The 144179-nt window shown below is 37.4% G+C and overlaps 4 protein-coding genes across 6 annotated transcripts; 1 reads left to right on the top strand and 3 right to left on the bottom strand.

Annotated features, from left to right (window-relative positions):
- Nucleotides 1-36095: 36095 nt before the first annotated feature.
- lft (Limb expression 1 family member lowfat) lies at nucleotides 36096-48488 on the bottom strand. The gene is made up of 5 exons (XM_074101610.1): nucleotides 48348-48488; nucleotides 38542-38720; nucleotides 37547-37737; nucleotides 37088-37214; nucleotides 36096-36395 (listed from the first exon to the last, which is right to left on the bottom strand). The coding sequence occupies exons 1-5, from the start codon at nucleotides 48433-48435 to the stop codon at nucleotides 36153-36155; spliced, it is 828 nt and encodes a 275-aa protein (XP_073957711.1). The 5' UTR covers nucleotides 48436-48488; the 3' UTR covers nucleotides 36096-36152.
- A 7223-nt stretch (nucleotides 48489-55711) lies between these two features.
- On the bottom strand, nucleotides 55712-56407 carry LOC141438028 (uncharacterized). Its single transcript, XM_074101663.1, has one exon. It carries the CDS (start codon nucleotides 56316-56318, stop codon nucleotides 56031-56033), a length of 288 nt encoding a protein of 95 aa, XP_073957764.1. The 5' UTR covers nucleotides 56319-56407; the 3' UTR covers nucleotides 55712-56030.
- Nucleotides 56408-57270: 863 nt separating this feature from the next.
- On the bottom strand, nucleotides 57271-130651 carry LOC141437673 (uncharacterized). Of its 3 annotated transcripts, none has more exons than XM_074101125.1 (4): nucleotides 130553-130651; nucleotides 60102-60335; nucleotides 58010-59015; nucleotides 57271-57744 (listed from the first exon to the last, which is right to left on the bottom strand). In XM_074101125.1, exons 2-4 carry the CDS (start codon nucleotides 60277-60279, stop codon nucleotides 57552-57554), a joined length of 1377 nt encoding a protein of 458 aa, XP_073957226.1. In that variant the 5' UTR covers nucleotides 60280-60335; nucleotides 130553-130651; the 3' UTR covers nucleotides 57271-57551. The 3 variants fall into 3 exon arrangements, with proteins under 3 accessions (XP_073957226.1, XP_073957225.1, XP_073957227.1); XM_074101124.1 differs by having other exon boundaries at nucleotides 60102-60322; XM_074101126.1 differs by having other exon boundaries at nucleotides 60102-60318; nucleotides 130553-130648.
- LOC141437595 (uncharacterized) lies at nucleotides 63090-63906 on the top strand. The gene has a single exon (XM_074101032.1). It carries the CDS (start codon nucleotides 63208-63210, stop codon nucleotides 63904-63906), a length of 699 nt encoding a protein of 232 aa, XP_073957133.1. The 5' UTR covers nucleotides 63090-63207.
- Nucleotides 130652-144179: the final 13528 nt, after the last annotated feature.

Genomic DNA, 144179 nt, shown 5'->3' with positions numbered 1-144179 from the left:
AACGTTGAACCCTTAAAAAATATTTGATTTTTTCGTAATGGCTACGGAACCCTATACTGGGCGTGTCCGACACGCTCTTGGCCGGTTTTTATCTATAATAAGTACCGAGATAAAATGTAGCAAGTACCTATGTTATCCCAGACTTTCAGCTATCTACAGTCGATGAAAATGTACCACGTACCACGTACCTTTTCATAATTAATTTCGCTATGATTTCCTTGGCAAATGTATGGGATGTCAATATGACATAGTAGCACAAAGGTTCCACCCTGGTATGTGTTTCAGTTTCCTTGACTACCCGTCTAACCGTTTAGCGTGAAAGAGTAACAAACACACACACGCACACACTGATAAACTTCCACATTTATAAAATTACAGGGATAATTTTAAAAGACTGAACGTTACATGGCGAGTAATTATTAAATTGGAATCAGCTTAATTGCAATTAATGCTTGTTTGCTCGATCATTATAAATTTCCGTGAAATTAAACGACTGAAGATAAATTTACGGGTCAGTAACGTTTAATTTTATACCCAATTATTGCCCGAATCAAAATATGCCGATTTAACCTCCCGTTTGTCAAGGGCAGACCTCTTGAGGGGAGGTTTGACCTTAAGGGATTACAGATATTAGCGTCTGTTATTTGTCCACGACTTACCGACTGCAAAGAACTCGTATATCGCTATCCCGCGGTAGCTATGCAATTTTACAGATAGAGGTACTTTCTCATTTATAATATAAGTATAAGGATGTGCATAGGATTATGTTTCGACCATACAATACAGCAGGGCTACTACGAAACTCGAAGTTGGTATCGTACCGTCCCTCTCGCTCTCATATTAAATAGTATAAGTGTCAGAGGGACCACACGACACGAACTTCGAGTTTCGTAGTAGCCCTGCTGTACCTAATAAAAGTGTAAAGCCACATTCACATCTATCTGTCGTGTTGTGTCATGTGTGTGATGATGGGTTTCATATATTTTATATGATTGCGTTCAAATTTATCTGATATGACGGCTTGTGTTGTGTCGCATCACAAGCTATATATAGAGAGAGAAAGAGCATCACAACACAACACGACAGATAAATGTGAATGCGGCTATCCATTATAATTTGTAATCGTGTTGTATTATAATATGTTTAATCACCAGAATCCAAACTAAATGAAGTTAGTGTCTGCCCAGTGTGGTTGCAAAAATGGTGGCAAATTCAAAAAACTTGGAAATTTAATGAGTGTAAACCAATGTACAAAAAGCTATCTACCTTTATCGGTAATTTTCTTCATTTTACCTAGTTATACCTTTATTGTCGGACTGTCTAATATACTAAGCGGTCAAAAATCTGGCCCTCGAATGTAGGTATTCAGTAACAGGTAATTCTCTTCTCTCTCTTCTTTTTCAGGCTTTATCTATCCACTGCTGGATGTAACCCTCTCCTAATCTCCTCCACTTCGTCCTATTCTCCGTACAGGTAATTATTGTACTCGTATGTACCTAGAGTGTGCCAAATTATGTACTTACCACTGAGTAACTATATAAAAGTTCGACCGCGCTAATGCTTATATGCAGTTGGACTCCAGCAAAGCAAAATGTGCAAATATGTGTAAAATAATATGAGCAAGCCGTCAATAGTCAATAGGCAGTTAAAGTAAGGCCGGTTCACACGCAGCGCGGCGTCGCATGTCGGGGCGAACGCCCTCCGACAATGCCCGCGTATCATTTCACTCGGTGTGACCCGAGCCTAATAACTACGGAGCACTTAAGATCCGCTGGCACCTTGCTGGTACCTACAAATGTTAAGTTTGTGTTTAGAATGCCAAAATGGCAAAAACGGAACCCTTATGGTTTCGCCATGTCTGTCTGTCTGTCTGTCCGTCCGCGGCTTTGCTCAGGGACTATCAATGCTAGAAAGCTGTCATTTTGCACGGATATATATGTAAATAAACTATGTCGACAAAATGGTACAAAAAAAAAAAATTTTTTAGTGTAGTGGGGGTGATTTTTTTTCTCATCCAACCATATAGTGTGGAGTATCGTTGGATAGGTCTTTTAACCAATTAGGGGTTTGCTAAGACGATTTTTCGATTCAGTGATTTGTTTGCGAAATACTCAACTTTAAAGTGCAAATTTTCATTAAAAGCAAGCGTCTCCCCCGCTCTAAAATCTAAACCGGTGGTGGAAAATTAAAAAAAATTCAGGATGGTAGTAAGTATATCAAACTTTCAAGGAAAACTATAACGGCTAAGTTTGCTTGAGAATTATTAGTAGTTTAAGAGTAAAGAGCAGCCTAAGGTATAAAATATACCTAAACTTGGAAGATTCCGTATAAAATACGAAATCCTTAGAAAAATTTTACTTAAGTAATTTTTTCGTAATGGCTACGGAACCCTATTTCAGGCGTGTCCGATACGCTCTTGGCCGGTTTTTTTACTTAGTGTTTGTATGGCAGGCGGAATCGAACGCGTTGTAATATAAAAGGCAGGTGCCATAAGGACTGTTCAGCCGCGAGTGGCAGTAAAACTGTAGGTGCACGGTTTATTTTACCCGAAGGTTGGCGGCGGCGTGGCTCAGACAAACTACTTGAATAATTAATACATGGTATTAATCATCTCGCGATACGTCCCACTACAGGGCATCTCTCAAATGAGACCTTGGGGTATAATTCCCACGCGGGCTCAGTGAGGATCGGGAATTACACACCAACCCCAACTATCATCATCTCAACACACTACAATGACGAGTTTCGAACAGACAAGATGTTAAACATCTGGTAGCATGGTGAACGGTTCATGATAATAATAATAAAATCATTTATTGCCACAGAAAATAAGACTACACAACAAAAAAATAAATTACACGTAAATTGAAAATACAAACTGAAATATAGATGCACAGAAAAACCAGAAAAATAAGACCAACACTGGGAATCGAACCCAGGTCCTCGGTATTCCGTACCGCGTGCTATACCGCTACACCACTGTTGGTCAACGGCACAGACACGAATTTCCCCTATGCACCACATATCTCAGCTTGTTTGTTTCTTATTTACGACCAGATGGCCTAGTGGTTAGAGAACCTGACTACGAAGCTTGAGGTCCCGGGTTCGATTGCCGTGTCGGGGCAGATATTTGTATGAAAAATACGAATGTTTGTTCTCGGGTCTTGGGTGTTTACTATGTATGTATCTATCTATATAATTACATTTATCCGTTTCTTAGTACCCATAACACAAGCTTTGCTAAGCTTACTTTGGGACTAGGTCAATTGGTGTGAATTGTCCCGTGATATTTATTTATTTTTATTTATTTAGCCACTTAAGCAGTGACGCTAGCGACATCTATACCGTAGCCCTCATCGAGAAACTTTCGGCATTCCATTGGAACTAACCGCTCACCCGGACAAGAGATGTCGTTATTAAGCAATCAAATTAAATTTTAAGTTATATATTATTATAAAAGTTTTTCCTTAATTTGTACACTAAACACTAATTGGATTCTAAATTTGAAGCTTCCATGTCTGCTAGAAGTGCCTTAGAGTTTTGATGATCGGTCAGACAGTCAGTGAGTTTCAAGAAACTTTGACTATAGTTATAATTCTTAAACTACTCGTTCAAACTGAATGAAATTTGAAATAAGTATATAATTTATACAATGCCTGCGTGGTAAAGGTAAAGGCTTCTAGTTTTATCCACAACGAAGTCATATGGGGATCGAAAATGGCCTGAACTGCTCCGAGAAAAGGATGGTACGGCCGTGCTACTTTTTTGCTCGACTTGGCGGGGCCATTGCCGTGCCCCCAGATTCCTCGTTAACATAGGTACCTACATCATCGTCCTAGTGTTGCTGCAGGCACAACCCCTATGCGTTATGAGATAACAATATGCACGATATATGTAATAAGTTACAGTCGTTCCAAACCCGAGCTACACCTGCGGCGGTGCGATAGCGCCTCGCGACGTGCACGAATTTTATCTAAACGCCGGATAATTGAGTGTTATAGCACTTATAGCTTCTCAGCTAACTGCCAAAACTCTCATGCTTTCATGGAATAACGAAAGTGGCGCACAATACACCCAGTAGGTAATCTACAAACTACGCGCCGTGTTTATTTATTTGTACAAGTGCGCCCGCTCTCCTATACGCTCACGTTACAGTACAAAACAATACTAATTATTCTTTTTTTGCGACAACTTTTGAACTCACTATTATCTTACGTCTGGTCAGAAACGGTCCAACTAGTTTCGACCTTTTTGGAAGATCCCTTGAAAACAAGGGTAAGTGCGAAATTAAAATAGAAAAGATTGAATCCAGTAGTGTCGTCCCTGGTTTATGATCGTAATGTACCGTTTACTTTTACTTTTTAGGGATAAGTACGCCTTTGTAGGTACATATTATATCTCAATGTATGTCAATTGTGTTTGTTTACTTATTTTGGACAATAAGAGTACACATACATACATACCTACATACTTTTTATTGGTAGGTTGGTGGTTAATTTTTAATAAGAGAAATCTTTTTTTTTATTAATTTAAGTTGTATTGTAACTGTTTTTGGCCAAATAATATGTAATCGTTTTAATTACTATTGGCACAAATAAATAAATAAATACAGTTAGTTAACAAAATTGAAAAAGGTAGTCAATAGGCGGCCTTATTGCTTAAAAGTGATTTCTGTAGGCAACTATTAACATGTTTTAAACAAATACCTACCAACTGACGTATATTACGTAGTATAGGAGTTGTGTGCGAACACGCACCAGTGTGAGACAAAAACGTTGATTCCTTACTGGTTTATACTATAGTACAGTGACTTGCATTTTATACGCCGTATTCGTTGAACATTCGCGTGAACAATATTTCTCACTTGAATGACGGATACAGTACGATTACTTGGAGTTAACACTTGACAGATGGGCGTGCCTTCAGTCAATTTTCAACTTTGACGTCATACAAATAAAGCCATTTTTAGTACATATACCGCTACCCACGTTTACAGATTATGTAAAAACAATTTTATTTGTATGACCTCAAAGTTGAAAATTGACTGAAGGCACGCCCATCTGTCAAGTGTTAACTCCAAGTAATCGTAGGTACTGTACAATAGTCGAAACGAGAATACAAAACTTGAAATGTACGAGTAGTGTCACTGTGCCACCATACTTATAGTTTATAAGCTATAGAGCTCGTACTTTGGTCGTGTCGATACCATCGCACTATCTAGGTATAGTGCCGGCCGCTAAGAAGTCAATCCTGCCACATTGCAAAAGTATACGTTATGCCAATCCAATTTATGGAAAGTATAAACAATCTCTAGTCTATAGCTTTTGAACCAAAATTCACTTGATTTCAATATTTAATTTTCATTTTAAAAATCTTCGTCAAAATCTGACGTTATTTCTTGAATGAAACTCGTGCATAATCTGTAGTAGCATAGACTAGAGTAGATGGTGGAAAATTTGACATTTTAAAAATCGATTAATACTAGATTGAATAAGCGGTTTTATTTATTTACCTTAAAATAAAAAAAAACAATTACTGCTAAAAAAACAATTTTATAATTGAATAAACAGTCTTTGGAATTAAATCAAGTATTGTAAATAATTAAATAGACAAAAATACTTTGATCTATTCAATTAAATTTACTGAACAGATTAATTATTTAGAAATAGGTTCTAGGTTTTCACATCACTAAATGTCGTGGTAGGTAAGATTAATGACGCCTTTGTTTACATTTTTCATAAATTGGATTGAAATACAATATAGATAAATTTCTGTCTAATTTATCTAATCACTAAGTACCAGAACAATACGGTTAAACGGATATCCATTAGTGTCTATATCAACCTCGATATTAGCAGAATAATCGACAGCATCGATGGAGCTATACATCCCATCCATCCCGGTCTAAATACGTCCCACTGCTGGGCACAGGTCTCCTCTCAGAACAAGAGGGTTTGGTCCATAGTTCCCACGCGAGCTCTGCGCGGATTGGGAACTTCACACGCACCATGGAATCGCTTCGCAGGTTTGTGCAGGTTTCCTCACGATGTTTTCCTTCACCGCAAAGCTAGTGGTAAATTTCAAATGTTATTCCGCACATGAATTTTGGAAAACTCAGAGGTGCGAGCCGGGGTTTGAACCCACGAGCCTCTGTTTGAGAGGCGATAGGTGAAACCACTAGGGCCACGACGGCTTTTTTAATGGATGGAGCTTTCTCAAAAAAAAAAAAAAACTATTCACTAGTACCATATCGTCCACATACCTAGAGGTGCATATGAACGCGTACAATTTCCATTCTTCATGCTCAACATCTCAAAGAAGTGGAAAACGCACGTGTAACACCGCAGGAAACGGTTACCATAATGAAGTAGGTAATATTTCGTGTACCCCGCTGGGGCGAGGGTTAGGCCTCATTTGCATGTAACGAAGACCCTTAACACGTAAATGAAACGATATATTTTTCAATGAGGAACCCTTGCTTCTTTCCTCGGTTATTGTACAATGGCAGAGGAAAGGTATTCAGTTCAGACTTAAAAGGTTTTGCGGAAGTCGTGTAAAGTCGAGTTGAAATGTTACAAATTGTGACCTTGTAGCTTGTAGCTAGATTTTTCTTGTATTATTAACCCCCGACGCAAAAAGAGGGGTGTTATAAGTTTGACCGCTATGTGTGTCTGTGTGTCTGGCTGTGTGTAGGGGCACCGTATAGCTCTTATGCGGTTTTTTTATTTGAAAGCAGGTTTTCTAGCTATGGTTCTTAGGGTTCCCCTTGTTTACGCATATTTTTTATGTCATAATTCTATTTTGCATAATCTGTTTACGCATAATAGTATTTGTGCCGAAACTGTTTTCGCATAATGATATTACGCAGAATTCTTTTACGCATAATTTGCAAATTCCGAATATTGTTCAGGCAGAAAATGACTTACGTATAAATTAGTTTCGCATAATGTAATTTTGCCGATATAATAAAATGTTATCCTTTAATATACAACAGAAACGATGGTTTTCCTCAACGTTGCTCTGTTTTTTATTACCTAAGCTTATTAAGATAAGATACGATAAGATAAGATAAGATAATTAATTGAAGCCGTGGTGACCTGGCCTAGTGGTTTGACCTATCGCCTCTCAAGCAGAGGGTCGTGGGTTTAAACCCCGGCATGCACCTCTGAGTTTTTCGAAATTCATGTGCGGAATTACATTTGAAATTTACCACGAGCTTTGCGGTGAAGGAAAACATCGTGAGGAAACCTGCGCAAACCTGCAAAGCAATTCAATGGTGCGTGTGAAGTTCCCAATCCGCACTGGGCCCGCGTGGGAACTATGGTCCAAGCCCCTAATGTTCTGAGAGGAGGCCTCAAAGGCAGGTTAGCCAAAATGGCTATAACGGTTAAGTTCTCTTAGAATTATTAGTAGTTTAAGAGTAAATAGCAGCCTAAGGTATAAAATATACCTAAACTTGGAATATTCCGTACAAGATACGAAATCCTTATAAAAATATTACTTATTTTTTCGTAATGGCTACGGAACCCTATTTCGGGCGTGTCCGACAACTTCTTGGCTGGTTTTTAGATATTTACTTTTGAAAATAAATTTACACACGGTTAAGTAACTGCATCAAAGATTTGAATACACTTTGAATCAAAAATGTATGTGTAAAACGAACCCCTTAAAATAAGCCGGAAGAATTGTAGGTACTTTAGTTTCAGCTATCTCTACCAGTCGACCTAGCTATACCAGATAATGATGTAAGCATTGACAGGGTTCAAGCAATATCAAAGTAGACCATCGCTTCAAGTCTCGAATCAATACACGCCTTACCTGATACGGACGTCCTTTGTCCGTCGCTTGCGGAAGTAATCACCGCGAGACCTCCTCCTTGATTACCTACCTTCATTACTTCCCGAGGCCATTCCCGACTGTTACCATTAGGCTAAAACCCGTGGTAACACCCGGATTTTCTCTGTATGTTACCAATGTTACTATTGAAAACAAGTGCTATTAAAGAATATAAATTACAAGTTTTAATGCTAGGACAAAAACTTAAAATATTTTCAAACTAATTTTTGCTTAAAATTAATTGTTTATTTCATTGCCTTGTCTGTTTCCTCTGAAGTAAGAACTACTTACTTACTGCACTTTCTGAAGAAACAAATAAATGATAAAAAAATAACTTTCATATGTACTATGAAAAATATCAATGAAAAAAGAATTTGAAATGTGTTCAAAAATTACAAAATGTCCGATTCTCTTCTCGGGCGACCCAGTGTAGTTTAAGCACTACATTTGTTAGAAACAGTGGAACTCAGGACTCCTGGGTCAGGAGGATATTAAATAGGTACTTTTGAACCACTGGCATATAATGTGTAATAACAGACAGGAATGAAACCTTTTCAGAATGTCTGAGTGCCCCCGAGAATCGCCGAGGATTCCCGGGAATAAAGACTTAAATTTAGAGTACAATTCAGAAGGTTAGCCGAGGAGATGTTTTGTTTATTGCGGGATTTTAGGGTCTGATAGATAATGGAAACCTTCACTGGCGTTTGAGGTGTTTCGATTATATCATAATGTCGGGTGTATAAGATTAGGTTTAGGGTTGCCAAACTTATTTTGTTGCTTTTATAAATATTTACAGATAAACTTGCTTGCATCTCGACTCGAGTCTTATAGCTTACGCTTCAAAGTTTTAATTCACAACTAGGAGCGTGTTCGACGATAGACCTTTAGAGTGTTATTCTCTATACTTCATTTAATTTAGAATTGGAGGCCACAGTAACATTGTATTGCGTCTGGTCAACTATTTCTTACCTAGCAAATAGTCCAGTACAATAGTCTGGGAGCCGCAAAATAAAATTGTTTTAATGCCACTTTATTTGCGTGTCGACAATTGTTATTCTAGTACAAATTTTAAAGAGATTACAGTTCACGAGCCGAAATACAATGTTGCTGTGGCCTTCAATTCTAAATTAAATTAAGTATAAACAAATCAAAAACGAACAAAAATTAAAGCGAATAAGTATATCGCTGTGTTTGAAAGAAAACCATTACTTGACTCATTCACTCGTACCTAGGCATTACAATGGAGTCAGGTGTCTCGACGGTGGTCTACTGTCTGTTACATAAGACGTAATACAAAATTAGTGTTTCGTGCTCAGTTAATGCTGGGCAATAAATGCATTAACTCTTTTGTTGAAATTAGTCTGATGAAATTTGCGGTTTCCATACATTATTATTGATTTCTTATTTCAATGATGTATAGAAACCACACTTTTTTTTCAGACTTATTTCAACAAAAGAGTTAATGCGTTATATTACCCAGTATAATCTGAGCACGAAACACTAATTTTGTATTACCTCTTACATATGTCGTTATCTAGAAATGTCAATGCATGACCAACGGCAAGCCAATCTAATCCCTATAGTGCCAACAATCGGACAAGTTCTTAATTTATGGTGCTCTGTTGACCACAGCGATGAATCTTCAGACTAGGTGTTCCACCGCTCGCTACCTTAGACGTTGACTATACATACATAAATTGGTTGCTAGACGAATGACAATTAAGTAATTTATTTGAGACCCTAGGAAACATCTCGGCAGCGTGATTCAGAATAATTAAATTTTCAGTACAGTGATATCTATAAGAAAATAAAATCAACATCGAAACATCCTACTGCTTTGAATTAGGCCTGTTTAGTTGGTGAATGCCACACCAGAGGCCGTAGTGCCTAACGTTTCTGGCGCTCGCGATCGGAATCAAATGACAGATTTTGCATACAAAAACTGTCATTTCATTGCGATCGCGAGCGTCAGAAACATAAGGTAATACGGCACTGATCTCTCTAGCCAGAGTGATGTTCGTATTCATAAACGACAATCAAACCTATTTTAGTTAAAATGCCGCTAAAATTCGTTTGTCTATCTGCCAGTATTTGTTGCATGTTAGTTAACGCAAAACAGGGGGTAAGCTTATGCAATATTTTTGGCTAAATTTAAGTGTCCCTCTTCCATCTGAATGGTAAGGTTAGCTTATTTCCAATAGTAATTAAAACTTAAAAGCACTACCCCGTCAGTAATTAATACTGTCATTTTAATTATCCCACAATGACCCTGAAATTATTTATTACTCACTTAGCAGCGCGTGAGTCATCGGTCGCGGAACCAGTCTTGCATCCTTCAACGCTCACAGGTGAGAATATGTCTCTCTATCTCCTTCATTCGAAATGTCTACATACAGGCGGAGATGATGATGATGATAAATCTTTTGCATTTGTGCCTTTTGCACTTGTGTGACATTAAAATTTATTTACTAGTCAATAGTTGCGCGTGCCACGACACCGGACACCGGGCACCGGAGCAGAGGCAGACGTAGGAGGAAATGGCGGGACGATTTGGACCGTTTCCAGTCAGACTGCAACAGTTGGCCAAAAGTAGGTACGAGTGGAAGAAAAAAGTGAAGAATTTTGCCCAGCAGTGGGACACAATACTAGCTACTAAATAAAAAAGGTGCGCGTGAGTCAATCGTCTGTTGTGGAACTAGTCATGCATCCTTCACCACTCACCAGCAGCACCATCTACTTTAATAGATATAGATAGGTTTATTTATTTCTAAATTAAAATCACACGTATTTAGTCATGTAACTAATGTCATTGTGGATTCACAAAAAGATCGTCAGGAAAAATAAAATTACAATAAAAACAAGATCAAGACAAAATAACAGTAAAATATCAATGAGTAAAATCAGTTCACTAATTCCATTATTATGAACGCGTATGAAATAGGTAAGTAAGTATATAGTATATGTGTTTACATAGTTAAATCCTTCGATCAACAATACTACGTATACGTAATACTACGTATTGTTCATCGAAGGTTAAATCAAATTGTCCGACTTATAGCATAACACGCTTAGGTACCTCTTTTGCAATTGTATTCCACCTTTAGTAAGTTACAAATTAGCTAAGCGTGAGTCAGTGGTCGTCGCAGAACCAGTCTTAGATTGTATCCCTTAACACTCATCAGCATAACCCGAGCATCCTTCTTCTACATACTCGTCTATCTGCTCTGTTTGAAGTAGGTATAAGTACAGTCCGACACGTCGTTTTCATTTCTATTTCCTCTTCATAATTCTACAAATAACATTCATTGGAATTAATTTTTTAATTAACTTAAGTAGGTAAGTAGATAAGGTATGCTGTAGCTTTGCAAAAGATTGAAAAAACTGGCCAAGAGCGTGTTGGACACGCCCAAGATAGGGTTCCGTAGCCATGACGAAAAAATCAAGTAATGTTTTTCTAAGGATTTCGTATTGTGTACGGAATCTTCCAAGTTTAGATATATTTGATACCTTAGGCAGTTATAATTTACCATCCTTGTTTTAGAGGGGGGGGGGGGAACTCGATTATAATAAAAATTTGCACTTCAAGGTTAAATATTTCACAAACAGATCAATAAATCGAAAAATCGTCTTGAAAACCGTTTTTTAAACCACCCATCCAACGAGACCCCACACGGACACGGACATGGCGAAACTATAAGGGTTCCTAGTTAACTACGGAACCCTAAAAATCTCTTCTTGTAATGTTACTCAAATTACAGGCCTGACCTTGACTGCCTGACTCTTTGGCTCTTCGAATTCAGGCTGTGTATTGTCTGTGAGCCAGTTAACAGTATTGTTAAGTAGATAGCTCGGACCATAGTTCAAAGCTCGCTAGCATGACAAGAGTATATCATCCGTTAAGTAGCTGTTCTGCTCAACGTATAAAGCCGTAGAACCCTAAAATATCATCATGCAAGCCTTGCATTGTCCTTTTACCTTGCCTGAGCACGTGTGCCGCAGACATGTCGCGACAAGTCCTGCACGGGGTTAAATTTCCATTTCATTGCTCTTTGCACCTACGATTGCCAACTACATATTTCTTGGATAGATATAGTATTTTCCGGACTAAGATAAGGACTTTTCCAGGCTAAGATATATATATATATATATATATATATATATATAAGTACACTGATTATTTTATTGAATAATGACATAAAACCAAATCACACAAATTACACCAAATAAATAAAATTAAATTTAATCAAACAAAAAAATCTCAAATTAAATAAAATTACAACTCATCCCCTACACTACACTGTTAGCCTCCACTGTAGTAAGTACACTGATGGAAAATATAGAACGTACTTCGTAGACAAACCGGTGAATTTATAAACCAAAAGCCTCCACTAGAGATGTTTAATATATTTAATAAAAATTACTAAAATAGTAAAACAAATTAAGTACAGGGCTCTCAAATATGATAATGATGAACATAGTAAAATTGGCCAATCCAAACCGAACCAAACACATGTAGTACAGCCACAGAATAAATAATAGTAAAGTATTACAGCACAGTACATTAGAGTCAAAATATAGTACAATACTATACATAAATCCATACTAATATTATAAATGCGAAAGTGTGTGTGTTTGTATGTTTGTGTGTTTGTCTGTCTTTGAAACCGAGACAGTTTATGGGCCAGAGAGTGACAGGCTACTTTTTATCTCGGAAAAATGCACAGTTCCCGAGAAAACAGCGCGCACTAACCGAATTCCACGCGGGCGAAGCCGCGAGCAAAAGCTAGTACATGCATATAGTATGGTTGGCAACCGTAACGTCTCCTGTTGCATTTATGAAATAAGTAGGGGTTATACAACTAATTTTTGTATCACATTGACAGCTAGCAATCCACAGGTCGTCTACTGCTTTCGTGACAAGAAGAGCGAAGCGCAACGTGAATTTCAAAGTCGATTTGGCATGTCATCCTTCCGTTATATACATATAGTTCAGAGAAAGCGTAGTCTGAAAATTTGGACTGCAAGCGAACACTAAAAACAACCTAACTAACAACAAAAAGTGCTTCGCAGTTAAAACCATCTCAATGATTATTTACTTAACACATATTTTCAAATAAATATTGTAATAGTTTATATGCAAGAGCATACTTATACGCAAAAGATAAATCTAATAAGTATGCTCTTGGGTATGCCCAACAAACTCTAGGAACCAATAAATACTAGGTTTAAAACCGGCGCACTGTCACCGCTAACAATAACATGCTATGATCTATGTTTAGAACCGTCAATACGCTGGCGCAATGCAGTCGCAAACAAAGGGTGCTCAGGCTGGCCTGACCCTGTGCCCAGGGTTCCCGACGAGCCGGGGTTTTAATTTATAATAGAGTTAAGAGCAAAGCAACTATAGCGTTTGTAAAGTCATAAATAATTGAAGTGCTCCAGCACCAATATCTGACTCAACCAGGCGTGCATAAATATCTAACGACTCTTTATTTCTAGGGCCGGTGGGAAGTATCAGATATTTATGCACGCTTCACTATACCATGGTTTCCACAACAAACCTCATCTGTCAAAGAAAACATCGTTAATTAATTGTGAAAAACTGGTCCGCGACTCAGTTTTCTTGTCTGTGCAAGGCCTTATAGATAAATGAGACAGCGTGTACAAACAGAGAATGCTCAGGACTACTATGGCATTTGTAGTCTTCGTAATTCTACTGACATAAGGGGTGGTAACCCTGAGTGGCAGTTCTATAGTAAAATAAATATATCGTAGCGGTAAACGTTCAGGGGCAGGCGCGGGCGCAGGCGGGGGGCGTTGACCTCGGCGCGGGTTTACGAGTGCATTTGCACAGTGACACCCCCGCGCTACCCGCCACCCCGCCACCCCGCCGGTGCGTGCACGCAGCGAGCGACGATTCTCGAAATCGCAAACAGGGGCTGTTCCTTTATGGGCTTGTGAACAAGTAAGAGATATCCTAAAATAATTCAATAATCGAGCGTTACTTTGCGGAGGTCCATATCAACGAACTAAAAACTCGCCTACTTTACTTAGGTACCCTTCGACTTTACTTTTCTAACTTGCTCATCCACGACTCCATGATAGCTACTTCTATGCAACAAATGCGTGTTCATGCAGCTCCTCTACTTCAACACTGTAAGAACACGCACAAACCACACAAACCCGCGTTTCGAACTCAACTAGAAATATAACGCAATTAATAATAGCATGCAATTCAGTTTCTTCAACCGTACTGGTACCTACTCTATAAGTAGAAGTGTTTAATTCACACTTAAGTCCAGGAGGTAGGCATCTAGGTATAAAACAGGTCTTAAAGTAGACTTGTTGCCACCTGCTATAATTAGATTCCTACATAATGTGACATTAATCCTTGTCATTTGAATGAGTTTTTGCAATCACTCTGCAAGAGTCGTTATGGTTAAATCTATTTCATTTAACTAATTTGGCCACTTTAAGTAACAAATGTTTAACGTAAAGAGTATCCGTCCCTTTTCCTCCGACTTACTATTTAGAAAGTTGTCCTTCATTAATTTCGACTGGATACTGATTTTATCTTATTGTTCCTAGACTATGGAATTTCAACTCTTAATTTTCAAGAAAATCCGGGTTACTTAGGTTTATAACTTTTTACTTATTTATATTAAACAAAAGAGGAGAGAGAGAGAAAAAGGAGGTTCAGAGTTCAGTTCAGTCAGAATCTTTTTTTTATTGCCTCCAGACCTAATTATATAAATTTGATACGTCATTTTTCACATTGCTTCCAATTTTTAAACTTATCTTTTCTAGCAATCGTATTTTTGTGCTCTTGTTTTGTTGTTTTTTTTTTATAAATTTGTGCTCTCCCAATATTTTTTAAGATAAATTAAAGTCAACAGCCAGACCAGGAGCAGGCCCAAAAGCAGCCACTTATGATTGATACGGGCGAGCTTCGCCGGTAGAAAAACTTGAAAATTGACATACCGCGTTGGGTTTGGCATCGAGTTGATTAACTTGGTCGTGAACTGATAAAAACTGACCAATAATAATGTGCAATATAAATTTCGGCGGTCTCAAAGAACTGAGTTATCGAGTGATTTGTGACTGATGCGATGACTTGTGTTGGTAATTATTGCAGTTCCTCAACAAGTACAAGTACTTTATTTATATGCATAATATTGTGACATTACAGTCAAAGAAACTGAATCCCGTACTAGAGTGAAACCTTTGTCATACTTAATGTATATTAACATTACATACAGCCAGAGAACTCATAATAAAATTGATTATGAAATGTCCCACGAATCAGTTTCGTCGACTGTACATAATAATTAAGTCACTCTCGTTGTCATCTAAATTACGAATACCATAAATTTCTAGTCCATCCGATAGCAATTCATACGAAAATAATATTAAATTATACTATGTGCACCTCGCGAAAGTTGCATGTATGACTGCATTGCATATGTGAGGTTAATTGATTAAGTAATATAAATATTTTACGCGTGGACATTTCCATAGACCGTTAGACAACGGCGTTAGATTATCCACGCAAGTTTCTGCGCGACAGGCCGCTAGATCGGTTGATGCTATCTTTGAACGGGTTAGGTGGCATTACCCCTGATGATCTACACATAACAGGGGGTAGCTGTACTTCTCCGTAGCTATTAAGTTGAAACTAGGTACTCGTAGAAGTGATAACTATCACCTTGCTTGTGAGTGCAAAATTTGGAATGAACTAGCAGCTGGGGTTTTTTCTAAATGCCATGATATGGGAACCTACTTTAAATAAGCGATAGGTATCTAGTCACATAATTTGTTAAAGTCAAAATTTTGTACCCACCGAAATCGTAAAATTTCGCGAATTTTTAAATCGTCACCTGTAGAACTCTATCCTAACCTACCTTAGGTTAGGTTTATTTTATATTTATAAATAATTCTCAACAATTAATGGATTCAGAGAAAAAAGAGTCATTACTCTACACATTATAACTTTAACGTCATCATGAGCCTTGTAAATGTATTATGACAAATGTAACATTGCGACTTTCAGCAATTATACGACCCAATATGGACCCCTTTATAAAATACGTCAATAACTTACAGTAGCTTCAGTCCTTCTCAGTTTTCACTCTTTTCGTCTCTATACATAGAGCTAAGAAATATACGAGTATATAGTAAAATGGATACCTAAAGAGTGCAAGATCTGCAAAAAGTTCTCAACAAGTGAACTCCATATATACTTGCGAGCTCACCTGTAATTTAAAAGGATAAAGTCGTTTTCTCGACTTCGCTATAAAGTTGCGACATTAGAACTTAAAACTTAACAGCTGAACGTGCACTAGATTCAATTCAGTTGCTAATATTTTGGTCATGGTAGCTACATAGATGTCGATGATTTTGGTACCAAAAATAAAGGTGGTCCTTCAAGTGAGCTTCACGCAAGCGAGTCTAATTCGGGGATTTCATTTAGTGTTTATGAGAATTCCCAAGATTACACCGTTTTGTCTAATATTTGTTTGTTTTAATTAAGCATGTGGACAATTTTGATAAACCTGCACAAACCTGCGAAGCAATACAATACCCTGAGAACCGCATGGAAACTATAGTAGATACAGTCACCAGCATTAATATCTGCCACAGCGGAGCGTGCAAAAATATCTGACACGTCCTTCCGGCCCTAGAAATAGAGTCGTATCAGATGTTTATGCACGCTTGTTGTGTCAGATATATTATTGGTGCTGGTGACTGTACAAGCCTTTTTCTTTTGAGACGAAACCTGGGCCCATAAAGTATATGAATGATGTTTATAATTTTAAATGTGACAAATGTGTAAAATAAGCATTTTCTATCTTACCAGCCAGTTATTTTTCAGTTCTTTAACGTAAAAAAGATACCTACTCGTACGAGAACAAATACTACGGTAACTTGTGCTAGCCACCCTGCGTCGTGGAGACGGTATCAATTGAACCCGTGCCTTCCCGGTAACGCCGCACCGCCGGCTGCGCAAGCGACGGTAGACAAATACGCGGCATGGCCAAGTGTGAACACTGCTTTAGATTTGGAGAAATTCATTGATATAGTTTTAGTAAAGATACATTCAAGGATTCATTGTGTTTTTGTTGCCCGCGACCGTATCCGTCCGCGTAGAATTCGGTTAACGATATTCTGCGAGAACTATATAAACTTTACGGGATAAAAAACTATCATGCCCTTTCCTGGGACTCAAACTATCTGTATACCGAATTTCATCGAAATTGGTTCAATGGTTTAAACGTGAAAAGGTAATAAGCAAACAAACAGACTTACAAACTTTCGCATTTTTAATATTAGTGGGATAATAAATAAATATCACGGGACACTTGACATCAATAAAATTTACCTAAGTAGTCCTTTTCATACAAATATCTGCCACGACCCGGAATCGAACCCGAGAGTTAAGTTGTCAATAATTCTATTCTTAGAATGAGAGGGGCTGGGGCTGTATGTAATTCCCACGCTGACCCAATGTGTATTGGGAATTACACACACGCCATTTCACAGGCAGGCACGCATGTAAATTCCGATAACTCAGGGATGCGAGCCCGGGCTCAAACCCATGACTCTCTGCTCGTGACGCCTTCTTCAAACCACTAGGCTACCACGACTTTTCTATCATTCTCATCACCATCATGTCAGCCGAAAGACGTCCACTGCTGGACATAGGCCTCCCCCAAGGCTCTCCATCCAGACCGGTCTTGTTCTTTCCGCATCCACCGCGATCCCGCGATCTTAACCAGGTCGTCGCTCCATCTTGTTGACGGCCTACCAACAGCTCGTCTACCGGTCCGCGGACGCCATTCGAGAACCTTCTGACCCCATCGGCCATCAGTCCTGCGAGCAATGGGCCCGCCCACTGCCACTTCAGTTTCATAATTCTCATGTCATTTATTATCTCCACTTAATACTGAGTTATGTATGTAAATATGAATGGAACAGATTTTTTCTTCGTCTGACTTTTCTTCTCTACGTATCTTTTATTTTTGACATAGCTAGGAATTTTTATTAAAGAGCTCTAGTAATACCAATTATCCCCAGTGATTAAATTCCAGTCTATATTCCTCTATTTCAAATTAACGAAATTGCCGAATAATCCAGGCCTAGCCTTACAAACTTACCAAGATGGTGGCTAAATTTGGAACTAAAATAAGTTCATACTTACCCTCACTTTGCCATCCGATCACAGCGCCACTGGCACTTTATTTCACGTTTGTGGTAAAGTTCGTCACGGTAAGGTCGTTTTAATTGATTTTTGGCACCTTTAGACGATACAGATTTCAATTTTGCATTTGAACACGACTAATTATTGAATTAGGGATTTACAATACAATACCATACAACACTTTATTGCACACCAACACAACAAGCAGTACAGAAAACAGGTATATACACAGACTTTCTGAGGTAAGCAATAGGCAGCCTTATCAATTTAATTTTCGACCTATGAGATAATTGGCGTTTTGTTAAACACGGGGTTCCTAATAAATTTGGTCTGAGTAATAAATGAACTTTGGTTTTAGGGTTCCGTAGCTAAAATGGCAAATACGGAACCCTTATAGTTTCGCCATGTCTGTCTGTCTGTCCGTCTGTTCTGTGGGAAAAAAGCTTGGAAAAATCTTTAGTGGGAGTGATTTTTTTTCTCGACTTACCCTATAGTGTGGGGTATCGTTAATAGCTATTTTGAAACCATTGGGTGATTTCCTAGACGATTTTTCGATTGAGTAATCTGTTTGCGAAATATTCAACTTTGAAGTGCAAATTTTCATTAAAATCGAGCCCTCCCCCCCTCTCTAAAATCTAAACTGTTAGGTGGAAAATTTTGAAAAAATTGAGGATGGTAGTACGTATATCCAATTTAAAAGAAAAGCTATAACGACTAAGTTTGCTTGGGAATTATTAGTAGTTTAAGAGTAAATAGCAGCCTATGGTATAAAATATACCTAAATTTGGAAGATTCCGTACAAATTACGAAATCCTTAAAAAATTATACTTAATTTTTTCGTAATGGCTACGGAACCCTTTCTTGGCCGTGTCCAACACGCTCTTGGCCAGTTTTTAACCAACTGAACATACAATTATTCATCATACCAAAGCAGATTCACAATAGACGGGTAAATTAAATAAAATCATGTCTATTGATTTCTACTAGAAAGCAGTTGAAAAGATTTGGAAAATGTGTTTGATGCAAACCTTTTAGTAATATAAAAGAGTCAGAGACTTCAAAAGCTGAATATATCTATGCTTGTCTGAGCTATCAGTTAGAACTGTCTAAAATTGGTGTTGTTGGAGTGATCCCTAAAAAGTCAGTAGTAATGTGAGCGGCGCTGTTTGAGGACGCGGCGCGGGCGCAGGCTGTTTGTCCGGCAAACAGCAAACACGCGCGCGCACGTAGCGCCCTAGGGTTGACGCTAAACTTATACCCGCTTGAAAAAATCTTCATCATCATCATCAGCCGGAAGACTTCCACTGCTGAACAAAGATTTTGCCCTTAGAACGTCAGAACGACAACTTGCCACTTGTTTCCTCCGGTTGCCCGCAACTCTCCATCTAGTAGAAGGCCTGCCAGCGCTTCGTCTTCCGGTTCGTTGTCGCCACTTGAGGACTTTTCTCCCCCGACGGAAAAAAAAAGTTAACCTGACCGAAGTTGACAGTTACATTTTGACACAACAAACTGAATTTATTAAATCAATGATGTATTTTCTCTCTCTGCAAGCCTTTTTTGGGCACAATGCCACGGGAGAAATTAGCTCACATTATTAGCTGGTTGTTTGATTATTTACCTAGGTACTAGGTGCATAATAACATCTTGATAGGGTAAAGATATTAGTTTTTCATTGATACTTGTTAAACCTGCGTTTTGTGAAAGCTGACAGCCCTGTCGCGGCGCGGTGTCGCGACCCACCATTGTTGTCTCTGCCGCTCGGGTCTGCGCCGCGGCCGGCCAAACCGCACCTGCACCACTTGACGCGTTAACACCAGCTCTTATTCTACACCGAGTAAGTGATATCACAGTTGTAACGGTGAGGTTGGTAAGTGGCTATAAGTCTTACCAACAGCGAGTGACGCGGCGTCCTAACAACTCTATTCCCGCCGGGTTGCCTAAATATTTCATATGACGGCGGTGATGATAAAATTATGCCAAAGCGTATGTCACTAACTGCCAAGCATATGCCATATAGGTATTATCCAAAGAAATACTCTACCCATGTTTTCTCCCTCTCACTCTGCTTAACAATATTCACTCCGCGCCACTGCTTATCACTCATGGTTTTATTTGGTAACAGGCTGTAAACCTTCTAAGTGATTCCCTAACACATAAAAATACCATTAAAAAAACCTATGTATTGTTGTAGAACAGCTCAAATAAAATTTCGGCCTTTTTAATTACATTATTTAGGACTAAGCTCTAGCTCTAGGCTCTACCACTTGACTAGTTTTTCGAATACAGTATTTTCGAGTGATGTGATGTCAAAATCGGTCCCCAAGCCCTCAAAATGTATCACAGTGATTCAAATTTTAAGCTGTTGTGATATCACCTTGAAAGTGCAGAATAGTCGTGCACGTAACGCTGTTGACGATGGACTGAATCGGTGAGTTTATACAAGTTTAAGTGTTATTGGTTACTTAACACGCTTTCGTATTGTTTTTAGAGATGGGCTTGTTTTAAATTTTAGTATATAATTTGTCGTTAGTCCGTATAAAGTTGAAAGTATGAGAACAACGGTTAAATTTAGATTTTTGAAATCGAAATAGTTTTTCGGTTACGCTATCCGGGATTGCTAAATCCAATTGCAGCGCAGCGTTCTTGGCCAACTCCCATTTACATGTTCGCTTGCTTACGCCAATAGCATGTGGTGCCATATATTGTAACTATTACAAGTTAAAATTGAATTCGTTAGCTTAATTAATTGACTATCAGTGTACCTATTACTCGTATAGTTAACGGCCGTTACGAAGTTTATCCTGACACATAACACGACTATGAAGTTCTGAATATTGACGATAATAATGATTCATAGACAAAAATGCAGTGCTACCTTGTTGCGTGTGACACAATAGTAAGTATAGCATTTTTTTCCAATAGTTCGTATTGTCAATATTCATAAACTTCATAGTTGTGCAGTTTGTCAGGATTTACTTTATAACTGCCGCTGGCTGTATAACATGAAGTTTGGACGGACGGACGAAATTGAGTTTGATTTGTGGGGAATAATTAAGCCCAATATAATACCAAATCTCAAGGTACATCAATTTCATACTAAAAAGGTGCTGATCACCACAAGGGCAAAGTTTAAGTACATCTCAAATTAAGACCAGTATAAGTAAGCTACACATGTCTTAGTTCTCCGCGTATATCTGATGACGACTGAAGTGAAAAGTCCCCTGTGAAACCTTTGATCATCGAGTCCGTTGCAAAAGGTACTTAAACGAACTGACAAGCTAGGTATAAAGATCTAACATTTTAATTAAGCTTTTTTAAAATTTAATATCCACATCGAAAGCGAAAGATGGAATCGCTAATGATAAAAAAACTTATCTCCATCATCGAAGTGTCCCGTGGTCAGTCGTAAAAAACGTTACCATAACCACTTAAGTAGCGGTTGCCCAAACAGTACATTAACGTTAATTTTTGGCCTCCCTGGGTGGCGGGGACTTAACGCACCGCGTTGCGTTCGACCCCGCCTGTCACAAGACAAGTGTTCTACAAGTTACACAACTCGTAAGTTAAAGTCGGGAGCACTTGTGTGTATAGTTTAAACCATGTTTAAACTGAGCGTCACTTACATATAACAATGGTACGGTGTCGTTTTTTAGGAAAATATTTGGTTTGGCTAGAAGACACATTTTATTTGAACCTTTCTTAACCTCGTAAGTCCTCGTGTATCTACTTCATAAAGTACAATCATTTGTAAGAATAACTGCCGAATGTACTATAATCTGTAGTAAACTTTTTCGATGAAATGAGAACTGTAAATAATATATTGATAAAAAATCCAAAATCACGAATCGAGGTTCGGTGTGTAGAATTTATGTATAAGTAAGTAGTAAAAAAAATCAGGGCTTACGAGGTTAAAAATTTTGTACTCTGCTGAACACCATAAATCAGTACCTACAATGCTAGACTGTTGTCGTTGTTGTGTGTGGTGTTGTTTTTGAAAGCCATTTTTCTACCAGGCAACCGTATTTAACTATTAGGTACCCCACTAACTTTGATACTCAGAGTCGAAGTATGTTTGTTAAGTTTTAACTATTCTATTCTCAAATCTGTAAAATACCTTCAGGATTAATTTGAGTATTAACTCGTAAGGCAAACGATAATGGTTTGTGCTTAGTGCCTCTACTGGCGCTAATGACAATGAACTTGATAAAATCACCTGCTATTGACAAATTAATCACTGAATTACTGTTTGTGCATATGTAATAATAAAAACCGGCCAAGAGCGTGTCGGACACGCCCAAAATAGGGTTCCGTAGCCTTAAGGATTTCGTATTTTATACGGAATCTTCCAAGTTTAGGTATATTTTATAACTTAGGCTGCTATTTAAGAGTAAAACTACTAATAATTCTCAAGCAAACTTAGCCTTTATAGTTTTCCTTGAAAGTTTGATGTACTAACTACCACCCTAATTTTTTTTTAAATTTCCACTCACCTGTTTAGATTTTAGAGGGGGGGGGCGCTTGATTTTAATGAAAGTTTGCACTTTAAAGTTGAATATTTCGCAAACAAATCACTGAATCGAAAATCGGCTTAGCAAACTCGTAATGGTTTTAAAAGCCCTATCCAACGATACCCCACACTATAGTTAGATGAGAAAAAAAAATCACCATCACTTTACGTTCATGGGAGGTACCCTAAAAAAAATTATTTTTATTTTTATTGTACCATTTTGTCGGCATAGTTTATATATATATATATATCCGTGCAAAATTACAGCTTTCTAGCATTGATAGTCCCTGAGCAAAGCCGCGGACGGCCAGACAGACATGGCGAAACTATAAGGGTTTCGTTCTTGCCATTTTGGCTCCGGAACCCTAAAAAGATTACTTGAGGGTATATTGCGTAAACATTTCTGATACTCGCAATCATAATCACATTACAGTTTTTGTATGCGAAAACTGTGATTAGATTGCGATCGCGGGTGTCAGAAACGATACGCAATAGCAATATACGCGATAGCAAGTATAAGTATGTTTTAACTGGTGTTTAATTCCATTATCTCAAAGTATATATTCACGAAACACACATAATTTTCTTCTTGCATGTTTGCAAAAGCTTAAAATTTACTTCAACTGTGCTTCATCATTCGCACAACGATGTGTTTACTTACAAGACAGTATAGGTAAATTATGTTTCGAGGAGAACCATTTTTTAACCCCCGGCTCAAAAAGAGGGGTGTATAAATTTGACCGCTATGTTTTAATTTATTTGACAGATAAATGTGATGCATCTGTTTGTTTTGTTCGAATATATGGAGACTATCGGAGAATATCCGTCAAATAAAATTAATCAATGGGTGGTGAAACAGCCTCTAAGGGCTGCAGTTGTGATTGCAAAATTTCACCGATCCCGTGGGAATATGGGGATAAAAAGTAGCCATGTGTTATTCCAGATCATTTTATATACTTACCAAATATCATTCAAATCCCATATGCTTTAGCGTAAACATACACGCATACTTTTTTTTATCAAATAGCTGGCAAACGAGCATGCGGGTCACCTGATGGTAAGTGATCACCGCCGCCCATGGACACCTAAAGCATTATTAAGACTGCTGGTGCGTTGCCAGCCTAAAGGGACGGGTAAAGGGGGAGGAGGGAGTGAGGGGGGAGTTGGGCCCTCGGATCTCCCGCTCACCGTACGAAACACAATAGCAAAACTACTATTTCACGCCGGTATTCTGTAGGAGTGTGGTACTAACCCGGTCGAGCCGGCCCATTCATACTCCAGCCAGCAAGTGGTTACAATAAGGCACATGATACTCCCAAACTTTGGCATTATAATATTAGTGAGAAGACCAGATTTCGCGTTGACTCAGGAATCAGATTGCATACACCATTGCCATTGCTCCGGATAACCGAGCGACTCCGTCGAAATCAAATCATGCGCAGCCAAGTTTGATTTAGAAACCGCAAGCGCGGACGCAGCGCAGGTAAGATGCAGCGCAACAGGTTTGGCACGAAAGTGCGGCCGACTGTGTCGCGAGCGAGCAACGTCCTTACTTATTTATTTTTATGATCACTTTCCTTTGTTTCTAACCCCATAGGGGTGTTGGTTGGCGGTCTGTGTTTCTCTGGCTTTTTGACGGCTAAAGTCCAAATGTGAAGCGAAAATGATTTCCCACAAAAAACTTAAGAAATAACGTCTTAGACAATCTCAGACAAACCTAAAATAGCAGTCTTCTATGAACTGACCTTTTTTGTGCAATATTTGACTATCTGGTATATCACGGCTCACATGATCACCGCATGTCAGTTCATAGAATTTCATTATTTTAGGTTTGCCTGGAAATTTCAGTTTTATTTTACCGTAGAAATCGAAGGACTAAAGTTTTGCTTCACATTGTCTAAGCCGCAGTGGCGTCAAAGCAACTCTATTCCCATCGGGTTGCCTACATTTTTTATTTGACGTCAGTGATGACAAGAATGGCAAAAACTCGTTGCAACTGAAAACAGACCTAACTCACTCGTCTTTCTCTCGCTCTCTGGGCTACCCAAGGAAAATGTTCTCTCCACACTAGTAATAAGCAGATATACTTAGATTTATCGCTATTAGAGTTCTTTTCAAAGTGATTCTAAGGATCAGTTAGAGATGCTATGAAGCAAAATACATCTTACGTTAAATGATACGGCGGTGATAGGCAAATGTGGGCTTCGAGATTGATTATGAATGAAAAAAATGTAACACCCCAATTGCCTACTCTACTTTTGGTTGACCACGTGTACTGAGCTATAGGTACCTACAATGATATTATATGTAATGTAGACCAACTTTTTTATAGCTTCTGTTTAAACATAATGTGTAAATCGAGTCCAGTTACAATGGAACAGCTGTACTAGTCTTTAATAGTTATGATTTTCACACGTCTTCATGAAGTAAACGGAAATACTGTTGCATGAAATGTTACTCTTTAATCAAACCAAAAAGAAATAGAAACATTTATTCGCTAATCGCTGAAAATTAAAAAACAAGATTTTGAGAAATCGCCAAATACAAACTCATTGTAAGTCAAAAATATAAGGTAATTAACGTTACGTAACCAACATTTAACTTTACTTTTAAAGTATCTAGTAATAATTAATTAGGTATCTGACATACGCTTAACCGTTCCTTACTCGTACCTAGGTACCGGGTTAAGCTTACTTATTTAAAAATACCACCGTGAACCAGAACTGTTGAGCCACTCACCACTGTTCATTATTTAGCCGAGTTATACATACGTATAGTAAATATTATCATTAATAAACCAGAGTAGCACTAGACGGTCAAATTACGAACAGTAGCAAGGGCTCAACAAACCCTGTTCGCGACTGTACACTGTGTACGCCGTATCTGTAGGTACGTATATTCTCCAAATTAATTCTCCACTCATCCCGATGGGTATAATATATAGGTACACCTACACTCGTTCGCGAGCGCGTCTGGCTGCACCTTAATTCCACATTTCGACACCACACTTCCATAAGTGTCCGCTTTTTGCCGCCGCCGCGTCGCGGGCGCAGGGTAGTTGCAAAAACAGACAGGCTCCCACGCCCGAACGGGGTCAGCGACCCCGCTGCATCGGTAATTTGACGAATATCGATCACGTGATAACGATGCCATCTTCGGAAACTGCTATCGCCGAATTTGGGCATGTTTTTTGGATCGTTTACTTTTACGCGTAGAGCGGCCCGAGGCGGGTCCGAAGGCAGTGCCACCAATTTATGTACTGAAATTGGTATTTTAAGCCAGTTTTGTGGTTGATCGCGGTTGCTCGCAATTTTGAGTTCTAGTTTCATTCAAGTAAATTTGGTTTTTAATCGGGAAGTTGAGAGAACCAATTTGCGTCAATTATTTTTTTAAATAGCATACATGCTTGGTAAAGGTTAATAAATAGATATGCATACTTATACGTGTATTTCATTTACTGCATGAAGACGATTACATTCCGCAGACACGTAAAATATTAATACTCGTAGAAGAGAGGTTTTCAAAAATCTTAAGTTAAGCGGTCGGGTAAATATTTTAGAGACCCGAAATCGATGTCTCGCCATAAAACTCCTCGCCATCAAAGAAATTCAAAACTTTCATTCTTGAATCTGGTAGCTAAATGACTATAGAAGATGCTATAGATACAGTTTTGTGCTTGAATTAAGGGAAATAAAATATTGAAAAAATACAATCAAACATTGCATTATTTACGATGTCTCTTTTGCATGATTTTTGCTATCTCACTGCATAAAAAAGTGACCTCACTAAAAATGTTAATTTAAATAGGAAGGTAAAAAAATTGTTACATATTTTTAGCATTAAAAATATCTGATAGAATTTCGAACTTCGAATTTCTTATCGAATCCTCCTGACTCTCCATCATTTCATTATCAACTATCGTAATTGCCGGATTGAAGTTTACACTTGGAAATACAATAAAAAATAATCCCGACAAAAGTCGCAGACAAATATATCTAAATAACCTGTCATATCCGTCGTGACTGTGATGGGATAGGTAATGGTACCGATTCCAGCGAGGTCAACTATAAATACAATCATTTGAATGAAGACCAATTAATTTCAACTTTGTATTGCAAATGCGTCATTAAATTCAATAACTACATAATGCCAGTTACAGTAACAAAAAAGTTTGGATGCGATGGCACGATGTAAGTACTTATATTTAAACTGTTAGGTTACTGACGCATTTCGCATTGTGGTTTATTAAATGTAGCAAATGAATTGAGAGTCAATAGTGTGGTATATCAAGCGAGCTATGTTTTTTAGTGACCCTGGAAAACAGCTTGTAAACATGGCTCAGAAGTGAGATGGGTCTATAGTTCTTCAGCAAGGTGTTATCACCTTTTTTGAAGAAGAGCACCACCACACTTCTAAGTCACTCAGAGGGCTATGGAGAGGGCTATGCTCGGGGCTTCACTGCGGGATAGAATTAGAAATGATGATATCCGCAGTAGAACTAAGGGTACCGACATAGCCCGAAGAATTGCGAAACTAAAGTGGCAGTGGGCGGGGCACATTGCTCGCAGGACTGATGGAGCCAGAAGGTTCTCGAATGGCGTCCGCGGACCGGGAGACGAGCTGTCGGTAGGCCTCCAACAAGATGGAGCGACGCGGGATCGCGGTGGATGCGGAAAGCACAAGACCGGTCTGAGTGGAGAGCCTTGGGGGAGGCCTATGTCCAGCAGTGGACGTCTTTCGGCTGACATGATGATGATGATGATGTTTTTTAGTTATAGCCCCTAGTCTCTACCAATCTACGTATGTTAACTTAGCTAGTAAAATTTGCAATCTTAGGACTGCTTGCACGGCTTAAGGAGAAATTAAATCGTTACACCCGGGTTTGGGTTGAAAGTTTCATACATTTTTATTTAACCCTGGGTTAACAGTTAACTCGGAGTTAGCCCGGATCTCCGCATACTCGTAATTGCGACAAACGTGTAAGCAACGCGAGCAATCTGAAATGTTGTTCTTTTAAACTCATCGCTTCTCTAAATTTAGCGCTGGTTGACAATCTATATTAACTGTCCAAAGCGGCTATGGTATTTGATTACGAGCCCGTTATCTATACTTATACTTATATACTTAATATTATAAAGAAGAAAGCTTTGGATTTTTGGATGTTTGTTACGAATTAACTCAAAAACTACTGGACCTATTTTGAAAATTCTTTTACTATTAGAATGCTTAATTATTCCAAAGTGCCATAGGCTATATTTATTAACAGAAAAAAATATGGTTCCGTACTAAAACTACAATAATGTAACTCAAAGTGTAAAAAAAGTTCATTCATCGCATGCGCTGTAGAAACTATTGATTATAGAACAAAAAAATGTTTTACGATATTAAAGAATACATCAAGATCTATAAAAAAACTTCACGATACCATATTTCCAACTATTGTAGTTATGTCACTATAACTACTTTTTTAACATTTTAAAAGCTGACAGAAATGACGACTAGAATCAGACCATGTTATCCATATAGGTAGAGTCGTGCCGTGGTTCTTATTACAATGTCATTAATGTCTAATTTTGACAAAATCATGCGTCTTCGTGGATGGCACTAGGTATACCTTTGTATTAATCCTTATCCAAATAAATAATTTTACATTCAAGACGGTTTCAATACCTGTAGATTAATCTTTTAATTATTCAAATCGGACATTCCATTCAAAAGATATTACGAAATTAAAAATATCAATCTAACCAAAAAATGCATTTACTCTACGTTGACGCGCCCGGCTTCATGATCGGCAAATCGGGGTTTCTATTCTAGCAATGGTTCTTAGACATGGTTCATCAAAATCGGTTCAGCCGTTTTTAAGTTATTGAACTTTGAAGTGACAAAGTCGGGAGTTTTTCAACTTTTAGTTGGTTAGGTTATTAAAAACTGTAAAGATTTTGGTAACAAAGCTTATCGGCCAGGGTCAAGCAGTATACCTACAAGAAAGTCTGAAGTCCATTTTGTAATATATTTTTCTTTCGGATTTGGATCATCTTAATTAGAGACACAAGTAGCGACGCAGCCGTGTGCAGCTTGCATCCACTCACGCGCCGGACTAACGCGGTCCGTTCCAATTTTCTATTGGCGAAGTTTCACTTTAATTTGGAATGTCGTTTTGAGAATTAAGACGTAACGAGCTCGACTTGTGCTAAGTTGTTCGTTTGTTCACAGCTTGGAAGTTTAAACTCTTGCATTTGTTTATTACACGTTTTTATTTACATGATATTATAGGTGAAAAACTTAAGTAAATGACCTGCTATATGTAGTAGTGCGGGCGTGCACAGAATTGATAATATAGGACTTAAGTCAGTTTCCGAATATGGAACGTTGGTTTATCTATACGGGCACGTTACTACTCAGTACATACAACAAATCGTTTACTTCAAATTTTTTACCTATCCTATAACATAATATGAGTCAAAATCCTGGAAATCGATTTTAACACACTTCCAGTGGTTGTATTGACTTGAAATTCATTTTGTACTAGACTGACAAGTACAGTCAGCAAAAACACGTATTAAAATAACTTTACTAACAAAACTTAGTTTAGTTAAAAAAATATGACTATTCATCGGAGGACAACGACGAGTGTTTAGTGGGTATTGCCGTTGTTCGGTAAAAAACTAGAAAACTAAATATGAGAGGTAATGATGGATGAACGGTGACCTAACAAAACTTATTTTCTTCTAATTGCAAATGTCAATTTTGTGTTATCAGCTGTCAAGACTCATAAAAACCTGTTGGGCACTTGTTTTTTGCAATGTGTTGTATCCGTCAGTTTTGCGCTGGCATTTGTTTTCAATGCCTGTAGGTATTACGTAGTACGTGGGCAGACTTCCGATGAGCGAGCGAGGCGGCTATAGCTTACCTGGCAAGTTGTTTGTCTTGTACGCGAACCCAATTAAGGCGACATATCAAGTCTTCTGAGCCTGTTCCCTCGCAGGTAAGATTATAGAAAGTGCAGTAGGATAAGGTTGCGATTTCTTGACGAAATAAACATTTGAGTAACTGCCTACTTGAATTTGTTAGGATGGATTGGTACTACCGAACCAACTCGCCTCACTTCACTATGGAACCTTGTTACGGAAAACATTATATTTAGCGAATCGGAATGCCTGACAAGGAAAATCATCACGACATTTAACTATGAGAAAGTCCGACACTGGATCAGAAATGAAGTAATTCGAATATACTAAACACGTAAAGATATATATTTATACATATATCGCGGTAATAGTAGGCCACTAGTGCCTAGTTGAACACACAGTACGCTTTCCTTTGCAGCTATACCGTCGTCATGATTTCCACTCACTCACTCGTCATACGAGATTAATGATTAAACTGCATATTGAGCGTCTATTTTCACTCGGATGCCCGAATGAGAGTTATGTTTTTCGACCGTATGTACCTATGTAGCTACCAGTCTATTTCTTTAATCCTCTCTACCTAAACGGCTGGGTGGTTTTTAACGTATATATGGTATCATTAGATACGTCGAAGCAGTCGAAGTATATATGTAAGTGTGTAGGTAGTTATAATATGATATTTCAAAATGGCGTACTTAAATGGCGTCAAAATGGCAAAATATAGAGGAAGATTTTTTATTATTGTAATAATAAATATATATGTAAATAATTTAAAAATGAAACAAGCCTTAAAAAACTTTAATTATTAAAAAAAAACTAAAAACCAGTCTAGTATTCAGAACTCCGTTAAATAACTTAAACTTCGAGGCTCATACTGGGAACTTTTGAGTTGGTCAAGATCTTGAATTGGTTCTTAATACTACACTGTTTTTTCCTTCTTAGTTTTTATTTAAAGATTTTTTTATAGTCCGGTAAGGCTAGTTCAAAATAATATTCCTATAAAAGTATGTAACAATGACAAAATAAGAAAATTATATATTTGAGGTAGGTATAATTAATTTATCTCGTATTCAATGAAGAGTCAACCATCTGCGTCTGCGACGTCTGTGGCGCATCGCACGTCGGCGTTGTCCAAATAAAGGAGCAGCAAAAAGCTGGGGCCGACAAAAATGCACCCGCTCCCGAATATACTCCCTTTTTGTGCAACTTGCTGCTCATACGGACACGAACCTCTCGAATAAATTGTGTTTACTCGACTACACCACAATACAAAGCAGCATAATGAATCTACATTGAACAGCACCTCATTTGAACTCGTTTGGTCTTCTGCGGTCCACTGTTCTGGGTGAAACTAGACCCTAAGTACATCACAAAAGTTACAATCATCACACAATATCATCATCATCAACTTATACATGATGACTTTTAATCGGTGATCAGGTACCAATTAGGTATTTTAATTTAGTAATTGATACCAATCACGTTTAAGTCGCAGTTACATTTATGGATCCAAAACTTTTTCTTTCATATTTTTCATTTTAAATATTATTTTTAACAACGTTTCTTCTCGCCCTATGGCTATTGGATTAAACAATATAATTAATTGTTATTTATTAAACAGTGATGTAAATGTGTAAGATCTCACGTAATGAATTAAATTCGCACTGATTCATATTTGTCAACGGCTGATCATCGATGTAACATCGTGTAAGATTCCACCACTCGCGCAGTCCTCCTGAGAAGGCGAAGGCTTGGGTTATAATTCTCACGCGGTCTAGTGCGAATTAGAAACCACACATATACCATTAACTGCTTTGCATGTGTATGCCAGCTCTTAGACTATTCCACTGGGCACACATTAAGCTAATTAAAAAGTTCTAAGTACCAGCAGAAGTTATTCGACGGGGAATTGAACAGTACTGCACAACATAATATTCAGTCAGAAGCTAAGTTTATAATGTCTAACAAGAAATCAAACTAGTACTTAGTTTACTGAATAAAACGCCGATTTTGACAAGTTTAGTAGTCAAAAGATTGTAGGTATCGGGACACCGGCAATATCATAAATGTAAATTTTAACTTGGGACAAATTTGCGAAATACTACGAAATTCGAAAATCAAAGTTCATGTCGTTCCGTCCCTCTGACACTTATACTATTTAATACGAGAGTGAGAGGGACAGTACGATACCAACGTCGATTTTCGAATTTCGGAATAGGCCCTCTGGTAAAATTTATTGAGTGAGTGTGTGTGTGTTTGGTACTTTTTCACAATAAAATAGCTAGACTACAACGATAATAGAAATACAAACTACACTTTAATATTATACTAGGTATAATGAAAATATGGCACGCACAGCATAGTTCAATTTTGCAAACGTCTACTTTTTATTGCGATATTCCCACGGGAGCGGGGTCTAGGTAGGTAGCTACAGGTAACGCATATAAAATCCTGAAATCTCAACTTCGAAGTCTATCCAAAACCATGAAATTTTGCAGGGTCTTCTTCATACAACGTAACTGAAGACCACAATGTAATTTTGGGGAATGTAGTAAATTCATGGACTTTCATTTAAATTCAACTGGTAGACCTATTTTGTTTGCGTGCGCGAAGTTACGTATAGAGACTAGTGCTGTCATAAATTAGTTAGTTAGTTACCTAGGTAATAAATACTTAAATAATTTAATAAAATAAACCCAATAGCAGTGTCTGCTTAGTGACCAGCGCCGACTCTAGCTTTTGATCGCGTAGAACGATATTGTCTATGTATTAACTCGTACACCGCTTCGATGCCTCTCTAAAGGCGAAATCAAAATTTATTTTTGCACTGAAATTTGGAAATTGGCACCCCTTGCCATCTGGCACCTAGAGCGAAGAACTGTTCTTCTAGCTCTACCCCAGGACTGGCGCTGATCGTGACCAAGCCATAGAGACACTCATATAACCAATAATAAGACGAAAAGAATTACAATCGATGTCGCCAAGGTTTTTATAGTAACACACAGTAAAGGTTCTTGGTACGTGCCAGTCCAAACTCCTGCTTGGCCGTTTTTTATCCTCTCTGACCTGTCTATTAGCATAGCACATAGTTACTTACCTATTTGGGCTTTTATAAGTACTCACCTATGAAATGTAATAATTTTTGAGCCGAATAATTTTTGAACAATTCGTTTTTTGACAGTCCAAGCTGGAAAAATAAGCACGGCACGGATATGGCTTTTTCGCCATATGCGCTTTCGCGTTTTAAGCTAGCATGACATTTTTATTCCACTAATTGCACTAACTAATCAATAGTTATGTGGCGGCAACTCTTTTATCGGAAACTATCCGTTGCATTTCCCACAATAATCATAAAAATGTTTATATTCTCTCATTCTCAGTTGTTATTACAGGATGTCCCGCCATATAGTCCTGGCAATACTTGTATTACTGCCAATTTACTGGCCATAATACCAGACCACTTGCTTCCAGTCTTATACCTGGTTTAGTGATAAAGAATTGTCAGCTTTGCTTTGTAATTATAAATTACATTATAATTTTGCCGAAATAAGTATACAAAATCTTAAGTTACTCCAGAACATTAAGAATGGCTTTATTTTGATCTTTTTTTAAAATTAAACTCTTGTGAACCAGGGACGAGTTGCTAGCAACGTATACGAATAATGTTAGATTAAGATTATACATTCATAATATTTCCCCGTTCAGTCGTGTGGTAGTGTTTGTGTATGATCAGGTGCGGCGGAAGCGCGGCGCACGCGCAGCCCAATATTGACATACTCCGCATCTGCATCGGTAGTTGTGAGGCGCAGTGGAACGTCTCCACAAAGCTAAAGAAAGCCGAGTTTAGACTTCCGAGAAAAATCGTGCAAGTTGCATTACATTGCGGCGCTCGATTGACCACTACAACTCGTTGGCTTTACGGTCTCGCAATGTAATGCAACTTGCACGATTTTTCTTGCAAGTCTAAACTCGGTATAAGACCGGTGGCCGTCTAACGTTCTGACGTTCGCAATCTCATTCACCACTCTGTCTATCCTCATCGTGGACATCATCATCATTAATCATAGGTATTAATCTAACTGACGGTGAAAACATTAACTATTACATAGCTAGGCGATAAGGCCGCCTGTTGCTTACCTTGTAATTTTCTCTCTGTGTATCTGTTTTCTGTATCGCTTACTATTTCTGGTGTACAATAAAGAGTCATTGTATTGTATTGTATAGATGTAAAGATAAACAGATTAGATAGAAAACGTATACAAAGGGACAACGGGAAACGACTGCTTTATACTATGTACAGTACCTGGGCGACCGAGCTCCGCTCGGGGTAAAACTCGGTACCCAGAGCGTTTTCCCAGAGATAAGACCAAGCTAGGCCGATTTTTCATCCCCGAAAACCCCTCCATACCAAATTTCATTGAAATCGTTGGAGCCGTTTCCGAGATTCTGATTTTACATAAGAATTGCTCCTTTAAAGGTATTAGATAATATACAATACTATACTTTTTAGCATTAGAAAGAAGGTAAGCGATCTTGACGTGTCTTTTTATTGTGAAACGGTTTTGAAAAATAAGTCACAGCAAATATTTAACATTAGCAAGAGTCCTTCCCAAACCATATGATTATTTACGTTCTTTTGGTATTTGGGCAATAACTACTTTTTCGACATTGCGTCCCTGCGTTACCAAAGCGTTACCAAAAAATCGCACAACAAGATATTTCACAGTTAATAGGTTGAACTTACGTAGGATGGCATGTATTCATGTACACCATTTATTAAATACAGAAAAAAACATGTTTACTTACAAAAGTCTGCTATTGTTTGAAAAATGTTGCGGACAGATTAGTGTTGGTTAAAAAATTGCTCCTTTACTGATTTTTTAAAATCTTTTAAAAACGTTTTTCACAATAAAAGAAGGTAAGATCTTACCTTATTTTAATGCTAAATTCTTAAAAAGGAGTCCTTGCCAAGGACATATAATCATATTTAAAAAAAATTAAATATTTACTGATTTTTTAAAAACTTTTAAAAACGTTTTTCAATAAAAAGAATCGTCAAGATTGCTTACTTTATTTCTAATGCTAAAAAAACGAAGTATAGCTACGTATAAATGGAGGTTCTATGGGTTACTCGTTAAGTTCCAAAAACGCGTGAATGTACCTACTTAAATAAATTACCCCTGTTAATAAAGTGACGAAAGTTTCAACATGATCCATTATTACTTACGTGTACGTGACAGTTATTTTTCAGCAAAGTTTGTTATCAAACGAGTGCCATTAGGGCTCCCTCCGAGCGGCCTGAGATGGCGCCTGCGGGGCACGTACTCGCTCTTACTTTCTTTATCTAACCGCAAAAGTGTCTGGCATATTCCACTAAGCATAGTAATGTTTCACCTTTTTAGGAGCTTGTTTCAGTAAAGGGGCTCCTAGACGGGCCATATTTTCACTGCAATATGTGGCCGGCAACTATTGGTGTCCCTGTCTAACATGTGAGTAAGAGAGGGACACCAATAGTTGCTGGCCACAAATGGCAGTGAAAATATGGCCCGTCTAGGAGCCCCTTTACTGTATGTAAAAAACTACAGTAACTGACCTGTCGTAGGTAATATAGTGGTGCACAGAATTGATATGGTAATTTTTCAAAAGGAACGTCGACTTATCTGTACGGATATTTTACTACCACAAACAGATCATTTACTTTATAAGTTTTTCATCTACCTATATAGTTGTTGTTACAGGAGTAACAGCAGTTAATATTTATGTTAGTAGATACGCGAAGAATGTAGTTTATTTTGTTTATCTAGATAATTGATTAATTCAGGCGTTACTTTGCGGAGGTTTATATGAACTACACTAATCTATAGATAGATCTTACTTCTCCACAAAATAAGAGGTAAGCTAAATTAGTGTAGTTAATTTTGTTTATCACAAAATATTTATTGATTGGTTTTATCTTACGGCCTGGCTTAGCTATTTTAGTGTCAATTAGCAGTGGAGGTGCAATAATACTGTCGTATTACATTACGTTAGATGTAATCTGAGCGTATTACTGACTAATTCATATTTCATTAACATAATTCTCGGGGGCAATTTTTGAAATAAGATTTATGAAGTGAATTCTTTCGAAAAAGGCGCGTTTCGCGCGAAATTCTGTGTACCTATTAAGTATCGCTCGAATAATTACCTGCCTATACTGAAAAGTCGTCAAAATGAACTAGGGCAGTATATAATTATCCCTCTACTCTTGTATTTGTAGCGCAGCGTAGGACGTCCACAAACGAGGTGGACGGATGATCTGGTTAAAGCCGCAGTTTTACGGTGGATGATGGTGGATGATCTATAAACCTCCATTTACTTCAGTTGGAAGCGGCCTTATGGGAGCCCCTATGGGAGTTCTATGTCCAACAGTGGACGTCCTACGGCTGATATGATGAATGATGACGATAATGATAACTCTTGTATTTCAAATTCAAAACCGTTTCCCCATCTAGAAGGATGTTTTCACAAATGTGACTTAAAATCAGCAGTCTCCATATATTTCAAGTTCAAAGTAAGCGAGATACCATACGCCAGGCTATATACTAATCGTATAAATGTCTGCAAAATATGAGAAAGGTAAGTAGGTGGCTAAATGAAACACAACTCGTCTTACACTACATATACTATACTTAAATAACAAAATAGCGGCATGGCGGTGAGATCACTGTGGCTGCTGCGGCGGCGCGAGGCGAGCGGCGAGCGTGAGGATATCCCGCTTCTCCTTCGGGAAGCGGAGCTCCCGGGCGGCGAGCCGAGCCGAGCGCAACTCGCGCTCCGCTCGGGCGAGCTCGGGCCGCAGCACGCCGCCGCCGGCCGCCGCCTCGCGCTCTCGCGCCGCCCACTCGCGCGCCATCTGCTCGCGCATGGCATCGTCCAGCGCGCGCGCCGAGTAGTGGGCCACCACCTGCGTTGTAATATAAAATAAATGTAATGTAATACAGGTGCGTTACATTGAGGGGCCACGGGGCTAACAAGTTACAAATGGTCGATATCCCGCCGCATTTTCACGCTGCCCCGCGCATACCAGCAACAAAGGCCTCCGCTAAGATAAGCGGGTGCACGGCGCTGGCACTGGCGCGGTATGCTCGTGTTGAGTAGAGTCAACTGATAGAGCAGCGCTGCGTGAGGGGGCTTTCTGCTCTATTGAAACCCTATTGGAACAGCAAGCCGCGAGAGCGCCCGCGTCGTGCACCTGCGCGGGTTAGCGGAGGCTCTAAGACAAAATAAGCCACAGTAGCCTAGATTTCAGTTATGGCCTCTCAACCAGACGGTCGTGGGTTCGAACGCAGATTATACCTTTGAGTTTTCCAGAGTTTACCAAGAGATAACAAAGGAAAAACATCGTGAGGAACCTGCACCTGAGAAGCAATTCAATGTAATGTGTGAAGTTTTCACTCCGCTCGGACCCGCTTTGCAGCTACAGCCTATAAACCCTCTCGTGTGAGGGGAGGTTTGTGCTTAGCAGTCGGACATGCAGAGACCAAAATTATACAGGTATACTTAACAAGTTTATTTTCTTGCTTTATCTATGACTAGATCGCAGAGTAACAAGATGTGAACAACGTTAAAATGTGTGAAAGTATTTAGTGTACTGACCTCCTGCCGCGAGCATTGGCGCTCGCGCATGGCGCGCAGCGAGCCGTTCCAGTGCAGCAGCTGGAACACCGTCATCAGCTCTTGGAACTCCAACATTGTTCGGCCCTTGTTTGCTTCCAGCATAAACCTGTGAACAACAATAGCAGTGATAGAACTGACACTCGAAATTTTAGAAACGTTACTCAAGTTGCTGAAGGGTCAGAACGGATTTGTTTAATGGAAATGTGAAGATGGAAAGTGAAACTGCTTCTTAAACCAACTGATCCGTCCATCTCATTGGTATCACTTGGCCAAGCATAATCTTGGAAGAAGAGCTGTCAGGTGCGAAACATCCAGATAGACTGGATTCCCAAATGCAGCCGAGCTCTTCAACCTCGCCAAAGACCGAGAGAGATATGCGGAGCTGACTGACCTTCACTAGTTGGAGAGGCACTATAAAAAGAAGAAGTGTAATGTTACCTGAAGGCGGCAATGCCAGCACTAGGATCCTGGTGGGCGGCGGCGTCGCCCGCGAAGGACGCGCGTGCCTCAGCCACCGCCTTCTCGATGAAGTGCTCCGAGATGCGCCGTGACTCGTGCTCGTTAAACACGCTGTTCATCAGCGCAATCTTCGCCGCACTGCGCCGCGCCTCGGCCTTCGTCGGACAATTCTGAATGGAAAGGTAATATAAGGCGCCGTCCTGGCCAATGTTGATGGAAACGTGATTTATATACAGTCAAGGAAACTGAATCGCGTATCTGGGTGGAACCTTTGTTTTACTAATGTCATATTGACATTCCATAGGTAAATCCAAAGAAATCATAGTGACATTAATTACGAAAAGGTTCCACTCTGGTACGCGATTCGGTTTCCTTAAGTTTCCTTTTACTGTATGTTTAAAACGTAATATAGACCTAGTTGGTCATTGCTGCGATCATTTCATTGCTGCTATTATTATTATTGCGCGTTGAAACTTAGCAAGGTCGCATCACAAAATCGTGCGACTATCAATTGGAACATTCGGCAGATATTATTATAATACTAGTGTTTACTCGGGGCTTTGCACACGTAAACCATTAGAAATGATATTCCGGAATTTCATTTAATTCCCTTGGGAATTTCCAAGACTTAGGTATATCGTGGTTTTCAATCACGTTGCACTAAAAACAACTGTGCAAAATTTCATGACTCAAAACCCAGCGGTTGATATTTCGAGATTATGTATAAGTGTATCCCGATCCCATACAAGTAGTGGGATAAAAAGTAGCCTATGTGTTATTCCAGATATTCAGTTATCTACATACCGAATTTCATACAAATCCGTCAAGCCGTTTCAGCGTGAAGGAGTAACAAGCTATGTGTATATAGGTAGGTATATGCGGGGTTGTCTCACAAGGGTAGGCGAGGCATACCCACTAAAACCACGCAAGTACCCTCATAGCCATTGAGTGTATCGACGTGTTAGTGTAAGTACCTGGAAGCTGCCGAAGCAGGCCCCTCCGGGCAGCGTGACGTAGCAGACATAGGGCGGGTGCGCCGCGGGCACGGACTCGTAGATGACGAGGGCCCCGGCGGCGCCCCCGCGCGCCGCCTTCACCTGCCAGAACTCTTGCAACGCTTCCACCACGTTCACCGTCGATAGTACGCCGTCAGCTGGTAACAAAAAGCATGTTATTAGTATGTAGTCCACATTTGTGGAGCAATTTAATGGTGTGTATGAAGTTCTCGATTCCCTGGGGCCGCGTGGGAACTACTACTACAGCCGAAGCCCTCTAATGGGAGGAAGCCTGAGCCCAGCAGTGGGACGTAAACAAACTGGAGATGATGATTATGAACAATATATGAAACAATAAATGGACACTATGTTGGATGATTTTTGAAAATAAATAAGCTGTGAAAATACCGTACGAAAGTATCGATCAACAGTATTGAATTTTGAAATACGAGTGGAGTAGGAGAAATGAAAAATGACCAGTTCCAAGTGGTAATTTTGTAGCGATTTGATTTATACTATTATCAGATAGTATTTTCATTCATAAAAAAGGCGCGTAAAAGAATATGGCGGCACAGTAAAGTTTAGTCTACTTTCAAATATAACTAATGTAAATAATTCCAAAAATTGCAGGGATTTGATTGAACTTCTGCCTGTCCAGACACAGCACCCGCTACATATTTATGGGAATTCCTTTTGCTATGTCAGATTCTTCTTGAAAATAAACTCTCGACGACGTCTAAAAATATAACAGTTTGTAGATCTCCAATGCTAACCTTGATAATAAAAATGATTTGCAGATCTAATCTAAAAAATGTAAAAATGAATAAAATAGGAAAAGGCGTCACACAATGTTCCTAAAACAATAAAATACGAGAGCAACGCAAGCTTCGCTGACTTTGCTTAGACAACAAAGAGCAAATACTGCGATTTGAAGATAAGCCAAGTACGAGTACATTTACTAAAAATACAAAGAAAGCAGAAGTATAAATACCAACGGAATAAATCGTGAGTATTGAGACAAAGTAGACACGTCTCACACAACATTGTAAGAGCGCATCAGAAGTGAACAAACCGAAGGATTTGCATCCCGTTTCCGATGGATTAAGCACAATCCGATCCCAGCTCGAATCGGAAACAGTATTCAAGTCGAAAGGCAAACAACAATTATAAGTGAGACGTGCTCTTGGATACGTTCTATCGAGTTATTATTGAACATGAATGACGTTGCAATTGAATTTGGAGATATTATAATTGCATCACGGGCAGGCTTTATTATTGCTGTAAACATTAGACAGAATTGACAGTCGTAAAATGCGCTCTCTCAATTTATTCGCATTTTTATTTTAAGGTACCTAATAAGTAGAAAACAGTAAATAGCACGATCTCCACAGCAGTATTCGAAAAACCGCACTGAAGATGCAATTGCAAGTCGCTTTTACAAAAAAAAAAGATAAACATACACGAGTCCGGGCTTTTTATTATTATTTTATTGACATCTAAAGCACTAACAGATGACCAGAGTCCCTAAGAAAATCGTTCACTTTTCCGACAATTAGCCCAAGCAGTTTTATAGCAAATCAAACAACCTGTTTTACCGCCACCCGCGGGAAACTTTACGAGCGGGTACGAGTTCATTGCTTCCTGATAAGTGCGAAGTGATTTCCTTTTATTTTATTTAAACGAAGTACTTTTCCAAGATGTGTGCGTCTCGGTGGCTGTAGTTGGAATAGCAACTCTCGTTATTGTGACTATAGAAAGTTAACGGCAGTCGTGAGAAAACTGATCAAAGCTTTAGAAATCCGCGATGGGAAGAGTCTGAGCTATGAAAATTAAACTAGATGTAGCTAACGAACAGCGGTTGTAAAACTACTATGTGGACGAAAACAGTCAAGTAGCTAACATGAAACTGGTTATTTTTCAGTGTGGCTGGTCAAAAAAGGAGATAGTTACAAGGAAAAGTGAATTTAGCTCATGTATTTAAGTACTTATACTTACCTCAAAAAACATCTCATAACTTATAAAATAAATATAGATTAAGGTTTTACTAAAGTTTAAATCGATAAAAATATGAGTAGAAGTCTTTATTAAAGTATCGTTGCTTATCTTAATTAAAGCAATAAAAGTTAATACTGCAAATATTACCTATCTTGATTAATCCTGTATTAAAACGCCACCTACATATTGCCTGGCTTTTAACATGCTAGTTAATACCATATTCAGAACCGGGTCGCATTCATTTCCTAAAAGCGAAAAGGTCTCCTTGTATGTGAGGCTTAAGGAGAAAATGCGTAAAATTTGAGGCGTAACGCGACTAATAAGGAAAAAGAATGTAATTAGGACCGTTGACGTATACATACTCGTGAGCGTTTTTTTGCATACAAATAATTAATTGAGTGTACTCACCCACGGGCCACCTACGCGAGCTCATTCTGAGACTAAATACTTATAGGTTAAGACAGAAATTAATCGTAGGACTTTTTAAAATAACTCTTTTTGACACAGATGTGTGATGATAATGGCAAGTAAAAAATAGCAGTTGTAGTAGTAGTAATAGTAGTAGTTTTAATTCTGCAAAAAATCAGTTGAATAATTTTATACTTGTATGAAGAAGTTTTATACACATTTTTTGCTACTGACTTCTAAATTAAGATTGGTTTTTGGAATCTTTTTGTATTTTTTATTTCAACTCCAAATTTTGTTACTTTTACGGTCATCCCGTAAAATCCATATCGAAAATACAAACTGAAACATAGATGCACAGAAAAACCAGAAAAAGATACCAGCGCTGGGAATCGGACCCAGGTCCTCAGCATTCCGTGCTGCGTGCTATACCTCTACACCACCACCAGACAGGAGTACAGACACAAATTCTCCTATGCACCACATATCTCAGCTTGTTTGTTTTCTTATTTAGTCACTTAAGCAGCGACACTAGCGAAATCTATGTTGTAGCCCTCATCGAGAAACTTTCAACTCCCCATCTGAACTAACCGCTCACCCGGACAAGAGATGTCGCTATTAAGGAATCAAATTAAGCTTAATTAGATGAGTCAGTACCCTGTGTGTAGTAGCTTTGTTATGTAAAAGAATAATTATACTTAGTGCCTTTTACACATGATGGTAACTTCTTACTTATCTTGTGTTTGAAAAACTAAATTTACGGTCACCGCATGAGCATGCATTTATTAAGACTGTGTAAACTCATCTTTTCACTTATTTAAAGTTTTAATGAAATAGTCTACTTTATAACAATTTTCATCTCATTAGTATGCCGCGGCTCGTTACGTTTAGTGCAGAGTGCACACAAGCGGCACTACACAAACACCGAGTGTGTCAACTTACCCTGATTGGATAGTTAGTGCCTTGGTTACAGCTGTGAAGGTTTTGCCAAAACGCATCTAGACTTGGTGGTTTGAAAATTGCCATTGTCGATTTCGAAAGAAAGAGGGAGCTCTAATTCGTCGTGACTTGTTTTCTTTTAACTCATTTTTATTCTGTCATGACTTGTTTTTTTGTTATATTCCATCAATACCTATGTTACAGGAACTATACGAACATACTTAAACTGTCCTCAAACCACCTCAAACATACCTACTTAAACGGAAATTTATACCTCCCAGCTTTTTCCCGTAACTGTGTCTGTGTATAATTTTTTATCGCTATCCCGTGGGATCTATGCAGTTTTTCCAGACAAAATTATGTTGTGTCCTTTACCGGTTCTCAAACAATATCAATGACATCCATCAACATCTATCTAAATTGATTCCAGTGGTTCAAACGTGGATAGGTATTTAACAGACAGACAGAGTTAAATTCGGATTTTTTTTATGTAAGAAGGGGAAAACTAACATGCGGATCATTGGATGGGAAGCAACACTAATTATAATATTAGTAAGAATGGAAATGGATAACGTTAATAATTAATAGTAATCTCGAGAGAATATGGTAGAAAAATATTACAGAACACTAGAATGTCTTTGACAATATGTAGAGTCATAGGTATATGTATATTTCAACCATCGTTGGCTTGGATTATACTCGTACATATTTGATTATATATATTATGTACTCTACGTTATGACTTTATAATTACGATTGCATTAAAATTAAGGTCAAGAAAGCAGTTTTAACCTTAGTAGAAAACGTAACCTAGTTTCGAAACAAACATACTTAAAGACAAATCATGTTCGAGTCGTTAAATATGGTTTGTGAACCTAATATGATTGAAATAGAGGTCAGTAGGCTAAATATTATGATTGATTTAACTTTAATATTACAATTTATTTTAAAAGCATGCTAAAAGGTTAACACTCTAATTGAGCGGCTATACCTATTTGAATTAAAAAATAATTAGCGAATACGTAATAGCGGTTTTATTATTTTATTGACTATTTTTATACGGTGCAGTAAACGGTTTTTGTATGGTGATTTTTTTTCTTCTCGGTACTAATTACCATCCTATTTTAACATAATCATAATGGTCTCGATCCTAATAGTGTTTAGGATAGCAGAGCTGTGATAGAAGAATCCGATATTTTTTTTAATAAATAAGTAACTTTATATACAGTCAAGTTATCGTAGGTACCGCAGGGCAGTGATTTGTAAACAGGTATACGCATCTGGAACCTTAGGACTTAAATGCACAAAGCTATTACAGATGTGCGGAAAACGGATTTTAAGTTTAACTGCAGTTCAGTTACTTTAAGTTGTTCAATTTGTCATTTACATTTCCCTACTCAGCAGAATAACTGTGAAGAACATCCTGGAACCAACTTAGATTACAGCTGACGATAGCACAGTACTGATAAGCGTGTTTCTTATTCTTATTGGAATAGAGGCTGATCTTCCGTCATGTTGGTAAGTGGGTTGCATCTAGTGCTAGCTGGGTCTAGTGGTAGGTTTATAGTGAATCGTAAAAGCTCGTATAAACTCTTGCTTCCTAGAGACGTTCAATTTGCGGAGGTTAATTGAGCTTTAAGCTAGAACGTCGTGCTCCATGCTCAATTATGGATGGATTAGCTTTTCGCGACGCAATTTTAGTGTTAATGCTATTTTAAGTAATACCGGATATGGCCTGTAATACGAGCAAAAAAATTAAAACATAGATCGTCCTCGTCAAGCCGAAAAACATTAGTTCAGCGACTTTTAAAAATAGTGGAGTCTTTGAATTTTCTTTTTGAACCCAACTGACTTCGCCTGTCACGCTACAAACATCAAGCATTTTGCTTTACATTGCTTCTTCAAATAAACTTAAAAGTGTAATAAAAATTAAAAACTAATTATTTTGAAAAGTCGCTGAACTAATGTTGTTCAGTTTGAAGAGTTCTTTATCTATGTTTAAATCATTTGCTCATATTACAGGTCACACACCCGGTATATCTAGATTGACGTTTGGTTAAAGTTTTTGTTTTTGTCGATTGTTCAAAAAAGCGTAGGCAAAGTTTGGCAAAATATGGACTACGCCTAACAATTCGTCCATCTTGTATTTAAAAGCTACTAAAGATAATAAATGAAGACATATTATTGAAACCAAAAACGTAACATCTTTATTGAACTTGAAACTTTTACCTTGTCACTCCGCCGCCACGACTCTGCTTCCTTAGTCCTCATGGTGGTGTACATTGAACCTCTCCAAAGTGACACCTAACTGAATCGTTCAAATATTATATTTTCTGAATCTCGAAATTCCCAATCCTGTACATTCTAAGCACTCCCAAGTTCTGCCTCCAGTCAGAAAACCACTTAACTGAGAATTATATTATTCTGCACGTCAAGCAAATACACAATCAATCTTTTCGCCAGATTAAAGTAATTTGACAGAGAGACGAATTAGCTCCCTGAGGACCCTTATCAGATAATAAGTGGCCCACGTGGGGCCCGGGAACGAAGAAAAACTCCGTAATCCACTTACAATTCGACCTAATTTTACTTTCTTCCGGCACAAGATTAAAAAATATCTTTTTTCATAAAGCGAGCATGAGAAGCACAGTTAAGATAATTGAAAAGAAATCTGTTTTATACCTACATGGTTTGAAAAAGAATTTTACTTTTAATATATGAATGTTGCATAATATACTTCTGTCTCTGTCTCAAGAGTTTCCACGCTGCAATGCCAAATGTAATTTTTCCGACAAACACGTAGTATGAATATGAATACTTTCATATGCTGTTATGAAATTAAAAGAAAGAAAGAAAACAATTTTATATGTGACAACATTGAAATAATAAATAAAAATAAAGTTAAAATGCGCATACCAAGATACCCATTTTGCATAATAATAAAATATAAAATAAAATCCGCGCATACCAAGTGGGTTCCCGTGTCCGTGGAACAATCATTTCTTGTTTATATAATCTTCCTTCTACCAAACGCTTGCCCCTCCTTGCCATGTGCTTTATTTGAACAAAAATAAGTACTTTACCATAAAGCTGGAAAACAAATCAGTACATTTATAATTCTCAAATTATTAAGAATGTATGAACAGAAACTGGTATTGAATTGACTGTATGGTGGTCTTCAAATCCAGGACGGTTGAGCCACTGCTAATTATTATTGGTTCATTAAATCATTATTGATTTACTAAAACCAGTATTTTCCCGCATTTATTTACCTACATGCCGTTTCTGTTGTCGGAAGCTAATGCTTCTAGTCAATACATGAGGTTTTGGTAATTAAAAGCTTTTAAAACAACGCGCTTTTAGCATTTTCTACTGTGATTTTAAAGCGTCTTGAACCATTCCAAACATATATAGCAGGTCCATGCCTATGTTGTTCGTTTGGTAAGTGTAGTTTTTACAGTTTTGTCAGACAAAGGGAGGAACTTGTATAGAACTTTATTTGGAAAAAGTAGCTTTTATTTAGATTGCTGCTTAGTACTCTAAGTGATCTATCCTTGGACTAAAGACGGTAAGGTTACTTAGCAGCGGTGTACTTCAGTAAGAACTCGATTCTCGCCGGGTTGCCTAAATTTTCTGTACGTGCTTTACGGTACATACGTAGTTGCTTTACGGTAGTGTATTTTTGGCTCTAATGTGTCTACAAAAAACTGTCAAAGTGGCATCTGCTACTTCCGTCTATATGCTACGTATGTTAACCCAACAGCGCACGAGTGAAAAAGCCCACCAATCCACATACTCGCTTCTCTTGCATTTAACATACTGAACTGAATTGCTTGAGACTCTAGATTTCAAACAAAGTCACGTGTAGGCTAAGTGCTAATCTATAAGCTATAACCCAAACAGCCTTAACTGTCAAGATTATGTTTTAGAATCTCGTAAACGCGTCGTTGCGTGCTATCTCGCGTTACTACTCATTGTTTCTCCTAACGGGCTGTAATCGCAAGATTAATTAACATCTCTGAGTACTAATAACGTAGTTGTTTTGCCCATTTATGGTGGTAACAATTGTCCTGTATTTACGGAGCTGATTTTGCTTATCCTACTAATATTTTAAATGCAAAAGTTCGTGAGTGTATTTTGTTTGTTACCTACTGCACGCAGAAAAGAGTGGTTAGATTTTATTAAAATTTTATATGTGTAATAACGCATAGGATAAGTATCCTTTATTCCGACATTTCCAAGTGATCGAGAAAAACGCATATAAAGTCTAAAAAAACATGTCATTTTTCGCGAATAATTCTCACAATGTATGAAGACCACGAACCACGATGTAATTTTGGGGAAGTCCCGCGGGATTTAATTTTTTCACACGGAATTATTTCAATTCAACTGTCGGATCTAACTGTGCGCACGAGCAAAGCCATGTGTAAAGGCTTGTTCTGAAATACACCTATTCAGTTGGTAAAGACGTTTTTAATGTATAAATTGTGAATTTGTAATCCTAGAGGGGCTGTTTACAACCCATTGATTAATTTTATTTGAAGGATCTCCGTCTATCGTACAAATCAAACAGAGATGGCATTACATTTATCCGTCAAATAAATTTAATCAATTTATGGTGAAACAGGGGGTGGGCCAATCAACTTTTTTACCGACACTAATCTGTCCGCGACAATTTTCAAACAATTGCAGATTTTTGTAAGTAAACATTTTTTTTCTGTGATTTAATAGATGGTGTATATGAATACATGCCATCCTACGTAAGTTCAACCTATTAAACCGTGAAATATCTTGTTGGAAGTACGATTTTTTGGTAACGCCAGAGACAATTTTGGTAACGCAGGAGACGCCCAGAGTGTCTGTAAAATAGTTGATTGGCCCGGGTAAGTCTTATAGAAGCAGATTTAATTGATTATTAGCAGCTAAGCTAAGAGGGCAACCATAAATCACATAGGTGCGTACCTACTGAATGCTATTTTTGACCATTTTCACTGTACTTGCGCCACTCTACCCGAATTCGTGCCTTGATTAACTTTGTAGGAATGCCTTAACAACAGTGATATATCGTAGGTACCCCCAAACAGTGATATTTCTTGTTTTTTTTGTTCACACCTTAAAATTAGTATCTACCTAAACATATAATGCATTAAATAGCAAAATATTATTATTAAACTCTATAAGATCTTATACTTATGTGTTAATTGTTAAAGCAAGGTAATTATTAGGTACCTACGTAGATACTCCAGAGAAGATATAAATTCGAATTAGCGATTTAAAAACCAAAAAGCATTTATTTTCAGTTCAGGTAGAAAGAATTAAGTATTATGCTACCTACGGATTATTATTCCCACTGCTTATAAAATATAGACATGCAAATCCGCACTGGCCATTTACGCGACAAAAAATCTATTTCTCAAAAGAATCACAATAAATTATTCTCAAACAAGTTTGAGTACAGTTATTTGTGTTGAATATATTTATTGGTTGTTTGATATCCTAGACCGGCCGTGTTCTGAGCTAGGCGCACCGGAGTTATTTATTTAGACGCGCCTCTCCCACTCCGCACTATTTACAGACCCAAAAGGTTAATTTACCTTTGTTATTCCGGCATTGTTTGACGTTTTAGCTGCACTCTATGGCAATTACCATATTTTCGAATTCCGTTTAAGCGACTTCTGGCGGTGTCTTTGAATTCGAACTCACCCACTGACAGGTTCAAAAGTGTCTGACCGGGCTAAAGAATGTCTTGGGAACTCTAGACCTGTTCGCGTATTTAGATTACGGATACGTACCAGATGCGGAGCCCCCGGTGTCGATATCAAACGATTTAAACGCTCTGTGCGAACTTGCCATCAGATCTATCAGATCGGATAAGTCGCTAGAAAATATAGCAACACTCTAACGCCCCTCAATAACGTTATCTTTACTTCATGTAGGTAATGTCTTAAAGCTCGCTCCGACACATCTGATAATGACTTCACAAAAGCTACTAAACGACATAAAAGCTATATAAACACCAATATCTAATAAGAGTACAAATAAGTTGTTAGTTGAGCTTAAAGCCTCGCTGTGACTCAGAGATGCGTTATTGCAACCACGCTGAATCATACTGGATTCGCAACTTGCAAAAGCTGTTTATTTAGAGTCGCGAACTTAGTGCAATCACATGTATAACGGTAAAAAAAGACCTTTAACTTAAAGTAATTCAAATCGATTAACGCCAAACTTTGGTTCGCAATTAAGAGCCACACGAATTTGCAAGAAGTAAAATAACACTGCATAACCGCATTTAACGCGACCAACTTAAAAGTTCCCGTTTTATGTCTCAGCTTTAGCAGTTACGTTGTCTCTTTCGCTGTCTGTGTATGGTATGGTGGATTGAAAATAGCTACTTTAAATGGGAGAGTTTAGATGATAAATAGTAAGAACAAAGGGTGTCAGCTGACCTCGGTAGACGTCATCGTAGAGCGGCGCGAGGGCAGCGTCGGGCGCGGCCCAGCGCGCGGCCTCGGGGTACACCATGGCCGCTAGCATGCGCGTGCGTCGCCGGCGGCGGGTGCGCGCGGACTGGCGCGCCGCAGACCCTGCACTTGTGCAGGGAGGGTGTCCAACACCTTACAACAGCACGGCGCCTCGAAGCTCTTCCAGAAGACCGTATCAATCGGGATCATAAATCTTATTTTTAATAAAAGTTTTTTCTGACTACTTTGTCACCCAACTTACGTAAATGTACAGTCAGCCAAATATGTGGTTCCAATGTAATGAATATGTCGCTAAAGTCGAACTTTCAAGTTGACAGACACGTCTATCGGCATTATTGTTTTATGCCATGCAAACGATTATCAACTTTAAGGTGGTAGACCACATATTTGACTGATGGTACCTCCCACAATTAAATTTAACGTCCACGTAATTATCATATCGTAACCCATCATGTACGAGTACCTGCCTAATACGTTATTTGTCAGTTGGTTGTTAAATCTAAGTATGTACCTACATATGTACGTATGTAAACTCTTTATTGTACAAAATAAATAAACAGGCCCAACAGACAAACATTGAGATATGTGTAAGGCAAACTTATCCCATTAAGGGATCTCCATGTGTATCTTTATTGCAGATGGTAACTGATAGTTTATCCCACCGAAAACTGGCAGATTATCGACCTAGACGTCCGCCTACATGCCGTGTCTTGGCCAACTAGAACTGCTAACTAACATGAAAGAGTCCGCATAGCATAAGGTAAACGTCCCAGTGCTTGACACGCTAATGCCCAATAACCGACACCCTGCTGTCATCTCTATTGCTAACGACATAAGATTAAAGATGCCAACTACTGGGACAGTTGAGAGCACACGTACATTTACCTTACTGTGCCACACTTATTTCCCACGCGGTATTCCATGCGAACTCTTTCATATTAGCTGGAATGTTTCAAGCTTAAAAGCGTTGAATATGCTAGTGGTGCGCAGGAGTGGCCGCGCCGCCGCGCGCTGCGCTGCGCCGGCCACTTTCGCACGCTCCGCGACACTACTTTAATTGCAGCCGCTGCAGCAAACCGGATTGATTGTCTCTCTCGGACTGCGAGAAACGGCGCACGCGCAACAGGAGCTTTATTTAAAACAGAGAGAATACTCGTAAGCCTCTAAACCTAAACTAACCCTAAACCCTAACCCTAACTCTAAAGTGGGCGAATATTGAGAGATAAAGAGGGAAATATCTGTTTACACATATTCGATACAAAGAAAAATACATTAGGAGCAAAGAATAAATAAAAAGAACATACACGCACACTGTTTCCGAAGTCCCCAACCTCATATCGTTACCAAATTTCATGAAAATCGGTTTAGCGGTTTAAGCGTGAAAGGTAACAGACAGAGAGACAACAGACGGACAGAGTTACTTTCGCATTTAGCATTTATCATATTAGTGAGAAAGTAAGGATCAATTAGAATATATTTCAATTGAAATGTGGCTATGTACAATAAAGAATCGAGCTTAGCTAGCATCAGTGAGCGCGACTCCTTGTACTATTTTACTTTTTTCTACAGCGCATTAAATGTTTCTTTGCATTTTAGATAGATATGCCACTCATGATGAATGGCATGCTGTGTCAGCTGCCATAAATCCTAATTAAAGTATACCCAGTATTTATTTCTGATAAGTTTTATGCGCTCGCGCCGCTTATAAAAGACATCAACGCGCGCAGGTTTTTCAAGGTCCAAATAATTTCTACTTAAAAAAAATATTTGAATGCCATATTGCAGCGTCAACGTTCAATTTGAGGTGCGTAATTTAATAGCTTTTGCCTGCGAATTCTTCTTCCAAAAATTGATTATCGGTATCTCGTGGATAGTATGCAATTTTCTGGGATAAAAACTATCATATGTCTTTCCCAGAGTCCCAAAACTATCTTTACGATTGAAGCGTCAATAAATAGGTACCTAACAAACAGACTAACAGAAAAAATACAGACAAAATTACTTTCGCATTTATAATATTAGTAAGGTTAAGGTATAAAGGATGAATTCAATAAGAAGTAGGAATAGATATTAAGTGAAAATGTTAGAAATAACGTTCTTTAATTGACGTCATAACTAACTTTAAAAACGGTCAAGTCCGACTCGAACTTGCATATCTACTAAGTGATCTGGACCAATTTAAAAATAAAACGGAAGTGCGAACTGGCCTCGCGCACCGACGGTTTCGTAGGTAAATATTTTTCGGTATCTCGAAATATATGCAAATGGCCGTATCTCTAAATATCTGTCTTATCCGAGACCTGCTCCAGAAGAACCATAGGATAACAGACATACACAAAGAAGCGATTTTTATAAGTTGGTCACATTTTTTAATTCTTCCAGCCAGACAATTAAAACTATTTTTTTATGCTTCCACGAGAGCAGTCGAGAGTAAACACAAACGAAATTGGAACTTGCTTCTCGCAGAATTAAACTGTCATCGGATTCAGTTACTTCTTTAAATTATGTCCCCATATATGTTTTAATGGCTGCTGTATTGTATTGCACTGGCAGACAAAGTAAGCAAATTGAGATATAAAGCGGATTTTTATTAGCTGGACGTACGTTTCTCGTATAATTAAGTCATTCCGTACTGATATTACCGATTTACTTCAAAGTAGGAATGTATATATTTGCTCGTGACGTGCCCGGTTTTAAAATAGGACGCACCCATCTCTTCACGTAGGTATCGTAAAAGGCGTTCACATTTTATCTGTCGTGTTGTGTCGTGACGCATCAGAACGGTATCGGTATCATACATTTTATATGGTTGCGTTCACATTTATATGATGCAGTGTTGTGCATGATTGTGACGGCTTGTGTTGTGTCGCATCAAACTACTGTTATGTAGTGGTCTAAGTAGCAACCGGTCTAAAAAGCAGCTAGTCTAAGTAGCAAGTGGTCTTAGAAGCAACTGGTCTAAGTAGCAACGGATCTTAGAAGCAACTAGCCTAAGTAGCAACCGGTCTAAAAAGCAGCTAGTCTAAGTAGCAAGTGGTCTTAGAAGCAACTGGTCTGAGTAGCAACTGATCTTAGAAGCAACTGGTCTAAGTAGCAACTGGTCTTAGAAGCAACTGATCTTAGAAGAAACTGGTCTAAGTAGCAACTGGTCTTAGAAGCAACTGGTCTAAGTAGCAACTGGTCTAAAAAGCAGCTAGTCTAAGTAGCAAGTGGTCTTAGAAGCAACTGGTCTAAGTAGCAAGTGGTCTTAAGTAGCAAGTGGTCTTAGAAACAACTGGTCAAAGTAGTAAGTGGTCTTAGCAGCAACTGGTCCTAACCTGTTTTTGTCGAAAACTTGAAAAAACGATAGTGAGCAGCAGCGCTCTTTTGCCAACTATCTTACTTTTTTTTATTCCTATCGATTCTTACATGTTGTCACGAATGTTTTCTTTCTTTTTCTTTTCTTTCTTCAACTACTAATTCCGGGCTCCAGTACTGCGCTGTGGAAGGCAAGGGGAAATCACCACACTATTTGCCCAAGAAAGTTGTGATGAAGGGTCACCAACCGTTCAGTCAAGAGTGTACCGACACCGACTTAGAAAAGAAGGAATATTAGTTTTAATATGCATGTTGTTTTGAAAATTAACCTACGATCCGTACTAATATTATAAATGTGAATGTTTGCGAGTGTACTTGCTACTCCTTCAAACTAAAGCTTTACGGCTCTACATTTTACAGCTGGATGGATTTGAGTGAAATTTTATGTCAAATCTAGTTTACATATTCATATAAGCAGTTGGTTGGGATAGTTTAGTTAGACATCCCATCATGTTGTCAAGCCTTTAGCGCCATACACTATAAGGGGAAATACAGGCGCCACTGCTCTATGCCCTGCCTATCTATTCCTCCTCTTTCCAGGACAACAAGAGAGCAAAGTTGTTTTTTGTTGCGAGTGTTGATTTTGAATCCCGAGTAAGCGAAGGATTCTATAATTGAATCACGAGCGTCAGCGAGTGATTCTAGGTTAGAATCCTGAGACCAGCAAGGGATTCAAATACACGAGATGCACAAAAAACTTTGGTCTCGTGTGACACATACAATTTTTCATCTCAGCAGCGAGAACATCATTTAAATGTAACATAAGAATAAAACCACATATACCTACCTGTTCACAAAACAAACACTTTTTTTAAATATAATCCGATTATTAAGAAACAAATATAATAATCACATTTAAAACAATAAAAAAGTGTCCAGTAGATACAATACAAATCTCATACTCATAACAGTCATAACATGCATTGTAATTTGAACTTAGAACTTCTTGTGCTATATGTCTCACTTACTTTTTAATGCTGCAAAAAGCCTCATCTTGGGGTCATTAAAAAGGTCGAACAATAAACGTATAAGTAATTTATAATATTACATTTACTCAGCATTTAAAAAAAATAATTAAAAAGTTACTTTGTCTCACGGAGTGAGCAAAATGCGATTTTGATCACTGATTTCTCGTAGCAAAACCTGCCTGTTTGAGGTGCTGAGGTGAAAAATTCTTTGCCACACCATCTACAACTTCCAACATGTCCCTAATATTTTTTGTTTTGATCTTATTGTTAGACGAAGATTTTACTTTGTGTATAGCCTAGATCCAGTATAAATACGAAATCTAGGAGCACGAAAGTGAAAATAAAAATTTCAATTAAGTAGTTGACTAAATTAATACTTAAGTGCTATAATTTTGTAAACTAGATACTCGTATATCAAACTCGGCACAATTTTTCATCATTATCGAATGGTACTTTCGCGTGATGTGATTCCAAAATCGGTCCCCAGTTCGTTTTGGATTCGCGATAAAAACACGCGGTGTCATTAGCCGCCGCTCCCCATGTATTTATTAATCTTATTCGGAGAAATCGGCGCATCTCCCCCCTCCTGCCTCTGGCTGCGCCCGCGCACAGATTCCCTGCAGTACGTCAGCGACGTCACTTTGACCTTGCAAGCAAGAGGGCTATTTTTAAAATCACATCACTTGAAAATAGTAAGTGAAACCATCCTATTGTGAGCCATCTACATTTCAGTTTTTTTTTACTTGTTCCTTTTGTTCTCATTGTCATTTTGTTAATTTTTAATTACTTATCTACCTAATAATATTTTTATTTCTATATAAACATGTCAAGCTTAAATTAAGAAAACTAGATTTAAGATGTGATTTCTCGGGTTTATTTCACTAAACATGAGTGACTCTCAGTAATTTCATGTTCAAAGACTCGAAAGATAATACTCGTCGGTGCCACTGCGACGGAAATACAAACACTGAAATGAGATAAATGTTGACCCACCTACCTTCCTAATCATTAATTGGACTCTTATCCAACTGCTTTAAACTTGTCTGCTGCGGCAGGACGTTCACTCACTGTATGACATTACCTTGGATAAATGTTACTTGTGGTGCCTCTCCAACACGCTGTTCGAAGCTTTATTGCGAAGCGTTAAAAGCTAAATTTACTAAATTAAATGCCTAGTTATAATATACCTACCCACTTTGGACGCAAATGCAATAACGCATAGGCTGGCGGCCTATTAAAAGCTAACTAGGTAGGTAATTCGTATTTTACAACCTAACTGGTCTTATCTCTTAGTTTGAACTGCGTGATATTTGGTCCAGGTGTAGTGAATAATCTTTTGACATCGTATTTTGTCGGAAAAGTTCGCATTTATTAGGGATCCGTACCCAATGGGTAAAAACGGGACCCCATTACTAAGACTCCGCTATACGTTCGTCTGTCTGTCAGTCTGGCACCAGGCTGTATCTCATGAACCGTGATAGCTAGACAGTAGAAAATTTCACAGATTATGTATTTCTGTTGCCGCTATAATAACAAATACTAAAAACAGAATAAAATAAATAAGGGGGTACCCGTACCACGAACATGATTTTTTTGCTAATGTCTAATGTTGTATAGATAATGGTACGGAACCCTTCGTGCGCCAGTCCGACCGACTCGCACTTGGTCGGTTTTTTCTTGCTTTCTCAACTACCTAGCTTACTGAAGTAATTGAGAGTTGCGGGAAACCGGTGGATGCAAGTGGCGTTCTAAGGGGGAGGCCTTTGTTCAACAGTGGACGTTTTCCGACTGATGATGAATTAAGAAAGCAGGATAGATAGGTACGAACTTTCCGACAAAATGCGATGGAAAAACATTATTCACTGGTTCACGAAATCCGTTTCGTGTCTATAATTTTATACCTTAAAAAGATCAGTACAGTGCAATGAACTATGTTTTTCCACCGTATTTTGTCGAATAAGTTCGTATTTATCTTGCTTCCAGTAGACATGTACTTTTTAAAAAACAATAGCAAGTACAAGAGGTAGATATGACTAACTTTGAATTACAAGGTCACATTGTCATCCATTAGTATGCAATGCTTGACTGCTCAACGTGACTTTATTGTTGTCACTTGACGCATTGCATTCTTAACTGAGTTCTCAAAAAAAATACAACTTATATTTTCAAGCATTTTCAGGCATTTTTTTTGCTTTTTTTTAATTTATTTTTTTAAGTCTGTACAGACTATACATATACCTGTGTTTTCTGTACCTACCTACTGCTTGCTATGTGTTGGTGTGCAATATAGAATTATTGTATTGTATTTTTGGTAGGTACTTGCGATTTTTTTGTATTGGCTAGGAATCTATTTCGTTTAGAAACGGAATGTTGAAATTAAATGAGTTCACAAAAAAATACCACTGCTTATACTTTTAAGTAGATATTTGTGATTTTTTGTATTGGCTAGGTATCTATTTCATTTAGAAACGGAATGTTGAAATTGTAAGTAAAAGTGCTAATAGAAAAGAAAAAGTTATCATAAACTAACAGTTTTTTTTTCTCTTCTATCTTAATTCAACCCGAGCTATTCATGATAATTTTCAGTGTTTATGACACAAAAGTTGTGCGCGCTTACTCATGTTTCTCTTTCCGAGAACAATATGTGAGGTTAAGTCTATATTTTATTTATTGTATTAAGTAGCTGCTAATCACTAAGCCAGTCATCTTACACAGCAATTACTTTGAACACAATTTTGAGCCCGTTTCAAACAATATCATTTGTGAAGGCTGCATCATGAGAGCTTGCTCAGTCCACTGTTTACCCAAAATATCTTTTATCTGTGTAACATTTTATTTTTATACATGTTTATAGGAATGCAACAAATTTTTACATGAGTTAAGTATACTGTATATGTCTCCCCTATGAAAATGTAGTGCAAAGATAAGTTAGATAAGCTACAAGGCAAATCCCATCATAAGTTTTTTGTAGTGTTTGCAGTATTTGTGGTGACAAACAAAACATTTTTTTCATTGCTTAACAATTTTAATCCATATTTAAATTATTTAACAAAAGCTGTACATACAAGTTTACAAGCTTACAAAAACTAATAGGCGTTAGGTCAGTATACCTCAGTGTAGAATTCATTGGTTTCTGCAACAATAAATACTCTACGAACTGTAATCACTAGGCCAGTAAACATTTGCATGTAGTATTTATTACATTGCAGTGTTCGAACAATCACAGACATGTAAGTAATTAGCCCCTTGGCCCTGCACTGTAATAGTACTGTGACATTTTTACTGGCATCTTGTAAACGACCTCTTGTTAACCTGACGTAGTTTATTGTTTAGGTTTGGCGGGAACAGGCGCCGTGGGCGCGGCCGCGGCTCTCTGCTGGGCCGCCGACAGCTGCGGCGTCTCCGTGGCCCTGGACCTCAACTCCTTCTCCGCAACAGCGTTCACCATCTTCGTTACATTGGCTTTCATCTTATTCCTCTCTATAGCCGTCGCCTTACTTTTAACAGGCGCATTAATCCGCTTGGTTACAGCCTTGCCTTTCGCCTTTCCTTTCTTGCTTTTAGCACCTGCTGGTAATTTGCTTTTTACTTTTAACTTGCCTTGAGCCATTTTATTTTTATTCACGATTTGATTAAAACTAATACGTTGTAGATATCGTGTTTTTTTAGAAGAAACGTGTTTTTGACATTGACATTTCAGGTTATGACGTTTATGGTTCGTTCGGAAATAGTGTACTGTCAAAACTGTTTGAGACGTTAACAAAAACGCCCATAACAACCGGAATACGCTGGCATTGATATAAAATGCAGATTGTACACCTAATACTTAGAGATGCCGCACTTTGATTATCATGAGGCCTTCCTTTAAAACTATTTCAAACAGCCTGCGACTTCGTCTGCGAAGAATAATCCTTATCACTATCCCGCAGTACCTGACTACGTTATTTTCCAGGATAAATGTATCTTATACTTAATGTTAATCCAGGTTATCTATAGGTACCTACTTAATATAAATGCGATGTCTGAATGTTACCTCTTGACACTTAAACTGATAAACCAGCTACCGTACAACGGCTAACCGATAGTGTCTTTTCCAACCGCGACATTGGGAATCATCGATAGTATCGATGGAGCTATACTTTCAAGAATTGAATTGAATTGATACTGATGGACCAATTTAGATGAAATTTGGTATGCAAATACTTTGAAAGGACAATAGGATAGTTTTATCCTGGAGCATTGTATACTTTCCGTGGGATAGCGGTGAAAGAATTCATCGCAGACAGAATTGTGAGCAGCAAACAGTAGTAGGTAAAGTAGGTACTCGTATTTATGTAGGTACGAAAAATTTCATCCAAATAAGTCCAGCCGTTTTAGAGTGAAAGAATAATAAACATCCATACATCCATCATCACAAACTATCGCGTTTATAATATTAGTTTAGGTAGTCAAATTGTTACTATTGAAGTTAGAAATAAGTTTATAAACTTTATTAAAAATATTATAATACACTACGATAAGGTATTAAGTAAATAGGAAGGTTTTTAAATAAAACGATCACAATATTTTCATAGACTTTTACTCTTAATCGACTGTCGCAGTATATGAATTCGAGTTTCAAGTTAAGAAATATACATAATATATAATATCTAAATATATTTTATGTACAGATAAATAGAAAAGTAGTCGAGTATAATAATTGGCTATCGATAGATCGAGCGGCGAGAGTGCAGGCGACCGGCGAGAAGCGGTGCGGACAGGGCGCACCCCGCCTTAAAACGTCTAGAAAAATAGATAAATCGCTCAAAAACGTCAGGAGTCAGTCGAGAGGAGAAAAGCGGGTTCACGCGTATTCGGTGTCGGTGGAGAGGGAGCGTTCGGCGGGCGAGCGGCGGCCCGGCTCGGCCGTCGGCGCCGTCTCACCCGCGCCCGCGCCCGCGCCCGCCTGCGCCTGCGCGTACGCCAGGCTCTTCTGGTAGCTGAACAGCTGCCGCTCCAGAGAGTAGTTCTCCGCCTGGAGAGCCGTTATCTCGCGTCTGCGGACAAACCAGTTGGGATTCAAAGGGTTTCGTCGTAGGTATGTTTACATATTTCTGACGTCTTGAAGTCAATGCTAAGCTACAAAAAGAGTTGGTTGCACCAAAGGAGAATGAATGAGTAGGTAAATGTCAAAATCCTGCTGTCATTACACGACATGTTCTTGTATGCGTAACTACAACTCTGCAGGTGGTACTACCTGTTATATCTGCGAATTATGGCCTTAACTGTAACTGACTTGGAATAAATGAGCAAAGTATTCACCTCATCTGATGCGCTTGAAGGCGACAGAGGTCGTCATAGATATGGTAGGTAGCCTGAAAGAGCAAGTAGGTCTCGCCCCACTCGAGACGCACGCGCAGCTCGCCGCCGGGGTGCAGGAAGGGGCAGCCGGGGCGCGACACGTCCTCGACGCGCAGCGCCGTCTCCATCATGAGGCCCTCGTCGGCGCTCTCCTGCGCGTAGTAGTGGGCGAAGGGCGCGCCCGGGAGCTCCTCGGCGTCGGGCTCGCCGGGGGCGGCGCGCACCAGCCAGGCCGACCAGCTCACGTAGCGCAGGTGGTTGCGCGGCACGTTGTGCACGTCGCGGTACAGCATGTGCAGCCGCACCGTGTCCGAGTGCGTGTCGCAGCGCAGCGCCCACGCCTGCTTGTCGCGGTCGTAGCACGTGGCCGCGCGCCCCGCCGCCGCCACCGCCAGCTCGGCCAGCGCGCGCGCGTGCACCAGCTCCACGGTCAGCCGCAGCCCCTTGTGGATGGGGCGCGGCGGCGGCCGCGGCGTCCACGCCGGCGTGCGCCCCTCCGCGTCGCACACGCATTCCAGCACGCCCGATTGCACGCGACGCTCGCCTTCGCCTATAGCGAACGCGTAGCGGACGCGGCACTGCTGACCCTCGCCGGACAGGCGGACGAGCCGCAGCGAGAGCGGCTCCTTGTTCCACCCGCTCACCGCCACCGTCCAATCGAACCCGGCGAAGGCGATAGGCGGCGTGTCGATGCGCGGAGCTCGAAGCTCGCACGTGTAGAAAGTGCGGACCCGCGACATGCAGAGCTCCAGCTGGAACTCGCCGCGCGCGTCCGCGAATTTAGAGTTGAGCTCGGCGAGCGAGACGCAGCGGCCGCGGCCCTGCGCCGCGCAGCCCGCGTTGAAGCGGACCTGCTTGCCGGAGAAACCCTCATTCGCGGTGAAGTGGTCGCGGCTGAGAAGTGTGAAAGTGAAGTCTACATACACACGCATGCCCTCGCATGCACCTCGCCACACCAGGTACACTCCTGTTGGAAAAGGACCGTGAATAAGACAAGATTACAAGTGCATGTTATATTATCATTTACAATTATGTAGTAGTAGTAGGTCATTAAAATTTCAGATTGTTGAATATTTTTTTAGTAAGTAAAGCACTGAAAGTTCAAAAGCTAATCTCTAACAGTTTGCCGTCTGTTTGCTTAAGGAAGTAGCCATGAAACTTTATTCCCTAAAGGGTTCAATATTTATCTAGAAAGCCATTTAGACGTCGGTTTTGTTCTCGGGACTGTTCTCAATGTATCTCTGTAATAATAGTAACGAGAACAAGACTTAATTTACAAACTCGAACCAACTTATTTGGAACGATTAAATAAGTGTAGGTATCCTCTCTATCTCTACATTAAACTCTCTAAATTAAAACAGGCGCATGAAGCATGAAAAAAAAAACAATTCAGGAACCGGTACGGTAATTGTAGGAGAGCATAGTAAGTTACTGAAAGAATTATCCATAGAGCGACTGAACGACGCGACTCAGAGCTTGTGAAGGCAGCCCAAGTGACGTCACAATCAGACTCGTGCGTATGGGACGACTGATACTGACCGAGTAAACAAACCATTAGCAGAGCGGTTGAACGCTACGGCACAGCGCTGATGCGCGCAGTCGAAGTTCCTTGACGTGACGTCGCAGTCAGGGTCGCATGTGACTCTACAAACTGGTACTGACCATGGGAGGCGTCACCGGAGCAATTGAAGACCACGGCGCAGCGTAATAGACGCAGTCATATTCCTTTGACGTGACGTTGCGGTCGGGCTCACGCATGGCGTTACAAACCGGCTGGTGTAGCGACAGAAGCATCAGCGAAATTCAGCAGAGCGGTTGAATGCCACGGTCCAGCGCTGATACGCGCAGCCGAATTCCTTCGACATGACATCGTGGTTGGGCTCGGGCGTAGCGCTACAAACAACAGGTTGACTAACCGGGAGAAGCATCAGTGAAGTGGTTGAATGCCACGGCCCAACGCTGATACGCCCGGCCGAAGTCCTTCGACGGGACGTCCCAGTTAAGCTTGCTCATGGCGCTACAACAAACCTACTAACTAGACACCGGTACTGACCGAGAGAAGCATCAGCGGAGCGGTTGAACGCCACGGCCCAGCGCTGATGCGCGCAGCCGAAGTCCTTCGACGTGACGTCGCGGTCGGGCTCCCTTGTGGCGCTGCGCGTGACCACGAACGTGAACACGTGCGTGTCGCCGCGGTCCTTGAGCCGCGTGGCGCGGTAGAGCAGCGCCATGCGGCCGGCGCGCCGCCGCCGCCCGCGCGCCGGCCCTGCCTGCCTGACAATCAACACTATTTAACATTAAACGTACGTCAACGCTAAACTTCTCTAACTCTATTTTGGCTACAGAGCTACGTATAATTGACCGAGCGAGCGCGAGACGTCCACGTTTCAGGCCCTTTACAACGAAGTGCAAAATTCGAACATACGAGAGTGAGAGGGTCGGTACGATCGAACTTCGATTTTCGAATTACATAGTAGCCCCCCTGCTTGCGCAAACATACTTTCGTATATCCGACAGAATCTCGGATGTTCTCCGCTAATAGTCGCATTTTTCAACATACCTATTCCTTAAAATTTGTGAGCAGCTTTCGTACCTGATTCTACGGGTGTTTTATTTTTTATTTTGTGACGTCTGGAGTTGCAATGTATCCGTCGTTGGTAGTCTCAGGAGGCATTGAAAAGCTTATAAACTCAAGTTTCTACTTATAATAGGTACTTATAAAAATCCGCCGAACTTTGAACCTTCTTGTTTTTGAAACCCATTAAAAAGTAGAACGATCTCTTGGTCATTCTTTATGGAAAATGAGTAGTTGTTTTCCTTCACACTGAAATTCACAAAAATGTAACCATGCTTTGGGAAAACACCTTTTTAAAATAAACAAGGAATTCTCACCAAATCCAATAAGAATAAGTGCCTCTGTCGCGTCCGATACATTTCGCCGTTCGTATACTTTTAGAAAAACAAGCACCTTTTTCGTCTGCCCTCATAGGGCTAGGATAACAAAGTAGTGGGGATCAATAGTCTTAATAAAAGCTGTGAGAGTCCTTCCTACCGCTCTAACGCTCTTGTCAAGTAGTAGTGTTCACATTTAATGAGGATCTTGACGACTTTGGTATTTGAGTATTATTTCGTTTCATTGTATTTAACTTTTAATAATAATAGCTGCTAGCTAGCTGTTTCTCGTGGCCATTATCATCATCATCATCATCATTATATCAGCCGTAGGACGTCCACTGTTAGACATAAGGTACCTATGCCCATATACCTCCCGTGGCTATAACCTGTGCTAAATTTGTTTAACGCAGCGTACTGTTAGGTATTCTGTAATTTACCCCAGAAAGCCAAGCTATTTTGCACCCGACTGCAAGGAGAGGTATATTTACAAGCTTGTATTTAATTTGCAACGTTCGTATGTAAGTAAGTTGTGGTTTCAATGGTTTCAATATTTTTGCAAGCCATTTTTTTACAACTTCACGGAATCCGATTATGCTGAAATTTGGCGTGTAAGTGTGTAAGTTCACTAACATTACAATATTCTTGGAGTGTGATTCTTGGAGTGTCTTACTGGTTTAACCAAGTCTAGCAAGGAACGTCTCCGCAGGACAAAACTCTTCAACGGTTAATAGCATCGACTTGAAACAAGGTACGGATATATTTTCGATGACAATGCAAGTACTGCAACAAAAAGTACAGTCAACAAAAAAGTTTGTATTAAAGCCGAATTTTTGACAAGAACGGATTTTTTAATAATAAACGGCTCTATGTGAAACACGACTTAACCTCAACCCGTCTTTAGAAATATGTAAGGGATTATTGTGTTGAGAAAGAAATTGAGTTAAAGACACGTAAATTCATAAAGGTCTTCAAACGGATGCGTTGGCGGCCCTTTGAGAAATGAGTAGGTTCGTTTTTTGAAGATCCCTAAGATTGTAACGGTCCAGAAATACTGGTGCTGCAAGACGATTCCAAATTTTCACTGAGCGATGAGAAAGGAATGTCGAGTTCAAATATTTTTAAGCATCAAGACAGCTCCAATGTTTAAGATGGCCACTATACCTGCCTACAGTCAGCCAAGAAATTACTTTCCAACTGGAAAATTCAACGTCATATCTACGATTCAAAATATTAAGATTATTAAGTACCTATCACATAAATCAATGTGACAATCAACCTTATAGTTTTTTCTGTTGTACGAGTAGGACCTGTCATAAAAATAGTAAAGCTTAACTTGCCCCACTCTCTCTCCCGATTATACTCAACTAGCTTTTGCCCGCGGCTTTGCCCGCGTGGAGTTCGGTTATCGCGCGCTGTTCCCTCGGGAACTGCATTTTTTCCGGGATAAAAAGTAGCTCATAAAATATCTCTATGCCAAAAATCACGTCGATCCGTCGCTCCGTTTCGACGTGAAAGACGGAAAAACATACAAACACACAAACTTTCGCATTTATAATATTAGTATGGATTTCCTGTGTCATGGATGGAATCATAAGTATTTAACTATTGCAAGTCGATGGTTTACGTATAAATCCGTCATTAGTTCACTTAGAATAATCGTTCTTATGCATGCTATAGGAGATATTACTGATTGCTGATGACTGGTAAATGGGTCTAATGTACAGGATATAACAGTACATATCTATACTAATGTATGTATGTATGTATGTAAACTCTTTATTGTACAAAAGAAAATTAACAAAATACAACTGACAAACTTTAAGATACTTGTACAAAGGCGGACTTATCCCTTTAAGGGATCTCTACCAGTCAACCTCTGAGTGGATGAGAGGAGAGGAGCAATACGTTAGGGTCCGACAAAGGGTGAGTTTAAGAGTTAAAATAATGGAAGCTACTATACAGTGCTTTAAACAATATAATACATAAACTACAATATAAATAAATAAACTACTATATACATATATGACTAATCATGTGAGTAATAAAATAATTTATACCTATTAGCGGTAATCTGCCAGCAAATGGGAAAAAACGTGGAATGCTTTAGTATAGTCAGTTCGGTACGCGCACTTGATACGGTCGCATGTGTCGCCTTACATCGTAGTTTCCAGTGGTTCTAAAACTTCTTTACTTTAAAAAATAAAAATAAGTAAATTTAATTTCCATAATATATTTGCATAGCCAGTAGCCAGTAGCCAGTTGAGATGAAGTGTGCTTCATGTGATGCCTCCATTAACGATGGTGCTCGGTGCTCGGGCTGTAATAAGGACTTTGGGTTCTGCTGTGCTGGTATAACGGAGCAGGGCTTCCGTAAACTTGGAAACGAGCGCAGATCAACCTGGAGATGTCTTGCATGTAAGAGAGACTGCTCGCCCTGTCCTCCGAAACAAATCGATCTTACCACCATAATGGATGAGCTACGGGAAATCAAGCAGAAGGTCCTATGCCTCCCTGGCCTGGTGAACGATGTGAGAATCTTAAAAACTGAGCTCACAGAGATGAAGGAGTCGGTCGATTTTGTTAGTAATGGGCTTGACGTTTGCTCTTCCCGCCTAACTGAGGTGGAAAAGAAACTACCGGAGCTTGAAACCGTTCAAGAGAGTATTCAGCGGTTTTGCAATGACTTGTATTCTATAAAGGGTGAGCTTGCTCGAAATGACCAAGCCCTACGTGTCAATAACGTCGAGATAAGGGGGGTTCCGGTTAGAAAGGATGAAAACCTCTTCGCTATCATGGATAGGATCAGTTCGGTGGTGGGCTATCAAGTGGATAAATCCTTTATTAATTATATTGCCCGAGTTCCACTATTTGATTCCAAGGAAAAATCCATTGTTGTTGGCTTTACAAACCGTTACATAAAAGAAGATTTTTTAGCATCTGCACGTAAGAAGAAGTCTATGTGAACGATCATTTGACGCCGGCGAATAAGAAGTTGCTCACGTTAACCAAATCTACGTTGAAGGCTAAAGGATTTATTTACATATGGGTGAAGTTTTGTAAGATTCATGCCCGCAGGGATGATAATTCCAAAGTTTTTATCATAAGTAGTGAGCGAGATTTAAACAAGCTTCTTTAGTTTGGTATTATTTCAGTATTCTGTTGATTAATTCAAATGCTCTCTTTGTTATTCTCTCAGGGTTATTTTTGTTTTGTTTAATGTTAATATTGTGTAATATTTTCGTTGGGCGCTACCGATTAAGTTTGAGTATCACTGAGCGTTCCTTTTGTGCGGCGCCCGAGCTAATTGCTACCTACACTCGTTGTTATTTATCTGCTAAGCTGCTATCGGTGTGCTCACTGCTTTGCGCTTGTCTCTTTTTTTCGCACTCATCGGATCCATTATCTGTTATTTACTTACTCCTTTTTGCTCGCGGCATGTTATACTCTGGCTGTGGGGGTAGTCGTTCCATGACTCGTCACTGGTCGAACTCATGTAATTGTTTACGGCAATATAATTCATTGTTGCATTTATACATCACTACATTTATTCAGTCCATAGGTAATGTGATATTGAGCTTGATTCGAAGTTATGCTGTTTTGCCTGGACTTAAATTTACAAATGGCTACTAGTAATTCGTTGGATGATTGTTGTTTTATTTATTACCAGAATGTACGCGGACTTCGCTCTAAAACTTTAACATTTTATCGTAACCTTAGTCTGGTTTCGTACGATGTTATTGTTTTAACAGAGACATGGTTAGTCGACGGCGTATTAGATTCTGAGTTATTTGACAGTAGGTATGTCGTGTGGCGGCGGGACCGCGACTTAGCGCGGACTGGGCAGAGTCGTGGGGGCGGTGTTATTATTGCTACTCGCAGGGAGTTGACTGTTACCCCGCAGCCGACTTTTTGCTCATCAGCCGAGGACCTGTGGGTTTCCTTAACACTCAGGGATCGTTGCGGTGGGCCGGTCAAAGTACATTTATGCGTATTATATTTGTGTAAGCAGAACAATGGTAACACTTTCTCACAGCAGCTGTCTAATTTTTTAAATAGTCTAAATGAAATTATATTGAATCACCCAAATGATAAATATATAATACTTGGTGACTTTAATTTGAGCAGCATATTATGGTCGGCACAGGGGTTGTCATTAGTTCCTTCCAATTATGTGAGTAGCGACGAGTGCACTCTAGTGGATGACCTTCAAACACATAACCTGTGCCAATATAACGGTGTATTAAATGAGTATGGTAAGCTGCTGGATTTAGTTCTGTCAAATGATGTTGTGTGCGTTAGTGAATGTTTTAACGCCCTGGTACCTATTGATCCTTACCACAAAGCATTGATTATCCACATTAAATATTCTATGACTAACAATTTACAACCAGCTTTAAGGACTAAATATCTTTATAATAAGGGTGATTATAATTCTGTTGATAATGAACTGTCAGGTGTTGACTGGGACCTTGAGTTCTCGCAACGTTCCATGGACCAGTCACTGGACTTCTTTTATGAAACATTCAGAAAGGCGAGAGATAAATTTATTCCCAAAAAAACAATTAAACCGAATACGCATCCGGCGTGGTATTCTTTCGGGCTGAAAAAAGCTTTAAAAGAAAAATATAAGTTTTTGAAAAAGTACAAAATTTATAAAAATAAAGCTGATTTAATTTCTTATAACTTACTGAGAGACAGAGTTCGTAAATTGGAGCGGGATTGCTTTAATTCTTATATCAAGTGTGTTGAAAGTAATATAGCTAAGAATCCAAAGCAATTCTGGACATTTATGAAGACGCGTTCTAGTTCCAGCACCATACCAAGCAGTTTAAAATATGGAGACAGACTGGTTAATAACGGTACTGATATATGCGATGCTTTCTCGGACTATTTTTTCTCGACTTTTTCGACGGCAAGTGGCAGTGATCCTGTTGCTGGTTCTGTTTCTGATCCAATCGCGGAAACCACGGCTAGTTTGAGCGGCATTTATGTGAATGCCGAAATGATCGCTAATTTATTACTCAAACTTGACCCTTCTAAGTCAGCTGGCCCTGATGATCTGCCAGCTCAGTTTTTAATAAATTGTACGAGAAGCTTAGTGAAACCTATCTTCTTACTGTTTCAACGTTCGCTTTCGGAATGTTATGTTCCATTATTATGGAAATCAGCTTTCGTTACTCCAGTTCATAAAAAGGGGCCCATAACCGACATTGAAACATATAGACCAATATCTAAATTATGTATAGTATCAAAAGTGCTCGAGAGAATTGTGTCTGATCAAATTTATAATGCTTTAAAAAAATTCTTTTAGCCCGAACCAGCACGGTTTTACTCAACGACGTTCTACTGTGTCTAATCTCGCCCTGCTCAATGATTATGTTACTGAGGCCATGGACAGTGGGTCCCAGGTAGATGTGGTCTATACTGATTACAGCAAAGCGTTTGATAGGATTGATCATTCCATATTAATTTCGAAGCTGTATGCTATTGGCATTCACGGTGACCTATTGAGATGGTTTTCCTCTTACATTAATAATAGAACACAAGCTGTTGTCATTAATAACTACATGTCTGGGTGGGTTACTGTCCCTAGTGGTGTACCGCAGGGGTCTTTGCTCGGTCCATTATTATTTAACGTTTTTGTCAATGATATAAGTAAGTGCTTTATTCACTCGCAACTTCTATGTTTTGCTGACGATATGAAAATTTTCGCGAGGATAGGGTCGAAACATGACTCTGATTTGGTTCAGGCTGATCTTTCACGGCTTGATCAGTATTGTCGGGCTAATAGATTAGGTTTAAACCCATCTAAGTGTTTTGTTATAACTTTTACACGTCAGCGTGAACCGATCGCCACTAATTACACGCTGAAAGGTCATGTCTTGAAAAGGACACCCTTTATGAGGGACTTGGGTGTAATCCATGACTCAAAACTTCTATTTGATAAGCATATTGATGGTATTGTAGGAAGTGCGTTGAGATCATTAGGCTTTATAATGCGTAACTCATCGCAGTTTACTCAAGCAAAAACACTTAAGATTCTATATTGTACTTATGTCAGAAGTAAACTGGAGTATGCTTCTCAAATTTGGAACCCATGTTATAAAACATATATTGACCGAATCGAACGTGTTCAGATGAAGTTTATTAAATACCTATGCTATAAACTTAAATGTCCCTATAAGTCGTCCGATTACATCGAAATGTGTAAAAAACACCATCTCATTCCTTTGCACCAGCGCCGTGATATAGCCGATAATATTTATATTCTGAGCATCATCAATGGTAGTATTGATTGTCCGGAACTGCTCCAGAAGTTGTCGTTTAATACGCCCACACGAATAAGAAGATTTAATCCTCCTATTTTTATTAAATTCACATCAACTAGGTACAGGCAAAACAGCTTTCTCAAGCGAGCGAGCGTTAATTTAAATAATCTGATGAAAGAAATGGACATTGACATTTTTAACTGCAACATTCCATCCGTGAGGCGAAGATTGGCGTCCGGGTTCTTTGATTGAGCGCACCGTTGGTATCACCTTAGATATCTTAGTATCCTTAAGCTTAAGTCTTGGTATACTCTCTCTTTGGGTGGTGCCGTGCTAACCTAATGTAAATTTTTGATACAACCTGCGGAAGTATCATTTAACTTTGTGGTAATATTTGTTTAAAGGAAATAAGTACTATGTGTTGAGGAGTGTAGTAATTCCATTTGAAGTTCTGTGGTGTTTTGTTTGGCATGGTGTGACGTCTGATATGGTGCGCGTCACCTCGTTTAAGTTAAGCTTAAACATGTATACTATGGCTATCTGTGGGATCCTGTAATTGGCTCTGTGTTGCTATTCCTTCTACATATATTGTGTTTTAGCTGTTGGTTCTCCTTAAATAAATAAATAAATAAATAGATACAGCATGGCTACTACGAAACTCGAAGTTCGTGTCGTACCATCCCTCTCGCTCTCGTATTAAATAGTATAAGTGTCAGAGGGATCGCACGATACGAACTTCGAGTTTCGAGTTTCGTAGTAGCCCTTCAGAGTGTTTGTGTATCGTATATTATATACAAACACAAGAAGTAACCAAACAGGTTTTAGTGCTGTGTGGCGATATTGCAATAATTTTTAAGTTTATTGTTAAGTATCTACCACATCGTAAGACATTTTTGAAATTTTGATGAGCAGCAATGTATTAAGTACATACAATAATTGGACGTCACCAAGAGCGACGTTTCGAAAAACAATATAGTGGTCATGTAGTGATCACGACATTGCGTACAAATTAATTTTCACCTCACTAGCTCGAAAAAGCTTTCTTTATCCTTCGAAATCTGCGTGGAAAATAGCTTTTTATCCTCTTGGCTGGAAAGAGTTTTTGACATTCAAACGTTATCGTGAACGTTATAGACTTTATTTATTTATACTAATACAGTCGATGGTTTCAGGCGTTAGGTACTTTGCGAACATCCAAATCAATGAACTACAATATCTCTACCTAGTTATCTTCAAGGTAAAATATAGTAGTTATATAGGTAGTATATTACAATGTCGACTAATATCGCGCAAATTTTTTAAGTTACACCGGAAAACTGTTATTATATTTCTTTAATCTTCCGGGCAATAAAGCGCGACATTTTGATGTCTCTATTAAAGTCTTATGAATTTGTGTCGCGTCTCAACAAAAACACTTGCGTGTCTTTCAAAAGCTAATTCTCTCAGTATGTCGCCAAACGTGTAATTTAATGGGGACCAGGTCGTAACGTAGGCGTTTTTCCCGCGATTTGGGAGAGAATGGCGACGTCTCGCGCCGGGCTTCACCTAACAAGATTGGAGTGCAAAAGCTAATTCCTCGCCCCCTACATAACTTTACACATGTCATTCAGCCGGATACGTTTCGCGGAGTAGTAAAATGCGACACGCCGAATGTGAGGAAAAATTGTTCTCGTAAACTTGGAGTATACTTCGGTACTGGTACTCACATTGCGCGCCTTTCAGTCACAATCACAGGAGTGGATGTGCAATATTTGAACGCTTCCATGCCCTTTGTAGCGCGTTCACATATAATATTGAAGAGTCCGTTTACTCTGATGTATTATAAAGCTTAGTCGCAGCAAAATTGGAAACATTTTACGAGGATTTCATCTCTTTAAACCAACAAGCTATTTCATCTTCACATTTTCAGATCAAATTTTATATGTCGTCTACTTTAAAGCGTGCACTCTCTTAGATCAACAGAAGATACGTATGGACGGCGACAGACGTGCAAACTACTCGATTCGGGTGAGAAACCTGCCCCCATTAACCATTGGTGGCCGCGGGCCCGGAGATGTATGTAAATTCGTCTCCCCATGGAGTCAGCGGCGTTAAACCGACGTGCGAGATTTCCAGGGGCAATATATTGCCGCGAAGCCCTCGTAGGCGCTCGCCAAACAAGATCCAAATAAATATCGGCAGTCGGAACGATTCCGAATGAATCGAATAGCTCGATTAATTGAGTCGGTATCGGTTTGCCGCGAACGAACAATAAACGTGCGTAACGTTATTGATGCGAATGGTATTAAATTGGAATAAATTTTAATTAAAACGGAATAAATTAACAATCTTGTCTAGTTAGTGTAAACGGAGGATTGAAACACGCTCTTAAAAGTTTTTTTTAAACTTGGTAGGGACTGAGAACAGTTTTAAGAAAGTATTTAGTAGTTAATTTATTGAATCAGGCTTACTTTGCGGAGGTCCATATCAATGAACGCGGGTGAGCAAGGAAATTCTTTTAGTTCATTTATTTAGTAGTTATGAAAATATTAAACTGTTATTCCTCATATTAATTTAATATGTTGCTAATTTTGTTGTAGTTAATTAAGTAGGTCTGGAGAGAAACAGATAAGAAAGAAGCACTACTTGGGCAGTAGGTAGGTAATTTAATGCGGTCAAGCAATATCAGACTCGGTGCAGAAGTTTAGTAGTTGTAATAAGATTAACGAGTCCTTCAACGCCTCTATGCATTAAAATATAAACATTCATAATAAGCTTAGAGCTTTACGATGGAATATTTTACATAATAACTAAGCCCATAAAATGACATTCCATAAACCATGACCTGTCTTAAATATTAATTCGCAACCATTCTTATCACCGGCGCGCTGCTTTAGAGCCTTTTTATTCGCTTAACATCGCTTAAGTCAACTCATAAACTTGAGGGTTGATAAAATTGCCTCTTAAGCGACCGGGTGAAGGAAATTGTATCGTCTATGTATTTTTACGGGACCCTAAAATACACACGTTAAATGTGTGGTGGTAATGTACTACTCGTACGGCGTGAGCGTGACACGCACGGACGTATTGTGTGTACCTTATTGTTATCGTTTTTGCTATACGTAAATTGACGTAAGAATGCAATTGACATTAACAGTTGTAACACTAGGATACCGCAAGTGTTGTTACTTAATTCTTAAAACAGTACATAGTGCGTACATCAGAATAAACGATGTAATAAAGTCAAACAAATCACAGTATACCGTTAAGTAAATTTGCGTTTTCCGTTAGTTCTGAGTGAACAATTGAATTTCTTTGCAATGAAATGGCGATTTTAAAAGCCACGTCGTTTATATTGCGATTGTCATGGTAAGTTATGGGCTATCCGGATAGTTTATCGCTTTCACACATACCTTTTGTCAACGCACGTGCACTGTGCATTCAAACCAATTTTATATGTCCCTGCATGCTATAAAGACTGCATATGTTTCGTTAGCATTTCTAGCCTCAACATGTTATGCTCATGCTTGTTGTAGTATCAAATAACAGCAGAATCAAGCAAATCTAAGTGATGAATTAAAAGATTGAACTTGTGTTTGTCCCATCATACAATGTTAAACTAGCTACAGATAGCGGGTGAGTTGAATGCAGTCGGCGCGGCGCCTGAGGTGAAGAGCGGGAGCCTCTCCCCCCGCTATCCACACACCTCCCCTCAGTCGCCCTTAGTGTAGTGCTGTCCTTGATAGCTATCGTACACAAATCGATTGCGTTAAAGCTCATATTGTACCTACCCCGTATTATTTTGTGTTTTAATAACGACTGATCCGAGTTAGTTTCTGTTTTTTTTTGTTGACGGTTTATTCGAGTTACATACATCGTGTTTAGTCACGATGCGACTACGATGGATGAAACAAATAACAGGTTAGGTGCTAAGTCCTGTTCATATTCATAATTATGTGTTTAAAGCGCGAAAATTAAAAAATAATAATAGAATGTGAAAATTAAAATAATATTTCTTTTACAAATTTATTGACATACCTTCTGTATGTCGATAAATTCGCCATCGTTCATTCTAATAAGGTCGCAACACTATCGCATTCCTGAGCTCTGCATTCAACTCGCACGCTATCTGTAGAAGTGTGTGACAACATTATCGCACCTTCGGTAGAACAAGGGCATAATTTCACTTTTTTCTAATTTCCTATCATTTCAAGCTAAAAAAGTTTCGTTAGAACTTCGCTAATTCAAATTTAAATTTATAAATGCGAATACGTATGTAGAGCGTTATTGTAACTGTTACAAAATATGCTATACATTTCTTTATTCTCAGTACATTCAGCTCCTATTCAAAGCCATGATGTGACCTTTCAAAGTTATAAATACCCCTTGATATTAAAACGGAAAACGAGATGGAATATGAATTAATTTCACTTCAATTTGATCATGTAACTATGTCACCGAAACAAACGCCACGAAATAAAGACAGAAAGAAAAGTTTTGCTCAAAAATTTAGATATTAAACCCTTATTAAACCATAGCTTTCCATTGGTCATTTATTATATCCTTTTTATGTACCATCAGTCAAATAAGTGGTCTATCAATTTTTAAACAAGTTCCTATCAAATGAATATGTCGCTAAAGTCGAACTTTCAAGTTGTCAGACACGTCTATTTGCATTATAGTTTTATGACATGCAAATGATTATCAACTTTAGGGTGGTAGACCACATATTTGGCTGATGGTACCCTAATTATTTAGTCCCGATAGAAATGCCGATGGCATAACTATCGTCTAACGTAATTGGCCCAAATTGAGATGTTGACATAGGGCGGCACCTTATGACGAACATTACCGTAATGACGAGAGCTATATCCTTCCACAATGTGTGCTCCACTAATCATTAGGCTTGTCAAAGATTGTTTCCTTCGAGTTGAACGTTTTAACCGCTAAAGCTGCGGGGCTACTACAAAATTCGAAAATCAAAGTAAGTAGGTGTCGTTCTGTTACTCTGACATTTATACTCGTAGTATTTAATACGCGAGTGAGATAGACGGTACAATATGAACTTCGATTTTCGAATTTCGGAGTGGGCCCTCTGTCACGCTAGTAAAAAAGCTACTAAAGGTCGGCAGTGTCGACCTTTAGAATTACACCGCTCGTCTCTATTCATCATCTACTTACACCATAAGAAAATATTATGCGAAATTTGAGCTTTCTAAGTATAATAATTTGCTAGAGTTAGGGCTGAACGTCAGTCACAACAATGTCACTAAGTGAGTCAGACTTCTAAGGTCATAACAACGTCTCTTATGATTACAGGAAACATGGTTGTCTAAAAAATTAGCTGAATCATCGATCAATCAAGTTCAGGCTTTCAGGAAAACCAATGATGTTAGAGAGCCTTTTCGCTATTGAAATAATAGCTCTGTAACATTTGTTCATTTTGCGAAACACGTCGGAGATGGGGAGAGGTAGGAGAAAACACGGGAATGAAAACGTTTTTGCTACAAACAAAAACAGGTCACGTTGTGGCAAGCCACATCGCTGATTTTCAAACCGTTTGCGTTTTAACTATAGTACCTGGCTATGACGTGCTACGGTAGACAGTAGTAGTGCAAACTACCAGCTGCACTTTTTTTTGCGATGTGAAAATGCTTTATGCATACTTTCCGTGGAAAGTTAATGTGGGACTCTCTTTATTTAGCATACCAACTAAAACACATCGAGCGTTTGTCCACTCTGCCGTTATGGATTCTTTCCTTGGAGAGAAGGGTCATAAACGCATTGACCCTATGACCCTCCTGTCCGCTGTATAGAACCGGGTAGTGTGAGTTCTCACCCCCGTTAGCCCTACTGGAGGATCTGTACCACTACCATGAGTTTACAGTGACCGTACTCGATAGCGATGGCGTAAATTATTTGTATGGAGAATTGTACAGCGCCTCTACAAATAATTTACGCCGTCGCTATCGAGTAGTCTGTAAACTCATGGTAGTGGTACAGGCAGTTTACAGCAATAAACTGCGCTTGCCGTCTCCAGCTGCCTGCCCCGGCCCTATACTAAAAAGCGCAAAATTCGAACTTCTTATCTTGCCGTCCCGCCGACGCTTATATTATTTAATACGAGAGTGAGAGGGACGGTACGATACGAACTTCGATTTTCGAATTTCGTAGTACCACCTGAAATTAACCTACTGCACGTCAATGCAACTGTACCACTACCATGAGTTTACAGTGACCGTACTCGATAGCGACGGCGTAAATTATTTGTATGGAGAATTGTACAGCGCCTCTACAAATAATTTACGCCGTCGCTATCGAGTACGGTCACTGTAAACTCATGGTAGTGGTACTGGGCAACCGAGCTACGCTCAAGCTCAAACTCGAACAGTGAAGGAAAACATCGTGAGGAAACCTGCACAAACCTGCGAAGCAGTTCAATGGTGTGAGTGAAGTTCCCAATCTGCTATAGGCCCGCGTGGGAACTACTGCCCAAGCTCTCTCATCTGAGAGGTGGCCTGTGCCCAGCAGTGGGACGTATATAGGCTGGGATGATGATGATGATGTATACTTTAGCATACTTTAAAGATGAGCCATGAAGGAATTGCCTTAAAACTGTTACAACTCCCTTCTTTTAATAGATTTGTACCCAATAAAATCATACTTTTCCTAAGTAACTCAGGGACCGTTGCCATGGCTACAAGCTACACTAAAAAGTTGATGGACCCGACAGATAGGTAATTAATATCAGTAACTGTAGAACACTAAAAGCCAACGACTGGGCTTATGCTTATTAGCATGTGGGCAGAGTCCGACACCGAAACTTATAACATCCGAACGGTGAAAACGCGAATAACAATTAGTGTTAACAAATAGTTTGACATCGCGCAAATTGAACCCGTGGACTAACCCTCCAATAATTTCAATATTAACATCCTTTGATACAGAAGTGAAGCCATTTTAATCATATAGCATCTCGTTTTATTTGCAGTAAATTTATGAGTTTAAAATAGTTTTATTGGGATGTTAAAACAACTAAACGAATTACCTACTCTCTGAAATATTGATAAATATTTTATCCGTTTATTTGCTATTTTATTGGTTTGTCGTATACACAATATCAAATTACTGCCTCCGACGTGTGCTTTGTGTATTATTTACGAGATATTCGTATCACTTTAATACTGTTAGCAAAGTACACAACGTACATTATTGCGTTAGTAATTATTTGCAAATACAGTCAACATTCATTATTTCATTTAAACAGTGAAATAGGGAAGATTGAAGTGTTTCTTCATAATATGAGTATTATAAATTCTAGAATAGAATAACGTAATACCTTATTCCTAATCTCTCCGAAGTTACCCCAATTCGTGTTAGCACTTAAACTTCGACAACGTTTAATAAGTGTTTAAAACATGTTTATTCATCAGAAACATTTTAGGCATATCTTAGACGTGTTATGTGTCTTGTTGTCAGAATGTATTGGTCTTATCTTAATATTCTCTCACTTTTAATAGGCAATATAATAGGTAAATAACCATCCTTCTTCGCTGTCGGGTAATAAATATCACGGGACGATTCACTCAAATCCCAAAGCAGGCAAAGCTTGTGTTATGGGTACCTACCAGGCAGCAGACAAACATGCTTAAATAGATCGATACAGAACCAACAAAGCCCAAGAACAAACATTCGTATTTTGCAGCAGATAAACATACCTACTTAAATAGGTAGGTGTAGGTGCATTTTTCATACATAATATCTGCCCCAATCAGTTTATCCCTGATAAACGTCAAGCTTTGTTGTCAGGCTGTATAATAAGTAGGCTCGACTGTCATCAAAATCATAATATTGTAGAATTCTAAAGAAGCCAAGACATTTTTAAGGCAGTCTAGACGTGCAATAAATATCTGCGATCCATCAATAGGATAAATACTAATGGTTTTCAGTCTCATGTGTCTTACTTCGTACTCATATTTGTCAACATACGCTAGACTACACAATCAGTAAATATCACAATATGTGATAAGATAGATATCTGTAGACTAAAATATTTATTGTACGTCTAGCCTTTGCCTAACAGTTCAACTACAGAAGCTTTTTATCATTATGGATTCGGGATTCTTAACTAATGCCACATCAATAAAATGAAACATTTGAATACCCATATCGAGTTATCAAATAGAGAAAATAGTGACGTATCTATAGAACCTTTTGATTTGTGAACAACACCGTAGAACGTTCTCATAGTGTCATTGTCAAACAATAGAATATCATTATGACTCATTCTGTAAAAAGATTCTACAGTAGGTGACAGCAGGGCTACTACGAAACTCGAAGTTCGTGTCGTTCGGTCCCTCTCGCTCTCGTATTAAATAGTATAAATGTCAGAGGGACCGCACGACCCTGCTGTTCACTTGGTTCGATAATACCCATGATGTTGTTGCCCTATCAGTTGTCCAAAATGACGTATACGACATACAACTTGCTGTCCAAAAATTCCTCTATATTTATCGTTTGCTCCACAAAATACACACTAAAGCTTCTACGATAAACTTGTACGTGCAAAATTCGCACGTATAAAATAAAACAAGTAAAATATCGAGTCGCTGTCACGGAACGATACGCGCGTTTTACAAGTACATAAATGCCAATATTATATACCAGCTGATGCAGTAAATAAAGTATACGGTCAGGCTGTTTAAAGAGTATGAATACGTATTACTTATTATTTATTTTAGTAAAGAAGAAGGTTTTTTAGGAAAATCGATAATTTTCCATTATTAAAACAACAGTCTTTATTGACTGATTTGTTTGTTAAAAAACCGATCTTATGTGAATCCCAAAGTAAAGGTCGTGACTGTTACTTCTTAAACAGCACAACCGGTTTAGATGAAATATGGTGTGGGGATAGTTTGAGACCTGGGAAAGGACATAGGATAGTTAGATATAGGTAGATAGGCGATAAACGAATTCTTCGCAGACGGAGTCAAGTCAACAGCTAGTTTCGACACATAAGATTTTCATTCCTTCACAAAAACGCCTTTCATCAAGGGTAAACTTGAATATAAAACAAATTTACCTTTGAAGGGCTCTCTTTCAGCTTTGAGCTATCGAATTGTTTGTTGGAGCGGAGCATCACAAAGCCAGGTCCCCGGAGACTGCAGCGGCCTTTTGGAAAATTAACGTGTCTGCGCAAACCTCCGATGTTTGCTGTGCACACGGGAGCATAACTATTATAGGCTGTGTCAGCCTGGTAACGTGTATTAAGTAAGTTTTTAAAACAGCCCTGAAAAACTTTATGACTCTAAGCCCAGTGGTTGTGATTTTGAGATTATATACCTAATGCCGTGGACATAAGTAGCCTATGTTGTATTCTAGATATCGTTATCTATGAATCTAATTGTGTCTATAAGTTTCATCCAATTCCGCCCACGTCTTTTTATGGTGTAGGAGTAACAATACACACACACATATATACATAATATACTCTCAACCTTTGCATTTATAATACATATTACTAGGATTTAGGTGGTGGTGATAAAGTCAAATAGTAATAAAAAAAGTTTTTGCTCATTTTAATAATTAAAAGACAAGTAAACATCTACATTTTTTGTTTAATTGACAAAAAAAATGGGTAAGTAGGTACGATGTTTTTAAGACACTGTAGTTGCTGGCTTTAACATAACATTACAATTTAGCAGTAAGTCCAAATGACATCAGTGAGAGGGTAGAACCAATTTTCATTAATTTATTAAAAATCATCATCATCATCATCAGCCTTAAGACGCCTACTGCTGAACAAAGGCCTCCCCCATAGACCGCCGCAATGAACGACAACTCGCCACTTGCATCCACCGGTTTCCACCTGCTAGGATAGGAGGCCTGCCAACGCCTCGTCTTCTGGTTCGTGGTCGCCACTCGAGAACTTTTCTCCCCCAACGGTTATCTGTTCTTCGACCGATGTGGCCCGCCCATTGCCACTTCAACTTGCATATTTTTCCAGCATGTCAGTGACTTTAGTTCTTCGACGAATTTCCGTATTCCGGATTCTATCGCGCAAAGAAATTCCAAGCAGAGCTCTAGTTATTAAAAATATGAAACCAAATTTTCATTGAGTTTAACGTAAAAGTAACGATAATTGACAATTTTGAACATGAAACTACCGTGAGACTCACTCATATTAAATATAATGACCCGGATAACTCACGTCTTAAATCGAGTTTAGCTCGACATGTTTCGGGCTAATCCGTAGCCCTTCGTCTTCGGAGCAACGCGAGTGAGCGGCGGCACGCAGTGCGCGTGTTGCAGCAGCCGCTGAGTCGCGTTGCTCCGAAGACGAAGGGCTACGGATTAGCCCGAAACATGTCGAGCTAAACTCGATTTAAGACGTGAGTTATCCGGGTCATTATATTTAATATGATAATTGACAAAATTATAAAAAAGAAAAAAGTAAAAAAAAGTAGTATTTTCAAACTAAATTAAATCTAATAATCCCCTGTGCTATTGTGCCCAAATCAAAACGTCGCACCGTTTGTTCGTTGAATCCTAACGATGTGAATTCGTTGTTCGCAAGCATACGAGTCAAATATAAATATAAAGAAAACAAGGAGTATTTAAAAACATTTATTCGTAAAATTTTACAAGATTAAAACATTTTTTTAATTATATTTACTTGTTCAGCTCTGATCAAAGGCTACATAGCTCCTCTAATAAAAATATATCTACTGAAAAGAAAATATGTAGAGCTGAAGTTAAACTTTTTTATACCCTTACATAGATGTTCTGTTTCAATAAACAGAACATTGTTTGAATAAATCTTTTATTTCAAAGCAGAAAAACGATAAATTATAATTTAAAAACGGCTTTACAGGTATTACACACATAATTATTCTGATATTTTTCAATATTTCATAAACCTATTTTGCTTATAACCACCCAATCGTGGTATTCATAACATATTTCCATCATATCATACCTCGCGTATCTTATCAGGACAGTGACAAACGTGTCTTATTAAGATAAGATAAGGTAGGATAAGATAATTTATTACAACAATAGATACAATGATTTACAAAATTCTATGTAACACTTTTGTTTGCACTAGGGTTAAAAAAGTATAAAATAAAACATTAAATTTAAAAAATCCCGACTGCCTTAGAAACTAAAAGGAAGAAAATAAGTCTAGTGGTCTAGAACTCAGTCAAGTAGCTAATTTGAAGTTCAACAGTCGAGACCCATTCAAATTGTGACCAGCTCAAAAATTCTCGACCCCCACTGTTCCCCCCGACTGTTGAACATTGAATTAGCTACTTTACAGAGTTCTAGACTGCTAAACTTATTTTCTTCCTTCTAGTTTTTTGGGCAGTCGGGTTTTTGATTTTTAAAATTGAATGTTTTATTTTATTTATTGACGATTTACTTCTCTGTGTTTCAGTAGTTTTAAATTATTATAATAATTTAGTTATTTCAAGTAATAAAACTCATAGCAATCAATTAGGTAGCTAAACATATAGACTAAACGCTATAGACTTTTATTTTCTTTAAAAACGAATTAATGTTTATAAACGGTCTTTAAAGAAAATAAAAGTCTATAGCGAATAATTATTGGAGAAGACACATTAACTTATATATTAAGAAGTGTTCTATCAGACCGCATTTTTAATTTTCATTACATTTTTATGGAATAATCGAGAAAAACTAATAAAAATGCAACGTTGCCAGCTCAGGTATAAACGCTCTTAAAGAGAAAGTAAATATAAACAATATTAATGTAATTCGTCTGAAGTTAAGGATTTAAAATAAAAAAAATAGTACCTATTGCTTAAACGCTCTTGTTGGCGAAGCGAAAGTTCTAAATATCTGAACATGGTCCCTTAGGGTGCGCTTCTATTGAAGCAGAGCGGAGACATAGAATCCACTAATCGAATTATAAGGGGAGCGGGGCAGTAGGTATCTGAATTCAAACTATTGTGTTTCATTGAATACTGGGGCTGCCAGTGTAAATTTTTGCCATTATGTAACATTTTTGTAATTATAATCCTTTTTTTTACTATTGATTTTAGTTTTCAGTGTATTATTAATAGTGTAGCGTTATTCAGCAAGAATATCAAACGGAAAAAATCAGAAATACCTACACTTACCGTACTGCTTACCTATTTCTTATTAACTATTTCAGATAATCACACATATACATTGCTGGCAGCTCTTGAATTGACATTAGCTAATAAAGTGGTCGGCAAATCCAATCCTAATGTCCATTGAAACTATTGAAACACATAGTAATGTATAATCAATCATTCGATCGATTCTTCATGATATGTAGAATTTATTACAATGTCCCCAAGCACCCTAAATTAGTCCAAAGTCATGTTTACATCTTAATTGCTCATTCTGCCCGCTTCGATACTGTTTCTATACGGCCAGCAATAGCGGTGTTAAGCTCTTTAATCTATGGTTAAGTAGGAGGAGTTAGGAGACCCTGTTGTGACAAGGGTGAAAGTTTGTATAATCCTGACTCCCTGACTCGCGAAGTTAAGAACAGTCTCCAATGAACCGTGTGAACTTTGTAAATTACGCATGGGTAAGAGGCAAGAAGTGCGGATTAGTTGAGTAAATCGGGCATGGTTTCCGTCATTTTATTATATGCCTTTTTTTATTTTGAGAGAGAGGAAAACGAGCTTGCGGGTCGGGTTTTTTAAAAGTTAGACATATTGAGAAACGCCGGTTTCTCAATATGTCTAACTAATATTGGGAATCTGACATAAAGCGTCCAAAAGTGTGGGTCATCTGATGGGAAATGATCACCACCGCCTATGAGTACCAATGACTGAAGGAGAGTCATTGGTCTGTTGGCGGCTTTTAAAGAACTTCTGACAATCGTCGCTGCCCCGATTTCTGATAAAAATATGATAATAAAAATTATATACTCAGCGGCACAAAATTTGGCCCACTTTACCACAGAATAACTAATAGTACTATTCCGACTGACTCTACGTACAAAATGACCTGTACTTCATACCGTTTTTTTACCGCTCTCTCTTTACCGTAAAGTTCGCGGTAAATTTTAAATCATAATTTCGCACCTAACTCTCGAAAACTCAAAGGGGCAAGTCCGGATTTGAACCCAAGATCCTCTGCTACAGAGGCCGTAGGTCATTGTGTAGGTTTGCTACAACACCTCTACCGACTTGCTTCTATCAACGTTTTGTTTTGTTTGAAATTTTTCAGTGGGGTTCAAGAAATTTGCCAATATTGTCCAAAGTAAACCCCTAACATTTGCTACGTTTAAATGAAAGACGCACTATGCTGAGCTGAGACCGCTTCGCGATTTCTCAATTACCTTCTTATGATTATTATTTATTATATACTTGTTTATTTTGTGTTGTATGTAATTTGCGAAGTGCGAATAAACGTTTCTATTCTATTCTATTCTATTTAAACAAAATTTCTGTGTACGACTCCGATATTCCACAGATCGTTTACGTTGAAACAGGATACAGTTTTATAAAAGCTCCGATTTGTAAAACTAAGTTTGGATTCGATTTCTGCAGATATATTTTCTATAAGTCGATATCTAACGTGCCTACACGAGGCGGTACGTGGATAGAATCCCACCCGCCAGACGGCGATGAAATTGTCAATTTAATGCTTAAATTTTATACGATTTGTTCAGCCTATTTCTATATATTTTACAGTGAACTAGTGGCTGCCCGTGACTTTGTCTGCATCTTTATTTTTAACCCCCGATGTAGCTCTTAAAAGGATGGACCGATTTATTTATTTATTTTTTAATGTAAAAGCGTATTTTCTTGCGGGTAGAAAATTATTTTCATGGTTTTTTGTAGCCGGTTAAATTTTTTGTCATAATGTTTTTTTATTTTTCCAAGTTAGGTTAAATACTGAGATATAAAGTACACTTTTCTAAAATTAAAATAATTGTTAAAATTCGTCATGTTCACTGTACTAACAGTACTGAAATTGTACTGTACTGACAGTAGAAATTATACCTTCTTTTACTTTACTCGTCCACGAATTGCTGTTCCCCGGCCTCAGCTGTAATGTACTATTTTTCATTCCTCCCCATATATTTTTATCGCAGACGCCATATTGAAATATTATATACCTTATGTCACTCCGCCAGTATGATGAATCCAATGATCATATACTATGTTAAAATCCGTCCAGCCGTTTAGGCTGCAGCGAGGACCAAGGAAATGGGCATAACATACCCACGTACATACATACATACATACATTTATCAAAAGTGTTTTTCAATAAAAAGACACGTCAAGATCGCTTTCATTCTTTCTAGTGTTAAATAAACGAAGTATTGGTATTTACGACACTCACGAGATGTTGAACTCGAGTTACGTAACGAGTTAACTGGATGAAACAGAGAGATTTTTCAAAGTTTTTACCAATCTATTCCCTCACATTCGCACTAATAGTATAAAAAAATGGAGTAGACAAGCAAATGATATTTTTATTAAATATAATGACCCGGATAACTCACGTCTTAAATCGAGTTTAGCTCGACATGTTTCGGGCTAATCCGTAGCCCTTCGTCTTCGGAGCAACGCGACTCAGCGGCTGCTGCAACACGCGCACACAGAACGCGCACAGACAACACCCGGTTTAGCACCTATCCCACTAATATTATAAAGCTTGTAGGTAAGTCTGTTTGCTTGTTTATTTGTTTGTTACTTCATCACGTCTAAACTGAAATTCGGTATACAGATAGTTTGAAGCCCGGAGAAGGACAAAGAGTGGGTTTCGTCCCGGAAAATTGCATAGTTCCCGCGAGATGGCGTTAAATGAATTCTACGCGGACAGAGTCGCGGGTAACGGCTAGTAATAAATATATGTTATATCCCCAATGCATTTCGGTAGAATTTGGGGACAAACGTAATTTTGTACATATTATACAACCCCATTCCACTTTTAACCCCAAAACAGCTTTCAATTTTCGTCGTGCAGATTGGGGACCAAATCGCGATACACTTCCGCAAATTTGGTTCCCTTTTGCGTGTTTGTACCGTAAAACGAAAATGAATGAAGGCACACGGCACAACGCGGTGTTATTTGGCCGGGCAAGGTTCGGCCACTCCGCCGGCGGCGGTAGGGTAAGCATTTGAGCCCCAACATTCGTTTGTACCTTTTTTTAACCCTTTATAGTACTTTTATTCAATTGAGGACACATTTGATGGGATCGCATCCTGAATAATATTTGCGTGTTAGCCAGATTGGATTGTATTATGTAATTTGGCTTTGTTTTGTCGTCACTGTCATTTTTCTTAAATATTCAGTACCTGGGTGATCCAGCTTTGCTCGGGTTAAAACTCGATTTTCCGAAAACCCCTACGTACCAGATTTCATCGAAATCGTTAGAGCCGTTTTCGAGATCCCCGACATATATAAGTACAATAAAACCAAATACATAGAACAAAAACAAATAGAGAAGGGTATCCGACCCCTTGTCTCTGTTTGTTTTTGTGTAGAAATTAATTTCATAGATCAAACGCATGTATACATATTAATAAATAATCCGCAAATTAATTAAAACAATTTCAAGTGAACATGTTGCAGCAGAAAACTTGAGGAAATAGCGCTTGAATTTGAAAGGCGGGAAATATTAATTAATAAGCCCGTTTACAAGCGCCGGAAAACCGCAAGATGCCAGCGGAAGGTAGCTCGTAAATATTGCCCATGTTTATTCGACTGTTTACAATGTTAACAAAAAGAGTTTGTAAAGTAATTAACCAACTCCATCCATCAACTGAACTAAACTAATAAAAACAGCAACTAAAACTAATTATAAATGTTTGTGCTCCGGGACAGGTGGGTGCTTCCTTACGCACACAGCTACACCACAATTACTTTAATTAATTATGGCCAAGTTTCACAATACCGAAAGCATAAATTTAAACTCGAAGACAACCGATCAAAAGCGAGTACTCATTAGTTAAATTGAAACGCGATCGCCTTCATAACGAACTCAATTGACCTCGCGTTTCAAGATTTGACAAATATAACTTCCTCTTTCTTTGTTTAATAAAGCTTCATAAACAGCGTATTATTTTATGATCTTTACTGCAATACCTATTTGTTGTATAAATTAAATTTACATTTTGAAATACTTTCAAACGTCATTCGCAGTTTGTAACAAAAGAAGGGAAAGAGTTCCGTTGTCTGTGTTCAGAGACATTTCTTTGCAAAGAACTACGACTTCATTGTAGTCAAGAGAAAGAATAGACTGACAAAGTTGTGCTAGTTTTATAAAAACAACTTTTTTTTTCAGTGCATAATTTCAACGCATTATGCAGCCACGAAAAATTGTTAAAAATATTTTACTAAAGAACATTTAGGTAGAGAAAATTATCATTGTTGATGACTATGATGTGTTGCGTTAACTTCTAGAAACCTTCAATAGAAAATTTAAAGTGTAATTAAACAAGGTTTTTTGGAACCTAAAACAGTCGACGACAAAGGTAAAAACCTCTCAAAATATATGTTTAGGTAGAAAGGTAATCAATTGGAAGCGACGTATAACTTAAGTGTCAAATGAAAGCAATAGGCCCTCCGGCTAAGTTACACAATAAGGGTCGGATTCCGGCCCAACTTGTTTGAACAAAACTTCGAGGTGTTGCGTGCGGTTTTTCGGTTTTATCGCGGAACTTTTGAACTTTCCTCGAGTACTTATCTCATCATTATAAAGTTTGAAACAAACTCAAACACTCATAAATGGGTTTTTGATCGCGATACTGTCCTTAATGCTAGGTCTTCCAATAACTAGGTCTTTAGCCAGCCTTAGTAGTCATTGTAGTCATTGGCGTATGTAGGGTTATTTGGGGGGGAGGGGGTCTGGATTTTTCGGACCAACCCCCCCCCTCTATATACGCCTATGTCCGGCCAGCGGCCTGATACTTCTCGGCCTATTATTTGTAACACACACAACGTCAATATTTCATGTCATTTTTGAGAAAAAACTTTTTCCACTACGTCTATACCCTTTTCTTGCTATTAAAGCACACACGTTCATTAAACTAAACCTTCGGAATAGTAGAAATACATAAATTCAGTAACGTTCAGTTGTTATGAAAACAAACTAACTGCTGACTTATTGAACTAACAATATTTTCGAAGCTCGTTGCCTTGACTTTACCTTGAAATGAAACCAATTCATAAAATACACTGTTTAAATTGTATGGGGGTCGAACAATAAAATAGTAGGAACGTGAGGATAATTATGTAGACACAGAGTGGTGATTTGTCAAATTAGCTCGTGCGTGCATATGTGCTTCAGGAATTTTAAGCGCCATTCTGTACACTTCTATAATACTCAAAGTACCTGTTAGTCAAATTTTAAATACCTATCTACCTATACCTATACATATGTGTACACATAACCATGATATTTTAAGTTTTTCAATTAGCTTGGTTCCTTACCTACTCCAAAAAGATAAAACGGAACCTTTATAGGATCACTTTGTTGTCCAGCTATCTGTCTGTCCGTTTATCAAGACTATTTTTTCTCAGGAACTCGTCGAGGTATCAAGTCGAAATTAACGTCAAATATTCAGTTCTGCTACCAACATAATCAAAAGATACAGTAATCAAGAAAGAGGTTTCCACCGAAAAACCTATAGGGTATGGTGAAATTTTATATGAAGACTAGAGTTTACCCGCGGCTTCGCACGCGTAAACTATTCGATCTGCTAGTTGCAATTGAAATTCCGGGATATTTCAAAATTCCCTTGGCAAATCCCAAAATTTATATCGTAATCTTCATTGAGGTGTTGTGTTAAGAACAACTATCCCGTGGGAATATTGGAATAAAAGTAGCCTATGTGTTATTTCAGACATCCAGCTATCTACATACCAAATTTCATGACTAAGCCTAGCGTAATCTGGCAATGAATGGGTAAAGAGCTTTACAGACTGCAATGTAGGATAATGAATAGATTTCTTTTTCCCTGAATCACAACACGGGCATAGATAATAGATCACTCGTTTTTGGCTCGAAATTCGAACTTGTGATTTTATTTTGCTTAATATACAAAATGTACACACCCAATATCATATTTTCTCAAGTTTTTCGCGATTCCCAAGGTCAAAGAATCGAATTGCTTTAAAATTCCAGAGAAACAATGCGTTGTTTGGGAGAAACGTGTCAAAATGGTGTTGTATAGCGCCATCCTGCTCTGTCTCGTTTTTTTCCCGTTCTGGCGGTTCACTTTTATATTATAGATAACCTTATACCGCTTCATTTTTAAGCTGCCGTCGGAGCTCTATACATGTACAATTTCATGTACAGTTCTCTTTACATTCGCTGCATGTTGAAGTCAATTTGACCTCTAGAAATGGGGCAAGTTCATCAGTAGCAAGATCTGACAAAACCGAACAAAACGAAATGAAGCTTGCAAAAAGAAACGTGTGAAAATGTTGTATATTTTATCCTCTTATGTATTATGTACATTGAAGAAGACATACAGAAGCAAAGTGTTTGTATGAATTCAAATTCCCCTTGTTTCTCAGTTAAGCTTCGTCTCGTAGAACCACTTTGCTACGCCGTAGCATTGAATGGGAAATGACAGATCCGCCATTTTTAGTCCGACACCGAGCTCAACAAATGCATAAGATACTTACATAGATATTTAGTTTATACGTTCTGTGTATTTATTCACGTATCTTATTATATAATTAGAATGTAACTGTGTGGTTTATTATTATTAGTTAGGTCTGTTGTTATTATTATAAATAAGAGATAAATAAATTAAAACTACTACTACAATAAAATTGGAACACAAATTTCGACGTAATTTTGATAAAACTATAACTCATCATACTGGGCACAGGGCTCTTAGAATGAGAAGGTTTGATAATGTCAAATCTGAGGACGAATTGCCTAACGCTTGTGAAGCTCACGATCGCAATCAAATGACAGATTTCGCACACAAAAACCAAAAACCTAACAAAACTGTCATTTGATTGCGATCGTGAACATCAGAGACGTTAGGCAATACGGCCTCTGATTATTTTGATCTACCTAACTTGTAATAAAGAATGGGTGGGACCATACGACTGGTAATTTCTAGTAATGAAAATTAACTAATATTAATTAATTACAAACAGTACAGTGGCGGATTTATGTTTTTTAGGAGTGTAGGCCACTTTATATCCGCCGCCATATGTAACTTTCTAAAAAAAAATTCTCGTTGAAATCTGCCGCCCCTAGGCCGCTGCCGCCCCTAGGCCTATTGACAAATCCAGGACTGAAACAGTATGATTGTTTGTTTATGAGTTAATGCACTGAATTTGCCTAGAAATGCCGCTTTAGAAACTATACTTTTTGATGACCACTTAGGAGTCAGCCTGTATACTTTCCACACTTTTAGGGTATAATATAACTTCAAAACACACCTTGGGGCATAACTAAAATACCCAGCTTTTACGATACCGCCAATTACGTAAGGCAGTGGTTAGTTCGTAATTATGGAAGACCACGATATTAAAACACCCGTCCAAGTTCTTACGCCATTGGCACAAGGCAATTTTCGTTTAATGCGACGGGCTTAATTGCGTGGTTTTTCTATAGGTGTTTTTGTTTTTCGCAGAAGCTTCTTGCTGACAAAAATAAACTTGTTTTTTTCTAATTAACACTTTTTATGGTTACGTTGCGGAAAATTGTTTGGATACGAGTTTATATAGAATAGAAGCTGAAAATAAAATTTCGGCAACATCCTCATTCAATAAATACCTATCTTACAGACTAAGGGGCTGTTTCACCAACCATTGATTAATTTTATATGACTGAGAAATGTGATGTCTTCTCAGTCTGTTCGAACAAAACAAACAGAGATGGCATCATATTTATGCGTCAAATTAATTTAATCTATGGATGTTGAAACAGGGGGTAAATATAAATATAAATTACTTACCTATTTAATAAATTACACTACAGTATAGAAGTACAGTATGGTTTTGTGGTAGACAAGTCGTACTTTATTAAAATACCTAGGTTCGTCCTTCGTTTCTTTTGTAAAGTAAGTTTTTGAAAAAATATAATTTTAATAGAATTTTTTTGACTGACTGTGGGTACATTTTGTTCACTGTACTTGCATTGCTATCCAAACAACATATCTGTACTAAGTTTGAAGTCGATACCGTAAACAAACAGTTGAAGAGTTCCCTCCTATGGAGACGATCTCTGCAAAATCTGCAATCTCCAGACTTACATTTTAGTTTAAGTTTCAACTCAATCGTAAACCAGAAATGATCGAAAAATGGTTCGCTACTTTTGGAACTATAGCGCACACACTTATTTACATATCAACGTTACACGTTAAACAAATGCTTGTAAAAAATCTCAATGTACTCGTATAAACTAATTGCTGTGAAAGAGTGTTCATGTTTACTCTACAGTTGTAGTTATTTGTTTATTTACTACTAACCTTTAATCGCATTTATTTTAGAAATATTTCATATGATTTAACCGTGGAAGCAGTAGTCATTGTAACTAAGAGTAACATGCAAGCAAAGTTAAAACAGTTCTCGTTTCGGTATTAATTCTGATGAAAAAGTTATAATATTTCAGATTAACCTTCCTTCAAATTTTAGGAAATTAACTAAATTCGTAAACGATTACGAACTGTGTAATTGTTTTGTTCCCAACTCATCCGTCGTAACAATGTTATTTTGTTTACCAATTACTACAATAATAACAAAAGCCTTTCTCTTACGCCCTGTTACAGAATTTCCACCAACGATATAACGATCAAAAACAGTTGCTAGTCGTATTTTGCATAAGGCTGGTTTCAGATGTTTTTTCAGCACGTATAAATAAAACATTAAATAAAAAAAACCCGACTGCCAAAACTAAAAGGAAGAAAATAATCCTAGTGGTCTAGAACTCTGTTAAGTAGCTAATTTAAAGTTCAACAGTCGGGACCCATTACTAAGAGTTTTTGAGCGTCACGATTTAAATGGGTCCCGACTGTTGAACTTCAAATTAGTTACTTAACAGAGTTCTAGACCACTAGGATTATTTTCTTCCTTTTAGTTTTAGCAGTCGGGTTTTTTTTTTTTTTTTTAATTTAATGTTTTATTTTACACTTTTTTGATATTTATGTGAAAACGGTAGATTTAAAGTATTATGACTCATATATATTTAGAATCGGCTAATTTTTAGCTTTCATTTGGTACCCATATTGTTACAATACAAAATATTTTTTTCATCCCTCCGCCATATTTTTTTTCGCAGACGCCATATTGAAATATTATATAGCCGATGTCACTCCGACAGTTATGAAGAATCCAATGATACCTCATATGTTAAAATCCGTTTAGCCGTTTAGGCTGCAGCGAGGACCAAAGAAATGGACATACATACCCACATACATACATACATACATACGCTCGAAAAACATAACCCTCCTTCGGGCAGTCGGGTAATAAAAAGTGGGTATTTCTGCTCGTTAACGTAACTTTGACAGACTTTAGCTAACTTAACAGTCGAGGAAACTGAAAAACGAACCAGGATTGCAATTTTACACTTTAAATTTCACAGTGATTTTTTTGGCAGTGGAATTTGCAGCGGAAATATTCTACTCTTGTGCGTGATTTGGTTTTTTCGACACGCTACCATACTGAGATACATCTAATTTCTACTGAAACTCGAATTGCAACGACGCTAAGCTTTTTTTTGACACTATGAAATAATGTAATGACAAGCATGACAGTGGCTGATAACATGCGAGAAAATGGTTGGGACAAGCTGATAGTCAACGAATGTACTTAAGGATTTTACTTTAATCCATTCCAACACAACGTCAAATTTTGCTAAAAGTTTTTTTTTTCTAAAAATTAGCCCATTCACCAATAGCATGTATCATACTAACCGTTAGTTTGATTTGATACAATGCGCTTAATAATAATAATAATAATAATCCATTTATTTCAAACACAATATCCATAGATGGCTAGTAATATTAAATCTTACAACTATGTTAGTAGATATGTATATATGTATCTATGTATGTCTTAAACTAAGATGGTTTAAGATGGTACATATTAGTGACTAACGTGCGAAAACAAACTAAAATATGCTCCAAAAAAGCGTTAATCTGAAACAGCCCTAAACGAGCCTCCCACGAAAACTTTCCTTTAATTCCCGCTCATTTTTCCCGACAGATTGTGTAATATCATTTGATGGCCAACTTTAATTGAAACGCTACCAGTGGGTGGTCTAACTATGGAATAATTTACGAAGTTAATTACAAAGCTCGGTTGACCGTTAATAGACTCGGTTTAAAATTCAGGGCGCCACTTCGCATATTCAAGCGTTTGGCGTGAAATTCAAAGGAGGTTTTTTGGTTTTAGGGTTTCCTTCGATGTATTCATGGGAGAAAAATATTTCAGTGATATAGTAACTCATTTTTCGATCAATAGACAGTTATGTCCTTGTACTACGGAAGGTACGATTATAACGACTCCTGTTTATGTTCCCTGAATATTTGTAATATCAATACTCATTAAATACTAACCTTCATATGGTTTCATTGACAGATTTGAGACTTATCTAGCCACTTTTAATATAGGTTTAAAGATAATGTATTGTCAAAAAGAATTTTACAATTGCGAGCGCGAAACATGCGGCAGCCGCGATACTAAAATGAAAACAACAATTAGGGTAGAAATTAAATACTTACACCAAGAATCACAAAAGCTAAGTTCCAACATTATTTGTTGCGAAGTGAATGCAATTGACAAACCACGATACCAAAACACACATATTGTAATCATTACGGGTGGTTTTAAAAAAAATCAGAGCTAAACCCGACGCTGAATTAACTAGGTATCCGGGATAAGTATATATATATTATTTCGGGGATCACGGATTAATTTTATTATTTAGGGGTTTTCGGGGATGAAAAATCGATGTAGCTTGGTCTATCTCTAGGAAAACGCTTGTTATCGAGTTTTAGCCTGAGCGAAGCTCGGTCGCCCAGGTACGGATTAAGTAAATGGCCATAACACTTTTAAGTAAATGATTTCCGTGAGCCTCGTGATATTTCGACTCATCATGATCATGAGTTGAGTGACGGCGTGTCTACCCGTCACCATGATGCATGCAACTGCGCCGAAATATCATAGTCACAGTCTGTATCCCGTACATAACAGTATATTTAACTGAACATAGTAACTATGTAAGCACTTTGATAACTCTTTTATTTGATATATCTACAATCTACATATATGTAGCCGTCGACGCATTATTTCTTATTTCGCCCTAATGCATCGTAACAGCGAAGATAAAATAAAGGTGTAACGCCACACGTGAATAATAGAGGACCGCGGCGGGGAGTTTGCTTTCTGCCGCAAGTCATTGACTTTTGTGTGATACGAGTACAACTTTATTTTGTGGCTTTTTGCTTCGCAAAGTCCCGCGACTTGCATTTTATAACCTTTTATTTCGTTACATATCATCTGGCAAAGTATAAACCCGCTTAACAGTAATGGGTAATTCCACGTATGTGACAAATTTAGCCAATGTCCAGTTTTTACTCCGAATTAATTGAAAGCCATCCCCTGCAAAACTAAACGTAATGCGTATTTGCGTAATGTAAAAAATAAGAAAATTTGCACTATCCCCAAAAGTATGACATGTCAATTTTAACTCATAAATTCATTTACGACTTCGTAAAATTTGTGCCGTAAAAATTGGAATTTCTATTACAACAGACGCTAAGCTGTCCCTAAGCAAAGAATATTGTTTATGTATGAATCTCTTTGCTTAAATTTGCTTCATTGGCTTATTTATTAATCTCCCAATACTAGTCTACCTGGTCATGATCAGAATAAATTACTTTGGGACAACTCTTACAGCTGAAAGTCGTTTAATTCGTGGAAGAAAGGCGCATAATTTCTGACTTTTGGAAGGGTAAGTAAATACAACTACATCTTTTTCCCTCGATTGCTACTAGATTTAGCTCCAACATGAAAAAATAGACTTTAGCGTTATGCGAATAATCCCTAAATTAAAAACTTCTTTTGCTAATATTTTTTGTCGAAAAAAAGGTGAATTACCTGCGTACAGCGCCACGTGTGAATAATAGGGGTGAGCGGAAGTTACTTTGCCCTTTGACTTTAGTGCGAGTCACTTTTTGTACTTTTTATTTTAAGAAAAATCCCTCCGCTACTTACATTTACTATTTCAGGTATTAGGATTATTTCCTTTCATCTACACCTACAACATTATTTATGATATAAATTAACACGTAGAGTTTTGTTGCTAAAGAGTTAGAATGAAGTAGAGGTAGAGTGTAGTCTACGATTGGAGGAGGCCTATGTCCAGCAGTAGACGTCTTTCGACTGACATGATACATATATATTCTACCATGTACTCGTAGTAACATGGTAAACGGTTGTGTTACTCTGAGGATGAACTCTGGTTGATTTCAAAACGCGTCAGTGTTGTGTAGCGGTGGTGATAGTTGGGTTCGTGTGTGTGTTGTTATAGCGTGGAGGTGGAGGAACAGAACGAACACACATTTCTTACATAAACGTAGCTATCATATGGTCGTAGATGAGCAAAGTAATAATTTTAGTTCATTTGATATTAAAATGATTTTGACATACAAGGTAGAGCGTGCTTGAAAGATATTCTACAGGCATGCCTAAGCTCTCCAGTGGGTCACAGACGTCGACAACTTGCTACGTTTCAAACTTAAATACGCCAAGTGAACTTACAACTTTGGACTTTTAGCTTTTACTCTCCTTTAAAGGTGAGTGGAACTGAGACTGAGACTTTTTTTTTTGTTTGGCAAAGTTATAACATATTTACAATATTAAAATTAACGCGGGGATATTTGTACAAACATAACCTTTTTTTGGACAATAGAAAGACAAAATAGATGAAGTAATAAATATCCCTATCCCAAGAAAGCGGTTAGAAGGGATGCTTGGATCAAGAAAACTTCGCTAAGGTGAATGTTCAAATGTAATTACAGGTTTGCTTCTATTAAGTCATTTATTTGTGTATTTTTTTTTACTTTAGTAAATTATGCACAACAGCGAAGTACAAAGTGAATGAAATGACTAAATATTGCGAACTGCGAAAATATTCGTAGCAGTTAGAAAAAAAAATCAATATCAATTGAAACTTATTTGTAAATAAAGCTCAGACTTATTTTCAATTGATTTTAATGAAAGTAACTCACGAGTAATTCTATCAACATTCAAATACGCCCTCAATTTTCCGGGTCAAAGTTTACTCTCGCCGCATAGCTATAGTCGCTACAGTCTATAGAATCACTCGGCCTTTATGAATATCCCTGAATTTCATCGCACATCTCGCCGCCTTCCATAATCCTACTTTTGAATGAAGCTATTCGAAGATACAATACAGTCATGATAATCTCAGTTAAAGATTTAGAAGTAAGATTTTTTTTATCGTGTGTGCAATGAAATAACATGCCAATATTGTTATGTCATGTATAGAACTTCATTGTATTTTTGATAAGTTCATGATATATAGTTTAGTTTACCATTGCAATACGCTGAATATAGCCCTTTTTGCTTCTTTCCACACAATTCTTCCTAATTAATACCTACATAAGATTATTTAAGGTTGTCTTATTTTTTTTTTAGTTGTTGACTTTTCTTGTTATGCCGAATACTGGCAAATTTTATTCTTTATTTCTTTCTATATAAGGTAGAAGGCGGACTGTTTTCTACAACTCAACGACTTATTAACCCTAATTTGCGTGATTGGCGCAAGCATTATGCTCCTGGAGGAAACCTAGCAGACCCTTCACGTTGCCGACGACTTCCTGGAGTGACCCCGGTGACCCGAGTTGTAGTGCCCTTTTGGTATTATATTTGGTAACTATATAAATTAATGGAAAAGTTTACAAAAATTGACAAATTACGAAAATCGCATTTTCAGATATTAGAATTAGTTGCATAATGTAATTGATAATCTTTTGTTTTTATGAAAAAAATAGAACAAGAGCTTAGACTAGCCAACTGCGTAAAACTCCATGGAGCGCAATCTGTTTTTAAATGATGGAGCTCAAACTTAAACTGTTAAAATCGTTTTAATGATTGCTTCCTGTAACTTTTAACGGCGCAACTTGGTATCACTACCTACTACTTATTGAACTTCTAAAGAATTCTATGACTTGGTTGCTTTTAGGATCAAAGTCAAAGTCAAGTCAAAATTTCTTTATTCAATATTATATTACGGAGTAAAGGTATGTTTCTAGGAATTATCTATTTTGAAAAAAAAATACTTTCTTGCTCGATTCTTCTCAAAAAAGTTTTTTCTGAACCGATGGTAAATTTTTTGACCTTCTTACGAGATTTTTATTAGCCTAAATTCACCTTTGACTTTAAAAAATTAATTATGTCAAAATAAGGGTAGGTACACCTTACATTTTACGTTAACTTATTAAAAATTACTTCAGATCTAAGCTAGGCTTAGAGTTAAATTTTTCTTTCTTACTATTTTCTTTTTTCATCTATTTATTTACGTAGTACGCCATCATAAACTATGCAGGTAAACCATCTCACAAAATAAATATTTATTTATTTATTGTCAAGTCGTGTTATATATGTATGTTTTCACGTGTGATAGCATTGTTTTACGTATTGTGTGTATATGTACAGCACTATGTTTTTTATATATTTGTTGCAATTGTACGGAGTACATACCTATTACGATGACCGTAAGTAACCGGACAGTCCTTTTAAGTCATCATGAGCTATTTTGACTTTACATTTCTCTACACAACGTGAGGAAAAGTAAGGAAAAGACGTATTAACACATGTGAAATGTTAAACAACAAACACGTCGGTGAACTCGACGGTACCTATTTATAACACAAGACGCGAGCCTCAGACTTTGTTACAAATAGCGCGTCTTAACACGCCTACGACATCTCATTTTCAATAACATCATACACCATAGGGACGTCAAAATTGTTTATAGCCTCATATTACATACATTGTTTATTGTAACGAAACAATTTTGCGTAACTGTTGTATTTTTAAGATGAGGCATTCATTTTTGCCAATTTTCCTTTCGGTATTTTAAGCAAGGTAGCTAAAGTATGCGAAGTTATACCTATTTAATTTTTCATCATTATATTCTAGAAATTGACGTAGAAAAATGTTTTTAAATTTTGTTTTGTTTCAAAATATATTTTTATGGAGCCTTCACATAGGCTTTACCGCTAGCCAAACGTTTTTAGGGTTCCGTAGCCAAAATGGCAAAAACGGAACCCTTATAGTTTCGCTTTGTCTGTCTGTCTGTCCGTCCGCGGCTTTGCTCAGGGACTATCAATGTTAGAAAGTTGTAATTTTGCACGAATATATATGTAAAGTATGCCGACAAAATGGTAAGTATAATAAAAAATTCAAACAAAAATTTTTTAGAGTACCTCCAATAGACGTAAAATGGGGGTGATTTTTTTTTCTCATCCAACCTTGTAGTATGGGGTATCGTTGGATAGGTCTTTTAAAACCATTAAGGGATTGCTAAACGATTTTTCGATTCAGTAATTTGTTTGCAAAATATTCAACTTTAAAGTGCAAATTTTCATTAAAATCGAGCGTACCCCCCTCTAAAATCTAAACCAGTGGGTGGAAAAATTTGAAAAAAATCAGGATGGTAAAAGGTATATTAATCTCACAAGGAAAACTATAACGGTTAAGTTTTCTTGAGAATTATTAGTAGTTTAAGAGTAAATAGCAGCCTAAGGTATAAAACAAACCTAGGAATATTCCGTACAAAATACGAAATCCTTGGAAAATATTACTTATTTTTTTCGTAATGGCTACGGAACCCTATTTCGGAGATGTCCGACACGCTCTTGGCTGGTTTGTTTTATTGTGCTATAGGTACATTTTCCAAAGCTATAAATATTCCGATACGTCAATAACGGTAGTAATGTAGTATCTAGCCAACTCACTTAGTTATACTTTTGGACCCTATTCCGCGTACGACTTTATATTTATTGATACTGGGCGGAGCTAGCATCAAAATATTTTTATCAATTTATTTGCAAGTCGAATTTTCTTCATTTCGAGTGATCGAATTTATTTGCAATTTGGCACGGATATTTAGATGGAATAACAATGCAATGCAAAATATCTGAATCATGAAAGAAACATGTACCTACTTAAATGTTACATCAATTTGAAAGTAGGTAGTATAGTAGTAGGTACTATCTTCTCTAACACGGTAAAATAACTGCAGCAAATGATATTTGTTTGCATTTAAAAGAAGCAGCGAGTAAAAATATTCGAATAATAAATGTAAATAAGACCTCAGCGAAAGTCACGCAAAGAACTTCGCGCGTGCCAAATACTCGGCATCCCTGCTTAGCAAAACACGTAATGAAATATGCCGTATATTTAATGGATATTACTTGTCTATACTGAATAACAAGCATTGTTAACGCCGATCGTACACGCGACACTCGCCCTTGCGTCTCTAGTAATAATGACGTGATTAACTTTAACGACGTCTTTAAATCTTAATGTGTCGTACTCCGATGTAAGCTGTTTCCGACGGGAATGAGACCATTCCTATTAATAAGGAGCAATGTTTGTTAATGGATCAATTATGGGATTAGTCTACGAAGATTCGCGACAGAAAATGGCAACGCGTAATTTTGGTTCTATAAAAATGGCTGTAATGATTTGTATAGCATTTACTTTACATATAAACGAAATGCATAGTTTAAATCTGCATACGTGTTCAACCAGTATAAAAATTAAGTTCTGTGTGGGTTTTTTTTTCAGTTTTTTAGATAGTAAGACCGAACGCCTCTGTAAATTTTTTTCATTAAAATTTCGACGCAAAGTGTAGTCACGCCTCTGACGCGGTCCATGTTGAACATCGATAAATGTACATATGGAAACATTTTTCGACTGTACCCAGAAATCCTGGAAAATATTTATCTATCTATTATGTGGATATATTGTACTGCATTGTATTGCTAGTCTTTAGCACGCGTAAATCAACAGGTTGTCAAGGGCAGACCTCTTGAGGGGAGGTTTGACCTTAAAGGAGGCCTAGTAGGTTACTCTTTGAGTAAAACAATAAGACGTTTTAACAATTTTTAATTAAAACCAAAAAACACAAAAAATAACAGGCCTAGTATGAAAAAAAAAAGTAAAAAGTATAACAAGGATCTCAGGTAGTAAGTTCAAGCGATTTTTAATGAGAGGTTGGTTCTGATTATTCGGTCTCCCTGGCCTACACTTCCCTGGAGTCGGAGAGAAGAACCCGGAGCGAAGAGGGCTGGCCACAGCAGGGGGGCCTGGTCCAGCAGAGCGTATGGAGCGTGTGGTATGCATCGTGACAAGGTCTAGCAATGAGGGCTATCGCGTATGAATTCGCCACTAGAGGCGCTAGTGTAGCGTGAGGTCTCCGAAATGTCAAATCTCATAGTTTTTGGGTGAGCTACGCGGGTTTATTTATAATTAGAATAATTTTGTGAATATTTTGCAATATCTGAAATTAATTATGGCAAATATGCGTTCCGGAGCAATGAATGTCTGTGTTTTGAGACAGTTTTGTCTTTCGGAAACCTTTGTCCTCCTTTTTTCCGAACAAAACGGGGACTATGCAACACTGTGGCATGCTCGATATTTTTATGGTACGGTTTTAAGGTGTATTAAATATGATTTTGATCTAAACTTTGTTTTCACGCCCGTAATAACAGACATTGAAAGCCATACTTAAAAACCTCACGCAACAGTGCGCCATCTAGTGAGACAAAAAACGATAGCCCTCATTGAATTGAAATTACTTTATGGATTACATAAGCGTTGCATAAAAAACACGCATGTCTAAATTCATGTTACTAATCCCTGGTTTTAAGTTTTTATGCCTCGTAATATTTTTCAAATAGATATTATTATTATTATCCACCTGTTTCCAAAAGAAACACATGCTTTTCTATTATACATAATTATTTAACGTTTCTTTTAAAAACTATCCGAGGTTATATTTTTTCGTTAAAAATATATCCGGCACATCACTACACTCCAGGCTATAGAGATACAACTACAACACACATCATCAATTAAGACAACGCATTAAGGTGGCGGAAAGCCAACAATACATATTTAATCCCGTCGAACCCTCGCACGTGACCGGCCCAATACCTTATTAATAATTCAACTCGCGTATACAATTCATCAAATAAGGAGTTTCTATGTATTTCAGATATTTATTACTCGTCCCTAAGGTTGATCAGATCTGAGTAGATTGAGTACCTACAATATCGCAGGGGGTCGATGAATGTTCCAGGCAGCTAATAAAATACACCCTGGTGTTTGGTTGCTTGCTTTGTAGTCGATAATATATCGCTTGTTGATAAACTCCCGTTGTTATGGCCGCTATAAGATGGGGTAAGACCTTTGATCTTGTTGAGAAATATTGTGGGCCGTCGACGACGTATGGCCGAGAGATATTTGATGCCTTTGTGTCAAATACTGCTGAGAAAGTATGTCTTTTTGTACAATATTGGCTTGCCGCAACACTATGCTGAGTAGGGCCGGATTTTTCTATTCAATATTCTTTCAAAATGTTTTCCTTCTCAATATATTTTACCCTGCATATTGAATATGTGTAAATAAATAAATGTCTCTCCCTCTCTCTCAATATAATAAGTCAAAAAACAGTAGGTACGCAATTCGCATTTCGCAGCCGTCCATTAAATTAGGTGTAGTACCTACCTGCTTAGTTGCCCTATATTTATCTAAATGTTGTTGTTTGGCCGAAATGTTTCGCATTACTTTCAACTTTTTCTAACTTTCCTATCAATAGATAGGTACCTAGATTGCAGACGTAATTTTTTGCCCTATTTTATTGCATTTACTTACTACGAGCATATGTTGCAGTTTTTAAAAAGTTAGACTTTTGTAAATGTTTTTCGATATTGTTATTTATTCGACTTGCTTACTTCCTTTCAGTTAGGTTTGTCTTTGACTTTCGTAACTCAAAATTACAAAGGAACTCGTTTAAATTTTGTTAATTAAAGGAATTTTAAAGTAAACTTTGGCTGTTAATTAATTTCGTATCGAGCTTGCTAATTTTACTCATATTTTGCTGTGAATACTCGTGCACTTAGATTACATACAAAAATAACTTTTTTTTCTGTATCTACATATAAACATGCTTTTTATCTCTGGAAGGTCCGTAGGTACAACCTTAAATTTTCATATTTACGATTATTTATTTGCGAGCAACCACGCACGACGGCCTATTATTACGCGTAGTTGTCACGCAGGTGACGCGCTTTAACGTTCTTTCGCGAGATTCGAAACGAAAGCATAAAAAATGTGCCATTCTTTATCGTTTTCCGAAATTTCAAACGCCATAATGTATATAATCCCATTATTATCATTTGTCATACATAAATTAATTTAGTAAAGTATATTTATTTTGAAGATATCTTAGTTTCCTTCTTACAGACGTTGTTATGGCAAGTGAAATTATGACAAATGAAATTTTGGGTAACGAAATAGTTCAAAAATTATCAGTATAAAAACCATGGTGTTTTACGACCTAAGAAAGAAGTAGACGACGTTCAACAACTGTCCCACCCGAACAAAACTTTACGCGTTTAACTGTTTAGATTGACGATATTGGAATCGCGAGCTGTCAGCCTTACAGCACTCTTCCATTACCTTTTAAATACCCCTCGGTGCCAATAAAACAGAAATAGCGCGATAATGTCTTTTACTTAAGTGTTCTTCTTTTCACAACTAGATTTGTTTGTTTGCAACAAAATAAATCATTTGGTTTTGTAAGCAGTTGTTCACGACTTTGTCTGCATATAATTTTCTTATGGCTTAAATCCGAGCCGAATTTACATTTCCTGTTTGAATAAGCTTTAAATGGAAGAAATTATGTTTCCTTTCCTTTTTTATTTTAGTTAGGCAATTAGAGAGGCCACCTCGCTCCACAAGCTTTCCCACAATCGATAGCATTCAAATAAATTAGGAGTCGACTTATTATCGCAATTTAAAAAAACAAGACTGATGGACAATGAAGTGATCTTGTAAGGGTTCCGTCATTACCAAATTTGATTTACTTTCTTTTTCTTAGCGTTACTTAATTATTGTCTAGACTTTGACAACACCCATGACAAGTTATAAATAAATCGAATCGTTGGAAGTGGGTAAAAGTTGACTTGCAACATTTGTTTATACGGAGAACTCGTTGAAAACAGTTGTAAGTGTTGTAACTCAATTCAAACTGTAAATGCAGAGTAATTTATCTATTCACAAACAGAAGAGAAAAATGGCGGAGGCTTCGGTGCTGCTGTTTTTTCGTGAATAATTCTCACTGGGAACTATTTATGTTCACTGTTTACGACAGTCATGAATACCAAAGTTCAGTTCCGTGTTGGAGTAGTTTCGGTGTCAGAGCGGTACCTACAGTCAAACGTACACGCAAAAATAATGTAACAAAAAGAAATTAAATATGTTGAAGAACCTGAAAAAGTGATAGGCTATTTCTATGGTGTTTAATTTGGTTCTGTAACTCAGTTACAAGGATCAAATTGTGCTATCAATTATTTGTAACAAACAAAATGTGTCTACTTGCTGTTTGTTTACTGTCATAAAATTAAATTTCTGAACATATAATCTGTCATAATTTTCATTTGTCATTAAGTGTTTTCTTTTTGAAATTATATTTTTTCCAGAATCTTTCTTCAACTAACTTACTTACTGCATTTTATAAAAAAAATAAAATAACATTTCTATTTTTAGATCATAATATTTCAAAAATGTTCATTGATAAAACGAGGATCTAAAAACACTCGTATGTCCCTATTATCTCTTAAAAATCTGTACCATGTCCAGTTTTACTCGTAAAGGATGGAGGATGAACTAAGCTTCTCCCGTAGGTGTCGTAAAGGCTACTAAAAGACCTGACTTCAGAGTGGGCACCAGTGCTCTCTATTGCCAATTACGTCGGACTCTTAACCGTCTTTGTCGTAGACAAAGAGAAACTACCCCACTATTTTCCCAAGACATTCGTCACGACGGTTAGCTAAATCATCGATTTTCGATTAGACAACCATGTGAGTGGTCAAGAGTGTAGCGACTTAAAGGCTGACCAGGAATATAAAAAACCTGACGCGAGGGCAGCACTTCTACGTTTTACATTGCAGCATTCACTTACTATACGATACCTACCAGTCATATTGACAACGGTGACGGTGTTGTTATTTCAAGGAATATTGTCTAATACCTCGAACCTTTTCTACGAAAAATACTTTTATTATTGTGAATTAATTTCCTTCCAAGGCTATGGATAATCTTCGGCATTTTAAGGCACAAAAACACAAAATAACTCATTAAAATACCACGCGCAAACAACGTTATTACTTTGACAGAAATATATAGTGTTACCAGTGCAAGAAATTAGTCATATTGGTTTCCCGCAAAATGGCGAGGCTTTTTATAATTCTGGTCAGCCTTTATAACACTTTTTACTTTCAAATTCTCTATCAAACTGTCAATATCTATCAATTTGACAATCAATTAAACATTTGACAGTGACAGAATAAGCGCTAAGTGCATCATCATCATAACAGCCGTAGTACGTTCACTGTTGGACATAGGTCTCCCCGATATACCTCCTTCGGCTGGAAACTGTATGCATACACCGTGAACCTGTGGCTTTAACAAGCTCCTCCGTCCATCTTGTTTAAGTGCATTACCATAATATAATGCAGTAAGTCTACTTAGCTCACTAAGCCCATACCAGATACCAAAGCATCACTTTCGTTGAATCAGAGCTACGAGCTCGGTGCTACGATGCCCGCGCGTGCTACGAATATGCCATAAAAGTGCTACGCCGTAGCAGCCAAGGGATTACTGCTACGTCGCCCGCTACATCTACAAACAGAATCGTAAGAACGCTTTAATGTTTGATTTTCTAATTGAACCGGACAAGATTTTTACCAGTTTCAAAAGCTTTCAGCATAAAACGTTCCGCCGTTATGGCTATTAAAACTTTTAGCTGTTTATGAATTTTAATTCTTGATAATTTCTCCAGTTAGTTAGTCGGAAAAGATAACTTAACTCGCCTTTGATCTAATAACGTTTCACTAATTATAGAATTTCTTACCTTCTATTTCTACGTATATTGTTTTACTTGGCGGTAAAAGATACCAAAGTGTCAATTTGCAATAGGACATAATGTTAGCTAATTTTGTGTAATAAATAAATAAATATCACGAGACAATTCACACCAATTGACCTAGTCCCAAAGTAAGCTTAGCAAAGCTTGTGTTATGGGTACTAAGCAACGGATAAATATAATTATATAGATAGATACAATATAGGAAAGGATTGATAAATAAATATAAGCTATTAATTAAATTACTGAAAACCTGGAAGGAGTTTGTTGATAATCTAAAGTAAAATCGCTATATTTTAGAACGGGTTGTAATTTTTTTATTCTCCTTTTTTAGGGTTCCGGAGCCAAAATGGCAAAAACGGAACCCTTATTGTTTCGCCATGTCTGTCTGTCTGTCTGTCTGTCCGTCCGCGGCTTTGCTCAGGGACTATCAAAGCTAGAAAACTGTTATTTTGCACGGATATATAAGTAAAATATGCCGACAAAATGGTATAATTAAAAATTCAAAAATATTTTTTTTAGGGTACCTCCCATAGACGTAAAGTTGGGGGTGATTTTTTTTTCTTATCCAACCCTATAGTGTGGGGTATCGTTGGATAGGTCTTTTAAAACCATTAGGGGGTTGCTAAGACAATTTTTCGATTCAGTGATTGGTTTGCGAAATATTCAACTTTAAAGTGCAAATTTTCATAAAAATCGATCGAGTGAGTGGATAAATTTGAAAAAAATCAGGATGGTAGTAAGTATATCAAACTTTCAAGGAAAACTATAACGACTAAGTTTGCTTGAGAATTATTAGTAGTTTTACTCTTAAATAGCAGCCTAAGGTATAAAATATACCTAAACTTGGAAGATTTCGTATAAAATAAGAAATCCTTAGAAAAATATTACTTATTTTTTTCGTAATGGCTACGGAACCCTATTTTGGGCGTGTCCGACACGCTCTTGGCCGGTTTTAAATACTGTGTCTACTCTAAAAGCTACGAAAAGAACATCTGCCAATGTTTCATTTAGGTTGTACAATCAGTATCAAAAGTAGCGGATCACTTTTTTACTCTGTCGCATTGACACATTAACAATCATGCATGGAGTTTAGCACCTGGCTGTAAAACGACAATGCTTATGATGTTTTTAGGATATTTAACAATGTACCACAGGTTGTACTAGAGAAAGAGTTGTACTAGAGATATTGTATAGATATTGTATTTCGATGCATTTATGAAAAGTGTAAACAAAGAAGCCATTTGTCCGACCACAGACATTCAATGATGTGAAAACCTAGAACCTATTGCAAAATAATTAATCTGTTCAGTAAATCGATGAATTTGTTAATTGAATAGATCAAAGTATTTTTGTCTATTTTATTATTTACAATACTTGATTTCATTCCAAAGACTGTTTATTCAAGCAGTAACTATTTTTTAATTTTAAGGAAAGTAAATGAAAATCGCTTATTGCTCTGCGCATTAATCGATTTTTAAAATGTCAAATTTTCCATCATCTCTACGCTAGTCTATGCTACAACAGATTATACACATGTTTCATTCAATCAAGAAATAACGTCAGATTTTGACGAAGATTTTTCAAATGAAAAATAAATATTTAAATCGAGGATTCGCGCTGTCATCGTTCATCCACCATTACCTTTCATATTTCGTTTTCTAGAAATTTTTTTACCGTACAACGGCAAAAACTACTAGACACTGGCAAAATTGTCCTCCGATGGACAGAGCCATATTTTTTTAAAGAAACAACAACAAATATTGAAATCGAGGATTCGCGCTGTCATCGTTCAACCACCATTACCTCTCATATTTCGTTTTCTAGAATTTTTTTACCGTACAACGGCAAAAACTACTAGACACTGGCAAAATTGTCCTCCGATGGACAGAGCCATATTTTTTTAAAGAAACAACAAATATTGAAATCAAGTGAATTTTGGTGAAAAAAGTGATTAGACATATAGTTAAAAGACACGAATTATAGATAAATGTGTTATTGATTCGATCCAGTGAGTGTTTATACAAGAATTTTGATAAAACGGTTTGTTCACACTTTATTAAATTGGATAGGCATAACGTATAATCAACGTATAATACCTGTCATGAAAAGTTAAAAATCAAGTAGAACCTATTAATATATTTTTAAATAATTCCGGTGTTATAAATGGTTCGATATTATAAATTATTTTTATTATAGTCACCACACTTGTGTAACTCGATTATGCCACTGACAGAGCTGACAAAATTTTCAACCCCTTATTTGACATCCACGTACACAGTTTATATGAAGCTTAGATTGGTCCAGTTAACGAAGCCAAGTATTTGTTTGATCTACAAAGGCTTGTTTGCGAGGTCATCGCGGGTTCGCTATCTACCAATGTTTGATCGTGGGACATGCAATTATGACATGCCCGGGCAATTGTTTATAGACATGATGAACGTATTTTTTTTAATTTTGGCTTTAAAGCATTAAGGAAAAAGAGGGTTTTGAATTGCCATTCAGTACCTACTGTTCATGTCTCGTAAAAAAAATACAATTAAGTAATGTTAAGATATAATAGAAAATATGAAGCTGTGAGGAGCAATCGTGGTTACTTGGCTGTTTCATAAAATATGTTTTGACATGAAACGATAATACTTAGTATTTCTAGCACAGTTAATGATAAAGAATACACGTCAAAAATCACACAAATTTCAGAATATTATATTAATTTATAACAAAACTACTCAATTGATTTTTGCCTTACGCAACGATGTCAAAAAAATTCGTTTGCGTTCAAGAATGTCGTTATCATTACAAAAGAACGGAAGCTCTTAGCTAGGGACAAACGGGCGACGCACTTTGTGCTAGCAGCGAGTGAATAGCTAACCACGATTAATGGTTCGCGCTTTAAATATAAATACAACGAAATTATTTGCCGAGAATGTCCGTTGGCGCCGGCGAGCTACAGCACGGTAAGGGCACACTGGATTAATTGTAAAGGGACTGTTTCCCCATTCATTGATAGATATTTGTCGTCTCTGTTTGTTTTGCCCGTATAAACAGAGACGGTATTACATTGTAATATTAGGAGAGGACGTGGTCGCGAGTGGTCAATAAGACGACAGTTTTAGATGCGCGTAGTATATAACCATTTAATCAAAAGTGCATTTTAGTTATGCTCGTATACAGTTGGATTTTCGCTGACAAAATCATTATGCGTTTATGTAGCAGTAAACTTTTGTATTACTACTAAACACTAAAAGTGGCCAGTTGGCATACTACAGCATAATCCCTGATACGTTAAATATACTAATAAGTGTAAGACAGGCCCTTAATGTTCCCGACATTAAGAAGCTGCTGGAATAACACAAAGGCTAGATTTTAGGTCTTACACACTTAACAAGGTGTGTTACCACAGTTATTAAATGACCTAGATCCTGAGCCAGCAAATTAAACGGCAATGTCTTGAGGAAGCTGTCCCTTATTGCTTTAACCCAGCGTGGGACACGCCTTAACTGAATTAATTAAAGTGTACTCTATGAACCCCAAGGATAATGGACTGAGGCTACAAGTCGCGCATCAAAAAGAAAACGTGAGTTGAATTTGACTAGTTATAAAGCGGAAGAATGAATATTTATAACAATTTTCCAAAGTGTCGGATAGGCGGATGAGGCCCTTTATAGAGCAAATGCGCCTCAGTACCTACATTTGTTTCTCACTTTAATCTGTTTTTTTTTTAAAATGTTTTCTGTACACTAAAGAAATACGAGTAATTTCCAACAACACAGGAGTGAATTGCCGAGTAATAGAGCTACAAATACGCGAACTTAAAGTGTAATCGCCGAGAGTTGATATGTGAGTATTATGATACTTGTAATATTTCGAAAATAGCGACTGTCGCTTAATTACCCAAACTTTATGAGTATGACGCGCGTCGCTTGTCACCGCGCAAACAAAATTTGGTTGGAAGTACCAGCCATTCAGCTCTTGTCAAATACGCGGCCTGTCTGGCAACGTAATTTCGTTCGTGCCGATTGACAGTTTTGAACCCGAATATTGTATGTTTTGAGTAGGACCGTGCATTCTTTGGACAATATAAGCAAATAGGTCAATGGGGGGGGGGGGGGGGGCTATGTCCGACAGTAAACGTCCTACGGCTGATATGATGATGATGGGTCAAATTGTATACCACAGCTTTGTAATTACTACTCGTAATATTAAAAATGTTTAAAACACAAATAAATTGTTGTGTTTTTTATTCCAAAGGTTCAGTATTTTTAATCGCAATTAAATTTGTATTTTGCTAATGTTTTCTTCAAAGAAAACCGTTACTAACGAAAAACTGTAATGTCTCTCGGCAATTGCAATTAAGTTTAATCTAGCAGAGAAATATGCCCGTTGTATTAAAACGTTAAATTAACTTAAGCTTTCGACGTTAAAACACCAACAAGCAAATGAAGGTAAACATTGATTTTCATTTTTATGTATTTTTAACATGGCTTAGGCACGGCACGCAGGGCAGAACTCTGAGAGTTTCCTCTTTTTACGGCAGGTTCTTGTTAGTACCTACTTCCTATTGAAATTGAAAATGTGCCGGGCCACGTTCATTCGTTCCTGAAACGAATTCTAAAACACGGAGGATTTGGGATTTGCTCGGTGGAATGCGCGGAACTTTGTTTGCTCTCCGTTTATTTGAGTACACAACGCGTACGGCGTTCGCTATGCATGATCTATATCTTGAATAAATTTGAATATCACTTTTAAAACATGTTTCAATCTATTGCTTCTTAAAATTTGTCGTTTGGTCTTTTTATTTTAGCTTTAAGGCTAGATTGTGTGAAATCTACTAATTTGGTGGTTTGCAACCGTTCTTTATTATTTGACAGTTCAAATCACGATACGTTTAACTTCATTTTGTAAAAAAACAGTTATCTTACTTCACGGTCATGGTATTTTTTTATTATTTTTATATTATATAAATCAAAAAATAAATATGTAATGATATTTAAAAGAATATTTAATCGTTAATTGAAGCAGTTAATCATTAAAAAAATTCTTTAAACTCCATTTTTTGCAAAACCCCTATCAGCATCTTCGTGCGGAAGGAAAAGATCTTTCAAGAGTTGTAACTTCTAGGAACATCCGCATTATAACATATGATACAAAAAATGTGCATAATAAATATATAACATAAATATCACATAAAGCTTGTATTATTGGTACAAGGTCACTGCTACATATATGTAAATATTTAGCCACTAAGCAAAACTATATATCTATAACAAATATTCCTATTTTTCACCTATGTCTGCACTCTCTGGAAAACGAAAACCTCAAGCTTTGCAGTCACATTCTCTAACCACTTGGTACTCCGGAAGTCAACGTGGGTACAACCTTATCTTAATTACGGACGGAGGTAAGAAATACAATAACACAAAACTAGACCATAAAATAAATAGCCACAGTTTGTCTGTAGCTACATGTAAATTCGGGGGGTTGTAAATTAAATAGTACACAATAGCAGAATAAAAAAAACATCCTCGGTTCCCTATTAACTCCGACATAAATAATTGATCAAACCGCACTTTGCTTTTCAGCTTGCTCAAATTCAAATGAGCTCGTTCACGGCTAAAACTCAATCAAGAGAGTCAACCTTTACGGGGCATGGGTAGACAAGCCCCAACATGGAAGGCACAAGACACAGTTGGGCAAAGTGTTTAATCAAGTCGGTGAAAGGAGGCCAAGACGGGACGCTTTACGAGACCGCCGTACGTTGACTAAATTCAACGTTTTATTGGGAAGGAACGAAAAGGGCAGGGATCTTTACTATGAAGGTACAGTCAGCAGTAGAGGTAAGATGTACGAGGCCTTTTGCATATCAAGTCTACCGAGTACGCGTCGATAAAAAGTCTCGGTCTACGCTACGAGTATCTACGAGCACGCTACTCAATAGGCGTTTAAACGTCATAATGAAGTTTAGAGACTTGTTTAGCCGTCAAGCTAGGTGTGGTTTAAACTTTTTCTTCATGTTTATACAGGTTTAGGACTGCATCTGTTTGTTTCAAGAGTAAAAAATATATAAAAGTAGCCTTTGCCCTAGGCTTCGTCTGCCTGAAATTTGATTATCGCGCCCTGTTCTCTCGGGAACTGTTCATTTTTCCGGGATAAAAAGTAGCTTATGTCACTTCTGGCCCATAAACTATCTCTATGCCAAAAATCACGTCGATCCGTTACGGCGTGAAAGACGGACAAACATACAAACACGCACAATTTACACGCACCTACACACGTACCTACGCGAAAAGACACCCGGGCGGGAGTGCGTCCTTTCATATCGATGATAAAACCTATTCCAGTAAATACACGTCACATGTAGTCAGCAGTAGCAGCCGAACAGCCAAAAAGCAACATAAAATCTATATTAATACGCAACTCATTCTCTGGCAATTAACAGGTGATTTTGAGCTTGACTGTTTAGCTACTGGTACTGCTGGCTAAAGTACGAAAACTATACTCCTACGAAAATATATCGCATGGAAGAGAAAATATATTTTGTTATTATTTTTCCAACCTTTCTGTAACAGCTTGACCACGATTGACACAAGTATCCATCAAATGTATGGAAATAGAGATTCTAGGCGTCTCAGGGCTGACTTTGATGAATGGAGCGGCATTCAGGAGATTGAAACTACTAGAAATAGCGAAGCGTAAATTTTCCTAATAAAATAGAATATTTAATTTAAACGTTAGTTCATCATCACATCAGTTCCATACAACGATCTATTATATGTATTAATGTCGGATTAATCAAACTCATGCATAAATTTTGCATATACATATGTTAGCATACGACTATAAGCTTTAGTTACAGTTACAATCGAAAATGCAAAATTACGATCTGCATTGTTTATTTAGATTAATCAAATAATGGTTGATGTTTTACACGAATACCTAATACATATTTTGTAGAATTGAAATAGTCGCAATAAAAACTAATACTAAGTACTTACTAATAAAGAAATCTCATGATTTTGTTTTACTTTTACAGATACATGGTGCCTTAGTATGAAAATAAATTGACCAATCAAAGATCAGTCTTCACTAGGAAAAAATAAATAAAAACTCTGCAACCATTCTTTATAATGTTACTTTTCCAAATTGCCCCTTTGACACGACTCAGTTCGCTGCGGTGCCGCTCTAATGGACAAAAGCTCTAATTTCCTACCTGTCGATTTAATTTCCTGCTGGGGAATTAATTCTTGCTCATTATTTCCCCGGACAAATTAATTCCCGGCTAAAAAAGCGTGACGCTATCTATCTTAATCCCTGCGGAAAGCTTTCGATATGAAGCTTATTGACCGTCACATTTTTTTCCCAGCGCATAATATGTTTAAAATATCCAGGGGTCCAGCCATTTGAACATCAGCAAATGTCTGTCAGAAAGTTTTTGGCAATTGTTTCGTGCCACAGCACTGATATTCAGCTAATTCATAAACTTTCCTAAAAAGGTAAAAATCTAAACGAGTTACTAGTCTACTTAAGTTGCTCCAATTTAGGCTAGTTTTGTAAATTTTCTGAAAAGTGAATCATAGTTACAAATAGAAGAAAAATTAAAACAAAGGTTTTTTGGCTATATAACTTAGCTACCTACATATGTACGTCGTATTAAACTGATGTCTTCATAAAAGTAAAAGAAAATAAAAGTTCCAACCTTTGTTTGAAAGTTTCAACCATTGGTTCAACAAGTCTCATTAAATCTCTTACATTTCTTCTTCTTACATTTCTACAGTGTAACATGCGATCAAAGCAAAGTGCAAATCTAGGTACGAAATTAGTTAAAAAATACATATATGGGTAATACTGATACTCGTAGAGGCGGTAGTAGCTATTTTATTGATTATCACTTAAAATAAAAGTAGAACATAACAGACGTCCTGTCCTATAATAAACTTGATTATACGACGTTTGTATAATAGAACTGTAGAAGGAAGTTGAAAGAGCATAATTTATATAATACAGACAGCGATTGCCCTGACGCTTGATTGATAGTTCTATGATAATCCATTTAAAATAATTACAGAAATTATATATTTATTCAATAAATTCTCAATCTCAAAGTATATTTTAAAGTAACCGATATTTCAAACAGAGTACTTTTAACTTAAATACTTAATGGCTCGATTTCACGATTTCATGTACCAAACACAACTTTTTATAAATCTTCCAGCTTTTCCACTTACGTTTTATTTATCTAGCTAAAATTTTTATGCTTTATGAACAGTTATTTTTAATGAATCGAATATTGTTAGCTGCAACGTATACCAGCGTTTCAAACTTAATTGACCGATGTTGCCAGATAAAAGTAAATCCGATAATTGGCTTTGCTAAGCTACCCATTCCGATTCGTGACATTAAATTCAGCCGACATCATGAATATGTAGATGTTCCAACACTTCCGTAACCCCGAGGTTCGGCATGTCCCAGGGTCGCCTTGTCCATATAGATTATGGGCCAAGGCTGCCCAACCCCAAGCAGGGGGCTACAAATGGGCCCTACAACACATTTGATTTGCCCACCAAAGGCGATATCGCGAACTTCAGTCAGTAACTTTATTCGCAAGCAGTGCCTTTATTGGATTGTTGAATGTTTTCTTGTCTAAATGTATGTTCTCCTATTGAAACATATTACATGGGCTACTTAGGATAGGTTAAATCTATTTTATTATTCCCAAAAAGTCGATAACTTCAGTATAATTTAACTTTTATGAAACGATCATTACACCATTTTGAAAAAATATATATTTGCCAATCCAATATTAAACTCATTTCCAAGACTGGTACTTTTAATTAATGTGATAAAATAACTATTAACATTATTGTCTGTAAAAAATATCGTGAAGTGAACCTCCTTCAATTCATGGCAATATCGTGTGTATTTATCACTAAAATTTGTTTTGGAGACACACAGCTACAATTTGATACCTTTACTCGTATATCTATTTTACGCAAAATGTACTCCTATCTTTATTACTTTTTTTACTTTTTATGAATTCATACTATCTAATTTGCAGACCATGCACTTTTTACCATCCGTATGCTCTATACGCTCATCATTTGTTTCAAAATAGCGTCAGATTTTTAGTCCAGTTCCAACCATGCGTTATATTCATGCAATTTGGCAGTGCAAGGTCATGTTTGTGTAATGAGAGTTAAGCCAATTAGCAAGTTAAATTGCGGTGTCACCTGCAACTTGACGCGCCGTAAATCTACACTTGACTGTCGCGAGCGCTGGGAATTGCCTGCGTCATGGCAACACTAGCTACGTGACAGTTTAGTCAGCGCGGCTAGCACAGTACCCCTAGTGTAAGTTTTCGGTTACAAAATACGTCTCGATCGCGTTCGCGTTAAAATCTCAATTTGTATGGAAACACGAACAGCGCCTCTAGCGGAACGTTTGCGATGTTCGTGTTTCCATACAAATTGAGATTTTAACGCGAACGCGATCGAGACGTATTTTGTAACCGAAAACTTACACTAAGGGGTACAGGAGGCCGCGACTTACTTTTTTGCCTAGATAAGCAAAAAAGACAAATAGGCACTTACTATTTTACAGGAAATTAAACTGGCAATATTCATATACCTATACTTATAAGCAAGCGGTCTTAAAATCTTACAAATAAAATTTTGTCCTTGAACGTTGTCTTTGTTGGCCACTTCCTTGAACTTTATATTCTAAACTAAAATTCTATACGGATATTTACCAAATATTATATTTTGACTAATGTAATGTTTTTCACTGACTTTATGCATTGAATTGCTTCGCAGGTATGTGCAGGTTTCCTCACGATGTTTTCCTTCACCGCAAAGCTCGTGGTAAATTTCAAATGTAATTCCGCACATAAATTTCGAAAAACTCAGAGGTGCGAGCCGGGGTTTGAACCCACGACCCTCTGTTTGAGAGGCGATAGGTCAAACCACTAGGCCACCACGGCGCCTGTGGTGTGGTGCGTGTGAAGTTCCCAATCCGCACTGGGCCCGCGTGGGAACTATGGCCCAAGCCCTCTTGTTCTGAGAGGAGGCCTGTGCCCAGCAGTGGGACGTATATAGGCTGGGATGATGATGATGATATGAATTGACCTCTGTCTCTCAACTGATGAAAACAGCATAGGAGACCGAAATCATGTTCTCTAACCTTTTTATTTATTCGTAATTCCTAGCAGATGTTTTGAAAAAAGACTTTTTTTGAGCGACTTGAAAAAAGGAGAAGGTTCTCAATTCGAGTGTATGTTTTTTTTTCTTTTTTAGTTCTAAAGGACATACTTCCGAGGTAGTCCCATTGATACCAAGTCAGGATCTGATGATGGGATCTTAGAGAAATCTAGGGCAACCCTCGAATTTTTAAAGCACACCTATAGCGATTTTGGCATTTTTAACATCAAGTCAAGTATTTACATTCAGAAAATATCATTTGGTGAACTGGACCCTAATAAAGAAGACCGTAAGTACCGGTACTCTGTTATAAAATGATATAACTATGCTGTGTTAGAGTTTAATGGAATCGTTGTGATATGCACTTTGGCTACAAATCACTAAAAACAATGAAATATTTTTTTTTTTTAAATATGGAACCGACTTCAAAACCTTGAAAATAATTTTCTACGTGTTTGAAGTCGGTGTCTCAGCACGAGCCAGCAGGATTGACTGAATACCCCCCAACCCAATATATAGTATGTAGGTGAGGTAGACGACTATAGTTCCACTCCTGTGGCTCGTGCTGGGGCACCGACTTCAAACTAGTAGAAAATTATTTTCAAGGTTTTTGAAGTTGGTTCCATTAAGGTTCCATTTTATGTTAAACATTTTTTTTGTACAAATTATTTTTTTTCATGAAATAGATACTTATTTTGACGTTGCCTGTCATGTTTTTTTAAGGAAAGGCGCACATTACCATCCTCTGTGAAAAATACTTTATTAGTGACATGACATAATAATATATGCAACGCACATCCGATTGATTAATCGACTGTCAACCTCCACCAATCAATCAGAGGGACCATTTCATGTTGCGTACAAGTCACATCCACGCGATTTTAATAAATGAGGGTCCTAAATTTGCAAGTCATTTTATGACTAAGTACGCGAGATTGACCATCTAAGTATATCCCGCTTTTTCGTTTTTTACGGAATTCTTCGCTTACGAATCCGATTCATTTTATTATTCTACTTCAGAACTTTTTTACTTTCTTTTTCTTCTTTCTTCAAGATTTCTTAAGCTTTTTCTTAATGTTGTACACCGTGTTATTTTTGATTTCCGTTAACTTTAAGGGAATATTCAACAAGTCGAATATAAAAGATAATCTAAATTTAAGATAATTAACTATGCGTAGTAAAATAGTATTAAGGTTCTTAGCTAATGGCGTTTATTTAAAATCTATACTTAACGAAAGTGTTTTTAATTCGCACATTACATACACATGCATTAGCAAAACAAGTTTAAGGAAGTGAGTTTTTTTGATGTCTCTCTCAAAAGTGTCACAAAAATGACACTTTTTAAGAATACAGTATGAATCGCCTTGTACAGTCAGCATCAAAAGTAGCGGATCACTTTTTAGGGTTCCGTAGCCAAAATGGCAAAAACGGAACCCATATAGTTTTTTACTTGACACATTGACAATCTTGCATGGCGTTTAGTACGTGGCTGTAAAACGACAAAGTACAAAAGTGTATAGCTACTTTTGATGCTGAACTGTACCTCTGTATACGCGTCCGCATAATCCCCCCGTGTTCTCCAAACCGCGTTTTATTCAGTTAAACATTTCTCATTTCAGTGGTAGGCTCTAGTGGACCGCCAACAACGTGATTACTCTCAGTACTCCCCCAAAGAACAAAGGCAGTAATAATTGGATAATCTCGTCGTTGTTTTACTCGACCACGGCCAAGAAACCTTGGTTAATCTTCGCTCTGTTGTTCATTAATGTAAATAAGTAGGTATCTTTTCAGATCTACTTAATATCGGGTGAGTCCTGTAAAAGAAGCAAAAAATTAAAACACAGGCTCTGCTACTCAAATGGAACTACTTTAGTTCTGCGACTTTCAAAAATTAAGTAATTTTATCATTATGTTTATTCCAAACAAATTAAATGGTATTTTTAATGTACGGCATCCAATACCCTAACTACATCACCTGTCAACAAAATGGCGGATTTCGAAATACATTGCGTGTCCAATTAAACTTTAAACTAAAATAAAAAATATAATAGAGGCTATTTTCAAAAGTTGTAGAACTAAATTAGTTCAAGATGAAGAGTGGAAGCTGTGGTTTAATATTTTGCTCCTATTATAAGGCCCACATTGTATAAGTACGTTCCACGGCTGGACACAGGCTCATCTCAGAATGAGACAGCGTGAGCTATAGTTTAGATTGGGAACTTCATACATACCATCGCGTTACTCCGCCAGTGTATGCAGGAAAAGTCCTAGAGTGGCGACCACGAACCGGTGGATGAAGCGTTGGCAGCCCTCCACTAGAAGGACTGACGACATCGTGCGAGATGCAGGCACAACCGGTGGATTCAAATGGCGAGTTGTCGTTCTTTGTAGTGGGTTCAGATTTTCCTTCACCGAAAAGCTCAGGGTAAATTTCAAACGATTCAGAAAAAATCAGAAGAGCGAGTAAAAACTCGAACCCACGACCCTCTTATGAGACCATAGGCCAATCCACTGAGCTACTACGCCTTGAGTAACTAGGTATCCACTGCCATAATTCTCCAAAAATGTACAAAAATAGCGCAGGATGCGCAATATTCAAGTTCTTATTAAGTTAGCGGAACTTTTGTTTGGTTAGCATCGCGATATCTAATATTTTCCTGTGATTAAACTCGTTCCTGCTCCCACGGGAAGTTTGGTACCTGGGCCTTGTTGGGTAGCCGAAAATGTTAATCTCAAGTTTTACTGCGACAGTGAGATGCTGGCCCTATACTACAAAGTGAAGAATTCGAATTTCGTATATTGCCGTCCCGCTGATGCTAATATTATTTTACATGAGGTTGAGAAGGACGGTACGATACGAACCTGGAGTTTCAAGTTTCGTAGTAGCCCCTCTGAACTCGGCCGGATTTCATGTGAAATTGGAGTGAATTTGACGGGATCTAGTTTAGATTTGAATCCGTTGGAATAACGGCAGGACTGGGAATAATTACAGGTACACGAGAATTTGCGGTGGCGTTATGTCACGTAGTTTACAAGCAAACTTTTAAGAGGAAACGCCATGGGAGTGGTCGGAGACGAAGAGAAACTTTCAAGGGTAAGCGACAGCTATTATTTTATCCTCCTTCTCCTTTAAAATGTATCCCCTTGCTGCTATAACACCGTCTATTTCACTTTTCAACTGACACTTTTGCATACACAGTTAGTGCAAGGAGCACAAATTCTGTATATGCAAAAGTAAAAATTATATTGATATTCAACCGTTTTACACTGCCCTGCAGTTTTTCTGTAACGCCTTTGTGACAGAAAGAAAATTTGAGTACGACTGCCCTAAGGATTCGAATCTAAAGCCTAGCTTCATAGTCAGGTTCACTAACCAGTAAGGTTACCCGGTCGTCAAATATAATATTTCAATAAACATCAACTCTACATCCTCTAAGATCAAAGGAACTGAAATAAAGTGGAAAACATTTGCGCTAACACATCAGTTGCCACAGGTGCACTTGTACGAGTATTGTTGAATAAAGATATTTACAAAGCGCTGCATGTTGCCTGCAAATTCTTATTTCTTTTCCAGTGAGGTTGCCAACACGGGGCTTTCAGAGCTAAATTTAGGAGCCAAGCCACGAGTTGACTATAGCGTTTACCTGTAGCTTTGCTTGTATGAACCGTTAGAATTCAAGATTACATAATCATCCGGGTCCCGAAGGAATATCGAGATAAAAATTAGCCTATTTTATTAGAAATTCAGCTACCTACATACATATCAACTTGTTATTCTGATGAGAAAGAATAACACACAGAGAGATACACACTATCAAACACGGAGAGACACACACTGGCACACACGCACGCACACACGCAGGACCAACTCGGCGAGGTTCTTGAAAAAGTATAAATTAATTAGGGACTCTTGAACAAGGTGACGTCCTCACATACACTCAAAGATGGACCCCGAATGCGTAGCTTTTCCAACCACTTCCGATAACTGTTCAAGATCAGTACCAAGTACCTATTGCAGATATACATTTTATTATGTAACTATGATTTAAAATAAGCTACTAGAAAAAGTTGTGGTACTACCTAGCGTGGCTAGTTCGGCCTCTCATTGAACATTTTTAAGAATAATGGTTTTTTTTTATGTAACAAATTAGAATAAATTACTTTTCTCAAAAATGACCGTAAAAGTTGACATTATTCTTTACATATCAGAAGGTGAAGTGCATAGTTTATGGTCAGCGAAAAATTAAAAAGTTAAAACTATTGCAGGCGCGCTAGCTCGACAATAATGAATTAGCGCGCCTGCAATCAGTCGCATTTTTTTTAAAGTTAAAAAGGCTATGGAAATGTTGGCACAAGTCGTATACAGCCAAGTCTAATGGCCGGTATCAGATATTTTGTTGGAACTCCGGACTTTTTCTATTGGGTCTGAAATAGCTTGTGGTGTTTTCGGTGGAAAAATACACCTGCAGTTTTTTTTAATGAAAAAAGGCGGGAAAGCATAAGAAAAATATTGAAATAAAATTCAATTTTACATTATATTTTGAGAAAAAGTTTATTCTATTTCAGAATTATTCACCATTTTTGAGAAAAGCTTTATATTAGTCTCGGCTGGAATAGCAATTGCTGGCTTCGTATTAGTTAAACGGACTCGCAAGCTCGTCCGTTTAATACTCATACTCAGCCAGCAATTGCCTACTTCCAGGCCACGACAATAATCTACTATTAATTAGTCGCTTAGTTTATTTACTTTTTACTTTTGGGCCCTAAACTTTATGACTATGACACATATGTTTTTTTTTAACAATTTGTATAAACGGTGCCCTGTATAAACAAATATTTTGATTTCCATGTCACCTAATGCCACACTTAAACTTACTCAGTAAGTCAGTCTTACTGTTTTCAGTAAGTCTTACTGTTTGATTCTTACATGCATATTTCCACGATTCTTCACAAATTAAGAAACAAAAGATAAAAATACAGTAAGACATAAACGATAACAGAGGTTCGGCAGGTCGCTTAAATTTCATCACCTGAATTTAAGTTATTTTGGCAAATACTTCGGCCTTAAGACTTTCCTCATCTTTCACCATCCATTGAATAAATTTATTTGACGGATAAATGTGATGCCGTCTCTGTTTGTTCTGTTCGAATAGACGGATACTGCATCACATTTATCCGCCAAATAAAATTAATCAATGGATGGTGAAACAGCCCCTTAAACTTCTAAATATAATATCGTCAAATGTTTATAAGCGAGAGCCTATAATTACAAAAGAAAGAATCACTATGTCATGCCGGAGAAGGATTATTTTAAAAGGCAGACGAGACATTTTCTAATTCTCCGTTCACGGACCGAAGCCAGCGCTAATAATCATTAAACGTTATTCTAAGCACAAATTTCAAGATTTTTCATAATTATTCAAAGGAAAGATACATTTTTGCGAATAACCGTAGATGGTTTATTTATAAAAGCGTGTTTTTCTAGTGTTTTTAAAACTATTAATTTATCTTGCTTTCTTAACAAGCTTACTGAAGTTCACTGGAAGCTAATTGAGAAAATACGATGGAAAAACATTATTCAATAGATCTGTACCTACACAATAAGTCGCAGGAATTGTCAGCTCAGAATTAATGCTGCGGTCGTGAACCACAGCAGCGACTTTTGTCAACCCGTTCTCTGTGACGTACGAGACTACCTCGTTACATTACGACCTTTATACGTTTCCAATTCATTATTTTTGACGGCGGAAGCATTTCACACTTCCACTGAAGGTAGCTACAGTTTAATTATTTTTTATCATAATCACTAGATCTCACCTCCCAAGAAGTTTAGAGTTGAGTACTTAACCAAGGGACCCCCACATTCGTGAATTCTGTCCTATATATTTGCAATTTATGTTGTTTTGCTAGGTTTCAGAGTTGTTATGTAATATTTGTTTTGAAAAAACTTTCTATCAAATTTCTTCCGGCGCTATTTTCAGAACACACAATAACCAATAGACGTTGTAAATTTTCATTAGCAATAACACACCGGCTTTAAAAGACATAAACCTTCATTACTGCATATTATTATTGTTCACTATTCGCCCCACAGTTACGTTTTCCGCCTTACTCAATGAAAAACACGATAACTAGAATATTAGTATTCCATTCGGTATTTCTTTGTCCCATATTTTTCATGAACTCGAGCAACAGGAAATCCTATCAATATAATAAATATGACGGAATAGGAAAACGTTACAATTTTGTTATTCTATTCATTTACGTATAAAGTGGGTGGAAGAATGTGGAGTAGGTAATTTTACAAACAGCGTACAAAGTTTTGGTAAAGACAATTTACAAAGATCTTTTGAATATTAGATTTCATTAATCACTGCGAATGAAACCGGGGACCCGGTACTTTACTCCTTTCGAACCCAGCCGAGTATGAAAAGAGTTACGAAAATGGACTTTATGTACAATACATGTCAAGTTCAAAATTCAAATGTAATTAATTAATAGTTAGAGAACCTGACTACGAAGCTTGAGGTCCTGGGTTCGATTCCCGGCCGGGGCAGATATTTGTATGAATAAAATGAATACTTGTTTTCGTGTCTTGGATGTTTAATATGTATTTAAGTATGTATTTATCTATATAAGTATGTTTATCCGTTGCCTAGTATCCATAGTACAAGCTTTGCTTAGTTTGGAACTAGGTCAATTGGTGTCAAGTGTCCCATGATATTTATTATTATTGTTATTTAATAAGTAGTAATATTTCAATTATGCTAAATATGTCGATATTCAATATGCAAATATATTCAAAAATTAACCCGCACAATCGTATCGGCTGGGTTAGAAAGGGTTACTAAATAATTTGTAACTCTGGCAGACAGTGTAGGTACTATATACACATTACTATAATACTTCTAGCTAGAGAATCGATGACGAGAGGTTCAACAGTGTGTTAAGTTAACGGTCTACTTCGCTAATTGCCTGCATACGCATCAAAAACGATGTCCTCTTCCAAAAATACATATACGAAAACTAAATTTGCTTTATTGGATTTATCGTACCTTAACATTATTATAAATGTGGCTATACCCTACCTAAGACCTACCTTCTAAGACTTATTAGAATAAGGCCTTATGTATTTTATGTTTTTTGCCAAATAAATAAATACTAAATACTAAATACCTAGGTAGGTTTATTTACAAATTCAAATCGGTTATTCAGTAAATAGGCCGCAATGGGCACTTTTACACGTCATTTTTAGGGTTCCGGAGCCAAAATGGCAAAAACAGAACCCTTATAGTTTCGCCATGTCTGTCTGTATGTCTGTCCGTCCGCGGCTTTGCTCAGGGACTATCAATGCTAGAAAGCTGTAATTTTGCACGAATATGTAGGTAAACTATGCTGACAAAATGGTACAATTAAAAAATCAAAATCAATTTTTTTTAGGGTACCTCCCATAGACGTGTGTAGTGGGAGTGTTTTTTTTTTCTCATCCAACCCTATAGTGTGGGGTATCGTTGGATAGGTCTTTTAAAACCATTAGGGGGTTGCTAAGACAATTTTTCGATTTAGTGATTCGTTTGCGAAATATTCAACTTTAAAGTGCAAATTTTCATAAAAATCTAATCCGGTGGGTGGAAAAATTTGAAAAATTCAGGATGGTAGTAATTATATCAAACTTTCAAAAAAGTTTGCTTGAGAATTATTAGTAGTTTATGAGTAAATAGCAGCCTAAGGTATAAAATATACCTAAACTTGGAAGATTCCGTATAAAATACGAAATCCTTAGAAAAATATTACTTAATGTTTTCGTAATGGCTACGGAACCCTATTTTGGGCATGTCCGACACGCTCTTGGCCGGTTTTTTTTAAACTACCAGCGCTTTCGGAAAGACCATCATTGCCAAGAAGAATGCGCCGCAATTTCTTGGCAGAAAGTCATTTTTTCATAATAATATAATTACACCAGGTTGCAAAAAAGGTGACTAAAGATAATTTGGATATAATAGGGCATACATACGACTGCCTACATGCAGACAAAAATAATTGTAGTTGTGCTAAATTAAAATATGTGGAATCATTCAGATATTTAGGTTTAAACATTGACAGACATTTTAACTGGAAACCGCATATTAACGATGTGTGCAATAGATTAAGATCTGTGCTAGGCAAATTCTACCAATTAAACAGAATATTGAGTAAAAGAACACTAATGGTTGTCTACTATGCTCTTGCCGACTCACTTATTAGCTATGGTCTGGTTGTGTATGGGAGAACATTCAAAACATATATAACAGATATAAGAAACTTACAAAAAAGACTGATAAAATTTTTAGTTAGTAAAAGGATTAAGAAAGACTGCGAAAAAGACTATGATAAACTATTTTCCTTATGTAAAATTCTACCCATAGATAAAAAAGTCACATACCTTTTAGGATTAGAGCATTATTACAGTGATATGTACAAATTATTAATTAGTAACAAATATAACACAAGGAGTGTAAGAGAGAAAAAAGCTCGTACAGCCAAAAATGAAAAACTATTATGGTAAAAGATGTTCACAGTACCTGGTACCAAAATTATTTAATAAAATTAGCTTATTAAGACAAAGTCCTAAACTAAGTAAATCTATGTTAAAGATCAGACTCAAAGAATATCTTCTAGACTTGCCTTGAATGTATACCTTCTATGTAAATACCTGCCATTGCGAATCTGCTAAGTACCTACCTACCTAGTTTATATTATAGAATAAGTTTGATAGGATAGAAGTGCATGAAAACTGAGCGCGTCTCGCCATCAAACGTAGCAGTTTGGCGAGAATATATAATGTGTAGTACCTAAGTTGTAATTTGAATATATAAATAAATTAAAAAAAAAACAAATAAAACACTTAAAAACTATAGTATACAATAAATGAAAAAAAATAATAATAATAATACAAGGATGTACAAATGTTAAAAACTAAACACTAACTATATCTAAACTATATCTACGTTCAGTGGAAGTGTAGAATGCTTCCACCGTCATAAATTTTAAAATAATAATAACAATAATTTAGTTCTGAAATATACATTTCAGGTCAAGTAACCATTAAGCTTTTGGATTTCGAAGGCAAGTTCACGTCTGCCGCCCCCAAAGTTAGCTCACAACACACACAGGTTGCAACTAACCAGATAGACAAAAGATAGTAACTATTTATTCATAACCAAACTTCAAAATACCCTCAACTGATTTATTGAATCAGGCGTTACTTAAATAATTTCTTTGCTCACCTCCGACCTTATGATAGCTAAGTTTATGCAAGATATGCGTGTTCATGCAGTTTGTCCACCTCCACACTCTAGTTCTTTCTAGTTCTTTTTTTTAGATTTAAGATATTGTTAGAATTTATTATTAAATATAGATTAAATTAAATAGAATAATAATAATAAGAAGACAAAGAAAACTTACCTAAGAAACCTTAACTAAATACAAAATATATTTTCTAGTTCTTTGTTCTCTCTAGTTCTTTTACCCTAAACTGATCCACACACACAATTTATACACGCAGCATTATGTAACGCATAAAACATTTCCCGAGCATATCCCATTATCTCCCAACCTAAATGGAGTTAAGTCCGTAATAAACAAGAGATACCAATCTGTCCGCAAGTGAGATTACCTCGTAATGACTGTCGACACGATAATCGTAAAATAATTATCTGACCATTACCGCCATTAGTGAGTGACCCTTAATTCGACTGTTTTCCATGTTCCTTGCCGCGTTCAATTTCATATTACATTGTGGAACATGAAAATCTAATTGAACCCCATGGAAATCCAATTGTGCAGCTGTATAATAGCATTGAAGTTAAAAGCTCTACGAAATTATAGAATTCTATTTTATACAATTTGTTAACATTTTTTTACGTAACAAACAGGTTAGGTGCGGGGTGCGGACCAATTTTATGAAATTTGTTTTCAATATAAAGCTGGAGTATATTCGAACTGAATTGAAAGATTAATTGAAGCTATGTTTGTTTATTAATACAATAGTTTGAACAATGAATATCAAACTTTGTACGTAAAACATAGATAAAAATATTTTAGGTTCTTCGAATGAAACTTTTTTGCATATTTGTATATCATTTGCGTAAGTATTTAGTGCATGCACATTCAAAACATATTCACTGTGAGTAACATGTCCATGTCCATCACAATTGGTGCTCATGTGTGCACTACGGTATACGATTTGCTTTCTATACAGAAACAATAACAATACAAACTTTTAATCTCAGAGTAAATGTGGTCGTTAAAAGCTTTTTACTGCAACCTGTATCGGAAATTCTCCGACTCCAGGGCAAAATGAGCTTATTACTCCACATATAGGCCTCATAATTGCCAGCAAGAAAGGCACGGGTTTGCGACAAGAAACTGTTTTACAGAGGCAAGAAAACAACGTCAATTACGCTGGTCTATGAAAGCTTCTGTTCATGGCACGGAAATATTGTTTACTTGTAAAGTTTCTCATCAATAGGAAATAGTTCGTTCTCATTTTCACAAGATTTTTATTTAACTCACAATTTTCGCTTGTATGTATATTGATTTCACATTATGCAGTTTGATTTCGCCCAGTTTTAGTGATCCTATTAACTTTAAACAAGGTAAGAATACCTATTTTTAAGTGACAATGCAAGCAGGTACAGTGAACATTGTATTGCTTATGTATTTTTAAGAAAAACTTATTTATACTTCGCTGAAGTTAAATAATTCAAGTTTCAAAATTATAAAAAAAAACAACAAACGCCAACAAAGAAAGTAATAAAATATAAAGAAGACAGAAATACTTTGGCATTTATTGTGTTCCAGAGCGGAAGTGTCTCTGTCACTCTGCGTGACGCGTGCTCATATCGGAAGTTCTGAACCGATTAATATCTTATGGCAACATCGTGAGCCTGTGATACGTATTTATTAATATTTCCATGTTTGCTCTATTTATAATAAATCTTAATATATATTTTTTTAAATCCTACTTGCATAAAAAATATGCCATTACTGTTATGGAAAATATTTATCTATCTTCTTTCAGTCTAAAAAAATGTTATCAGTAACCATGCCTTAAAAAATAAAGGGATAACATAAATCGCTGGTCATCTTTATGTTAATAACAAAAGAAAATCACTTTACTTTAAATATTTATTAATTCTGACGAAGAAATAACTATTCTTGATTTTCTATACAATTTTTTGACGAGCCACATGAAGTGTACAAAAGTGTCACAAAAGTAACTAAAAAGCTAGGGACACTTTTTGTTTTTCTTTTTGTTTTATAAATCTTTTTCTACGTACTCGTATTAATTAGGGTGATTTTAAACAACCTTTTTTCACTGACTGCATCACTTTATTGGTTATACTTGCATGTCATCCAAGCTACAATACAATATACAATGACTCTTGACCACAAATACCTAGTAAGCGATACAGGAAATAGGTACACAGAGAGAAAATAATAAGGTAAGCAATAGGCAGCCTTGTCGCTTAAGAGCGATCTCTTCCATACGTACACACACATACATAAATATTGCCTACATATTGGGGGGAAATTTTACTTGCAAGAAAGTAAATGAGATACTTGAAAACGGAAATAAGTTACTCTTACTCAAGAGCATGTTATGCGCAATATCTCCGCTGCTATGACAACGACACAATAACACCGTTACACGTTTCGCGTGTCGTGTAAAAAACGATTTGAATTTTATTTTCGTTATGATTTATCAAAGCTTACATTTATCGTTAAACGTGTACAATTCCCTTAATGGCGAGCCACACGCAGTTAATAGTGTAAGGTATTTTCTTACGTAGACCCGTGTCGGAATGCCCTTTAGAACGTTCTGCAGGGTTACTACGAAACTCGAAACTCGAAGTTCGTATCGTACCGTCCCTCTCGCTCTCGTATTAAATAGTGCAAGTGTCAGAGGGACCGCACGACACGAACTTTGTGTTTCGAGTTTCGTAGTAGCTGCTGACATTCTGCTCGTGCCTGAGGGGCAACTACGAAATTCGAAAATTGAAATTCGTATCGTACCGTCCCTCACTCTCGTATTAAATAATAAACGGGATGGCAAGATACGAAGTTCGAATTTTTCAGTTCGTGGTATAGGCCTGGCTCACCTCGTGCTAGTTTCGTTTCTGATAAAGGGAAAATGGGTTTCCCTTCAATGCTGTTAATATTATAATTATAAACGCGTGTGTGTGTGTGTGAAGCTGCGTTTCCACAATTAATGTGCGAGGATGTGTTGCGACGATGTGTTGTTAGGGATCCGTAGCCAAAATGGCAAAAACGGAACCCTTATAGTTTCGTCAAGTCCGTCTGTCTATCTGTCCGTACGTCCGTATGTCACAGGCATTTTACTCGAAAACTACAAGATGTATATCAATGAAATTTGGAGTACAGATGTCTTGTCAAAGCTGCTATTTAGTTTTGTAGTTAAATTACAAAAGGGGAGCACTCCATACACGTAACAGGAATTGAAAAAAAATATGATTTTACGCATCAACATGTGGTACTTCAACAGCTCTTTTGTAAAGATAGTACGGTTTCTCATAAACTTTTTTGATTAACAAAATTTAATTGAAACCATTTGATTCCTGACCCACCGTAGAACTTGTCCACGACAAGGTTCCACAGCGCGTCACGATTCAGTTAGTTCGAGTGTACCTTAGATGTTCGAAAAAAACTACAAAAACACAGTTGGTAATCATAAATCAACAACAACTACCTAAACTGTGTTAAAATATTATATAATGACTTTAATAACTTTCAATTTCGGAATGCCCATCAATCGTAACTGAGTATAAAAAATGTAACAGGTAGACTTATATTTGTCGCGGTTTTCCACCTATTTTGGAACAAAATGTTACAAAAAAATTATACATCTATATTTCTGAGTTCGTCTAACAAGCCGTCATCGGGCACGTTAGAACCATGTTAGAACTCTACGTGACTGTCAGAGTAGACAAAGATAAAAGCCGATAAAGCGTATCATGTCTCTGGTAACGGCAATAAAACCTACCTAACAACATGCTACAAATAACTTCAATGAACCCGATTTTGATCGGTTTTCAGTAATTTTGATCTATACATAGGTACTAAAAGGATCAAATATAATGGCCATAACTTTGCAATATCCATAGGCTTCCCGTAATCGTATCACGTGACGTATTTGCTAAGTAAAATTTTCTACTGTTTGGTTTCTGCATAATATCGGACTCGAAAACTTCGCACAATATGCTCATAACTATAACTGGCTTGCTAGTAAAGGTTTGTCATAAAATATGCAGTTTCAAAACCCCTCAAACCAAACTAAACCTCTTGCATTTAGGAGGAAAATCTGTCGAAACAAAAACGAGTCATAACAACAAATAACAGGGGCTTAATTAAGCCAATTCCCAGTTTTATTCGCAATATTAACCTCAATCAAACAACAGAGCCCAAATGAAGCATTAAAAACAATGTAAGCCCTCCACCAAACCCCAACGTAGCTCTACGCGGGTACCGGGACTTATAAAATTAAGCCATTTCGTTTGCATTGCAGTTTGCTGCAGCCGGGAATAGCATTAAGAGACCACTCCGCATATAAAATTAGATGAAATACTCAACAATTCTGCATACCGAGTTAGCAATTAAAATCCAGAATGCTTCTTATGAATTTCTAACAGTTTAATTTTCAGGAGACAATGGCTGGTGTGGTAGAACAATAGGAGTAGAAGGGTGTTATAATATATGTTCCGAGCAGCCGGCGCGATGATAGATTAGCGATTTATTGCAAGTCATCGCCGAGCGTGCTGTGGAATACAATTACGCGAGAAAGTTGATGTTAATGTGATAATTATGTAGCGATTGTAACCCCATGACTTGCTCCGCTGCCGGATGAAATATTGGCCCGATGGTGGTGTTTAGTAAACAAATTTCAACTACCGTAAACAATTACTCCTTCATTCATAAAATTTAACAGACGTTGTTGCTCGATATATATTTTGTCAGTTTTACCTCAAAGGGAAACAGAATGGCTGATAAACACGAAGCAACTGTTCAGTGAAGTAGGCTTAGTGAATGTACAAGACGGCTACCCAGTTCTTGGACAACTTGCTGTCGAATTGTTAGAGTAAAATAGAAAATAACTGCAAGTAATTACGAAAAGTAGCAGGAACAATAAAACTGAGAAAATCAATCAAATCAAAGCTACTAAGAATTTGAAAAAAAAAAACAAATATTGATTAACGCTTGATTTTCCATATATATAAACTATACACACTACCCAAATAACTATTTGGGTTTGGGTTTAAAACTAAGTAATCAACCTCTCACTTTCTCAAAGTAGCTTAAATGGTTTGGCGTAAGTATAAAATTAATTATTAGTCCAGAATACTAGCTGCTAGCTTAGCACAAGAACTAAGGTATTGGTTAATTAACAAGAATGGCCTGCCCCGGCCCAAGTCCATTACGAACATGAATTTTCGATGAATATTTTCACTTGGCATTGAAATAACTTAAAGAACTTGGTAAGTGCCTGATGACAACGCTTATCGGTAAGCCGTCAAATCGCGTCGTGACTCTCGATCGCAGAATAAGACTAATTTCAATTTCTTGGAGACTAGGGCTCGATATGTTTTAACTCTGAACGGGAGAGGACATCCCAGAGGCACAAATATGTGCCCAAATTCCTTTGATCCTGTTATCCTGGGAGATGACAGATTAATAAGGCCCCATTTATTGGAGCATTCTACCACAGAATCAAAAGCAGCTATCGAATACATACCTGACAAAGAATATTTTTAAAGCTAGTCGTATTTTCAATAATTACAATGGAAATTGTGACGTATTATGAAATTAATTAGGCTCAGTTTCCAATTCAATGCAAGTGGTCGCTAAATCGCCTCTACCTTGTAAGGGTTAAAGAAAGAAAGAAAGAAAAGTTTATTTTGGCTCCAAAATGTACCACCTAAAACTAAGACTAGAACTAGCACTAAAACTATGTTACTAGGTGACACGGCAGGATACCAAAAAGGGTCTCCACTCAGCATGTGTTGCCGCACATTATGTGCAGTAACGCTGGTTTTCTGTGGAGCCCAAACGTTAAATAAACATGTATGCATGAGCCAGTTACTTTGCCCTAGTCAGACGGAGAAAAAAAAATTAAAAAAAAAATTAAGAAATTAAAACCATAGACAAAGGGAGAATTGACGTGGCTCAGTGTAAAAGATAATAATACTTATACTGCTGTTGGTTGCGGTTGGTTAATGTTTATTTGGGCACAAACGGTACATTATTCTTAAACCTAAACATAGTTACAATTCGCATTAACCAATAAAGCTGTCACCAGCTATTAATACAATACGAATAAATAAATTAATAAAGGAATTGGATTTATTTTTTTTACTTGTGAGAGGAACATGAAATAGGTAACTGACATCGCATATGACTAAAAAATCTTGTTTACTTACAACAAGATTTTTTGCTGACTAATCTCGCTTTGTCAAGCAACCAATATACTCATGTATGTAGGTATAGGTACAGTCGAGTTCATAAAAAAGCAAAAAGTTGATAAAAAAATTCTGAACACGCTTCTAATAGAGTCGTGTTTAGATATAATTGATCAGATTTTTGCTTACAAGTTTATGAACTCGACTGTACAGTTGATGAAACTGAATCGCAACCAAGTGGGGATTTTTCATAATCAATTTCGTTATAATGTCTTTGGCAGATGTATGGGATGCCAATATGATATCAGTAGCAAAAAGGTTCCTTTCGGGTACGCGATTCAGTTTCTTCGACTGTACAAGTATAGGTACACGAATTTTCAAGTCAATCCGACCACTAGAAGTCAAATGTAACTCGCAAGATTTGATTACCGACAGACGCAGGGACAGAGAAACTAAATAAAAGCTTGTAAATAGGAACTCTTATAGGATTACTTCGTTACTCATCTATCTGTCAAGACTTTTTTTCTTAGGGATCTTGGTTGTATGAAGTTTAAGCTTATAAAAAACAAGGTAACAGTATACAGGAATCGTAAAAAAATACATTAGTTCACGTGTTCATTAAATATAAAATCTATAAAATGTATTTAATTATGTTAGCAATCAAAACCTATAGGGTAGTTCTCGCAAGAAACATTACTGCACTACTGAAGAAAAGTTCGAAAATCACGAAAATTCGAAAAAAGAGTTTGAAATCTGATTCGCAAAAATAATTTGCTTAAATTTAATTTGATTTAGTACCTACAGAAACTCCTGTGCAAATATGAGACGATTTGGACATTTTTTTTTTCTAAATGAGATCCGCGAAAAAAAGCTGTGGTGGCCTAGTGGTTTGACCTATCGCCTCTCAAACAGAGGGTTGTGGGTTCAAACCCCGGCTCGCACCTCTGAGTTTTTCCAAATTCATGTGTGGAATTACATTTGAAATTTACCACGAGCTTTGCGGTGAAGGAAAACATCGTGAGGAAACCTGCGCAAACCTGCGAAGCAATTCAATGGTGCGTGTGAAGTTCCCAATCCGCACTGGGCCCGCGTGGGAACTATGGCCCAAGCCCTCTTGTTCTGAGAGGAGGCCTGTGCCCAGCAGTGGGACGTATATAGGCTGGGATGATGATGATGATCCGCGAAACAAAAGAAATATTTGCAAATAACTACCTACCGAAAAGTATAAATGCGAAATTTGAGCTGAAAGTTCAGTCCAGCGCTAGTTTCATGTAAGAAAACAAAATTTAATATGTGAAACCAAAATAACATGAAAAAATTAAAGTCGTATTTCTAACATCAAAATGTCAATATTTGGTGCCCTTTCCGAGTAAACGCGAGGCAATCAACCATAAATCAACAACAATAATTCAATAGTCCGCCTAAAGTTCAAGCCCATCCTCTGAACCGTCGGCTACAAGCGCCACTAAAGTTTTTTCTTCCCAGCGGTTTAGGACCTCTCCACCTAAAGCCTCTTCTTAGCTCCGGTTCATTTTTGCACCCTTCTAGCCTCTACCTTTTTCTGGTCCAAATTACCGCTGTCAAAGTATCTTCCAGACGTAATTACACGAGTAATTTAATTATAAGCACTGCCTCGCTTTCCTTGTTGAAAAATTACGTAGGCATTACAGACTTCCAACTTTGAATGCCTAGAGACTTGTGCGAAGCGTTTTGTAAGTTCGAGCATTGTTTAAAATGTAAGTAGAACAATAGATCGCAAGTTCTTACGTTAAACTCAAAGTACGTCGAGTGAAGTTATTCCCTTGTTGCGAGTCCGTCAAGTTAGTTATGTTCTGATCGAGGAACGCGCGGCGAGGTCAATATTTCCATACTTCGTATCATAATATTCAGGCCCTATACTATATGAAGTGCAAAATTCGACCTTCATATATTGCCGTCCCGCTGATGCTAATATTATTTAATACGAGTGAGATGGACTGTACTATATGTACTTCCATTGTCGTATTTCGTAGTAGCCCCTCAGAATATTCAGAATGTAAAGTATACACGCACACGCTCGTGATTGCGCGCCAAAGAATCCGCGGGAAAAGTTTACGGTTGATTTTGTTGCCTTTGTTCTCGATTCCGCACAATGAAACAGCATTAATTAGATTTAAACGTGAATGTGGTTCATGAAATATGAACGTAAATATAATTCCTTAATTAAACGTTCACTGGTAGGTAAGTAATAAAGTTCAAGCAGGACGGACAAAAAAGCTTTTTGTAAGTAAACTTATTAAACAAAACACCGTAAATTTTGTTTTAATAACTCAATTTCCTCAGCTCCGTCTTATGTTTAGGGTGTCATTAACCTGAGCAGTGTACACAGTATCCAGTTACAAGTAATATCTTCGCATAAAGTGCTGTAAATAATTCCGCGGTTTCCTCCATCTCCGCGAGCGCGGGAACCCGCACAATTCCCTCAAATTTTCAGTCCAATTGGGTTATTAATATTGCTGAAACCCGTCGGCGGACGTGAATTAGGCGAAATTGCCCGACGGCAAATTCATTTGTATGACTTTTGCGTTCAGAAGCACTAGAAATTAGAATTGACAGAACAGTGTCACTCATGCCTATATAGGATGCCGTGAAACCACTTCAAAGCAAGTAATTGTCGAAGCAATCAACCCCTCGAACCGCTTGTCTAATTGCGATTAATTAGTAGGTGGTTTGGTATAGCACTATAACGACGTGACAACAATTTTGCCTCAAAGCTATTTTAAGTGAAGAATAATTTCATTTATTCTATTGCTTAGAAAATATCTACAATGAAACCAACTAGCCGCCCTACTTGTCTCTTTTCTACTTTCACTTTTTTATCAAAGTAATCCACAAAATCAATTTGATTCGAGCCGATATCAAACAAACTAAAGCCCATATTAAAGCTCTCAGCGCTCGAGAAAAATAAGGTTGTTAAATCAAGTTTTTTAGTGATCAAGTGCTTGAGTTCAATATCGGGCTTGAGTGAATTCTTTTCATAGGGCCTAGAAGCGGCAGGCTTGGTCAATAATAGATCTACTATATCACGTTAGATGTGCGGTTATTGCAATGATGCTGGTCGGAGCGATCGTTACGCGGCGTCGCTCTAACACCCGCATTACACCGATACATATTAACATTCAGGGACACACGTTCACCCGCAATGAACGCGTACGTGCTTCTTAATTAAAGGAATCTTTGCTTTTTATGTATCAAATAACAAAAGCATTTGAAAAAGTAACGGCCGCTCTGTAAAATTTAATTCACCAAATAGCTACTGAATCGTGAGGCCCAATAAATAAATAAAAGAACGTCGAACGAACATGAAACTGAAGCCTCGTTACATCAAGTATGCGTTACCGCTCAAGTGCACCAACATAAACATTGGCGTGCATCAGAGCAACAGGGTGGCGCTTAAAAACGGGAATTTTTGCTTTCCGTCTCACGTCCCGTTCTGGCGAGTGCAAGTTGAAAGGGACGGTGGCGGTTAGTAGGTTACGTAGGCTACGTAGGTTACGTACCAGAGGGCGGTGCGGTGCCGGACGGGTCTCCGGTGGACAGGTAGGGCTGTGCCGCGTGGCGCGTCGCGGACTAACGCGCGCTCCGGCCGAGCCCGCCGCCTCGCGCCTCCCCGGTGTGACACTGACATGCGCAAACTACCCGCTTTAGGAGCCAAAGAGAAAAGTTCGGGATAAAGAAAACTAGTACAAATGTTTGATGGTGAGAATATATTTTTAAGCGCTAATTTAACGAAAATTTATAAAAATGGTTTAATGGAAGCTTAGTGGCAAGCATCATATTATTTAAGTCGTTCATTAGAAATTTATTAAAATTTAGTCACTGAAATTTTGGTAATAATATTCAACACAATTCGCTCGCTTTGTAGTTTTGCAAATAGTTAGTATTCAGTAGACTTCAAACGCGTTTTAAAAACAGTCGTATGTGATACTTAAACAGTACATCCCCGCACAAGCGAATCTCCCCAAAAACCTGTAACCGGGTAGATTCAAGCGCTGGCCACACTGGCCCGCCCCGCGCCCCTCCGACCCGGGTGCTTCCGAATAATGCTGCAGGAAAGGGGTGCCCCCACCACCCGGAACACGGAACCACAGGCCAGTACCCTGCAACTGCAGTTAAAAAAACCTATTCAACTGTCCTTTGGTTACCGCGCACCAAATCCGGCGTTCGATTGTGGGAGGTTTAACCCGCGCTGTTGAATCCAAGTTAAAACTATCTGTGGCATCTGATATTTTTTAGGGTTCCGTACCCAAAGGGTTCCAACGGAATCCTGTTACTGAGATTCCGCTGTCAGTCTGTCTGTCCGTCCGTCCATCTGTCACAGGGCTCTATCTCTTAAGTCGTAATAGTTAGACACTTGAAATTTTCACAGATTATGTATTATTGTGGCCGCTATAACAACAAATACTAAAAACAGAATAAAATAAATATTTAAGAGGGGCTCTCATACAACAAACGTGATTGTTTCGCCATTTTGTGCTTGATAGACGCTTGAAATATTTACAGAATCTTCAGTTGTATAATCACTTTAAAAATAAAATATTTAGGGGGGGGCGCTCTCATACAACAAACTTGATTTTTTGCCGTTTTTTTGCTATTGTCTAATGTTGTATAGATAATGGTACGGAACCCTTCGTGCGCGTGTCCGAATCGCACTTTGCCGGTTTTTTAAAGTAATCACTGATAGTTGTAGATGTTTTTTTTTATATTTGTTTCCGTTGCAATGTTTGTTTGTTAAGGTCAAGCCTCACACGTCGAATTCCACAAATTTCTAGTGACCGGATTAACTTGAAATTTGGTCGTACGAGTCCATGTCAGTTTGCAAATAGCTTGTATCAAAAATAAAAATAAAATAGTAATAACTTTTGTATGAAAAAAAAAGATAATGTATTTCCATCGGGAGAAGTCGGAAATCGGAATACGACGGCACCCGAAGTGTCAATCAACTAAGTGACATTTCAAATCATATTTATGTATATAAGTTTGAGATACATGTATATCGGCGTGCTCATCCCTTTAAAGGATAAGCCCATTCAAAGTCAAAGTCAAAATATCTTTATTCAATTTAGGCTATAACCAGCACTTAGTATGTCAAAAAAAACCTCTGTTGAGAAGAATCCGACAAGAAACTCAACGAGGTATATTTTTTAAACAGATTTACAATATTATTAAATGATATGTATACATCACAAGTTAGTTCTATACATCATTACTATTAGTATGAATGAATATAAGGTGCTAACAAATTAGGTGCCAATATTTTTACAGCTGATAGTACTCGTGTCTAGGGGTGTGTGCTTAAAAACACCCTGTTAATGAGATTATTAATAGTCAGTGGTTAAGCTTCTTTGATTATCTTACAGAACCTCTTGACGAGATTCAAACACACGACATGCAAAAAAACTTTGGTCTCGTGTGACACATACAATTTTTCACCTCAGCAGCGAGAACATAATTTAATTTATAACATAAGAATAAAACCACATACCAACCTGTTTACAAAACAAACACATTTTTTTAAATATAATCCTATTATTAAGAAACAAATATAATAATCACATTTAAAGCCCTTACTCAAAAATGATACGTACTTACAGTCGCGATTACAATCTTTAGTCACCAGAAAGTTAAGAATGGCAAACATTGTTGAAAAGCGGTAAGTAGAGAGGTTTTGAATTGGGAACGAAAAAGTGTCCAGTAGGTACAATACAAATCTCATACTCATAACCACAGAGTACATTTTTATATAGGGTACTCATAACATGCATTTTAATTGGAACTTAGAACTTTTTTTTTTATTTTTTTTTTTTTTATTTGACTGGATGGCAATCGAGCAAGTGGGTCTCCTGATGGTAAGAGATCACCACCGCCCATAAACATCTGCAACACCAGGGGTATTGCAGACGCGTTGCCAACCTAGAGGCCTAAGATGAACTTACCTTAACTTCTTGTAAATACTGCAAAAAAGTCTCATCTTTGGGTCATTAAAAAGGTTGAATAATAAACGTATATATTATAAACCTTTAAATATGATTTTATTAAGATTTCTTTTACATAAACATAAATAGATCTTTTACAAATTCATTCAATTTGACAAATATTTATTCCAACTGTAGAGATAGTATACGGAATTCTAATATATAAAAAGACCGGGTAAATTAACATTTTGGAAATATTTCGTTTTTATGTAATGAGGGCTATCGCGTATGAATTCGCCAGTAGAGGCGCTAGTGTAGCGTGAGGTCTCCGAAATGTCAAATCTCATAGTTTTTGGGTGAGCTACGCGGGTTTATTTATAATTAGAATAATTTTGTGACTATTTTGTAATATATGAAATTAATTATGGCAAATATGCGTTCCGGGGCAATGAATGTCTGTGTTTTGAGACAGTTTTGTCTTTCGGAAACCTTTGTCCTCCCTTTTTTCCGAACAAAACGGGGACTATGTAACACTGTGGCGTGCTCGATATTTTTATGGTACGGTTTTAAGGTGTATTAAATATGATTTTAATCTAAACTTTGTTTTCACGCCCGTAATAACAGACTTTGAAAGCCATACTTAAAAACCTCACGCAACAGTGCGCCATCTAGTGAGACAAAAAACGATAGCCCTCATTTATTAGGTATCGATATATTTTTAATACCACAAATTTAATTTAAGATCAACACATTTGATCCTCTCTCTCACTTTTTTCGTGTTGAAGTGAATCAAAGCGAATTTCAAATATTTGGGATTCAGTCAGTAGACCCAACACTATACTCAGTATTAAAAAAAAAAAAAGTTACTTTGTCTCACGGAGTTAGCAAAATCGCTGCCTGTTTGAGGTGCTGAGGTGAAAAATGTATTTATATTTAATATACAGGTGGTACTATGTACCTATTTTTCAAGAGCCAAAGGAAGCTTTGTCGCTTCCGAGCAATTCAACTGTCTACGAACAAAACATCACGTAGATATGAAAATGCAAATCCAACTCCTTATTCATTAAAATTTTAAAACCTGATTTAGTTAGCTGTATAATGGATATTTAACAAGCTTTACAAAGTACCTACAAAATAATATAAGATTGCACCTCAAAAACAACAAACTCTTTCTTTGTGTAGTTTTGTAAAAAGACCGCCTCATAAACATACCCATCAGCATATGAAACTATTCAGCAGTTTCTACATATTTTGCAAGAAATCCCTTTCAGAATCCTGAGAAAACAAACTGCCGTAGTTGATCTCCATCATAAAACAGCACGAAATTCAAAGACAATCCAATAAAAATATTCCGAGTCCGTCTGAGAGCGAGATCTAAATTTCCATTACCCCATATTTCAGTCGGTGATGAATACGAAATTAAAATACTTCGACGAGAGCCGTTGTTCAATATCAACAAAGAAAACTTCATTATGCGAAGTTTAGTGGTACAGTCGTCGGGACTGCGGCTGTATAATCAGCCGCGTAAATAACCTAACGAGATACAGGAAAAAACGGTTATTTGTGATAAAGATTAACCTCGGTTTGGATGTTAACACGACTTCAAAAGAGTAAAGGGAACGAGGAAAACGTTCCGAATTATTTTGATCGGAAAACATGGCGATAACGTTTAACTTGCACAGTAAATTCTTATTTTTATAAAGTGTTTTTCCTACTTCAGCCACTATTTTTTAGTAATAGTCGTAAACATATCCAAACTTGGTTAGAAAGGTCTGTTTTATCAGATCGAAGACGCTGATGCAAACAAACATATAAACTTCTTCTTCTTCTTCTTTACATACCTACCGTATGAACAAATATGTAGGAGTAAAAGCAAAGGTATAAAAATGTGAAATTTCGTAAGTTTACTTATTGCCCAATCATATTAAGTACTAATACAAGGTGACTAGTAATTCGACCTATTCCAACCAACGACATAGTTCTTAATCTCAAAAACTACATAACCGATTTTAATTAAACTTGCACTTTTTCCTAAGTTGGACTACTAGTTCAACTAAAAAAAAGTTTTGCAGTCTGACTTATATTTTTTGAGATATACGCGGACAAACACACCTTCATACAAAAATAATCGCTTACCATCCGGAGATCCGTCTGCTCGTTTTCCCCCTATTCCATAAAAAAAACATAACTTCCTTGTATTGACATCGGTTATGCTGCTAATTCTAAAATGTGAGTACAGTGCTTACTTAATGATACTCACATTACGAATACACAAGTAACGATATGACTCGAAAGCCATTACGAGCTAAAGAGATCAGAAGTTATTACTGTGATTAATGTTCAGCTTTACTGTCCCCGTGACGCCGTAAACTTGTTTACGGGCTTCTGTACTGCTTGCTCACTAAGTAGGTATGTATCAGCCGCGTGGTGCCCTGACAACTGGATTCCCACCGGCACCCTGTATGTACCACAAAAGTTAAAATGCTTCAACTCCAAATTGACACTTTTTTGTATGAGAAAGTTAACAATTATGTCGATGAGATTACCCGAGTCGAATATGTACTCTAATGTTGTAAACTCAAAATCTTCACTCAAAACGATATCATGGGCAAGATGCCCATAAATTTTCCATTCATTAGGAATTACGGCTACAATCGTTTTTGTATATCGAGAAACGGTAACTAACTAATCTATTGTATAAAGTGTGTAAAAATATAATTCTGTGGTTACTTTAATATAATACTTTGTAATTTACTTTAATTAAGGCTAGAATAAGGTAGCACAGGCTAGGGCATAAAGTTTCTCTAGATAAGACAGTAATAAGCAAAGCTTAAACTGCGGAATTAAGATTAAAATATTAAAGTAGAATTTATTAAATTTTTCTGTGGTAAACATAATCCTTTGAAATAATATTAAATGTTGTTATACCGATGATTACACACCCTGTAGATACTTTTATTTACAAATATGCTTTTTTTATTTAACTAAAGCTTAAATGCCACCGTCTAGACTAGACTGTGATATGCGACTTCAGTTAATAAATTACAGAAATCAGTTCCAACCAAACTAGCAATAAGTAAACTACGTAGGCAAAGTTGCCTATATTGATTGTTGAGGCATATGGAATGGCATATTAACATTGATAATATCCAGCAACATGTTTGTACATAATCACAAGCAATTATTGCCTACTTTGACAAGATTCCATTCTGTGATACGAAAACATGATGACACTTAGACAGCTTATGCTTGTTGAATTTAAATACAGTCTTATACATTTTATTCATTTATTTCTAAAACATTCAAACTCCGAAGAATTCAGTCTCTTGAGTGTCCCAAAAGTATATTTACGCGTGCCTACTCCCTGCTCCCAGATGCCTCCGAATGAGGGAGCTTCCGGGCTGTCAATAGCGGTTCCACTGACAACGGGGAATTGATATATAAATAGAAGTGCTGCCAACGAAATAAGGTGGTTCGAGGCATATATCTTAGGAACGAACGAAACACAAACACAAATTGTGCACAAAGAAAGATAAGAGAGGAAAGCCCTGTTAGTACAAGTCGATTCTCAAGAACTGGCACAAATAAATTGAATGAATGAATGATAATGTCACAAAAGTATTGAATACAAAACTACTATTAAGTAAAACATGAATACAAGTGAAAATCGTATTTTTTATAAAATTGCATCGAAACAGTTAAATTTCACATGAATTTCGCAACATTTTGCCGTAATTTCGCGGATTGCGGCTCCACGATGGTAAAAATATTTGTAGCCAACTTTCAAATTTACCTTTCTGCCATATGTTTTACCAACTTATGTAAAATATTAAAAAGCCCCTGTATAAGAACGGCTCTCATACCGTGACGAGTGACATTACTTTCATTCAATTCATTCGTACCAGCTCTTATGAAAACTACGTATACTCGTATTTCTAGTGAAGCAGGTATTTGAAAACTGAGGTAGAGCTTTTGAAGGGGTGATAGTCTAGGGGTGGTAGCCTAGTGGTTAGACCTATGGCCTCGTACGCAGAGGGTTGTGGGTTCGAGCCCAGCCTGGCATATCTGAGTTTTTCCGGATTCATGTGCGAAATTACATTAAACTTTACGGTAAATGGAAACATCGTAAAAAAACTGCACACATCTGTGAAGAAATTCGATGGTGTGTGTTGTGTGTGAAGTTCAACACTGTACCGCTGAACCACCACGCTTGAAAATGACAGAGATATCGAAATTACCTATGTTATTACGCGTATACACCAACCATTGAGAACCGTTTTATCGAAAAATCATAACAATTTAACCTTTATTAATGGAGTTATTATTTTTTTAAATTTTCTCGAGCAGCAATGTAATGCAAACATTATTTGACGTTTCAGAGAGACAGCAAATGTTGGTGTCAGCTGTAAGTTGTTATCTTTGTTAGCGATACATTGCGTGCCGAATTAATTTGTATGAGAAAAGTTTTGTTTTAATTAGGAATACTAATTTACGTTCAGCTTTTCTTAAAATATATGTTCATATGGAAGTCACACGTTGTATATTCATACTACTTATAAATGCGAAAGTGTGTGTGTTTGTTTGTTTGTCTGTCTTTCACGTCGAAACGAAGCGACGGATCGACGTGATTTTTGGCATAGAGCTAGTTTATGGGCCCGAGAGTGACATAGGCTACTTTTTACCCCGGAAAAATGCACAGTTCCCGAAGGAACAGCGCGCGACTCAATATAGAAGAATTGCTCGTTTAAAAACATAAAAATTGTCTACACCGCTACCAAAACCAGCGGAGCAAGTTAAAAAGCGCGCAATGTAGTAACGAAGAAGCAAGGAAAAAGAAACGAATCGATGAATTAATTTTACAAAAAACTGGCCAAGAGCGTGTCGAACACGCCCAAAATAGGGTTCCGTAGCCATTACGAAAAAATTTAGTAATATTTTTCTGAGGATTTCGTATTTTATACGGAATCTTCCAAGTTAAGGTATATTTTTATACCTCATACTCATAAACTTCTAAGAATTCTCAAGCAAACTTAGCCGTTATAGTTTTCCTTGAAAGTTTGATATACTTACTTACTACCATCCTGAATTTTTTCAAATTTTTCCACCCACCGGTTTAGATTTTAGAGGCGGGGGGACGCTCGATTTTAATGAAAATTTGCACTTTAAAGTTGAATATTTCGCAAACAAATTACGGCATCGTCAAATCGTCTTAGCAAACCCCTAATGGGTTTAAAAGACCTATCCAACGATACCCCACACTATTTTTTTTGAATTTTTTACTGTACCATTTGGTCGGCATACCTAGTTATATTATAGTTTATATATATATCCGTGCAAAATTACAGCTTTCTAGCATTGATAGTCCCTGAGAAAAGCCGCGGACGGACAGACAGACAGACAGACAGACAGATAGACATTGTCATTTTTGCCATTTTAGCTCGGAACCCTAAAAAACAGCAAAGAAGTAAATGAATTAGAATCTTACTCCGACCGACGTTCATTATGTCTATTTGAAGCTGTATTTTATTAGTTTGCTAGTTCTCGAGAAACATTGAAGTACCTACTAAGTTAATGGGGAAAGTTGACTGTTTCTCATTTCATTATTTTTCATTATTATATTTTCTCGATACTTAAATACAATAAACTGCATGAGTTGTTCATACAAAAAAAACCTCGTTTGTGTCAATTGGAAAAATATTTATCTGTAGTACGTTATTGCTATAACAATTGGATTGGAAATAATAAAGTGAACACAAGGGTAAAGTTAAAGGAATACAATATAAGTGACGATAAACGATACTGGAGTCATTGTTTACTTATTAGAATAAAACACTTGTTTTTTTTGATAGACTTAAAAAGAGATGCCAGGCGCCATTATACAGTTTTAGAACTTTTCAATCATTCCAAATAGTTCTATTTTAGAGATTTAGCGACTGCGAAGAAGGAGGGTTATTGTATTTTTTGGCCTGGTTTCAGACACCACAAGCCACATTTTTTAGCGATCGTATAAATACAAGGTTATCTTTTAAATTATGTATTTTTAATATTTTTTAGCGGCTGTAAACACCTCAAGTCTCGTTTTCATTTTATAATGTTTTTCCTAAAAAAAAACTACACTAGTCCTACTTTTAAATTGTAAACCGATTCAAGTCGCTCTAGCTAGAGGCTCCACCAGAGGTGTAAATCCGACGTAATCAGATTGCGATCGGCGATAGCTCCTCAATGACCCCGCTAACAAAGATGCACGCCGGTGCCACTAATTAAATGGAAGCTTTTCAATGCAATACAACTGTAATGAAATTTACTTACTTGTATAATTTGGCTAGCAACTATACACAGCACAGAAGCAAGACTTTGGCCCAAAAGGGTCTTGTAGTAAAAGCCTTGTGGAACCCTTAGCATATTATGTATGTGATGATGGAAAGAGGACGTTAAGGTGGTTGCAGAAACGAATAGGGTAGAATCCTGAATAAAAAAAAGCTATTTAGTTCTTCAGTTACATTATCAGAAAATATTGGACACGCATTTTTTCTTTTCTCAATCAAACAATAGTAGATTGTACAACAAGAGCATAAAACGAGCCATTTTACCCAAGACATTCATATAGCATCGTCGCAACTAACAGTTGACCAGTTGTTGGTCTAACAACTGGTAGCATGGTGTACGGTTGTATCACTCTGAAGATGAGCTCTGGTTGAGTTCAAAACGCGTCAGTGTAATGTGGTGGTGGTGATAGATGGTTTTGTGTGATTTGTGTGTGTTCTTACAGTTTGGAGGTGGAGGAACTGCATGAACACGCATATTTTGCATAAGCTTAGCTATCGTAAGTTCGCGGGTGAGCAAGGAAATTATTTTAGTTCATTGATATGGACCTCTGCAAAGTAACGCCTGATTCAATAAATTATAAATCATTTGTAACCCTAGATAAGTTTACTTCTCAGCAGAATTATCTACATTACCACCAAGGACCATAATGGTCCTTGTTACCACGTATTTTATCCTTACGGGAAACTCAGTGCGAATATTCAATGAATTTTTGCGTGTCAATAGTCGAGCCGAGCCCGAAATGCGTGACATTTCCGAAGTCGACCCCCGTTATCGCTCAATCGAGCTCTATAAAGACAACTAAGCTGTTTGTTCTGGCCAATTTACCCCCAAATACTTACGTGTTTGCACCATGCAAAGCCATTTGGTCCGGGTATGATAATGAACGTGTAAATGAACGAATAAAGTGATTATTTAATTATGGGAATACTGCTGATCAGTCGTATTAAGTAATTAAACACGTTAAATGATTGATTTCATTGGTGTTTAATGGAATGTCCCGTTTTTAGGGTTCCGTAGTCAACTAGGAACCCTTTATAGTTTCGCCATGTCTATACGTCTGTCTGTCCGCGGGTAAGCTCAGAGACCGATAGTACTAGAAAGCTGTAATTTGACATGAATATAGTACCTACATATCAGTCACGCCGACAAAGTGGTACAGTAAAAAAAAGTAAAAAAAATTTTTTTCGGGATATCGTTGGATACCATTGAGGGGTTACTAAGACATTTTTTCTATTTAGTGATCTGTTTGCGAAATATTCAAACTTAAAGTGCGAATTTTCATTGAAATCGAGCGATATTTTTTGCTGTCAATGTCATTCATTTTTTTTACATTCCAACTAGTTATGCTAAAAGGCGGGTGATTGAATAAAGTTCTCTGCCTATTACAACGTATCATACCATGTCCGTAATAACAAAGTTTCAGGCAAAACTATATTATTTGTATTGAAAAGTATGAGACCCGCTAGCACGTTTCCTAACCAACCGTCGCCGCCGCGTGTCATGTATATCGCTTGACATTCCATTCCTGACACCTTCGTATTACGGTCATGGCATGAATAGTGTGTTGAGTAGAGACCTTAAAAGTAACGCGAAAATAGCATATACGAGGTAAAACAGGAATTATAGTATTTTATGCAACAGTTGTATAATAGGGTGCAAAAAAGGTGAGTGGCGTGAGTAAGAATAAGACGCCAAGAGCTTTTTTTGACTTGCTTAGGTATACAACGTTGCATACAATACTTTTGCTTCGACTGGGTACAATTACAATACAAAATTAGAGAAATAGTAAACTTCAAACTTTTTCATACTTTAGTAAAAAGTATGGCAAACGCAAAGAGAAGGTAAACAACAATACACAAGTGAGAAATATGAAAATGTCAAAATTTGTCTAAGTTAAATTTTGTTTTTGATTAACGTTTACTTGCCCGTGACGATGTTAAAAATACGAGTTACTTATGTTGGCAGGCTATGGATTATGTTCGAAAAGTTTTTATTCTGTATAAAAACCATATAAAATAAAATATGTAACTGGCTGCACCTGAGCCTGTCCGAACGTACGGATTAAGAAAAAAATTAAGTGGTTGCGTTATCGTTTTAGCAACATTACGATACGATGTATAAGTGCTGTTATGGGGAATAGACAATATATATAGACTTTTTCTCAAACATGCTCGGAAATGTATGCGTTAATGTCACGAAATAGAGACATGAAGTTTCTCATTTATGGCTCCCTACCACCTCCCTACATAACTTCTTGGCCTAGGTATGTATGAAAATCCATTATTGTCCGCTAACTTTTTAAATTTGCTTACTAACATTAAACTGACAAAGGAAAAATTACGAACAGCCAACCACCACTACTCTGTATGTAAGCATTTGCGATACTGCGATGCGATGCGATGCGATGCGATGCGATGGATGGATGGACGGATGGACGGACGGACGAACGGACGGACGGACGGACGGACGGACGGACGGCCGGATGGATGGACGGACGGATGGATGGACGGACGGACGGACGGATGGATGGACGGACGGATGGATGGACGGACGGATGGATGGACGGACGGATGGACGGATGGATGGACGGACGGACGGACCAATGGAGGGACGGACGGATGGATGGACGGAAGAATGGATGGACGGACGGATGGATGGACGGACGGATGGATGGACGGATGAATGGACGGATGGATGGACGGATGGATGGGACGGACGGACGGACGGACGGACGGATGGCTGGATGGATGGATGGATGAAATATTTCCTCACATTGTTTGAGAAAAGCACTATACAAACCTCGGCCAGAACAGGGATTGCTAGACTCGTTTTATCGTCTACCCCGAACTCGTCCATCAATCCCTTACTTCATGGCCTCTTCAGTAATGTACTATTCCAGAATCTTGTTATGTATGCTGTTATATTATTGTTCATGATTAAGTAAATCACACATTACAGTATAGGAGTAGAAAAAGTATATAAATTACGATATCCTGTTGATACATTTTAAATACGTAAATCCCACGGTACCTATCTATTTTATAATTAATAAGTAACAGCAACAGCCACAAAATACCTACAGCTTCGCGTTTAATTTTATTTTTTCCAAAAACAAAATAAATCAGCGACATTTATTCAATATTAACATTAATTATGTACATTATTACTGCAAACCAAATTAATAACGGTCGTTTAACATTCTAAGTGCTCAATTAAATTGACAACGCAGCAGTCAGCACTAATTACACTAATTAGCGAATTAAGGGAACACAACAAGTCAGTTAATGCCGCCTGGGACATGTCGCGACGTATAATGGAACTAGGTTAGTGATTCCATTACTTTACAAGGTACAGTTAAGTTGTATACATACTTAAATTAATTGGGTGACAGCGACACAATGGCAGGAAGGTTCACTAATGTTTCGCAACTATAGTCCATTCAGGATAACATTGGACTCTAGAAGATCACAGAAGAAGTGTTTCTGTACATTTTTTGTGAAGTCGTAATAATGATGATGATGATGAATAAAAGAAGTAATAAGATGAAGTCATAATTTTGTTTACTTTGTAAGTAGATTATGACGTTATTTACTTACAAAATAACACAATATTAATACGTAGGTAATTTGCTACATAATAATATTCGATTTATATTTATACATAGTTTAATAAATAAATATCACGGGACAATTCACACCAATTGACCTAGTCCCAAAGTAAGCTTAGCAAAGCTTGTGTTATGGGTACTAAGCAACGGATAAATATACTTAATTATATAGATATAGATACATACTTAAATACATATTGAACACCCAAGACCCGAGAACAAACATTCGTATTTTTCATACAAATATCTGCCCCGACACGGGAATCGAACCCGGGACCTCAAGCTTCGTAGTCAGGTTCTCTAACCACTAGGCCATCTGGTCGTCTAATAACTGTGTTTCGAGGACTCATCCGCTCTCAATTCCTGTTTAAAAATATTCTACTCGTAGTTACTGCTATGAGTTCAAGCTTTTTTCCATTCCAAATTTCATCGAATTTTGATCCAAACTGGCGATTAAAAGCTATAAATTTATAATGTACAGAATATTTCTTGAGTTAACAATATAATAAACGTTCTGTTTCTTGCAGAATGTTCTTTACCTTTGCCTATTTAGGTATTTTATAGGAAGACGTTTATGTTTTCAACAAAATAGTAAGGTTTTTTTTGTTTTTAAATTATGATATGAAAAATAGCAAAGTTAATATCACTAATATTAATTATAATTGCGAAAGTTTGTAAGTCTGTACGTTTGTTTGTTATTTGAAGAAATTCGGTATACAGATAGTACAAGTCCCGGGAAAGGACAAAGAACGCCTCGGGCCTCAAATAGTCTTAGTCCGACACTGTTAACAGTGTTTAAAACTTCTGTTTTTTACATGGTTCTGTCATCGGCAAATTTAGTCGGAGATATACTCGTAACGTAAGCGTCCCAGTGCTCGACACGCAAATGCCCAATAGACGACACCCTGCTGTCACCTCTATTGCTAATGGCATAAGATTAAAGCCCTGCTGGACTGGAAAACCCAAATTTTACAAATTAAAAGTTATTTATTTTTAATAACACGCAAAATACGGCGACTGGCGTCGTCCACTTGTAATATTTTACTTATTCTGGTGGTGAAACTACATGTTCTTAAAAAGTCACATTTATTTCGAGCCAGTGCCCAATAAAAATAAGATATGGGCGTACAATACGGAAATTAACGTTGACTTCAAACTTTATTAACTTAGATAGCTATAGTTTTCCCCCACAGTGTTGTCCTGGTAGCAATTGCCGTTGCGTCTACATAGTAAAGAGAACATTTGTAATAAATTTTATCTACACACATATCATAAACC

The sequence above is a fragment of the Choristoneura fumiferana genome, chromosome 18 (genome assembly GCF_025370935.1).
Source record: "Choristoneura fumiferana chromosome 18, NRCan_CFum_1, whole genome shotgun sequence".
Lineage (NCBI taxonomy): Eukaryota > Metazoa > Arthropoda > Insecta > Lepidoptera > Tortricidae > Choristoneura > Choristoneura fumiferana.
The sequence above is the reverse complement of the archived record's forward strand: the minus strand, read 5'-3'. Positions and strand labels throughout refer to the sequence as shown.

Bases quoted from the DNA above. Each gene is read 5' to 3' on its own strand.
- LOC141437673 (XM_074101125.1), bottom strand. From the start codon at position 60,279: ATGGCGCTGCTCTACCGCGCCACGCGGCTCAAGGACCGCGGCGACACG. The intron at 59,016-60,101 runs GTCAGTACCGGT...CTTTTCCAACAG, and splicing joins CTCCGCTGATGCTTCTCTCG to GAGTGTACCTGGTGTGGCGA. The intron at 57,745-58,009 runs GTGAATACTTTG...GTTTGTCCGCAG, and splicing joins CTTCAAGCGCATCAGATGAG to ACGCGAGATAACGGCTCTCC.
- LOC141437595 (XM_074101032.1), top strand. From the start codon at position 63,208: ATGAAGTGTGCTTCATGTGATGCCTCCATTAACGATGGTGCTCGGTGC.
- lft (XM_074101610.1), bottom strand. From the start codon at position 48,435: ATGCTAGCGGCCATGGTGTACCCCGAGGCCGCGCGCTGGGCCGCGCCC. The intron at 38,721-48,347 runs GTCAGCTGACAC...TTTTGTTACCAG, and splicing joins CTACGATGACGTCTACCGAG to CTGACGGCGTACTATCGACG. The intron at 36,396-37,087 runs GTCAGTACACTA...ATTACAACGCAG, and splicing joins GCCAATGCTCGCGGCAGGAG to GTGGTGGCCCACTACTCGGC.
- LOC141438028 (XM_074101663.1), bottom strand. From the start codon at position 56,318: ATGGCTCAAGGCAAGTTAAAAGTAAAAAGCAAATTACCAGCAGGTGCT.